Source organism: Hyla sarda, chromosome 6 (assembly GCF_029499605.1).
Source record: "Hyla sarda isolate aHylSar1 chromosome 6, aHylSar1.hap1, whole genome shotgun sequence".
Taxonomy (NCBI): Eukaryota; Metazoa; Chordata; class Amphibia; order Anura; family Hylidae; genus Hyla; species Hyla sarda.
Genome location: NC_079194.1, coordinates 63,118,448 through 63,248,384, shown reverse-complemented (window position 1 = coordinate 63,248,384; position 129,937 = coordinate 63,118,448). Strand labels below are relative to the sequence as shown.

Sequence of the window (129,937 nt, the reverse complement as noted above, 5' to 3'; positions counted from 1 at the left end):
TATATATATATATATATATATATATATATATATATATATATATATATATATATATATATAAAAAATTGAATAAAAAGTAAAAAAAAAAAAAAAGCACCCATTAGCCCCTTCCATATTAAAAGTTTGAATCACCCTCCCTTTTCCCCAATTCCATATAAAAATCCATCGCGGGGGTCCGACCGCTAGGGCCCCGCGCTCTGGCTCTGCCATAGAGTTATATTGAGGGGGCATGTAAGCCGCCGCTTCGTGCTGTGGTCAACACACCCCCTTCCCGCTGGGACCCGTACAGGAGATCGTGGGGGGTCCCAGCAGTCGGACCCCCCGTGATCTAAAACTTATCCCCTATCCTTAGGATAGGGGATAAGTTTTTCACCACTGGATATCTCCTTTAACTTTCTGGCACCAGTTGATTTAAAAAAAAAAAATATATGTTGTCCTCCGGAGTAGCCCTTTAAGCCATTGCCCAGGAAAGAGGAAGCAGATGGACGAAAGCGATACATGACATGAGGAACACTATCTGCAAACTATCTGTTCTTATAAATTGTAAATGCATCAGGACGAAACAAATGGAAAATGGTGGCAAAAAGTGCATAAGCCGCGTGCACTACAGATGGTTCTGTAATGATTGTGCAGTAGTGAACACCTCACTATACTCCACACATCCACTATATAAGAGTCCGGAACAACTTTCATGAATGCTATAGTGGGAATTATTGTTTGAAATAGGCACCACATTTTTGCACAAGCCTCCTTTTGGAGACTTTCAACTTTCCGCTCACCAAGCGGGCAGAGCTTGGCATAAAAAGGGGCGTGGCCTCCTGCAACGCCAGATTTATTTCTGGACGTTGATCCATATCTGTGACTTGAATACATTCAGATCATATTTTGTTAGTAATTGATGCAGGAACACAAGTAATTTTGAAGCAGTGTTTCGCAACCAGGGTGCCTCCAGCTGTTGCAAAACTGCAACTCCCAGCATGCCCGGACAGCCAACGGCTGTCCGGGCATGCTGGGAGTTGTAGTTTTGAAACAGCTGGAGGCCCACTGGTTGGGAAACACTTCCCTAACAGCTAAAGAAATCTGTATTCCTCTTGTCATGATGGGAGTTGTAGTTTTGAAACAGCTGGAGGCCCACTGGTTGGGAAACACTTCCCTAACAGCTAAAGAAATCTGTATTCCTCTTGTCATGATGGGAGTTGTAGTTTTGCAACAGCTGGAGGCACCCTGGTAGTTGTAGTTTGCAACAGCTGGAGGCACCCTGGTTGGTAAACACTGTTTTAAAGGGATACCCGCCGCACCCAGTTAGAATAAGCCCCCGGAGCGTGCTCGTTCCGGGTCTGATTACTGGCGATTACGGGGACGGAGCATTGTGACGTCACGCCTCCGCCCCCATGTGACATCCCGCTCCGCCCCCTCAATGCAAGCTTATGGGAGGGGGCGTGACAGCTCCAGGGGCTGATTCTAACTGGGTGCAACGTGGAAGATCACGGGGGTCCCCAGCGGCGGGACCCTCGCGATCAGGCATCTTATCCCCTATCCTTTGGATAGGGGATAAGAGGTCTTAGCGCCAGAGTACCCCTTTAAAGGGTTCACTGACATTTTATTTGCATTACATTCTAAGACAAATACAAATGCCTAGTGTAAAATGCAAATGAGCGTGCAGATAAAAATGGGAAACCACTGACAGACCTGGGGTGAATGTCAGGTAAAGGAGCAGGAGAGATGACAGACCAGAGCATTATGCTGCTTAATAAAAACACTGCCAGTAGGGGGCGGTTTTACATGGTCTGTACAACGTTTGGGTAGGTGGTTCATGTCAATCTAAATTCCAAGAATTAACTCCTTAAGCCCATTTTGGCCTTAGGGACCCAGACAATTTTCTTCCTCCCCTTCTAAAAATCATATTGCTTTCAATTTTGCACCTACAGACCCATTAAAGGGTTGTTTTTTTGCGCAACCAATTGTACTTTGTAATGACATCACTTATTTTATAACAACCTGCGGCAAAACAAAAAATATTTGTGGGGTGAAATTTAAAAAACAAAACGCCATTTTGTAACTTTTGGGGCTTCCGTTTCTACACAGTACATTTTTTGGTACCAATGACACCTTATCTTTATTCTGTAGGTCCATACGGTCACAATGACACCTTATCTTTATTCTGTAGGTCCATACGGTCACAAGGATACCTAATGTATGTAGGTTTTATTTTATTTTACTACTTTTAAGATTATAACTACATGCACCAAAATTGGTACTTTTAAAATCGTCATCTTCTGACCCCCTTATTTTTCCGCATACGGTGATGTGTGAGGGGTCATTTTTTGCACAATGGTCTGTAGTTTTTATCGGTACCATTTTTGTTTTGATGGGACTCATTAATGGGACTTATTAATGCAAATTTTTGGACTTTGGTATTTTTACGTGTACGTCATCGGCCGTGCGGTTTAGCTAACCTTATATTTTAATAGTTTGGACATTTACGCACGCGGCGGCACCACCACCACATGATTTTTATTTTTTATTATATTTTAAAAATGAGAAAAGGGGGGTAATTTACACTTTTATTATGGAAAGGGTGAATTCACTTTTCTTTTATAAACTTTTTTTTTTTTTTAAACACTTTACTTTTTTTTTTTGTCCCCATAGGGCTATACCATGCAATCTTTTGATTGCATACACTGTTCAATGCTGTGCCATAGCCTGGTTAATGCCTGGCATTAACCCTGGTTCCTGGCTGCTGAAGTCAGGACCCACTGGGTCTGAAGTGTGCTCAGCTCGTGAAATCGCTTCAAATGCTGGTAACGGCGACCAGGACGTAAAGGTATGCCCTGTATCTTAAATTACCAGGATGTAAGGGCGTACCAATACGCCCTGAACGGGTTAAAGAAGAGCTGTGGCCAACCCAAAAATAGAGAGATTGCTTTATGATTAAGAAGCTTTGGTTGCCCTGATCTCCTACACTTTTTTTTAAGCTTCTTGATACGCCCTTCCGTTCCCGAGATATGAGGGTTTATAGTTTGACAATTTATAGGGTCAGTCAGATGGGTGTGACCTTAATTTTAAGAATTGAAGTGACTGAGTTAACAGGCAATGGGCGGGATTATAGTCAGGGGGTGTGTATTAGGCATGAACACGCTTCAATGTATAACATTCATACCCGGACTGTGTAATCCCACCCATCACCTGATCACTCCCATTATTAAAATTAAGTTCACACCCATCTGATTTACTGAATTGTCAGAATAATTAAACGCTTATATCTCAGGGATGGTAGGGGGTATTAAGAGGTTGTAAATAGGAGTGTGATCGGGGCACCCTAAGCTATTTAATGACTGTAAATTCTTTAAAAAAAAAAAAATTGGGTTGGCCACAGATCCTCTTCAAAAAGTTTTCCAGCAGAACATTGTCTAGATGTAGACTAAATCTCCTATGATGCTCTTACAGCCAAAATGGTGTATAAGCATCATGGGAGATGTATTCCAAAACATCTGCATTGCCAAAGGTTGCCTATGCCTGGCCTAGTGCATCACACTGTCTCCTTCCCATAGTGCATCCTGGTGCCATCCCTTCTGCAGGAAAGTGACACCTACATGCACCTGGCCGTCCACATGATGTTAAAGAAAATAGGATCCCTCCCATCAGGTCGCCTTCTATCAATACATTATGGTCCAGTGCGGATGTTGACATACCCAGTTGTAGTGTCTTTTAGCAGAGGATAGAAGGGGCACTTAGATTGGTCTTCAGCAGCATCTAAAAATGCACTGGATGCTCCATCAGCGTTAAAGGGTTAACAAGCCAAAAAAACAAAACGAATCCACTGTGACAGCTGTATGGATAAGCAGATGGCATTGTCTATGGGAGTGCCTGAGATACCCAATTGCTGTACTCTGGTATCTCAGGGGCTCCCATAGACAGTTCATGCAGCTGGGAGAGCCGGAGGCCTATTCTGAAGATTAAAGGGGGTCTAAGCGGTCAGGCACTGGCTAACCACTTTCTCAGCAATATGTAGGACAATGGCTCTTCTGTATGATTAGGCGGAGACGGGCTAGCTTTCCCCTGCACCACTTCATTTCTATTTTCATAGATTAATTTTGGTAGGTACTGACTCATACCAGAACGAGACCCGGCCCCTACGGAAATGCTCTGATACAGTCATCTGGCCATCACAGTTAGCTTGTAGTCAATTTACTTAGTTTGCCTATTTTTCTTGCTTCTGACGAATTAACTTTAGGAACTGGTTATTCCTATTCTCTCAGAGATTGGGTGCTCCGGTCTGCAGATCACATACTCCTCTCCCATCCTGTGGCTAGGGGATAAGTTATTTTTCACTTTAAGGGTAGGGTCACAACAAGTGCCATATTTTTGATGCAGCAGACTTTGATACCCATTTAATTCTATGGGTAGGAAAATAAGCAAAAGCAAAATATGACACGTGTTACCCTAACAATGTAAACAGCACAGACAATTTATATTATTCTTTATATAAAAAAAAAGTGTAAATAATTTATCACACACAAATTCCATTAATAGTTGAATTTTTTTTTTACTTAGTTTTTTTTTTTTTTTTTTTTTAAAGAAACACAAAAAAATAAAACTCCACACAATCGCCAACATCACCCAATCCTGACTTACACATGATATTGCACCTAAATGGGGTCCCAGACAAGACCCCTAAGATCCAAGCAGTTTCCACAATTGCTCTACTTTTAAAAAGGGATAGTGATTTATATAATGTTTTGCTAGGATACACAAGTCCTGAGGTGCGCACGACTATATCCTCCTTCACTGCAGTGCACGCTGCCCCTCCATAGTCACCACATCGAGCACCTACAGGCGTATAGGAGATTATAGGTCCGCGGCGATAAAAATAATATCACTCTATCACTGCAACAGAATAGAGAGAAAAAAAAGAATATCTACAAACATTTATAAAAATATACCCGCTTTATTTAACACCCTCCACAGCTGGAGCGGAGAGACAAGGGCCACAGTCTGTCTTGCCAGTGAAAGAGTTAAATAAAGCAGGGGAAAAGCGAAAGGGCATAATGGGCAATTTATGTCTGTTCGCCACTTTTATTATTATTTTTTTTTTTAATAAATATAAATATTTTCTAGCACAGAAAAGCGAATGGAAGAGGCAGGAAGACAGCCTGACTGGAGGTTTGTTTGTTTTTTGCAGCAGTTATGGGCCAGATTCTGATCTCTTGGGTGGTCCCATGGGTTCTGGCATTTGTCCAGGATGGCAGAAAAAAATGCCCACAGAGGGGAAAGGGAAGGTATCCTGAAGGGGCACAGTTTTTGAGGGTTATACGCAAGATGACAGATTCAGTTGGGGTAGACTAGATAACAGACATGATCTTCAGCCTGTGCTGTGGTCATTGATGGACTCTAGTTCTGTCTTGATGGGGTATGAATATATATGAGTGGTCTCCAAACTGTGGACCTTCAGCTGTTGCAAAACTACAACTCCCAGCATGCCCGGACAGCCGTTGGCTGTCCGGGCATGCTGGGAGTTGTAGTTTTGCAACAGCTGGAGGTCCACAGTTTGGAGACCACAGCTATATAACCAATGACATGCGGCAACAAGTACCTACCGTGTTTCTCTGAAAATAAGCCCGGGTCTTATATTAATTTTAGTCCCAAAAAACACACTAGGGCTTATTTTCAGGGTAGGGCTTATTTATTTATGGGGGGGCTGCAGGAGTGTGGAGGATGGGGGGCTGTGGGAGGATGGTGGGCTGTAGCAGTGTGGAGGATGGGGGGCTGTAGCAGTGTGGAGGATGGGGGGGGGCCTGTGGGAGGATGGGGGGCTGTAGCAGTGTGGAGGATGGGGGGGCTGTGGGAGGATGGGGGGCTGTAGCAGTGTGGAGGATGGGGGGGCTGTGGGAGGATGGTGGGCTGTAGCAGTGTGGAGGATGGGGGGCTGTGGGAGGATGTGGGGCTGTAGCAGTGTGGAGGATGGGGGGCTGTAGCAGTGTGGAGGATGGGGGGCTGTAGCAGTGTGGAGGATGGGGGGCTGTAGCAGTGTGGAGGATGCCGCACCCCCCCCCCCCCATCTTCCACACTGCTACAGCCCCCCCCCCCCCCATCCTCCACACTGCTACAGCCCCCCCATCCTCCCACAGCCCCCCCCCATCCTCCGCCGGGGGCGGGGGGGGGTCGGCTTCTGCGGGCATTACTGGCGGCCACGGACCGGATCTGGACCGCGGTCCACCAGTTGATTACCCCTGGCCTAGGTCTTATTTTCGGGGTAGGGCTTATTATTGCAGCCCCCCCTGAAAATACTGCTAGGGCTTACTTTCGGGGTAGGGTTTATTTTCAGGGAAACACAGTAAATGTACATACCCATCAGTGCTTATGACCTCTGTGCTGCTTTATGCCTGTGGCTTGGATAAAAAAAAAAAAAAAAAAAAAAAATCGGAAATTTACAGATATTTCCTATCCAGCCCTGTTGGGAAAATATAAATTCGCTTTTGTGTACGTCCAGATTCAGCTTTAAAAAATAAATATATAAAAAAAAAAGCAATAAAAATTGCAGAGACAAAAACTACCACCGTTGTAACTTCCCTAAAAACAAGAGCCTGTAGATGTGAACAAAGCTCCCAGCTAGGTGTTCTTTCTATATTCGTGTTTTAAAGCTGTGTTCACACAGGGCAGTTTTCCAAATTTTTTTCCCCCCACAATTTTGCGGCACAAATAGAGCTGATTTAGCGCGATTGAGCAAGTTGCTGTAAAATAGAGCTGTTTTTGTGCGGTTTCAGCCAAAATCATGGCAAAAATCGCAGAAAAACAAAATAATGTATTAGGGTTAAAGGGGTCGTCCAGGAAAAAACTTTTTTCTTTTATATATATAAACTGGCTCCAGAAAGTTAAACAGATTTGTAAATTACTTCTATTAAAAAATGTTAATTCTTTCAGTACTAATGAGCTTCTGAAGTGAAGGTTGTTCTTTTCTGTCTAAATCCTCTCTGATGACACGTGTCTCGGGAAATGCCCAGTTTAGAAGAGGTTTGCTATGGGGATTTGCTTCTAAACTGGGCGTTTCCCGAGACACGTGTCATCAGAGAGCACTTAGACAGAAAAGAACAACCTTAACTTCAGAAGCTCATAAGTACTGAAAGGATTAAGATTTTTTTAATAGAAGTAATTAACAAATCTGTTTAACTTTCTGGAGCCAGTTGATATATATATATATATATATATATATATATATATATATATATATATATATAAATATATAAAAGTTTTTTCCTGGATGACCCCTTTAAGTCACACATAGCGTATATGCAGCGTATTTCACACATAAGCTTAAGGGGGTGTTACACTTTATAAAAATGTATCCCCTACATAAAAGGATAAGTTTGGAGGGTACTGACCCACTGGGACCCGACTTCTCCCCAGTGATCTCCTGCACAAAGTCCGGCCATCTCCTCAGGAATGCGGTGTCCGCCGCTTCTCGCCAGTGCACTTCAGCCCCCACCCATGAAGATGCACTGGTGTTGAGAGTGACGGCCCGCTCGACCAATCACTGGCCAAAATGGCACCCTCTCTCTAATGGTGATTGGCTTGAGCGGGCCGTCACTTCTCTTCGGCATTAGGCAATAGCCAGACCTCCTACAAAAGATTGCAAGGGGTCAGACCCCCAAAGCTCAGACACTTAGGGGGAGATTTATCAATACCGGTCCAGAAGAAAAGTTGCTGAGTTGCCCATAGCAACCAATCAGATCGCTGCTTTCATTTTTCAGAGGCCTTTTCAGAAATGAAAGAAGCGATCTGATTGGTTGCTATGGGCAACTTTTCCTCTGGACAGGTTTGGATAAATCTCCCTCTTATCCCCTATCCTTTGTATAGGGGATACATATTAAAAAGATAAAAAAAATAAAAATGCAGTACCCCTTTAATTTGCAGAAACTGGAAAACCCCTTCAAAATTGCTGCTACGACATCTGTAATGGCAAAAGAAAAATGGTTAGTCAAAAAGAAAACACCAGTGGAGTTATTAAATGAAAAGGGATATGTGCAATCCGTGACCCCAATGAACTTCCTAGACAGCATTGTTTTTAGAAATAAAAAAATAAAAAAAAACTCTGCAACCAACAACCTGAAGGGTTAAAAGGTCATCATAGGAGTTGGGAAATAACCCAGCGCCAACAGGGCCAAAAAGGAATAGTATCTGTTGTATAAAATTTAAGCCACAGGGTTCAAAGCTGCGACACTAAGGTCGGATCACATGGAACAGAATTGTTTTCGCATCATATGCAAAAAATGCCGTATTATGAATTAGTGTTATCAGTCACCTTAGGTACTTGGATCCTCTTGGTATTAGTCTATGGTAGTGTTTACCAACCAGGGTGCCTCCAGCTGTTGCAAAACTACAACTCTCAGCATGCCCGGACAGCCTTCGGCTGTCCGGGCATGCTGAGAGTTGTAGTTTTGCAACAGCTGGAGGCACCCTGGTTGGCAAACACTACCATAGACTATGGGACAAATGTATGCCAAGAGGTTCCTTACACCCAATTCATTGAGCATCAGACAAGCTCAGCCCAAGCACCCATAGTTCTGGTTCAGTCGGGGCACTAGGGCAACACAACTGAGATACGCCAGCACACACACGGTCCAGGTCCTCACATCTACACATAAAAAACCATGAACTTGGCATCAGGAAAATGTAACAAACCGTATCTGTTCAGCTTATACAAAAATACTAACGCAACCCGCAACATACCTCCAAAAAAAACAGATGAAGAAAAAAAAAAAAAAAAAACACCTATGACGCCCCTCTATACCGATATCGCCCATTTTTGTTGGACTCTAAAAGAAAACAAAAAAGGCAGCAAAGAATGGGGGGGGGGGGGGGGGGGGGCTATAAACCACAAATGTGACCGAGTCCTCGCCCCTAGGAGTCCGTCAGTCAGGCCGCCTCTCCTTGCGGATTCAGAACTCGTCGTCGGAACTCAGAAGTAGGGTCTTCTCTGTGTCTCGGGCGCCCGACAGACTGTGGGAGCGGGAGATTATTTGTCCATTGCGCCAGCTTGTGCCCTGCTCCAGGGTGGACTGCTGTGTGTACTGCTGGTAGGCCGGGGAGAAGTTATGGATGGCGTCCTGGACGATGTCGTGGGGATTCATCGTCTCCTTCAGGCTGCTGGAGATGCTCTTCATGGGGGCGCAGCGGCCTGAAAAAACATTAAAGAAAAATTAAAATAATAATATAATAATAAATAAAATAAAATTAATAATAATAAATAAAATAATATAATAATAATAAAAATAATAATAATAATAAAATAATATAATAAAAAAATTAAATAAAAATTAATAATAAATAAAATAATAATAATACAGAAAATGTTCCAATGTTTATCAGGGACACCGTGGTCACTTTAGCTCCACCACATGAACAATTGTTACCAGTCATGTGGATGTTATGAATGCTGACTTAACAGCACGTGTACCTACCCTTACCGGAACAATTACAGAGGGGTAGTGAGTAGGAGCCAGACACCGTTTTTTTTTAGAGAATGTTCACACTGAGGAACTGACAGGAATCATTTTGGTCAGGAAATTCAGCAGATCTGCCATCTTCTACTTGGAGCGGAATTGGCGCGGAATTTCATGCAGAATTTGAAGTGTTAATCAAGAAGTGCTGTGGAGGAAGGTCAGCCGCTTTGAGGGTTTGATCCGCATGAAAATTCCAGGTCAATTCCGCATCAATCCAAACCCATTTCATCCAGAAAAATAAAGTCGTATTGACTTCAATGGGTTTTTACCTGCGGATTCCGCCAGAAGAATGGAAGATCTGGAAGCCCTTACAGCTATAAGAAATCTGTAGGAACGGTCATCAATACGGTAATGTCTACAGCAGGTTAAGCATGCACAAAGCTGTGGGTAACGTTATACACAATGGGATGGATTTACTAAGGTCGGTGCACATTGATTTTTGATGTAAAAGGTGTTAAAATTTGAAGCATTTGAATATATTTTTAACACGTTTAAACACTTCATGCGATGAAGGACATGGTTGGAAGGACTGTGTGGCCCCACAAAATAGGGCATGGATTATTATAATAAAATCATGCTAAAAAACGTTTTATGTAGAATCTTTGTGCCTAATAATCCAGCCAACAGTGTTACTATCATTCATTTAAAAAAATGAATTTTTTTTTTTTTTACACATGTCAAAAGTTTTGATCGGTTGGAGTCAGGGTGCCGAGACGCCCAGATCACTAGAACAAGCCCAGAAGAAGTGGTCAGCTGAGCTCTTCTCTCCCCTCGCTGTAGGAGACGGATTCTCTAGGAAGTCTATGGGCCTATCTTCTGCAGAGAGGAAAAGGATGGGGAGAGATGAGCTTAGCTGAGCACTTCCCCCAGCTCATTCTAGCGATCCGTGGATGTCTCAGCACCCTGACCCCAACCGATCAAAACATTTTATATGACAGGGACACTTTAAAGATGCCCCAAATGTATCACACACACTGTAATAAATTTGGCACATCCTGAAGCAATTTGGTCAAAAGTTTATACTGTCTGAGTATTAGGGGCTGTTCCCCTTACTACCGTATTTAACTTTATGCTCGGGGTATATGTTGGCATCCTGCAGTAAAAAAAAAAAAAAAAAGATGCCGATGTATACCATGCCAGACTTAGTAGGTCCACTGAGGTAAGTGAATTGAGCATGGTCAACTAGTGACTGCGTTTCGTCTATGTACCGCACATAACGACTTACCTTGCAGAACTTAGCAGTGTGGTCCGCTGCACAGTAAACATATATACGGGTGGGAAATGGACAGAATGCAGTCACTAGTTGACTACCCTCAGTCCATTCAACTCAATGGACCTGCTGACCGAATGCTGTGGTATACATTTGTATCCTTATTGACAGGGAGCAGATGTATACCCTGAACATTTTGGGAAATCAGGATGTGAACAGAGAATTTTAATAAATCTGCCCTAATATCTTGTAATGTATCTTAAAGGAGTCGCTGGATAAGATCCCTGTCACTTACAGCGGTGTTCCACAACTTAAGGATTTCCAGCTATTTCAAAATGATAACTCCCTGTATGCTCGGACAGCCTTTAGCTACTAGGGCATTCTGGAAGTTGTAGTTTTGAAACAACTGGAGGGCCACAAATATATATGGATATAGCAATGGCTATAGGGGAGTATACTGGATGGTGAATACATTTACACTCATTTTTATTATGGATGTGTGGATTGCTGCTTCCTTTTTGGATTCTTTCATTGTTTTTGGATTATATATAATCTATTGGCCTACAAAGCCCAGCACTGTGCACAACCAATCTGTTTATGTTGGATAGATATACAGTGGTCCCTCAAGTTACAATATTAATTGGTTCCAGGACGACCATTGTATGTTGAAACCATTGTATGTTGAGACCAGAATTCTAGAGAAACCTGGTAATTGGTTCTGAAGCCACCAAAATGTCATCCAAAAATAGGAAAAAGTGAGGATTAAAGAAAAATAAGTAGATAACTAATATAGATAAAGCAAATCCTTATATAAAAGTAATAAATATCTACTGGGAGCTTTAATCACTGTCTAGGTCAGTGTTTCCCAAGCAGGGTGCCTCCAGCTGTTGCAAAACTACAACTCCCAGCATGCCCGGACAGTCAAAGGCTGTCCGGGCATGCTGGGAGTTGTAGTTTTGCAACAGCTGGAGGCACCCTCTTTGGGAAACACTAGTCTATGTTGAGGACAGGAGCTTCTTCAGGGTCTTGTACAGTACACAATATCCTAAAAAAGTAAAATGGAGCCGCCCCTTACTTGGTGTCCAAAGGAGCAGCTAACCCTGGCACAGGTTAAAAGTAGTACAGAACGTGTAGAACCTCGCTGTACTGTAGGGGGCGCTACCAGACACCAGTCAGTGCATACACTTCAGTAATACAGGGGTTTTACCAGTGAATGTCCATTCTGATTGGTCCGTTCTTCCGGCCATTGACACGTTTCGCAGATCTGGACTGTCTGACATTGTATGTTGAGTCTGGTTTCTAGTTACAATGGTCCAGAAAAGACAATTGTATGTTGAAACTATTGTATGTTGAGGCCATTGTGAGTTGAGGGATCACTGTATATTTTTTGCACACATTAGTAAATGGTACAATCGCACATTGATATAATTTATTTTAGATATTTTACACGCAGTTTTTCACATAGTATAAGTCCTAATTGCACTTACTATATTAACATATACATTGTAGTTTAAAGGGGTACTCCGGTGGAAAACTTTTTTTTCAACTGGTGCCAGAAAGTTATACAGATTTGTAAATTACTTCTATTAACAATTTTTAATCCTGCCAGTACTTATTAGCTGCTGAATACTACAGAGGAAATTCTTTTCTTTTTGGAACACAGCGCTCTCTGCTGACATCTCAGTCCATATTAGGAACTGTCCAGAGCAGCATATGTTTGCTATTGGGATTTTCTCCTACTCTGGACAGGTCTTAAAATGGACAGAGATGTCAGCAGAGAGCACTGTGCTCGTGATTCAGCAGAGAGCTCTGTGTTCCAAAAAGAAAACCACTTCCTCTGTAGTTCTCTCTCTCTCTCGCTCTCTCTCTCTCTCTCGCTCTCTCTCTCTCTCGCGCTCTCTCTCTCTCTCTCGCTCTCTCTCTCTCTCTCGCTCTCTCTCTCTCTCGCGCTCTCTCTCTCTCTCGCGCTCTCTCTCTCTCTCGCGCTCTCTCTCTCTCTCGCGCTCTCTCTCTCTCGCGCTCTCTCTCTCTCGCGCTCTCTCTCTCTCTCGCTCTCTCTCTCTCTCTCGCTCTCTCTCTCTCTCTCGCTCTCTCTCTCTCGCTCGCTCTCGCTCTCTCTCTCGCTCTCTCTCTCTCGCTCGCTCGCTCGCTCTCTCGCTCGCTCGCTCTCTCAGGACACACCTATATTACCATTTAAATTTTTTGGGCTAATTTTGATAGCTCTATGGATTTCTACAATGTTAATGTACAGAATGTAAAGCTTTATCTCATTCCGGTTACAGATCAGGCAATGGTAATGTACAGAATGTAAAGCTTTATCTCATTCCGGTTACAGATCAGGCAATGGTAATGTACAGAATGTAAAGCTTTATCTCATTTCGGTTACAGATCAGGCAATGGTAATGTACAGAATGTAAAGCTTTATCTCATTCCGGTTACAGATCAGGCAATGGTAAATCTCTCTTCATGCATTCAACTTCCCAACAATACATTTATTATACAGCGAGAGGATGAGAAGGAAATGAAGTATATCACATAGCAGATGTATAAAGCTGGAGAAAAAAAATAAATGGATGCAGACAGAGCAGTACCTACCATATTGACCATAGATTGGAACAGCTGCAGGGCAAAAGCAAGGGAAACAAGAGAGAGAAAAAAGGACAGGATCAAGAAATATAGAGGTTATACGGAGATTGGAAGAAGTCAGTGCACATCATATGAGGCTCAGATGTAGCTGAGTCAGCAGTATACGGGCCGCATCATAAGAGCCTCCCGTCCTCCCCACCCAGACATCAGCACTTCTCCAGCACCATGGAGACACGGCCGGCGTGTGAACACATATATACACATTCTTTACATACTCCCTGGGATTAAACCTTCATCGCCCGGATCTGCTGAGAAAGACTTAACCCCACAAGTGCTGAATACACAACCCAGAGCTGAAGAACGGCCAAGGAATTAATAGGCGAACAAAATTCAGGAAATGCAGTCACAGCCAAACAATGGTCCCCTATTCTAGAATATACGGCAATAAATATTATTATTGCTGCTTATGTCACAATTTTGGTTTCAATAGGTCTTGTAGAATTTTACTACTTTTTCCAATCTGAAGAATATAACAGAACGTGGACGGTAGATTCCGAGGTCGGCCACAAGGTGGCAGTGTGACTATTACTGTACAACATATTGTGGAATAGAAAAAAAAATAAAGCAGATATACTGTATAGCCCAGTGGTCTTCAACCTGCGGACCTCCAGATGTTGCAAAACTACAACTTCCAGCATGCCCGGACAGCCGTTGGCTGTCCGGGCATGCTGGAAGTTGTAGTTTTGCAACATCTGGAGGTCCACAGGTTGAAGCCCACTGGTATAGAAAGTGTATATATTGTATAACTTTACTGTGCAAACTTAAAATTCATGCAATTACGAGGCTAAAAACAAAAAGAAAAAAAAAGGCACGTCTTACATAGGACACTATGATGGGCTGACATTGCTGTCAGTCCATCTCCTTGATGAAGACACAGTCGTGGCGAAACATGTCGGGGGGTGACATGTGAGAACCACATCTACAGTGGCATTACCATCTTGGGGGTGTTTATACCTACTCTTGATACACAATACAGTGTCCACACCATTTAGCCTACTTAAGAGGGAGCTATATCCCCTGATTTAGCAAGACGGCAAGATATATAGGCCTGTCGAGTGCGACACTGGATCACTCAGATAGATAATCTTAATCACTGTTGAGTACTCACGGTGGCCATATCGGCTATTAGTGGTACTGTAATTTTAAACGTGTGTATCTCACCTTTTTGTTGCATTTATATGAGAACATTAAAAGTTAAGTTTTAGTTATTTGTAGCACATGTGATTTAGAGGTTATTTACTTAAAGGGGTATTCCAGGCAAAAACTTTTTTTTATATATCAACTGGATCCGGAAAGTTAAACAGATTTGTAAATTACTTCTATTAAAAAATCTTAATCCTTCCAATAGTTATTAGCTTCTGAAGTTGAGTTGCTGTTTTCTGTCTAACTGCTTACTGATGACTCACGTCCCGGGAGCTGTCCAGCTCCTATGGGGATATTCTCCCATCATGCACAGCTCCCGGGACGTGACATCATCATTGAGCAGTTGGACAGAAAACTTCAGAAGCTAATAACTATTGGAAGGATTAAGATTTTTTAATAGAAGTAATTTACAAATCTGTTTAACTTTCCGGAGCCAGTTGATATATAAAAAAAAGTTTTTTTGCCTGGAATACCCCTTTAACCCCCTAGGGTTAATCTGTTGTTGAGGCTTAATACCTCTACATGCGCTATTTGGCCCAATAGAGTTGTATGGGGGTGTGATGTGGCACAGGGGGATAAAGGGGAAATAAAATCGAATTGTGGGAGTGGGGGTGTGATGTGGCACAGGGGGTGATAAAGGGGTACTGGAAATGGCACAGGCGGGGTTCAAGGGGGGGGGGGGGGGGAATCAATAGGGTGAATGAAGTGGCACAAGGGGGAATCAATGGGGGAGGAAATGACACCGGGGTAGCAGTCACATTTGTAATGCTGAATACTGGTATCACGCCGTGCGTCATGGGCCGTGCGTCGTGATACCTGAAATTGGCTGTATGGTAAGGAGTGTCACCAAACTATGCAGGTTTTAAAAGGTTGTCACCTGCGTGAAAAGTTTGGAAAACTACGCGGTAGGGACTCTCAACAATGTATATGCCAGATAGGTTCACCCGAACACAGTAAGAACATAGCCTTACCTGGACAAGATCTGGTGGTAACTTCCCTCAGATATAACAAATAAGGATAGAACTTGATTTCTGTACGCGCTATAAAGGGAATTACAATGGGTTCCCCTTTCACATAAAGATCTCCCTTCCAGGGCATACAAATACTGATCAGATGTCATAAAGACCACTGCTCTCTATCAGCCTGGCTGCTGGCCAATCACAGCTCAGTATTTAGCCCCCATACAGCCATTGGAAGTGAAGTCCATACACCGTGAATCTGCGCCAAAATCTGTCATGTGGGCTTTTCTGTGGATTTAACCCCTGCGACATAGAAAAGGGTGAAAGCTGGGAAAAAAATTAGCAACATAAGTGACAAGCTGTAGATTTAAAGGGGTACTCGCGTGCCCCAGCGTTCTGAACAATTTGTTTAGAACACGTGGAGTAGGCGGGCGGCCGTGATTGTGAAGTCACGCCCCCTCCATTCATGTCTATGGGAGGGGGTGTGACCATGCCATCACAATCACGGCTGCCCGCTCCAAGTGTTGTGAACAATATGCAAAACATGCTCAGTTTTCCCTTGAAGAAAAAGTCTGTAGCATGTGGATGGGATTTGTAAAGACGAATGCTCTTGCCTGTTCTCCGTTTTCTGTGAATTTTACCTACACAAATCCCTCAGCCATTCAATTCAGGGTAAATTCACCTTTTAGGCTATATTCACACGCACCGAAAATGTTGGATTCTCCATGTGGATTGGTGCATGGAAACTGCACAGCATATTGCAGTGCTATACATGTAAAATAGACTTTAAAAGGTAGGGTCACATGAAGCGCATCCGCAGCATATTTCATGCTGTGGATGCCCCGACTGGGTAGCTCTGTGTGTCTGCTCATAGTGTAGTGGATTTCACAGTGTCTACTTGTATCGTAGTGGATTTCACATTGGCCATCTGCTACGAGCAGGCACTGTGTCTACAGCTGAAATCTGCCACTACAAGCGGACACAATGGCAGCAGCAGGGGCTGACTGCCGTTGGTGAATCTGCGGCATGAAATACCTCTGTGAATGTGCTCCGTGTGACCCTACACTAAAGGGGTTTTCTACCACTGTCCACAGGTTAGGCCATCAATTGCTGATCAGCGAGGTGCCGACACCCTACACACCTGCCGATTAGCTGTTTGGTGCCCCGCAATATACAGTGAACTGGCTGGAAGCCCTGTAATGTTCACTGTATCATGATGCATATGGAGCTTAACTGCATTTCAGCTCACCCGACACCACCAATATACAACGGATAGGGGATAAGTTGTTTCGTATGACATATCTAGTTTAAAGGGGTACTCCACTGGAAAACTTTTTTTTTTTTTTTTAAATCAACTGGTACCAGAAAGTTAAACGGATTTGTAAATTACTTCTATTTAAAAATCTCAATTCTTCTAGTACTTATCAGCTGCTGTATGCTCCACAGGAAGTTCTCTTCTTTTTGAATTTCCTTTCTGTCTGACCACAGTGCTCTCTGCTGACTCCTCTGTCCATTTTAGGAACTGTCCAGAGTAGGAGCAAATCCCCATAGCAAACATATCCTGCTCTGGACAGTTCCTAAAATGGACAGAGGTGTCAGCAGAGAGCACTGGGGTCAGACAGAAAAGAAATTAAAAAAGAATAGAACTTCCTGTGGAGCACAAAGCAGCTGATAAGCACTGGAAGGATTAAGATTTTTAAATAGAAGTAATTTAAAAATCTGTTTAGATTTATGGCACCAATTGATTTAAAAATAAATAAATAAATAAATGTTTTCCAATAGAGTACCCCTTTTAGGCAATCTATCATCAGTATCACTTATACTAACCTATTGGTACAGGCTTGTAGTGCAGATGACACGGATAAATATACTTACCACGGGTCAATCAGTGCCTCTGTTCTTAGGCAATTCCCAGTCTTTTGGATAGGAGTGTTTAAACTAGGGACTTGGGGGGAGGGAACCTACAGCAAAGAGGGGGGAGATAGTGTAGATAGAGAGGTGGGAATTATAAATGTACCTGGGGGTGGAGCGGAGGGAGGGTAGTTAATAGGAATATGCTTCATAGGAAAATAAAACTTACACCCTTGAATCCCATTAACCCCAATAACATAAAGGATGGAAATGTAAAGTGTATGTTCACAAATGCCAGAAGCCTAGCAAATAAAATGGGGGAGCTTGAGGCCTTGATACTGGAGGAACATATTGATATAGTTGCGGTCACTGAGACATGGCTGGACTCCTCGCATGACTGGGCTGTCAATCTGCAGGGGTTTACATTGTTTCACAAGGATAGAATAAACAGAAAAGGTGGTGGAGTCTGTCTGTATGTAAGAAGTGGTATGAAAGTCAGTGTGAACGATGCCATAGTGTGTGATGATTCTGAGGATGTGGAATCATTGTGGGTAGAATTACAAAAGGAGGGAAATACTGAAAAAATAATATTTGGGGTAATCTACAGACCCCCTAATATCACTGAAGAGATAGAAGTTCGGCTTCATAAACAAATAGAGAGGGTCGCCCGGGCAGGTACAGTGGTAATAATGGGAGATTTTAACTATCCAGATATAGATTGGGGTCCGGGGTTGGCTAAAACTACAAAGGGGCGACAATTCCTAAATTTATTGCAGGATAATTTTATGGGCCAGTTTGTGGAGGACCCAACAAGAAGTGATGCCTTGTTGGATCTGATCATTTCCAACAACGCAGAGCTGGTTGGTAATGTAACTGTGCGGGAAAACCTTGGTAATAGCGACCACAATATAGTTACTTTTGACTTAAAATGTAGAAAACAAAGACAGGCGGGGAAGGCAAAAACATATAACTTTAAAAAGGCAAATTTCCCTGGGCTGAGGGCTGCACTACAGGACATAGACTGGGGGGAGGTGTTGTCAAATACTGATACAGAAGGTAAATGGGACATCTTTAAATCAACTCTAAATAACTATACATCTAAATATATACCAAAGGGGTACAAATATAAACGATTAAAACTAAATCCTACATGGCTGACAAATGAGGTTAAAAGAGCAATAAACAACAAAAAAATAGCCTTCAAAAAATACAAATCTGATGGGTCAGCTACAACATTTAAACAGTACAAGGAGCTTAATAAAATCTGTAAAAATGTAATAAAAACAGCAAAAATTCAAAACGAGAGACAGGTGGCCAAAGAAAGCAAAACTAATCCTAAATATTTTTTTAGATACATAAATGCAAAAAAACCAAGGACAGAGCATGTAGGACCCCTTAATAATGATAATGGGGAGGTTGTCACAGGCGATCAAGAGAAGGCGGAGCTACTGAATGAATTCTTTAGTTCTGTATATACTAAGGAAGAAGGAGCTGACATTGGTCAGGTCAGTGCTGGTAACACATCATGTAATGTACTGAACTGGCTTAATGTAGAGATGGTACAAGGTAAGTTAAGTGATATAAATGTAAGCAAATCCCCAGGACCGGATGGACTACACCCAAGAGTTCTTAGAGAGGTAAGTTCAGTAATATCTGTACCCCTGTTCATGATATTTAGAGATTCTCTGGTGTCTGGTATTGTGCCAAGGGACTGGCGCAAGGCGAATGTGGTGCCAATCTTCAAGAAGGGCTCTAGGTCTTCGCCAGGAAACTATAGACCGGTAAGTTTAACGTGCATTGTGGGTAAATTGTTTGAAGGACTTTTAAGGGATTACATACAGGAATACATAGGGGATAATTGTATTATAAGTGATAGCCAGCATGGGTTTACTAAGGATAGAAGTTGTCAAACCAATCTAATTTGCTTTTATGAAGAGGTGAGTAGAAGCCTTGACAGAGGAATGGCTGTGGATATAGAGGGGGGCTGTGTATATAGAGGGGGGGCTGTGTATATAGAGGAATGGCTGTGGATATAGTGTTTCTGGATTTTGCTAAAGCATTTGATACTGTCCCTCATAGACGCCTGACAGGTAAGTTAAGGTCTTTGGGCTTGGAAATTTTAGTTTGTAACTGGATTGAACACTGGCTCATGGATCGTACCCAGAGAGTGGTGGTCAATGATTCGTACTCTGATTGGTCCCCGGTTATTAGTGGTGTACCCCAAGGTTCTGTACTGGGCCCGCTGCTGTTTAATTTATTTATCAATGATATAGAGGATGGTATTAACAGCTCTTTTTCTATCTTTGCAGATGACACCAAGCTTTGTAGCACGGTACAGTCTATAGAGGATGTGCATAAGTTACAAGATGACTTGGATAGACTAAGTGTCTGGGCATCCACTTGGCAAATGAGGTTCAATGTGGATAAATGTAAAGTTATGCATCTGGGTACTAATAACCTGCATGCGTCGTATGTCTTAGGGGGGATTAAACTGGCAGAGAAGGATCTGGGTGTACTTGTAGATCACAGACTACAGAATAGCAAGCAATGTCAGGCTGCTGCTTCCAAAGCCGGCAGGATATTGTCATGTATAAAAAGAGGCATAGACTCAAGGGAAAGGGACATAATACTCCCCCTTTATAAAGCATTGGTACGGCCTCACCTGGAATATGCCGTTCAGTTTTGGTCGCCTGTTCATAAAAGGGACACTGTGGAGCTGGAAAGGGTGCAGAGACGTGCGACTAAACTAATATGGGGCATGGAACATCTTAGCTATGAGGAGCGATTAAAGGAGTTACAATTGTTTAGTCTTGAGAAGAGACGTTTAAGGGGGGGATATGATAAACGTATATAAGTATATTAATGGCCCATACAAAAAATATGGAGAAAAACTGTTCCAGGTTAAACCCCCCCAAAGGACGAGGGGGCACTCCATCCGTCTGGAGAAGTTTAGTCTCAAGGGGCGACACGCCTTCTTTACCATGAGTACTGTGAACTTATGGAACAGTCTACCTCAGGAACTGGTCACAGCAGGAAAAATTAACAGCTTTAAAACAGAATTAGATACATTCCTGGAACAAAATAACATTAATGCTTATGAAGAAATATAAAATCCCATCCCTTCCCCAATGTCGCGCCACGCCCCTACCCTTCAATTCCCTGGTTGAACTTGATGGACATATGTCTTTTTTCGACCGTACTAACTATGTAACTATGATATGCAATTTCTCCTGCTTTGTGCATGTGGGGCGTTCCCAAGCTCCAGGTGCAGGGTGACGTCTATTCAACATCTTCATAGTAACGCCTCCTCTACTATACAGTGTGTCCTCTGCCAAACAGAGCTCCACTCTGCGTCATAAAGCTTCCCCTCTGCACACAATACAGCCGCGATCCCACAGACGTTACGATGCAGAGTGGAGTTCCATTCTACAGCAGAGGAGGCTCATTGCAAGGGATGAGGGGTTACTAGAATGATATAAATGCACGAAAATAGAATGCGGCACAGCACAAAATGCAACTTATATATATCTAGTAAACTTATCTGTTCCTGTGATCAGGAGCTTAGCAGAAATTCTGAGGGTAGACGCGGTTACTATGATGATGCTGGCCGGAAGTCACCGTGCACCAAGCAAGATTAATAGTATATACAGAATAACAGGAATTACCGAGGAACAGAGACACGGAGCGGGGAATGGTAAGTGTGATGTTCATCCGTGTGACCCGCACAACAGGTGAGTAAGGGCGATACTGATGACTGATTCCCTTTAACAAATCTCATCCTCACACTGGAATTTGACTGCATACAAGCTGAAAAGTGCATGGGTTGGTTATTAGAATTCAGCAGCAGGTGCAAATACGAGTCTAAAATGGGGGTCAGCAAGCAAAAAAAAAAAACTACCTTACCAATCCCCTGGCACTCCTAAGGCAATGGTTACCTGGTCTCACTCTGGTCTCTCAGTTTGTCGGACTCAAGTAGTAACAAGTCGACACATGACTGTAGAAGCCAATCGCAGTTGGCTCCAATGGTCACATTAGTCAACACATTATTAATGGAGGCTGGGAGTACAGAGGCCGGTGAGGTCCTGGGGAAAAGTAGCCAAGGAAGTTCCCGAAGATTGGTTGGGGGTAAGTATACTATTATTATTTTTTTTTACTATTGGGTGCTTGAATCAAAATCAAATGATTTGCTGCAGATATGTTTTCCAGATTTCTCTATGGATTTTGGTTGGTATTGCTGCCGTCCTGCGTAAACTTAACTGGGCACTCTCATTAAAAAAATTTTTGCCATTGCACTCCTTATGGTAAATAAAAAAAAATATTTGGAATATACCGTACTTTGTTTAAAAAAAATTTTGTTTTCTATTTAATTTTTTTTGTGCTTAAAAAAAGCTCAAGAGCACATTTCCCCCATCTCATACACAGACTTTGAACCGAAGTCCAAACACAGAAAGTGCAGCCTGGAGTGCTGAGGGAGGTGTGTCCAGCCTCATCCAATCATAGCTCCTCTCACACTTAACTTCCATATGCTGTTGGTTGGACACACCCCCCCCCCCCCCCTCAGCACTTCAGGCTGCACTTTCTGTGTTTGGACTTCGGTCCAACGTCTGTGTATGAGATGGGGGAAAATGTGCTCCTGAGCTTTTTTAAGCACAAATAAAACATAGAAAACGTCATTTTTTTTTAAACAAAGTATTTTAGAAATATTTTTTATTTACCATAAAGGAGTGCAATAGCAACATTTTTTTTTTTATGAGAGTGCCCATTTAAAGCCAGTGTTTTTAAAACAGTGTGTTTCCAGCTGTTGCAAAACTACAACTCCGAGCATGCCTGGACAGCCGAAGGCTGTCCAGGCATGCTCGGAGTTGTAGTTTTGCAACAGCTGGAGGCACACTCTTTGGAAAAGAGCACATTTATCTCTATTAGGACAGAAGTGGCTTGTTATTCTGTGTATTCTATGTATCCAGCACGGTCTCTGCAGAACTAGTGTTAAAACCGACGGTCTATAAAGAATCTCTAAGCTTTGTCTCTTGCTAGCAAATATACTGAATATTCATAATCTCTGCACATATCCTTGTACCGCTCACACATACCGTAGAGTCTGCCTACAACTAGACACTCTTTACACGTCCCCTTGGACCACATCTCCATGCTTAGGGTTATCAATGCTACTTATACGGAACAGGTCTATGGGAAATAATAAAATGGCGGCACTCACCTTGGGCATCCAGCCTCTTGTCTAGGTATACTTTATAAGTAAAAGCATACCGCAGGGCTATTGCTGCAAAGAACATCTCCACACAGATGATGAAGTTCTGGTACCCAGCAGCCACTGTGCCCTCACCCACAGTAACCTCCGCTGAATGGATTTTTGGAATGGCTCCACACTTTTCCAGTATAGCCAAAAGCATCCCTGCAGGACAGACGCAAAACCATCAATACAAAGCAAAGAGGTACTGGGACGGGTTAAAGAGCACAGAACACGAGATCGGACCATTTCACACTAGCTATAAACAGGCAAGTGAAACGTGCGTCCTGTTTAGAGGATTTAGGCTGAATTTAGAGAATAGACACAGATTTATCTATATACTAGCTGAGTACCTGGCGTTGTCCGGTTTTTCCTTCCTAATCCCTGTTGGGGAGGAAAATAAACAAAGGAGGAAGCTTTTGACTTCATATCCCATCCTCATATATTGTTGTCATATCCCAACCTCCTATCCCGACCTCCTATCCCGACCCGTAATATGTGTACCAAGCATTGAAATATCTCCAGCCGTACTGAAATTATATGGGAAAATACATTTCCCATTGATTAGCATGGGACTTTAAACAAAAACCCCGATCCTCACAAATGGGGGTAGTTAAGGGTTAAATTAACTATCCTATATTTTAAGTGGACATATAAGTAACATGTGACCAAGTATTATCGAATTATCTCCAGCCGTTTGGAAGTTATGCCGTAACATATATTTCCCATAGACTTGTATGGGACTTTAAACATAAGCCCCGCCCCTGGCAAATGGGGGTGAGTAAGGGTTAAATCACCTATCCTATGTTTGTTGTTGATATATAAGTAACATGTGGCCAAGTTTCATGTTAATATCTTCAGCCATTTGAAAGTTTTTGTGGAACATACACACACACACACACACACATACACACACACACACATACATACACACATACGTTGAGTTATTTATATATAAATATAAAACTCAACGTGTGTATGTATGTATGTATGTTCCAGCATCACGTCCAAACGGCTAAAGATATTCACATGAAACTTGGCCACATGTTACTTATATGTCAACAACAAACACAGGATAGGTGATTTAATCCTTACTCACCCCCATTTGCCAGGGGCGGGGCTTATGTTTAAAGTCCCATACAAGTCAATGGGAAATATATATTACTGCATAACGTCCAAACGGCTGGAGATATTTCAATGATACTTGGTCACATGTTACTTATATGTCCACTTAAAATATAGGATAGTTAATTTAACCCTTAACTACCACCATTTGTGAGGGTCGAGGTCGGGAAGGGAGGTCGGGATGGGAGGTCGGGATGGGAGGTCGGGATGGGAGGTCGGGATGGGAGGTCGGGATGGGAGGTCGGGATGGGAGGTCGGGAAGGGAGGTCGGGATGGGAGGTCGGGATGGGAGGTCGGGATGGGAGGTCGGGATGGGAGGTCGGGATGGGAGGTCGGGATGGGAGGTCGGGATGGGAGGTCGGGATGGGAGGTCGGGATGGGAGGTCGGGATGGGAGGTCGGGATGGGAGGTCGGGATGGGAGGTCGGGATGGGAGGTCGGGATGGGAGGTCGGGATGGGAGGTCGGGATGGGAGGTCCGGATGGGAGGTCCGGATGGGAGGTCGGTATATGACAACAATATATGAGGACGGGATATGAAGTCAAAAGCTTCCTCCTTTGTTTATTTTCCTCCCCAACAAGGATTAGGAAGGAAAAACCAGGCAACGCCGGGTACTCAGCTAGTAGTATATAAAATAAAAAAAACTGTCTGCATACACACGATACAATCTGTAATATCACGGCAGCTGAATCCGTACTTAACACATGCAGGTTTTACAGTGAAGCAGCAAAGATTTTTCCTATGCGTGTAGATGTACCCATAGCTGGTAAAACCTGCATTATTTACAGTAAAAGCGGTACTCCGCTACTCAGCGTTTTGAACAAACTTTTCCGAACGCTGGGAGCTCGTGATGTCATAGCCCCGCCCCCTCATGACGTCACAACCCACCCCCTCAATGCAAGTCTAGGGGAGGGGGCGTGACAGCCATCACGCCCCCTTCCCTAGACTTGCGTTGAGGGGGCGGGGCGTGATTGCATGCGGGTCGGGGCTATGACGTCACAAGCTCCTGGGGCCGGCTCCAGCATTCAAAACAGTTTGTTCCAAATGATGAGCAGCTGAGTACCGCTTTAAAGGGGTACTCTGCGGGAAACATCTTATCCCCTATCCAAAAGGATAGGGAATAAGAGGTCTACTCGCAGGGGTCCCACCGCTGGACACCCCTGTGATCTCTGCTGCAGCACCCTTGTCATTTTGAGCACGGAGTGAACTTCGCTCCGTGCGGGATGACTGGCGACCACAACCACCACTCCCCCTCCATTAATGTCTATGGGAGGAGGGGTGATGTTCCGAAAGCCCCCTCACATAGACATTGAGGTGGTGTGGCATGATGTCACGAACACGGAAGCTCCAAGCTTCCGTGTTCCGGACACCGCTGTTGCTGGCCCGGAGATGCGGAGGTAGTCAGCGGCGAGGGTCATGACGCGCCACTGTGAAGGAGATCCGGGGCTTAAAACAGGAGATCGCGGGGGGCTCCAGCGCTCTGACCTCTTGCGATCTAAAACTTATCCCCTATCCAAAGCGAAGAAACTTACCATGATACTTGTCCTTTAAATAGAAAACATTTTCCTAGACAATAACGCAGCACATCAAGATACTAAAGGTAGAATTCATTACATAATAACGTCCTTTTCAAAAACTGGTGGTAGATTCATTTTAACAAAAATTTGCATTTGCAGATTTTCCTATTGACCTTAGTGTAGAGTGAAAAAAATCCACACCGCAGGTCAAATGTGATGTGGAAAACATCTGCAGTATGTGAATGTGATAGGTAAAACCTCATCCACCAGCAATGCTATCCTGTGTGAATATTCTTAACACTGAAGACAACATCCCCATAATTAGATGGCCTCCATGTTGGAAAATGCAGTCCAATGTACATCCTGTTCAATGTATGCAATCCTTGAACAACAGTTTGAGGGTGCATATTGTTGTGCGAGATGTGTGCTAGTTGTCCGTTTGGAAGCCCAGATCCTGCATCTAGAGGGGCGACTGGCAACAATGAGAAGCATTAATAACATGGAGAGGAGTCTCGTGCTCACTGAGCAGGCACTCTCGGGAATAGAGGTGGGGGAGGACAGTGGGACGGAGTTGCAGGACAGTCAGGCAGTTAGCTGGGTTACAGTTAGAAAGAGGGGTAGGGGAAAAAGTGTCAGGGAGGCTAGTCCTGAACTGGCACACCCCAACAAGTTTGCCCGCTTGGCAGATGAAGGGGATGCCATTACAGAGCTAGCAGAACTGCAGCAGGATACCGCCTCTGACCGCCAGGGTGGTGTCTGCTCCAGTAAGGAGGGAGGGAGGAGTACAGGGCAGGCCAGACAGGTACTAGTGGTGGGGGACTCAATTATTAGGGGGACAGACAGGGCAATCTGTCACAAAGACCGGGATCGCCGAACAGTGTGTTGTCTGCCTGGCGCACGAGTTCGGCACATCGCGGATCGGGTTGACAGGTTGTTGGGCGGGGCTGGAGAGGACCCAGCAGTCATGGTACATATTGGCACCAATGACAAAGTAAGAGGTAGGTGGAGTGTCCTTAAAAATGATTTCAGGGACTTAGGCCGCAAGCTTAAGGCAAGGACCTCCAAGGTAGTCTTTTCTGAAATACTACCAGTACCACGAGCCGCACCAGAGAGGCAGCGGGAGATCAGGGAGGTAAACAAGTGGCTCAGAAGCTGGTGTAGGAAGGAAGGGTTTGGGTTCATGGAGAACTGGGCTGACTTCGCTGTCGGTTACCTTCTCTACCGTAGGGACGGGCTGCACCTCAATGGGGAGGGTGCAGCTTTGCTTGGGGAGAAGATGGCTAGAAGGGTGGAGGAGTGTTTAAACTAGGGACTTGGGGGGAGGGAACCTACAGCAAAGAGGGGGAAGATAGTGTAGATAGAGAGGTGGGAATTATAAATGTACCTGGGGGTGGAGCGGAGGGAGGGGTTAGAATAGATAATAGGAATAGGCTTCATAGGAAAATAAAACTTACACCCTTGAATCTCATTAACCCCAATAACATAAAGGATGGAAATGTAAAGTGTATGTTCACAAATGCCAGAAGCCTAGCAAATAAAATGGGGGAGCTTGAGGCCTTGATACTGGAGGAACATATTGATATAGTTGGGGTCACTGAGACATGGCTGGACTCCTCGCATGACTGGGCTGTCAATCTGCAGGGGTTTACATTGTTTCGCAAGGATAGAATGAACAGAAAAGGTGGTGGAGTCTGTCTGTATGTAAGAAGTGGTATGAAAGTCAGTGTGAACGATGCCATAGTGTGTGATGATTCTGAGGATGTGGAATCATTGTGGGTAGAATTACAAAAGGAGGGAAATACTGAAAAAATAGTATTTGGTGTAATCTACAGACCCCCTAATATCACTGAAGAGATAGAAGTTCGGCTTCATAAACAAATAGAGAGGGCCGCCCGGGCAGGTACAGTGGTAATAATGGGAGATTTTAACTATCCAGATATAGATTGGGGTCCGGGGTTGGCTAAAACTACAAAGGGGCGACAATTCCTAAATTTATTGCAGGATAATTTTATGGGCCAGTTTGTGGAGGACCCAACAAGAAGTGATGCCTTGTTGGATCTGATCATTTCCAACAACGCAGAGCTGGTTGGTAATGTAACTGTGCGGGAAAACCTTGGTAATAGCGACCACAATATAGTTACTTTTGACTTAAAATGTAGAAAACAAAGACAGGCGGGGAAGGCAAAAACATATAACTTTAAAAAGGCAAATTTCCCTGGGCTGAGGGCTGCACTACAGGACATAGACTGGGGGGAGGTGTTGTCAAATACTGATACAGAAGGTAAATGGGACATCTTTAAATCAACTCTAAATAACTATACAGCTAAATATATACCAAAGGGGAACAAATATAAACGATTGAAACTAAATCCTACATGGCTGACACATGATGTTAAAAGAGCAATAAACAACAAAAAAATAGCCTTCAAAAAATACAAATCTGATGGGTCAGCTATAACATTTAAACAGTACAAGGAGCTTAATAAAATCTGTAAAAATGTAATAAAAACAGCAAAAATTCAAAATGAGAGACAGGTGGCCAAAGAAAGCAAAACTAATCCTAAATATTTTTTTAGATATATAAATGCAAAAAAAACAAGGACAGAGCATGTAGGACCCCTTAATAATGATAATGGGGAGGTTGTCACGGGCGATCAAGAGAAGGCGGAGCTACTGAATGGGTTCTTTAGTTCTGTATATACTATGGAAGAAGGAGCTGACATTGGCCAGGTCAGTGCTGGTAACACATCATGTAATGTACTGAACTGGCTTAATGTAGAGATGATACAAGGTAAGTTAAGTGATATAAATGTAAGCAAATCCCCAGGGCCGGATGGACTACACCCAAGAGTTCTTAGAGAGGTAAGTTCAGTAATATCTGTACCCCTGTTCATGATATTTAGAGATTCTCTGGTGTCTGGTATTGTGCCAAGGGACTGGCGCAAGGCGAATGTGGTGCCAATCTTCAAAAAGGGCTCTAGGTCTTCCCCAGGAAACTATAGACCGGTAAGTCTAACGTGCATTGTGGGTAAATTGTTTGAAGGACTTATAAGGGATTACATACAGGAATACATAGGGGATAATTGTATTATAAGTGATAGCCAGCATGGGTTTACTAAGGATAGAAGTTGTCAAACCAATCTAATTTGCTTTTATGAAGAGGTGAGTAGAAGCCTTGACAGAGGAATGGCTGTGGATATAGTGTTTCTGGATTTTGCTAAAGCGTTTGATACTGTCCCTCATAGATGTCTGACAGGTAAGTTAAGGTCTTTGGGTTTGGAAATTTTAGTTTGTAACTGGATTGAACACTGGCTCATGGATCGTACCCAGAGAGTGGTGGTCAATGATTCGTATTGTGATTGGTCCCCGGTAATTAGTGGTGTACCCCAAGGTTCAGTACTGGGACCGCTGTTGTTTAATTTATTTATCAATGATATAGAGGATGGTATTAACAGCTCTGTTTCTATCTTTGCAGATGACACCAAGCTTTGTAGCACAGTACAGTCTATAGAGGATGTGCATAAGTTACAAGATGACTTGGATAGACTAAGTGTCTGGGCATCCACTTGGCAAATGAGGTTCAATGTGGATAAATGTAAAGTTATGCATCTGGGTACTAATAACCTGCATGCGTCGTATGTCTTAGGGGGGATTAAACTGGCAGAGTCACTGGTAGAGAAGGATCTGGGTGTACTTGTAGATCACAGACTACAGAATAGCATGCAATGTCAGGCTGCTGCTTCCAAAGCCGGCAGGATATTGTCATGTATCAAAAGAGGCATGGACTCAAGGGACAGGGACATAATACTCCCCCTTTATAAAGCATTGGTACGGCCTCACCTGGAATATGCTGTTCAGTTTTGGTCACCTGTCCATAAAAGGGGCACTGTGGAATTGGAAAGGGTGCAGAGACGCGCGACTAAACTAATATGGGGCATGGAACATCTTAGCTATGAGGAGCGATTAAAGGAGTTACAATTGTTTAGTCTTGAGAAGAGACGTTTAAGGGGGGATATGATAAACGTATATGAGTATATAAATGGCCCATACAAAAAATATGGAGAAAAACTGTTCCAGGTTAAACCCCCCCCAAAGGACGAGGGGGCACTCCCTCCGTCTGGAGAAGAAAAAGTTTAGTCTCAAGGGGCGACACGCCTTCTTTACCGTGAGGACTGTGAATTTATGGAACGGTCTACCTCAGGAACTGGTCACAGCAGGAACAATTAACAGCTTTAAAACAGGATTAGATACATTCCTGGAACAAAATAAGATTAATGCTTATGAAGAAATATAAAATATCATCCCTTCCCCAATATCGCGCCACACCCCTACCCCTTAATTCCCTGGTTGAACTTGATGGACATATGTCTTTTTTCGACCGTACTAACTATGTAACTATGTAACTATGTAACATGAATCCTTAATCTCACCTTGCCAGAAGGAAAGGAAAATCACGGACTTCACCATGAAGAACTTCAACAAGGGGCTGTAGGGACTAAGCAGCTCTCGTGTGGCAAAGTAAAAAAGGAAGAGAGCGTAGAGCGCAAGGCTGACCGAGATGTTATAAACGATGGCCACGTAGAGGTAACCGCTGGCCACGCTGCAAGGAGACAAAACACAGGGTCAGAAAGGCACAAAGACCCCAAATGTTGGTGAGGTACTGCGGAAAAGTAGCCAAGGAAGTTCCAGAAGATTGGTTGGCGGAGAGTATACTATATTTTTTTCTTTTAAACTATTAGGGGCTTAAATCAAAATCAAATGATTTGCTGCAGATATGTTTTCTGAATTTCCCTATGGATTTTGGTTGGAATTGCTGCCGAAATCTTTCATACCATTTCCATCCTGTGTAAATGTACCCTTGAAAGGGGTATTCCAGGGAAAAACTTTTCATATATATTATATTATATATTATATATATTATACATTATATATATTATATTATATATTTTATATTATATATATTATATATTATATATATATTATATATTATATATATATTATATATAATATATTATATTTTATAATATATATATATATATATATATATATATATATATATATATATATATATATATCTCAACTAGCTCCAGAAAGTTATACAGATTTGTAAATTACTTCTATTAACAAATCTTAATCCTTCCAATTATTATCGGCTGCTGAAGTTGAGTTGTTCTTTTCTGTCTCGCAACAGTGCTCTCTGCTGACACCTCTGTCTGTCTCAGGAATTGCACAGAGTAGAAGAGGTTTGCTATGGGGTTTGCTTCTACTCTGGACAGTTCCCGAGACAGGTGTCATCAGAGACCACTTAGACAGAAAAGAACAACTCAACTTCAGCAGCTCATAATTACTGAAAGGATTAAGATTTTTTTTAATAGAAGTCATTTACAAATCTGATTAACTTTCTGGAGCCAGTTGATATATATATGTTTTTTCCTGGATAACCCCTTTAAAGGGAACCAGTCAGTAGATTTTAGACATATATAACTTGAGGATGCGTTATATATGCTAAAATCATTATCCTCACCCTCCCCGGGGGAAGTTTTTAACCCAGGGATGGTGACGATATTAAGTTATAAAGTTCCCCCTGGTCGCCCCACAAGTAACCCCCTGGGCGGAGATTTGTGCTTACTAGCACCTATCGCTCCGCCCCATCGGCTTGATTGAAGGGTTAAGTCATCGCCCTGCTCCCTAAGCAGATGGAGCAGAGTGATGACGAGAGCCGTCAATCAAGACGAGGGGACGGGATCACGGCCGGAGCGACGGGAGCTGGTAAGTATAAAAGTAGGGGGCTACTTACAGGGCAGCTGGGGGGACTTTATAACTAAATATGTTCACCCTCCCCGGGGGCAAAAACGTCCCCCGGTGATGGTAAGGATAACTATTTTGTTAAGCATTTTATATGCTAAAATCTGCTGATTGGTTCCCTTTAAAGGCAGTGTTTTTCAAAGAGTGTGCCTCCAGCTGCTGTAAAACCAACTCCCAGCATGCCTGGACAGCCTTCGGCCTTCGGCTGTCCAGGCATGCTGGGAGTTGTAGTTTTGCAACAGCTGGAGGCACACTCTTTGAAAAACACTGCCTTAAGGTATATGGATAGAGCACATTTATCTCTATTAGGACAGAAGTTGCTTATTGTATTCTATGTATCCAGCACTGTCTCTGCAGAACTAGAGTTTTGCAACAGCTGGAGGCACAAGCAGCTTCAGTCCTAATAGAGAGGTAACCGCTGGTCACACTGCAAGGAGACAAACACAAGATCAGAAAGGTAAAAAAAGACCCCAAATGTATCCTCTGCATGTAAGGACAGCATACAATAGTAAGGGAAAGCAAAATTCTTATTTGATCATAAAGGGTGATTAAGCATTAGAAAAATAGCTGATTTCTTTAAAATAACACAAGCAAACAGCACCACATTTGTCCTCAGGTTGTGTGTGGAATGGTAGCTCAGATATAATACCACATTTAACCTTAGGACAGGTGTGGTGTGGTTTATAGAAGAAATTAGCTTTGTTTCATATTTTTGGATAACCCTTTTAAAAGGAGGTAGCTACCAAAGACCCCCAGGGTAGGTCTGAGGCCCTTAATCACAATTACCAAACCCACGGGCAGCCGCCGGGGTGCAAAACCCCTAAATATTGTTCCCACACCTTAAACTTGCAATCTTTATTATTACTATATACAATTCTGTATCACACTTGTTAAGAGCAATGGCAATTACTGGCAGATAATGTGATTCACTGAGGTACACCTCTAATATATATGCTATAAGTATATCCTGCCAGTATCTCAGCCAGACTTAAACACTGTAAACACTAGCCCCCTCGACATGTTTCGTTGCTAAACGCAGCGTCCTCAGGAGGGTAATGGGCAGTGACACGCGGCCGGCAACCACAATCTATTTATAAGATCTGTCATTTTGACGTCCGCTCCAATTCCGGTTGTTTTCACCACTCCGCTGTCACATAGCTCACTGCATCATGTAACCAATAGCCGGCTAGAACACATCTCCAACTCACCAGTTTCGTCAGTATCGGAGGTCCCGACATCCAATTATATTCCGTTATGCCTCTCACATCATCAACAACCGGAATTGGAGCTGACGTCAGAATGACAGATGTTATAAATAGATTGTGGTTACCGGCCGCGTGTCACTGCCCATTACCCTCCTGAGGATGCTGCGCTCAGCAAGGAAACATGTAGCGGGGGCTAGTGTTTACAGTTTTTAAGTCTGGCTGAGATACTAGCAGCAGGTTCATAGAAAAGTCTCTCTATAGCCGCTAAACCTCGGTAAGGAAATCACAAGTACAAGCTGGTAATAATAAACGTGTAGTTTACTCGCCAATGACGCGTTTCGGGTATAAGCACCCTTCCTCAGACTGACATCTGGCCAAGATTGGCCTACCTCACCATGCCAATCTGAGGAAGGGTGCTTATACCCAAAACGCGTCATTGGCGATTAAACTACACGTTTATTATTACCAGCTTGTACTTGTGATTTCCTTACCGAGGTTTAGCGGCTATAGAGAGACTTTTCTATAAACCTGCTGCTATTTCCATTTAGACGGACTGCCATCCGTCTGCACATCCCTACGGCTCAGCATTTCCTCTGCACATCACTTCTACTTCGTACGCACTAAATTTGGGTGATATGCACATTTGTATTGTGCTCCTGGTGAGCATAATACATTTTGCCTATTTTTTATTATTGGGATAACACTAGGCACCTTCTGTGGTACCTTTTTCGCTTCTCTTTGTTTGTATCAGTATGGCTGAGATACTGGCATTATTCCCAGAGCACTGCAGGCTGTGGTGATTATATATTTATGAGGTGTACCTCAGTGAATCACATAATCTGCCAGTAGCTGCCATTGCTTTTAACAAGTGTGATACAGGATTTTATACAGTAATAATAAAGATTGCAAGTTTTAGGGGTGGGAACATTATTTAGGGGTTTTTCACCCTGGGCGGCTGCCCGTGGATTTGGTAATTGGGATGTCTGGGGTGTCGCAGCGGGACCCCCACGATCAGACATCTTATCCTTTGGATAGGGGATAAGATGTCTAGGGGCGGAGTACCCCTTTAAGGACTGCTCTTGATTTAGGGATAAAACATGAGCACTGTTTTTTCCAAGCAGGTCTGGCATCTATCTACCGTAAAACAGGTTGGGTATAAGCAAAGGTTACATATTCAGGATTTATATGACTGAATAGGGCTGCAGTGTTTTTCACAGAGGGTATGAATGGTGTTGCACTTGGTGAAATTGACATTAAAAAAAATAAAATAAATTATGACCCATCAGATGATGTATTTTGGACCTAGAAGCAGTTTCCAATATTATTGGGGTGATCTACAGTGGTGATACATAGCACCTAGTACTAAATAGAACAATGCACCCCATGTTATAGACACCACATAATAGACAGACATTCAGCGCTTACTTGAAATCACCATCCCGATATTTGCCAAAAGCTTGAAGTATTACAGTGACCGCTGCCATTAATGGCTTCACCACACAGAACTGCAGGGTGGCCTGCGAGGGAAAGAAAGAATATGCAAAAGTATATGGAAAGTCCAGCTCACCCACTCGCTCCTGTGCTCGGATCCACACCCAGGCTCCGTGTGTCCAATGGCAGATGAAAAACGAAGTGATCCAGCACTTGGAAAACAGCAAACTTTATTTTTCAAATCCTCATAAAATGGTACAAGACCGTGGCACTTCACATGTTCTGAGGGTTCTTGACGCGTTTCGAGCGCATGCGCTCGAAACGTGTCAAGAACCCTCAGAACATGTGAAGTGCCACGGTCTTGTACCATTTTATGAGGATTTGAAAAATAAAGTTTGCTGTTTTCCAAGACCGTGGCACTTCACATGTTCTGAGGGTTCTTGATGCGTTTCGAGCGCATGTGCTCGAAACGCGTCAAGAACCCTAAGAACATGTGAAGTGCCACGGTCTTGTACCATTTTATGAGGATTTGAAAAATAAATGTTTATGTTTTCCAAGTGCTGGATCACTTCGTTTTTCATCTGCCAAAGAAACAATAAATCTATATAATCCAGTATGGATAACATTAGCTTATATATCGCTGTATCACTAAGAAATTATTGTACAATTATAGAAATATATATATATATATATATATATATATATATATATATATATATATATATATAGCTTTTTTCTAAATGTGAACTGAACCAATGCACAGTCAATACCTACAATAATGGACAATACCTACAATAACGGGCAATGCCTTCAATAACGGGCAATGCCTACAATAACGGGCAATGCCTACAATAACGGGCAATGCCTACAATAACGGGCAATGCCTACAATAACGGGCAATGCCTACAATAACGGGCAATGCCTACAATAACGGGCAATGCCTACAATAACGGGCAATGCCTACAATAACGGGCAATGCCTACAATAATGGGCAATGCCTACAATAATGGGCAATGCCTACAATAATGGGCAATGCCTTCAATAATGGGCAATGCCTTCAATAATGGGCAATGCCTTCAATAATGGGCAATGCCTTCAATAATGGACAATGCCTTCAATAATGGACAATGCCTTCAATAATGGACAATGCCTTCAATAATGGACAATACCTTCAATAATGGACAATACCTTCAATAATGGACAATACCTTCAATAATGGACAATACCTACACTAATGGACAATACCTACACTAATGGACAATACCTACACTAATGGACAATACCTTCAATAATGGACAATACCTTCAATAATGGACAATACCTTCAATAATGGACAATACCTTCAATAATGGACAATACCTTCAATAATGGACAATACCTTCAATAATGGACAATACCTTCAATAATGGACAATACCTTCAATAATGGACAATACCTTCAATAATGGACAATACCTTCAATAATGGACAATACCTTCAATAATGGACAATACCTTCAATAATGGACAATACCTACACTAATGGACAATACCTACACTAATGGACAATACCTACACTAATGGACAATACCTACAATAATGGACAATACCTACAATAATGGACAGTGTCTATAACAGCAGGACATAGGTTTACTGAGGGGAATTTATAATTATTGATTTAGGTCCTAGGTCTCCAAAATGTGGACCTCAAGCTGCTGCAAAACTACAAGTGTCTCAGAGCATGCCCAGATAGCCATTGACCGCGACAGAGGCTCCAACACGGATGTGAACACAGCTGTAACAACAATGTTCCCTTACACCTGTAAAGATGAGCACGACGGCGAGTGTATAGTAGTGTCCAAAATGTTACCGAGAACTCACCTGTTTACAAAAGCGTAAGAAGCCTATGGAATAAGTCTTCCCCCACAGACAGCAAGTACCGTACATACAGCTAGACCTGGAAGTGGAGACAGAAATACAAAATATTAGAGGGAAAAGAAAAAGCCCTGCTGTGGATGAGTATTCCCGAAAGGTTCTCTTCAAGGATTTGCCAAGACTTGTGATACTCTTCTGTACAGATTCATTAGTCTAAAATGAGGCTGTGATTCAGAATTATTTACCATTGGGATAAAGGAGCCTGTCAAGTGCTTAACCCTTTAAGGACCAAGCATTTTCCTATTTTTGCACTTTCGTTTTTTCCTCCTTACCTTTTAAAAATCAAAACCCTTTCAATTTTCCACCTAAAAATCCACATGATGGCTTATTTTTTGCGCCACCAATTCTACTTTGTAATGACATCAGTCATTTTACCCCCAAATCTATGGCAAAATGGGAAAAGAAAAAAAATAATTGTGTGACAAAATTGAAGACATTTTGTAAATTTGGGGGTCTTCCGTTTCTACGCAGTGCATTTTTCGGTAAATTCTGTAGGTCCATACGATTAAAATGATACCCTACTTATATAGGTTTGATTTCGTCGTACTTTTGGAAAAAATCATAACTACATGCACGAAAATTTATACATTTAAAATTGTCATCTTTGGACCCCTATAACTTTTTAATTATTTCCACGTATGGGGCGGTATGAGGGCTAATTTTTTGTGACGTTATCTGAAGTTTTAATCAGTACCATTTTTGTTTTGATCTGACTTTTTGATCACTTTTTATTGCTTTTTTATGGTATAAAAAGTGACCAAAAATACGCTATTTTCGACTTTGGAATTTTTTTGCGCGTACGCCATTGACCGTGTGATTTAATTAATATGTTTATATATTTTTTATATGGAATTTGGGAAAAGGGGGGTGATTTAAACTTTAAATAAGGAAGGGGTTAATGTGTGTTTTGAAACTTTTTTTTTTTTTTTACACTTTTATTCCCCTTAGGGGACTTTTAGGAGGAATCATTAGATTCCTCATACAGATCAATGTGGTTCCATAGAACCATATTGATCTGTGTGCTCTGCGCTCGATTGATAAAGCCTGGTCCTGCCAGGCTTTATCCTTCTGAGCGCTGGAGCCGGCACAGGAGGAGAGGTAAGCCCTCAGGCTACCTCCACAGTGGATCGCCGCATGTCGGCTATTAACGCTGGCCCCCAGCTACAAGAATCAGCTGGGGGCCGGCCGGTAGGACGCGGGCTCGAGTCGGGAGCCTGCGTCATACCCAGTTAACTGCACATGGACGAGCATAGACGTCCATGGTCGTTAACAGGTTAAAGGAGTACTCTGCTGCTCAGCATTTGGAATTCTTCTCAACGCTGGAGCTAGCGCCGGGAGCTCATGACGTCACACCACGCTCCATCAATGAAAGGCTATGGTAGGGGGCGTGGACGGCTGATACAGACATACAATAATCCTTAAAGGGGTATTCCACAGGACAGTGTTCAGAACATTTAGTTGCATTGAGGGGGCGTGGTGTGATGTCACGAGGGGGCATGTCCAACCCTGCAGTGTTTTTTGTTTAAAGTCCCAAGCAAGTCTATAGGAAATGTATGTACCAGCATAATTTCCAAATGGGTGGAGATATTTCTGTGAAACTTAGTACACGTTACTTTTATGTCAAATAAAAATATATGATAGGTAAGTTAACCCTAACCTACGTGAAGGATGGGGTTTTTGTCTTAAGTCCCATGCAAGTATATAGGACTGCCAGTACCTTACTCCAAGCTCTGCTCTGCATCTCCTGGTGAGTGGGTCACCCCTCCCGCATGGCAAACCCCATCTCGCAAAGCCACACCCCTTTTATTTTCTACCCTTTTTGTGCATTGGTCCGGCTTGCAAGTCATGCCCACTTCCACAAAACCACACCTCCTATTTTCACCCTACAATCTCTTCATCACAACTCAGCCCCATCTGAGGACGAACGGGGACGGACGGACAAGTATTTCCTTCTTTGTTGCTTTTCCTCTCCCACCAGGATTAGGTAGGAAAAACCGGGCAACGCCGGGTACTCAGCTGGTATAGACATAAAAATGGATGGTCTTGTTATGTTTAGGTGAGGGTTGTCCATACAATCACCTCTACCCTGGTATACACACCAAGAAATACATATCAGTTGTTTCGAATCATTTCATACTTGTCCCAATTATAAGCTAACTGGGTATGCAATATACGTATGATCAAATATTATAATCTCCAACATGTTTCACTGTGGCTAGTCAGGTTATCGTTCCTCATGGGAGATGGTCCTGATAAGTAATGAAAATAGTCCAGAGTAGTCCTAGACTAAATTGTAGTTTCATCCCAGGGCTGTCAAGCTGCAATGATATTTAGGGAGAAGACCCATTTATCTGGAACATTACATGGCCGTACAACTCTATGTATACAAAAAACTAAGAGTCCTGATGTAAATAGACACACTATGGGGTAGAGGTCCCTATTCACACTTGATACTGAGAGTGACTGCGAGTGCTGAATAATGGTAGGCATCTATGACCCTTCTGGTTTATATACTTCAGATATCACCCAAATGCAGCCCAGACATATTTGGGCAAGATATACCAGCAAAATGCAGGAACCATACACGAACATTAAGGATTTAGCAACACTCAGGATCTGTGTATAGTTTCCATAGAACGCCAAACCAGCGGGCAGCAGCTGTGGTTCTGGTGGTATAAACTAGTGACAGGTTCTCATTAGGAAAACTTAACTGTGAATACAATATTTATGGTTATTTTAGTGTAAATTATACTGGAAAATACGTATATGATCATACCTGGGGTATTAATGGGGTATTACATACTTGCCAGCATTTAAATGGGGCACTGTCAAATTCAAATAACTCTTTATATGTTATACATCTTTGCAAAACATTAACCTTTCTAATATACTAATATAAAAAAAAATAGAAATCATGGCTTATATAAAAGACCATTATACCCCTAAACCATCCAGAACATAATCCTGTCCGGCTGCAGCATCATCTTTGTTCCAGCTGAAGCGCAGCAAGTGAGGACGGGACTAGCACTCCTCTATGCTCACTCCTGTCCTATTAGACTGCAGCGTGAAAACAGAGAGGAGGGGGTTACAGAGCAGCCTGCAGTGACTGGATGAAGAGACCCAGCACAGCACAGCAGACTACGGGAGGAAGTGAATGCATGGTGAGTGAGGGCGAGCTCAGTGCTCGCCTCTGACACACCCCTTCCTGAGCAGTAGATGTCAGAATGAGTGAGCAGCAGAACAGAAGGAGGGGTTTGTGAGCCAAATACAGAAGCCTACACACAAAAAAGCCATGTAAAGAATCTGCATGCTTCAGTGAGAAGCATTTTTTTCTGTGAAATGACAGCTATGCTTTCAAAAAAAAATAAAAACTCAGACATTTAAGCTCCACCCTGAGAACCCTGCCTAAATGTTTGTTTTGTTTTTTCATGGGGTGAGGTTTACATAAACTCCCTTTTTAATCGTCTAATTTGCAAGATTGTGTAATAAATTTTACATCTCCAGGCAGTGATATTCTAGTGGTGAATAAAGGAGCAATTTAAAACAGGGAAAGGCCCACCGCACACTATGGGATACGGCAAAAGGCAAATTTCAGCTGAATTCTATCATTTATTTACCTCAGTTAGTCACCTATAATGAGAAGCACAGTAGGAGATGTCACAGAAGAACACCCGATCCACACGGATAGACCAATCTCTTCTAACAATGGCTCCCTAGTTAATTACATAGCAGGGCTTAAACAAACCGAAATTATCCACCTATCAAAGAAGACTGCTGCGTTAAATTATATAGTAAATTCATGTATCTTTACTAAATATATGCAAAGTAATCAAACGTTTGGCTTTTATATGACAATTTTTTTTAAAATTACCGTATATACTCGAGTATAAGCCGAGTTTTTCAGCACGATTTTTCGTGCTGCAAACGCCCCTCTCGGCTTATACTCGAGTGAACTCTCCGCCTGTCAATCCCTTCATCAGTGGTCTTCAACCTGCGGACCTCCAGATGTTGCAATACTACAACTCCCAGCAAGCTCGGACAGCCACTGCGGCCTTCATCATCATCCAGCCCACCCCCCCCCCCCCCCCTTTGTTTTGTACTCACCTCCCCTCGGCAGGAAGTTAGGGTGAGCTGGTCCGGGCCATCTATGCTGCGGGGACCGTCCGGTGGGGAGGGTTAGTCGTTGCGAGCTGTCCATTTTCACCGGGGGGGCCCCAGAGTAGTGACGTTGCCTTGTCGACGACGCACAGGGATGCAACGGGGATGATGACTAACGCCGCAGTGGTCTTCAACCTGCGGACCTCCAGAGGTTTCAAAAGCCGATGGCTGCCCGGGAATGCTGGGAGTTGTAGTTTTGAAACCTCTGGAGGTCCACAGGTTGAAGACCATGGATGAAGGGATTGACAGGCGGTGATGATGACGGGGGTCTGGATGATGACATGGGGGGGGGGGGGGGGGGGGGGGATGATGTATTTTCCACCGTAGGCTTATAGTCGAGTCAATAACTTTTCCTGGGTTTTTGGGGTAAATTTAGGGGCCTCGGATTATTTTCGGGTCGGCTTATACTTGAGTATATACGGTACTTTTGCTTACAGGCGACCTATTTATCAAATAAATCACACGTAAGCAAAACCCGGGAAACCCGCTTACAAAAGCATTTTTTAAAGCAGAAAAGTTTTCCCTTATGTTAATAGCCGAAGTTCTTTATCTACCCTTTATTACCAGTAGCGTTGCTAGAGAGTGACGGGGAGGAGGGACATACCAAATCAGGTGACACCCTGACTGTCCGGTCTGACACTAAATAGCTGCACTCCAACTATCCCGCAACAACCCATCCACCCTCCCCAGAAATAAAAAAATATTAAAAACATACTATGCCACACCATGAGTATGCGTGCTCTGGAGGCTTTTTTGTTTAATTTTGAGCCCGCATTTTGTGACGGAGGTGGGCGGAGTCTTGTGTCGCTGCGCTGAGGCCGGAGTTTACATCAGAAAGGAAGACAGCGCAGCACCAACAGGCACATAAATAGTGAAGCCACAAAAATAAAAAACGGCTCGGTACGTTACCTACCCCAGAACGTGCATGAAGCTGTATTACTATGGATGTTTATTTATTTATTTTTATTTTTTTTAAAGGAAAAATTTTTGTGCCACATATGGGTTATTTATGTAGTCTGTAAAAATTCTTACATAATTATTTTGTGCCTTATTCTATTTTAACACAACATTAATTTTAAAATGTAGTGGGTACGCCAGCATGTACAAGGTGTGCAGTGTGTATTTTCAACCTTAAAATAGAGTTATTAGTTATATAATAAATTTTTTCTATAATTAACATTAATGTAGTAGCTTTGTTTCATGATGCAGAACAAGAACAGTTGTTAAAGTGGGTGTTCTTGTCCTTTTCTGCGGACGTATGCACTTTCTGTAAGCCAGTTTGGACCTGGAATACATATGAGACTTAAATGGAGATGCAACTTTTTTTCTTCATAAATAGCGACTATCACATTTAATAAATACATGACCGCTGCAAAGTAAAAATAAATAAATAAATAAAATAAAAAATTACTAAGTGAGCAGATTTCAGAAATGTGCTTTGGAGTAAACAAAAATCAAAAAGTTGCAGCATGTATAGAAAAGTCGCATGTGCGCAAGTAGGTGCGACTTTTTCACGCAAAAAATAACTAAATCTACTACGGAGCTTGATAAATCTGCTTCCTTGTAAATACATCTAATGTATGCTCAAAAAGGTCACAGTAATAAAAAAAAATAAAAAAATAAAGTGAAAAACCGTACAAAAGAGGTACACAAACTAGCAAATATAGTATAGCAACTAAAGTGCTAGAACAAACCACAATAATAAAGTGCAACTGCATCTATACAAGTATAACCACATACAAACCACCCTGGACAAATCTTGCCTGGAGAAAGTTGTCGGAGGACTGGTGGGTAACTGGGGTGTCACATCTATTTCCGTATGTACTCTGTATATTTGCTTTGGTTAAAGCATTAGAGAAAATATACTGAGTACATACAGAAATAGATGCGACACTCCAGTTACCCTCCAGTCCCCCGACGTGTTTCGCCCGGCAGGCTTAGTCAAGGGTGATTGGTGTGTGATTATAGTCCTATGTACGTAGTTGCACTTTAATTATTGGGGTCTGTTATAGTATTTTAGGTAGTGTCCATTACATTAATATACTTTCTGGCTTATGTGTACCCCATAAGTATGGTTTTTTTTCTACCACCACTTATGGCCTTTTGAGCATAAACTAGATAACTTTAGTAGATTTTATTTTTTATTAATATATATATATATATATATTTTTTTAACTTTACTTTTATCTATATGCAATTTCGATAAATCTTCTGTAAACTCAGTGTTTCCCAACCAATGTGCCTCCAGCTGTTGCAAAACTACAACTCTCAGCATGCCCGGACAGCCAACGGCTGTCCGGGCATGCCTGGAGTTGTAGTTTTGCAACAGCTGGAGGCACGTTGATTCAGAAACACTCTACTCCACCTCAAAACTATCGCCTCCGCTTGTTTTGAGGTGGGCGGCTTCTTTATCATATTTTTTTAATCTTGTAATGAACCCATAAAACCCAATGTAATGACAGATCTCTGTGGCAGCCATTGTCTACGCTTTATTTTGATGCACAGAATGTCCTAGTTACAGACGCGTCTGGCGGCAGGAGGTGAGGGTTATGGGATTTCTTTTTTTTTAGTCTATAAGCACTTTACATGTCTATTGTCTCATCCATCCCAAACCAACTAACAAAGCATCGTTTCATTTTCCGTTGACAAAGAAAAAGAATCGGTCTGACACTTGCGCTGTGCAGGGAAAGTGCTGCCTTTAGCCACAGGCCTGCTCTGCCTAAAAATAGAGTTGGCCCTGGGATTACGGTCTGAAAAAAAATGTAAACTCACATCATGGCACATTTAATGCGAAAAATATTTTGTTCCCTTTAATTTTCTTATAAAAAAAAAAATTTTAGGAAGGATTTCACAGGCATGCCAGCTCTGTTGCCTGGGCGATGGAAAAATCTGCACATGAAATATGCGAAGGATACTGTATATGTAAATCCACATTTAGGGTGTATTCACACGTACAGTATCCTGCGCACATTTGATGTGCAGGATTTGAACCTGCAGATTTTATGCTGCAGATTCCAAAGTAAACTAAATGACTGAACACAGAATCAAATCTGCAGCTTCAAATCCTGACCATGAAATATGCGCAGGATACTGTACATGTGACTTCATTCTTAAAGGTTTATTCACACATACAGTATCCTGTGCACTTCAAATCTGCCGCTTTAACCCCTTCCTGACCTATGACATACCTGTACGTCATGGGTGGCAAGGTGTTCCCGACCCATGACATACAGGTACGTCATGAACATTACTGCCGCTACTCGCGGCACCCCGCAGCGCCCGGAAAGATGGTGGCTATCACTGATAGCCAGCCATCTTACCGTGCGACCACGGGGGGTTTCATCCCCCACCCCCCCCCCAGCGATCGCTGCTATCAGCTGGTCAAATCTGACTAGCTGATAGCAGCGCGGTGTGTGAGTCCGGATCACGGGGATCGGGACACACACCGCTCTGCTAAGTGTCCCTGACCCGTCCCCCGGCGTCACTTACCCGTCCGAGCGGTGTCCCGAGCGGTCCCGGCGTCCTCCATGCGGTCCTGGCTGCGCTGCGTCCCGGAGGCGAGTTTCCGGCAGCAGGGCGGCATCTTCATTGGCAGCAGTGAGATCGCCGTAAAGCGATCTCACTGCTGCCTCTGAGAGTTTCAAAACTGCAACTCCCAGCATGCCCAGACAGCCTTTGGCTTTCTGGGCATGCTGGGAGTTGTAGTTTTGCAACATCTGGAGGTCCACAGTTTGGAGACCACTGTATAATGGTCTCCAATCTGTGCTCTTCCAGATGTTGCAAAACTACAAATCTCAGCATGCTCAGTCTGTCCAGGCATGCTGGGAGTTGTAGTTCTCTAAAATCTGGAAGAGCACAGATTGGAGACCATTATACAGTTGTCTCCAAACTGTGGACCTCCAGATGTTGCAAAACTACAACTCCCAGCATGCCCAGACTGCCCAAGCATGCTGGAAGTTGTAGTTTGGCAACATCTGATCCTTCAGATGTTGCCGAACTACAACTTCCAGCATGCCTGGGCAGTCTGGGCATGCTGGGAGTTGTAGTTTTGCAACAACTGGAGGCACACTAGTTGGGAAACATTGTCCGTTTCCTACCTCAGTGCCTCCAGCTGTTGCAATTGTTGCAAAACTATAACTCCCAGCATGCACTGGCAGACCATGCATGCTGGGAGTTGTAGTTTTGCAACAGCTGGAGGCACACTGGTTTGGAAACACTAAGTTTGGTTGCAAAACACTTGAAAGTTTATTACTTAACTTAGTGTTTCCAAACCAGCGTTCCTCCAGCTGTTGCAAAACTACAACTCCCAGCATGCACGGACAGCCAAAGGGCATGCTCGGAGTTTGCAACAGCTGGATGTTTGCGCCCCCCCCCCCCCCCAATGTGAATGTATAGGGTACACTCACATGGGCGGAGGTTTACAGTGAGTGCTGCAAGTTTGAGATGGCGCAAATTTTGCGCTGCAGCTCAAACTTCCAGCGGCAAACTTGCTGTGAACCTCTGCCCATGTGACTGTACCCTAAAAACACTACACTACACTAACACTAACCTAAAATAAAAAGTAAAAAACACTACATATACACATACACCTACACAGCCCCCCTCCCCCCAAAAAATGAAAAAAGTCTGGTACGCTACTGTTTCCAAAACGGAGCCTCCAGCTGTTGCAAAATAATAACTCCCAGTATTGCCGGACAGCCATTGACTGTCCAGGCATGCTGGGAGTTTTGCAACAGCTGGAGGCACCCTGTTTTGGAATCACTGGCATAGAATACCCCTATGTCCACCCCTATGCAAATCCCTAATTCAGGCCTCAAATGCGCATGGCGCTCTCACTTTGGAGCCCTGTCGTATTTCAAGGCAACAGTTTAGGGTCACATATGGGGTATCGCCGTACTCGGGAGAAATTGCCTTACAAATTTTGGGGGGCTTTTTCTTCTTTAACCCCTTATGAAAAGGTGAAGTTGGGGTCTACACCAGCATGTTAGTGTAAAAAAAAAAATTTTTTACACTGACATGCTGGTGTTGCCCTATACTTTTCATTTTCACAAGAGGTAAAAGGGAAAAAAGACCCCCAAAATTTGTAACGCAATTTCTCCCGACTACGGAGATACCCCATATGTGGGCGCAAAGTGCTCTGGGTGCACAACAAGGCCCAGAAGGGAGAGTGCGCCATGTACATTTGAGGCGATTTGCACAGGGGTGGCTGATTGTTACAGCAGTTCTGACAAACGCAAAACAATAAATATCCATATGTGACCCCATTTTGGAAACTACACCCCTCACGGAATTTAATAAGGGGTGCAGTGAGCATTTACACCCCACTGGTGTATGACAGATTTTTGGAACAGTGGTCTGTGAAAATGAAAAATAAAATTTTTGATTTGCACAGTCCACTGTTTCAAATATCTGTCAAACGCCAGTGGGGTGTAAATGCTCACTGCACCCCTTATTAAATTCCATGAGGGGTATAGTTTCCAAAATGGGGTCACATGTGGGGGGGTCCACTGTTCTGGCACCATAGGGGCTTCCTAAATGGGACATGCCCCCCCAAAAACCCTTTCAGAAAAACTCACTCTCCAAAATCCCATTGTCGCTCCTTCCCTTCTGAGCCCTCTACTGCGCCCGCCGAACACTTTACATACGCATATGAGGTATTTCCTTACTCGAGAAAAATTGGGTTACAAATTTTAGGGTGATTTCTCTCCTTTTACCCCTTGTAAAAATCCAAAAATTGGGTCTACAAGAAAATGCGAGTGTAAAAAATGAAGATTTAGAATTTTCTCCTTCACTTTGCTGCCATTCCTGTGAAACACCTAAAGGGTTAAAACACTTACTGAATGTCATTTTGAATACTTTGGGGGGTGCAGTTTTTATAATGGGGTCATTTATGGGATATTTCTAATATGAAGACCCTTAAAATCCACTTCCAACCTGAACTGGGCCCTGAAAAATTACGATTTTGAAAATCTTGAGAAAAATTGGAAAATTGCTGCGGAACTTTGAAGCCCTCTGGTGTCTTCCAAAAGTAAAAACTTGTCAATTTTTTTATGCAAACACAAAGGAGACATATTGTATATGTGAATCAATATGTAATTTATTTGGAATATCCATTTTCCTTTCAAGCAGAGACTTTCAAAGTTAGAAAAATGCTAAATTTTCAAAATTTTCATGAAATTTTTAGATTTTTTACCAAGAAAGGATGCAAATATCAGTGAAATTTTACCAATAACATAAAGTAGAATATGTCACGAAAAAACTATCTCGGAATCAGAATGATAAGTAAAAGCATTCCAGAGTTATTAATGTTTAAAGTGACAGTGGTCAGATTTTCAAAAAATGCCCAGGTCATGAAGGTGAAAATGGGCTGGGTCATGAAGGGGTTAAAGGGGTATTCCAGGCAAAAACTTTTTTTTATATATATCAACTGGCTCCGGAAAGTTAAACAGATTTGTAAATTACTTCTATTAAAAAAAATCTTAATCCTTCCAATAGTTATCAGCTTCTGAAGTTGAGTTGCTGTTTTCTGTCTAACTGCTCTCTGATGACTCACGTCCCGGGAGCTGTCCAGCTCCTATGGGGATATTCTCCCATCATGCACAGCTCCCGGGACGTGACATCATCATTGAGCAGTTAGACAGAAAACTTCACAAGCTAATAACTATTGGAAGGATTAAGATTTTTTTAATAGAAGTAATTTACAAATCTGTTTAACTTTCCGGAGCCAGTTGATACATAAAAAAAAGGTTTTTGCCTGGAATACCCCTTTAAATCCTGCGTATCAAATATGCGCATGATATTATATGTGTGAGTAGACCCTTAAAGGGGTACTCCAGTGGAATTTTTTTTTCTTTTAAATCAGCTGGTGCCACAAAGTTAAACAGATTTGTAAATTACTTCTATTTAAAAATCTTAATCCTTCCAGTACTTACCAGCTGCTGTATGTTCCAAAGGAAGTTCTTTTCTTTTTGAATTTCCTTTCTGTCTGACCACAGTGCTCTCTGCTGACACCTCTGTCCATGTCAGGAACTGTCTAGAGCAGGAGAGGTTTGCTATGGGGATTTTCTCCTGCTCTGGACAGTTCCTGACATGGACAGAGGTGTCAGCAGAGAGCACTGTGGACAAGACAGAAAAAAAATGTAAAAAGAAAAGAACTTCCTCTGTAGTATAAAGCAGCTGATAAGTACTGGAAGGATTAAGATTGTGTAATAGAAGTAATTTACACCTCTGTTTAAACTTTCTGGCACCAGTTGATAAAAAAAAAAAAAAAAAGCTTGCCATCAGAGTACCCCTTTTAGGAACAATCGAAGGGGGGGTGTTGGCCGCCGCTCCGGGTGGGGGTCAACACGTCCCCTTCCAGAGAACTGCTGGAGGGCTATGCAGGAGATTAGAGGGGGGGGGGCAATGCAGGAGATCCTGCATGACCCTCCATCAGTCCCCTGGATAGGGGACATGTCGACCCCCACCCGGAGCGACAGCCAACACCCCCCATGTATCCCATTCGATTATCTTTGTTCCTTAAAGGGGTTGGACCCCACCCACAATCATAAGTGTATTACCTACCCTTTGAATAGGAGATACATTTTATTGCACTGGAGAAGTTCTCTAAGGGACTTGTGACCATGTAGTCCTGTTTCTTTCTTTTCACACCTGTTCACATTCATAATACTCACTCAATTTGTTTCCCCCGGATTTCAGTCATGATGTTACTCTCTCCTCCAAGATACTCATAGCACAGGCTGAGGAAATTGTAGATGACAAATGCTGTAAATAGAAGAATATACTAATGTAATAAAGATGGCATCTACCCCAGGGAGAAGTGGAAATGGTCTAAGTATAGTGACAGATGCGGTGGTCCGCTTTCTAGAATATAATGCATCATATAAAAGGAAAACTCGTCTGGTTAGTCCCTATTTATAAGCAATTTGTCACTTTCATGCGGAATGTAAGAAGGCGGCGAGGTCAGCAAAAACACAGAAAGTGACTGCACATGTCCCCCGGTTATAATCTGCTTATCCCAAATGGAATAAATAAAGACACATCATGAGGTTAGGCGTAAGAATAAGACTAAAGCTTCTTCTGGAGAGAGGAGAACAGTAACATAAGAAGGCGAACCAGAAAAATCAAACCAGAGATATCTGGATTTGGATCAGTGGTGCGGGCAGCATGAAGCGGACACAGGCTCTCTCATTATAACCATCTAGAAGTTCTCAGAAATGCTGCAGCATTTCAGAGGAACCATAGTTTAAAGGGGTTCCCCGATGCCTAGACATCTTATCCCCTATCCAAAGGATAGGGGATAAGATGCCTGATCGCGGGAGTCCCGCCGCTGGGGACCCCCATGATCTTGTACGCGGCACCCCGTTTGTAATCAGTCCCCGGAGCGTGTTCGCTCCGGGTCTGATTACCGGCGACCACATGGCCGGCGGCGTGTGATGTCACGCCTCCGCCCCCGTATGACGTCACGCTCCGCCCCTCAATGCAAGCCTACGGGAGGGTGCGTGATAGCTGTCACGCCCCCTCCCATAGGCTTGCATTGAGGAACTGAGTGTGAAGTCACACGGAGGTGGAGGCGTGACGGCACACGCCGCCGGCCATGTGGTCGCCGGTAATCAGACCCGGAGCGAACACACAGGGGACTGATTACAAACGGGGTGCCGCGTGCAAGATCCCCAGCGGCGGGACTCCCGCGATCAGGCATCTTATCCCCTATCCTATGGATGGGGGATAATATGTCTAAGCACCGGAGAACCCCTTTAACCCCCTAGGAGACATGCATCCTACATGAACAGCACTGCTGCCTAGGCCTTAGTGCACAGCAACGTTCATGTACGGCACTGCTGCCCGACTCAGTCAGTGATTGGCGAGTGGCACCGCCAGTTTGCCCGGCTGTAGACGCTATAATCTGCAACTCCTGGTAAAGCAGAGTCACTGGCCACAGGCAGGGTGGGCTAATACCAGAAGCTATGAGAGAGTGAGGAAGGTGAAAAGATTTTTTTCTTATCGTTTTATTAGGCAGCCTGGGCACATTACATATATAAAAAAAAAATTTAAAGACTCCCCTTTAATGGGAGTTGTGCAGTCTACGTAGCCCCGCTGTTAATATAACCCCCAGAGTAACACAAACAGTGTAGCTCCCATTGATACACCATCTGGGCACCTCATATTTATGTTAATGGGTGTTATGCAAACTGCGGAACACCGTAGACCAGTGGTCTCCAACCTGCGGACCTCCAGATGTTGCAAAACTACAACTCCCAGCAATGCCCGGACAGCCTTTGGCTGTCCGGGCATGCTGGGAGTTGTAGTTTTGCAACATCTGGAGGTCCCCAGGTTGGAGACCACTGCCGTAGACTTTTAATGGAAAGTGGTGAAAATCTGCAACCTGATCATTTTTTCCAAATGAAAATAAAGTATGCAACATGTGGATGGGATTGGTTAAAGGGGTTATCCAGGAAAAAACTTTTTTTCTATATATCAACTGGCTCCAGAAAGTTAAACAGATTTGTACATGACTTCTATTAAAAAATCTTAATCCTTTCAGTACTTATGAGCTTCTGAAGTTAAGGTTGTTCTTAAGTGCTCTCTGATGACACCTGTCTCGGGAACCGCCCAGTTTAGAAGAGGTTTGCTATGGGAATTTGCTTCTAAACTGGGCGTTTCCCGAGACACGTGTCATCAGAGAGGACTTAGGCAGAAAAGAACAACCTTAACTTCAGAAGCTCATAAGTACTGAAAGGATTAAGATTTTTTTTAATAGAAGTAATTTACAAATCTGTTTAACTTTCTGGAGCCAGTTGATAAATAAGAAAAAAAGTTTTTTCCTGGATAATTTAAATCTAATTCCCTTGCCTGCTGCTGTAATCCACTACAAATTTTCCGTCAGGAAACCGCATACGGGTCAAAAATGAGCCGACTGGGTCACCGTTTGACTCCGGTCGGCTCATTAAAGTGAATGGAGTTCAACGCTAGTCCAGCTGGGGTACAGGAGAACCCGGTTTGCCCCTCCCCCAGCCGGATCCGGCACCCGAAATGAAAAAACGAGATGTGAATGCAGCCTAAAATATCAGTCCCGTTTTAAAAGTATTGACACATAAATTAAGAACAGACATGAAAGACGCCTTTCGGGGGCAAATTCCCCCTTTCTCATTCGCAGAAAAGACTGTTTTTTCTTAAAGGGGTACTCCAGTGGAAACTTTTTTTTTTTTAATCAACTGGTGCAAGAAAGTTAAACAGATTTGTAAATTACTTCTATTAAAAAACAATCTTAATCATTCCAGTACTTATTAGCTGCTGTATGCTACAGAGAAAATAATTTTCTTTTAGAATTTTTTTTTTGTCTTGTCCACAGTGCTCTCTGCTGACACCTCTGTCCATGTCAGGAACTGTCCAGAGCAGCATTGGTTTGCTATGGGGAACTGTTCCAGCTATGGACAGTTCCTGACACAGACAGAGGTGTCAGCAGAGAACACTGTGGACAAGACAAAAAAGAAATTCAAAAAGAAAAGAACTTCCTCTGTAACATACAGCTGCTAATAAGTACTGGAAGGACAAATATTTTTTAATAGAAGTAATTTACAAATCTTAAAAATAAGGTGCAGCTCACAACAGAAGGACCGAGGCAGTTAAAGCTAAAGCCGGACCCCACCGGCAAGAATAATGTAAAATAATGAAAACCTATAGCTTATGCCTCTAGGACCTCACCAATGGTGCATAATGGTGTGGGCAAAGATAGATATAACAGCGTTTACTCAGAAATTGTTTTTTAATTCAAATTATAAAATATAAAATATAATATATAAATAAATAAAACAGTAACAAAATATCACATTACACTGGCACTTATTCATATATCATATATTTATTCAATTTATCAATTTATGAATATATCTTTTTTACATTTTGGATATCTCACTAGGGCCCAGTGAGATTTTCATTAGATAAGTGCCAGTGTAATGTGATATTTTGTTACTGTTTTATTTATTTATATATTATATTTTATAATCTGAATTAAAAACAATTTCTGAGTAAACGCTGTTATATCTATCTTTGCCCACACCATTATGCACCATTGGTGAGGTCCTAGAGGCATAAGCTATAGGTTTTCATTCATTTACTAATCTGTTTAACTTTCTGGCACCAGTTGATTAAAAAAATGCTTTCCACCGGAGTAACCCAGAAGTGCGTCTTTCATGTCTGTTCTTAATTTATGTGTCAATAAATAAGATTGATACTTTTAAAAAGGAACTGATATTTTACATGGATCTCTGAAAGGCAGCGCCACCGCAGATCAAACTTTTTCTGCTTTCATCTACCTGACTCTCTGCCGACCCCCTTCTAAGTGATCGGCCAGATTCTGCAGGCTGCAGCCCGAGATCAACAGTCTGACCCCATAAGGAGGGGTGATTTGCTCATATCAAGACATACCCCAGGTGAGCAACTATATTAACCGGGGTCCACTCAGGAACTACTGCCCAGGGGATTACGAGAGGCGCTGTCCTCTTTCTTCTTTTTACTCCTTACATTGGCTAAGTGGAATCTGAAAAGGTGACGTGCCGCTTATTTTTTCTGTATGCAGACTTTCAAGGGTACCTCTAATCAAATAAACTTTTGATATATTTTAGATTAATGAATGTTGAATAACTTTCCAATAGCATGTTAATGAAAAATATGCTTCTTTCTATTGTATTTTTCCCGATCAGTCCTGTCAGCAAGCATTTCTGACTCATGCTGGAGTCCTAAACACTCAGAGCTGCCAGCCTGCTTTGTTCACAGCCAAACAGGCTGTGAACAAAGCAGGCTGGCAGCTCTGAGTGTTCTCCTTTGTGAACAAAGCAGACTGGCAGCTCGTAGTGTTTAGGACTCCAGCATGAGTCTGAAATGCTTGCTGCCAGGACTGGTAGGGAGACCCCTAGTGGTCATTTCTTCAAAGTGGAAAATTAAATAGAAAGAAGCATATTTTTTAATAACATGGAATTGTGAAGTTATTCTGCATACACTAATCTATAATATATCAAAAGTTTTTTTTGATGAGAGGTACCCTTTCAGTTCCATGTCGTATAAACTACAGTTCACACTGGAGACAATGAGGTGCGCTTCTGCAGCACTCAAGCTGATTTTGGCACAGAATACAAAGGCAGATTCCATGCCATATACCAGGAGGGCAGGTATTTCTATAGACACTTACCTTCATAGCAGTCCCGCACCGTGTCGAAGTACACATAGTACTGGTCATTGGTGAAAAAGAGGAGACTGAGCCACGAATCAAAGGCGTATATAGGAACGATGAAGAGGATTCGGACAATGTGTCTCTGTTCATTAGGGCAGCTGTAGGAGCGCAGATGCATATAGATCTAGTGAAGGAAAAGTCAATAAGGAAGAGAGATTTTCTGTGGCTTATAGGACATTGATACAGAGATTACCATCAAATACAGATTATTGTATCACAGTTTTATTCCACTTCATCCCATTTATAATCAACAAAATTCCCATCTGACACCACAACTGTAGATGTCTATATCTCGCCATCTTATGAAGTGGGCGTCTATGGTCTCAAATGCTATAAATGGCAGTATAGCTTACAAAACAGAGAAAAACAAAAAAACATAACTACTGAACAAAATCCCCATTTATTGATCATTTAAAAACAGAGAAAATTCATATAAAGTGAAAGTAGATACAGCGATGCAGTCCTAATAATGTTGGGCAGTAACACCTACAGTACAGACCAAAAGTTTGGAAACACCTTCTCATTCAGAGTTTTCTTTATTTTCATGACTATGATTCACACTGAAGGCATCAAAACTATGAATTAACACATGTGGAATTATATACATAACAAAAAAGTGTGAAAATATGTCATATTCTAGGTTCTAGACACCTTTTGCTTTGATTACTGCTTTGCACACTCATTCTCTTGATGAGCTTCAAGAGGTAGTCACCTGAAATGGTCTTCCAACAGTCTTGAAGGAGTTCCCAGAGATGCTTAGCACTTGTTGGCCCTTTTTGCCTTCACTCTGCTGTCCAGCTCACCCCAAACCATCTCGATTGGGTTCAGGTCCGGTGACTGTGGAGGCCAGGTCATCTGGCGCAGCACCCCATCACTCTCCTTCTTGGTCAAATAGCCCTTACACGGCCTGGAGGTGTGTTTGGGGTCATTGTCCTGTTGAAAAATAAATGATGGTCCAACTGAACGCAAACCGGATGGAATAGCAGCCGCTGCAAGATGCTGTGGTAGACATGCTGGTTCAGTATGCCTTCAATTTTGAATAAATCCCCAACAGTGTCACCAGCAAAGCACCCCAACACCATCATACCTCCTCCTCCACACCAGCACACCTGTGAAGTGAAAACCATTTCAGGTGACTACCTCTTGAATCTCAACAAGAGAATGCCAAGAGTGTGCAAAGCAGTAATCAAAGCAAAAGGTGGCTACTTTGAAGAACCTAGAATATGACATATTTTCATTTTTTTCACACTTTTTTGTTATGTATATAATTCCACAGGTGTTAATTCATAGTTTTGATGCCTTCAATGTAAATCTACAAATTTAATTGTCATGAAAATAAAGAAAACTCTGAATGAGAAGGTGTCCAAACTTTTGGTCTGTACTGTATGTTACAAGTCACTTTATCAATAAGATTGGTGCAGGGAAAATCTCCATGTATAGGGGAAGCGCAGCGCAAACAATGTGCCACACACGACCTCAGGGGCCACGTAGGCTTTATGGAGGAGATTATTATTATTTTTTTAATCCTGTGAAGAGGAAGAATGGTGCAGTTGTCCATAGGAACCAATCAGATCGCTTCTTTCATTTTTAAAAGACCTCTGAAAATGGAATGTATATAATTTATTTATACATATACACAAATTATAATTTTTTTTATTAGAACTTTCTATATAGCAGTGTTTTCCAAACTGTAGTTCTCCAGCTGTTGCAAAACTACAACTCCCAGCATGCCCCGACAGCCTACGGCTGTCCGGGCATGCTGGGAGTTGTAGTTTTGCAACAGCTGGAGGCACCTTGATTGCAAAACACTGCTTTTAGTGAATGAGTTTTGGCTGTCCATGCTGGCAGTTGTAGTTTTGCAACAGCTGAAGGCACACTGTTGAGAAAATACTACTTTATAGGGTCTATTCCCACCTCCGTTTCTTACCTGTAACCAGAGAGGGGGCGGCAGCGCATTCCCTGGTTGTCCAGGAGCATCCTACAGGCCCCCGGCATTCTGTGTAGTGAAGAGGGGCCCAGCACGCTCAATATTACACTTCCTTTATTACCTCTCTGCAAGCTATTGTAAGTCCAGCTTGTTGCATGGGGCCTGACAGCCCGGGACTCAGGATAGTTGTAGATCATGGGTCCCAAACGCACGGCCCGTAGAACGTAATTTTGCGGCCCCGGCGCCGGGCAGGTGATTTCTTTGGGCAGCGTAAATGCTGGAAGACTTCCCACACGTCGGCACACACTGCTACTGTACCTATATCTCCCTGCTGCAGCCTATAACGAGCCTTCCTGGAGGGATGCGCGCGATTTGTGACGTCATCGCATCAGCAGCGCAGGACATTGATGTCCTGCGCGGCGCATGTGATGACGTCACCTAACGTGCACATCCTCACAAAGGCCGCTAGTTTTAGGCTGCAGCAGGGAGATGTAAGTACTGTAGCTGTGAAACTTAACTTGCCTAATAAGGGACCTGCTTATCACCAGGGGATAACCTATCTTAGGGGGTATAACTGTTTAAATAGGAGCCTGACCTACCGGGGGTAATATCTATCTGGGGCCTGTACACCTATTGGGAACCCCTATCTGATCATCAGGTAGGGCTCCCCAGTAGGTAGACAAGCCCCCAAATAGATATTACCCTCATCAGTGATGGGGATCATATCTATCTGGGGCCTCTATACCTACTGGGGAGCCCTACCTGATGGGGGTCATATCTATCTGGGGGAATTATATATGCGAGGGGCGCGTGACGGGCGCATTATATATGCGAGGGGCGCGTGACGGGGGCATTATATATGCGAGGGGCGCATTCTATATGCGAGGGGCGCGTGATGGGGGCATTCTATATGCGAGGGGCGCGTGATGGGGGCATTCTATATGCGAGGGGCGCGTGATGGGGGCATTCTATATGCGAGGGGCGCATGATGGGGGCATTCTATATGCGAGGGGCGCATGATGGGGGCATTCTATATGCGAGGGGCGCATGATGGGGGCATTCTATATGCGAGGGGCGCATGATGGGGGCATTCTATATGCGAGGGGCGCATGATGGGGGCATTCTATATGCGAGGGGCGCATGATGGGGGCATTCTATATGCGAGGGGCGCATGATGGGGGCATTCTATATGCGAGGGGCGCATGATGGGGGCATTCTATATGCGAGGGGCGCATGATGGGGGCATTCTATATGCGAGGGGCGCATGATGGGGGCATTCTATATGCGAGGGGCGCATGATGGGGGCATTCTATATGCGAGGGGCGCATGATGGGGGCATTCTATATGCGAGGGGCGCATGATGGGGGCATTCTATATGCGAGGGGCGCATGATGGGGGCATTCTATATGCGAGGGGCGCATGATGGGGGCATTCTATATGCGAGGGGCGCATGATGGGGGCATTCTATATGCGAGGGGCGCATGATGGGGGCATTCTATATGCGAGGGGGGCATGATGGGGGCATTCTATATGCGAGGGGGCATGATGGGGGCATTCTATATGCGAGGGGGGGCATGATGGGGCATTCTATATGCGAGGGGGGCATGATGGGGGCATTCTATATGCGAGGGGCGCATGATGGGGGCATTCTATATGCGAGGGGCGCATGATGGGGGCATTCTATATGCGAGGGGCGCATGATGGGGGCATTCTATATGCGAGGGGCGCATGATGGGGGCATTCTATATGCGAGGGGCGCATGATGGGGGCATTCTATATGCGAGGGGCGCATGATGGGGGCATTCTATATGCGAGGGGCGCATGATGGGGGCATTCTATATGCGAGGGGCGCATGATGGGGGCATTCTATATGCGAGGGGCGCATGATGGGGGCATTCTATATGCGAGGGGCGCATGATGGGGGCATTCTATATGCGAGGGGCGCATGATGGGGGCATTCTATATGCGAGGGGCGCATGATGGGGGCATTCTATATGCGAGGGGCGCATGATGGGGGCATTCTATATGCGAGGGGCGCATGATGGGGGCATTCTATATGCGAGGGGCGCATGATGGGGGCATTATATATGCGAGGGGCGCATGATGGGGGCATTCTATATGCGAGGGGCGCATGATGGGGGCATTATATATGCGAGGGGGCGCATGATGGGGGCATTCTATATGCGAGGGGGCGCATGATGTGGGCATTCTATATGCGAGGGGCGCATGATGGGGGCATTCTATATGCGAGGGGCGCATGATGGGGGCATTCTATATGCGAGGGGCGCATGATGGGGGCATTCTATATGCGAGGGGCGCATGATGGGGGCATTCTATATGCGAGGGGCGCATGATGGGGGCATTCTATATGCGAGGGGCGCATGATGGGGGCATTCTATATGCGAGGGGCGCATGATGGGGGCATTCTATATGCGAGGGGCGCATGATGGGGGCATTCTATATGCGAGGGGCGCATGATGGGGGCATTCTATATGCGAGGGGCGCATGATGGGGGCATTCTATATGCGAGGGGCGCATGATGGGGGCATTCTATATGCGAGGGGCGCATGATGGGGGCATTCTATATGCGAGGGGCGCATGATGGGGGCATTCTATATGCGAGGGGCGCATGATGGGGGCATTCTATATGCGAGGGGGCGCATGATGGGGGCATTATATATGCGAGGGGGCGCATGATGGGGGCATTATATATGCGAGGGGCGCATGATGGGGGCATTATATATGCGAGGGGCGCATGATGGGGGCATTATATATGCGAGGGGCGCATGATGGGGGCATTATATATGCGAGGGGCGCATGATGGGGGCATTATATATGCGAGGGGCGCATGATGGGGGCATTATATATGCAAGGGGCGCATGATGGGGGCATTATATATGCGAGGGGCGCATGATGGGGGCATTATATATGCGAGGGGGCGCATGTGGCCCAGCCTCACCCAGCCTCTATCTCCAGTGGCCCCCAGATAATTTGAGTTTGAGACCCCTGTTGTAGATAGAATTTACTATACACAGGCTACCAGGGACAATATTTTCATATATATATATATATATATATATATATCTATATATCTATATATCTATATATCTATATCTATATCAGGGGTGTGGAAATTTTATAAAAAACTATTTGTCCATGGGACTAAAATGGAGCAAAATCTACTTGTCCCTCATGACGATCCACTTGTCCGGGCCAATTTTGGCTTTTACGCTCTCATTTTTTCCTCCTCGCCCTATAATAGCCATAACTACCTACTATAATGACACCTTTTAATTTTTCAATAACGTATTCTCTGAACCAAAAAATATATATATATATATATATATTAAGGGAAGTGAAATTGAAATAGTAAAAGATAAATTTGCAGATTTGGAGGTTTTGCTTTTCTGCGCCATTTACCTTGTGGTTGAGGTAACATGTTCGTTTTTTACTTTAGGCGCCTGATTACAGCGATACCAGATTTGTATCGTTTACGTCATATTTTACTAATTCTGAACTTTTTCTAATTTTTTTAATTGCCATTTTTTAACCCCTGTAGCTTTATTTTTTTTCCCGCATACCAGGCTGTATGAGAGCTCATGTTTTGCGCCATAATCTGTTTTTTGTATCGGTACCATTTTGGCATTGATCTGCCTTTTTAAATCGCTTTTTAACTTTTTTTCTGGGATATTATAAAAATTGCAAATCTGTGGTTTGGTATTTTTTTTACATTTACCGTACGGGATACATAATGTTATGTTTTAATAGGTCGCACAATTACACACGAAGCGATACCAAATATGTTTATTTTTATTATGTTTGCATGTTTTTATATAGGAAAAGGGTGATTTGAACTTTTAACATGGAAGGGGTTAATGCAGCGGTCTTCAAACGGTGGCCCTCCAGATGTTGCAAAACTACAACTCCCAGCATGCCCGGACAGCCAACGGCTGTCCTGGCATGCTGGGAATTGTAGTTTTGTAACATCTGGAGGGGCACCGTTTGAAGACCACTGGGTGTCTTTCAAACTTTTATTAAAACTTTTTTTTTTCTTTTACACTTTATTACACTTCTAGGAGGAATCATTAGATTCCTCAGACAGATGAATAGATTCTATTGAACTCTATTAATCTGTGAGCTCTGTGATCCATTGATAGAGCCTGGTCCAGCCACAGCGATCGCGCTGTGGGTGGGGGGGGGGGGGGGTGGGGGGTGATCCACCCCCCTAGCCCACCAGGGAGCATTCACATGTCCCTTTAGACCAGTGGTTCTCAACCTTTTCGGCAACCATACCCCCAAGGCCTGAAAGTATGTCCACGGGTACCCCCTCACGCGGAACTTGCGAGCGAGGGGTACCCGCAGACAAAAGGCGTGTTCTTACCTTTATACTAATGCATCCCATCTCCATCTTAATCCCCTTGTGCTATTATTCCCCCTCCGTCTTACTCCCCCTGTCCCACAATTCCCACCTCCCTCTGATTCCCTTTTACCATTATTCCCCCTCCATCTTTATCCCCTAGTGCCATTATTATCCAATATGGAACAAGGGGATTAAGATGGAGGAGGGGGAATAATGATACAGGGGGATGAATATGGAGGGGGGGGGGGGGGGTTTGATAATTCCCCCCTCCCTCTGATCCCCTTTTGCCATATCGGATAATAATAGCACAAGGGGATTAAGATGGAGGGGGGGGGGGGATAATCAACCCCCCCTCCTCCATATTAATCCCCTTGTGTCATTATTCCCTCTGATCCCCTCTTGTCATTTTCCCCCCTCCATATTAATCCCCTTGTGCCATTATCGGATATGGCAAAAGGGGGATCAGAGGAAGGGGGGAATGGTGCAAGGGGATTAAGATGGAAGGGGAGAGGGGAGTAATAAAGCATAAGACATAAAATTTCAATGCCTTGTGCTTTATTACTCCCCCCCCCCCCCCATTATCCCTCTCCCCCTCCATCTTAATGCCTTGTGCTCCGTCCCATACAGTCCCCCCCTGTGCCATACAGCTGTTTACCTGGCGTCCTGTGGTCCCGTTGTCTGCTGCTTCGCGGGATGTTCCACAGGGCCGCACTGACGTGTGACGTCCCCCTGCGCTGTGCGGCAACTCCGCGCAACGTCAGGGGAGGCCACATGTCTCCCTGGCAACCACGCAGCTCACTTACAGTAGCCCCGGCCGCATCTCTGGCCGCATCTCTGGCCGCGCTACTGTACAGTGAGCTGCTGCGGCTATGCGCTGACAAATACTGGCCAATGCATGGCCGGTATTTGTCAGCGTTTTCGCGTACCCCAGGTTGAGAACCCAGGCTTTAGACGCCGCTGTCAGCTTTGACAGCGGCGATCTAAAGGGTTAATAGCCAGCCGCGGCGATCGCCGCATGCTGGCTATTAGCGGCGGCCCCCGGCTACTGAGAACAGCCGAGGGCTGCAGAGTATGGAGCGGGCACGAGTCCGGAGCCCGCTCCATACAGACTGCAGAGCGCCGCATGTATCTCCCCGTGCAGACGTGCGTCCTCCCCTCAGCTCTCCGAAGCTACAGCTGGGGGGAGTGAAGGCAGAGGACGCAGGTCTGCACGGGGAGACATAAGCCTCTCCCCCCGCACGTCTGCAGAGCAGGGGAGAGAAGACACATACACAGCTTCTATCTCCCCTGCTCTGCTTCGGGCTAAGGGCAGGACAAATTCACCTGCCCGACGCCCAAAACTGCTAGCCCGGGGCGTCGGGCGATAGAAATTCCATATGTATACACATATACACACACACACTGCACTTTGGAATTTGGCTGACCAACTAATCCAGCAGGAATCTATGTCCGCCACTGGCACTGATCGGAGCTAGCATTGCTATTCTTGGCTGTTTCCGTTATTCCTATAAAGTATGAATGGAACGGCAGCAAGTATCCTGGACTGCTCCTCCATCCAAATTCCTTCTTAGTCCAATGTTTATTGCTGATGCAGTGGACAGATAATACAGGGTGATTCACAAAGGATGGTGTGTAAGTAAAAGCCGGTAGTTAAAAGTAACAGCATTAAAAGGAAAATAGTCCCCAAGTTCACCCACAATAAACTCAATACACTGGGTTATAGTGTGGATGAAGGAGACCATACATGGGTTACTTTTTTAGGTTTTCTTGCTGGCGAGTTGTCATCTGCTAAAGTTCCGTAATTTTGTCCGTCACTTGCGCTCTGAAAGCGGGTCCCACCCCGGCTGCCTTGCTTTGGGTCCCAGAAGAAGAGGGTTTAACCCACCGCCCTTGTTTGCATATTCATTTTCCCCACATGAGCTGAATTTTTAGCCAGCTCCCACGTCCTGATGAAGTGAGAGCTATGTGTTGGGAGAGCGCTCCGCTGCACATGTGCCGGTCCCTCGCTACACTCGGAAGTCGGGTGTACAGAGTCTTCAGAAAGAGGTACTTCCGGGTGTAGCGAGGGACCGGCGCATGCGCAGTTACACTGCACAGAGCGCTCTCCCGATGCACAGCTCTCACGTCATCAGGACATGGGTAACAATTCAGCGCATGGGGGGAAAATGAATATGCGAACAAGGGGGTGGACTAAGGCCCCTTCCTTTGGGACCCAAAGCAAGGCTGCCGGCAGGGGACCCGCCCTCAGAGCGCAAGTGAAGGCCAAAATTAAGGAACTTTAGCAGACGATAACTCGCCGGAAGAAAATCTAAAAAAAAGTATGTGACCCATGTATGGTCTCCTGTTCACCCACACTATAACCCAGTGTATTGGGTTTAGTGTGGGTGAACTTGATGATAGTTTTCCTTTAAAGGAGTACTGCAGTCTTAGACACTTATCCTCTATCCACAGGAGTCTGATCACAAGGGGTCCGAACTGCTGGGACCCCCCGCGATCTCCTGTATGGGGACTCGGCTCTGCGCGGCTAATTTGTGTGTCATCAATGTCACTAAGGTCAGCGACATGCCCCCTCCATACAGCTCTATGGGAGAGGCGGGGAGGCACGAACACTACATCTTCACCTCTACCATAGGGATACATGGAGGCGGCGTGCCGGTTGCGGCGTCATGCTGTGGCCGACACGCCTCCTGCAGGAGAGAGCCAGGGCCCCGTACAGGAGATCGTGGGGGGTCCCAGGATCAGACGATCAGACACTTCTCCCCTATCCTGGGATAAGTGTCTATGGCTGCAGATCTCCTTTAAAGTTGTTATTGCAAATTACAAATCGGTCGCGCAAAAAACAAGTTCTCATACGGTCCTGTGGATGGAAAAATAGAAGAGGAAGGTCTCTTAAAAGGCGAAGAGAAATTAAGAAAAAATATAATTGCCTGCGTCCTCAAGGACAAACCCTGCTGTGTGTAAGGGCTCGATCGCTGACTTTACAGGGAGGGACATTGGGGGAGATTTATCAAAACTTGTGCAGAGGACAAGTTGCCCATAGCAACCAATCAGATCCCTTCTTTCATTTTGCAGAGGTCCTTTTAAAAATGAAAGCAGCGATTTGATTGGTTGCTATGGGCAACTCAGCAACTTTTCCTCTGGACAGGTTTTGATAAATCTCCCCCATTCTCTCCAACCAGGTGGCACCAGAGAACAAAGTATTTTCCTTCTGGAGGAGGGTAACTTTTCGCGTATTTATATCGCCTGTTTTAGATTTAGGGGTCAGCAGTTACAGGGTTAAAGTACGTCATTGGTAGCACACCTGTCTTCTGCTGGTTGCTAAGGAGGCAGCCGTGTTATACGATACACAGACGCACCTGCCTAAAGACCAAGTGGAAATATAAAGGTGTGGAAAACCAGACAAGATATAAATCCCATCCTGAATCAAGTCCATTATAATGTCCGCGAGCAACAAATTGTATGACTGACTAGATCAGCGTTTCTCCAACCAGGGTGCCTCCAGCTGTTGCAAAACTACAATTCCCAGCATGCCCAGACAGCCATTCTTTTCAAGGGGATTCTGCTGCACCACGCACATGGCGGAAACATTTCGACATGTGACCATTGCATAAGGCTGGGTTCACACGCACTATTTTGTCTGCATTTTTTTTATTAGTATTTTTCCCAAAAACTAAATACTGGCGAGAGAAAACGATTTGTAACTTTTTCTGTGTTTTGGACCCAGTTCTGGTTTTAGTCTAAAAAAGACTAACCGAAATACAGCTGAAGTGATAATTCTTTTACATGGTTAAATTAAACTCTTACTATATTAACATACTCCAGTATAGTATACTCATACACGCTTATACATCACTGTGCAGACATGACTCTAGCTCAGGGGTCTCAAACTCAATTATCTGGGGGCCACTGGAGGTAGAGGCTGGGTCACATGCGCCTCACATATAATGCCCCCGTCATGTGCGCCTCACATATAATGCCCCCGTCATGTGCCCCTCACATATAATGCCCCCGTCATGTGCCCCTCACATATAATGCCCCCGTCATGTGCCCCTCACATATAATGCCCCCGTCATGTGCCCCTCACATATAATGCCCCCATCATGTGCCCCTCACATATAATGCCCCCATCATGTGCCCCTCACATATAATGCCCCCATCATGTGCCCCTCTAATATTATGCCCCCATCATGTGCCCCTCACATATAATGCCCCCATCATGTGCCCCTCACATATAATGCCCCCATCATGTGCCCCTCTAATATTATGCCCCCATCATGTGCCCCTCTAATATAATGCCCCCATCACGAGCCCCTCCCATATAATGCCCCCATCATGAGCCCCTCCCATATAATGCCCCCATCATGAGCCCCTCCCATATAATGCCCCCATCATGTGCCCCTCTAATATTATGCCCCCATCATGTGCCCCTCTAATATAATGCCCCCATCATGAGCCCCTCCCATATAATGCCCCCATCATGAGCCCCTCCCATATAATGCCCCCATCATGTGCCCCTCACATATAATGCCCCCATCATGTGCCCCTCTAATATAATGCCCCCATCATGAGCCCCTCCCATATAATGCCCCCATCATGAGCCCCTCCCATATAATGCCCCCATCATGAGCCCCTCCCATATAATGCCCCCATCATGTGCCCCTCCCATATAATGCCCCCGTCATGTGCCCCTCCCATATAATGCCCCCGTCATGTGCCCCTCCCATATAATGCCCCCATCATGAGCCCCTCCCATATAATGCCCCCATCATGAGCCCCTCCCATATAATGCCCCATCATAAGCCCCTCCCATATAATGCCCCGTCATGTGCCCCTCCCATATAATGCCCCCGTCATGTGCCCCTCACATATAATGCCCCCATCATGTGCCCCTCACATATAATGCCCCCATCATGTGCCCCTCACATATAATGCCCCCATCATGTGCCCCTCACATATAATGCCCCCATCATGTGCCCCTCACATATAATGCCCCCCATCATGTGCCCCTCACATATAATGCCCCCATCATGTGCCCCTCACATATAATGCCCCCATCATATTATGCCCCCATGTGCCCCTCACATATAATGCCCCCATCATGAGCCCCTCCCATATAATGCCCTCATCATGAGCCCCTCCCATATAATGCCCCCATCATAATCCCCTCACATATATAATGCCCCCATCATGAGCCCCTCACATATAATGCCCCCATCATGAGCCCCTCACATATATAATGCCCCCATCATGAGCCCCTCACATACAATGCCCCCCATCATGAGCCCCTCACATACAATGCCCCCCATCATGAGCCCCTCACATACAATGCCCCCCATCATGAGCCCCTCACATACAATGCCCCCCATCATGCCCCAGACAGGCACCCAGATAGATATGATGCCCATCAGTTAGGGCTCCCAAGTAGGTACACAGACCCCCCATATAGAAATGACCCCCATTGGGTAGGGCTCCCAAGTATGTATAGAGGCCCCAAGATAGATATGATCCCCATCACTGATGAGGGTAATATCGGGGGGCTTGTCTACCTACTGGGGAGCCCTACCTGATGATCAGATAGGGGTTCCCAATAGGTGTACAGGCCCCAGATAGATATTACCCCCGGCAGGTCGGGCTCCTATTTAAACAATTATGCCCCCTAAGAATATAGGTTATCCCCTGGTGATAAGCAGGTCTCCCTAATTAGGCAAGTTAAGTTAAGTTTCACAGCTACAGTACTTGCATCTCCCTGCTGCAGCCTATAATGAGCCTTCCTTGTGGGATGCCCACGTTAGGTGACGTCATCACATGCGCCGCACAGGACATCAGCGTCCCGGGGTCCTGCGCTGCGGATGCAATGACGTCACAAATCGCACACATCCCTCCAGGAAGGCTCGTTATAGGCTGCAGCAGGGAGATATAGGTACAGTAGCAGTGTGTGCCGACGTGTGGGAAGTCTTCCGGCATTTAGTGCTGCTTGCCCGAAGCTGGGCTAAATGCCTGAAGTAATCACCTATCCGGCGCCCGGGCTTCAAAAGTATATTACACCCGAAACTGTAGGTGACTTTTTTTAATTTATTTATTTTTTTAAATAGTGCCCCCTTACAAAATATTTAAAAAAATAAAAATTCCCAGGTACCAGCTAGAACAGGGGTCTCAAACTCCCAGCCCGCGAGTTTTAGACCCCTGCTGTAGCTGGTACCTGGGAATTTTTTTTAAAATATTTTGCAAGGGGGCACTATGAAAAAAAATTTATAAAAAGACACTCACCTACAGTTTCGGGTGTAATATAATCTATTTCCCCCACTTGTCTCTCTTATTCCCGAATTGAAACACCACCTGAGAACAGGTGTGGAGCTAGTTTTGGAAGAAAGCAGCCATATTTTTGCAATCCTGGATAACCCCTTTTTAGGTGTCCAGGACTGCCCAGTCTCCATTCATGTCACTGGAAAGTCTTAGTGACCCAACTGAAGCAGGGAGCCCCCTTTGATCACACTATGGACACAGAATAAACAGCCAGGATTGCTATCTACAGCACCATAAAAACAGGGCGGTGTGAGGCCCTAGAAGACCACCATAAAACACAAAAACCATTTACCTGGTGACAGGTGATAAGTAATGCAGTCCAGACAAAGAACCCCGAGACGGCCTGAGCGGTGGTGGTCATAAGGAACATGGGCTGCTCCAAGGTGAAAGGCTCCTCCTCTGGCGTCCTGGAGACATTGGGACTTACGGGGGCTTCGGTGCCGGGAATAGTAGAAGCAGGTAAACCTGTCATCATGGCAGTCCCCTCCTGAGACAGATCACGTAAACTGGACATGGTCATTGTGCCCTGGAGTAAAGGTAGAAAATAAAAATGCTGTAAGTGAATGTACCTATCTACAATCATACATTCCCATTACAGACAATCTACGGAATACTTTCTGCTCCCAGACTATTATAGGAGGACATTACAATGGATTGGTCATGGCAGACAGGAATTCAATCAATATGCTGGCCGCTTGTGACTGCGCTGACTCACCAGATCAGTGTTTCCCAATCAGGGTGCCTCCAGCTGTTGCAAAACTACAGCTCCCAGACTATTATAGGAGGACATTACAATGGATTGGTCATGGCAGACAGGAATTCAATCAATATGCTGGCCGCTTGTGACTGCGCTGACTCACCAGATCAGTGTTTCCCAATCAGGGTGCCTCCAGCTGTTGCAAAACTACAGCTCCCAGACTATTATAGGAGGACATTACAATGGATTGGTCATGGCAGACAGGAATTCAATCAATATGCTGGCCGCTTGTGACTGCGCTGACTCACCAGATCAGTGTTTCCCAATCAGGGTGCCTCCAGCTGTTGCAAAACTACAGCTCCCAGCATGCCCGGACAGCCTTCGGCTGTCCGGGCATGCTGGGAGTTGTAGTTTTGCAACAGCTGGAGGCACCCTGGTTGGGAAACACTGCACTAGATGGTGAGCACAGGCTGCGCAAATATTGGGTCCCAGTCACATTCTGCGCATACGCTATTATATGACGTTTCTTCTGTATTTATGAAATATGATGCAATGGGTTTTATTTAAAGGGGTATTCCAGGAAAAAAAAAACTTTTTTTCTTATATCAACTGGCTCCAGAAAGTTAAACAGATTTGTAAATTGCTTCTATTAAAAAAAAAATCTTAATCCTTTCAGTACTTATGAGCTGCTGAAGTGGAGTTGTTCTTTTCTGTCTAAGAGCTCTCTGATGACACTTGTCTCGGGAACCGCCCAGTTTAGAAGCAAATCCCCATAGCAAACCTCTTCTACTCTGTGCAGTTCCCAAAACAAGCAGAGATGTCAGCAGAGAGCACTGTTGCCAGACAGAAAAACAACAACTCAACTTCAGCAGCTGATAATTATTGAAAGGATTAAGATTTTTTAATAGAAGTAATTTACTAATCTGTTTAACTTTCTGGAGCCAGTTGATATAAAAAAATTTTTTTCCCCCTGGAATACCCCTTTAACAGTCCATAAAAATGTTGACGTTTCGTCCTTCTCGGTCCTTCCTCAGAAATTATACAGGACTGGTGCGGAGGTGTAGAAAAAGAAGAGCGGCCACATGCTGTCATAAGGAGGACCTCCTTATCACGGCATCTGTCCGCTCTTCTTTATCTACACCTCTGCGCACCAGTCCTGTATAATTTCTGAGGAAGGTCCGGGAAGGACCGAAACGTCAAAATATTTAAAGGGGTACTCCGGTGGAAAACCTTTTTTTGTTTTAAATCAACTGGTGCCAGAAAGTTAAACAGATTTGTAAATGACTTCTATTAAAAAATATTAATCCTTCCAGTACCTTTTAGCAGCTGTATGTTACAGAGGAAATTCTTTTCTCTTTGAATTTCTTTTTTGTCTTGTCCACAGTGCTCTCTGCTGTCACCTCTGTCCTTGTCAGGAACTGTCCAGAGCATCATAGGTTTGCAATGGGGATTTTCTCCTGCTCTGGACAGTTCCTGATACGGACAGAGGTGTCAGCAGAGAGCACTGTGGACAAGACAAAAAAAGAAATTCAAAAAGAAAAGAATTTCCTCTGTAGCATACAGCTGCTAAAAAGTACTGGAAGGGTAAAGATTATTTTAATAGAAGTCTTTTACAAATCTGTTGGTTTAAAAAAAAAAAAAAAAATTATATTATATATATATATATATATATATATATATATACATATATATATACACACATATATATATATATACACATATATATATATATATATATACATATATATATTTTTTTTATTTTTTATTATTAATAATAATAATAATAATAAAGTTTTTCCACCGGAGTACCCCTTTAAGAAATGTTAAAGGGGTACTCCGGTGAAAACCTTTTTTCTTTTAAATCAACTGGTGGCAGAAAGTTAAACATATTTGTAAATTACTTCTATTGCAAAAACTTAATCCTTCCAGTACTTATTAGCTGCTGAATGCTACAGAGGAAATTCCTTTCTTTTTGGAACACTGATGACATCACGAGCACAGTGCTCTCTGCTGACATCTATGTCCATTTTGGCAACCATGCATAGCAGATGCATGCTAAGGGTGGCATGGTGGCTCAGTGGTTAGCACTGCTGCCTTGCAGTACTGGGGACTTGGGTTCAAATCCCACTAAGGACAACAATAAATAAAGAGTTATTATTATTATAACGTCAGCAGAGAGCACTGTGTTCGTGATGTCATCAGTGAGCATTCCAAAAAGAAAAGAATTTCCTCTGTAGTATTCAGCAGCTAATAAGTACAGAAAGGATTAAGATTTAATAGAAGTAATTTACAAATATGTTTAACTTTCTGCCACCAGTTGATTTAAAAGAAAAAAGGTTTTCACTGGAGTACCCCTTTAAATAAAACCCACTGCATCATACTCTGAGTGCCGTTTATTTCATAAGTACTAAGTGGATTGGGATTCCTACTTGTTCACCTAAAGAGGGAATGCCATAGTGTTTGTTCGTTTCTTCTGTATTTCTAAAGCGATCAAACAAGACAAAACAACTACAACCAGTAGAGCCATATTGAGGCATACTACTACATATACATCAGGAAAACACAGGCCACAGCAGTGTCATTCACACCAATGCCTCCCGGGCACAATCAATACTCTGAGCAATCCTTCCTGGATGTCATGGACGGTTCTCAGATGACACAATCCTAAAATATCGATTAAAGATAATAGTAATGGATGCCAAACAATGACACTCTGCAGCAAATATGCACAGTCTATACAGGTAGATCCACTTTTAAAGTATCCTTGTCTTTAAAAAAAAAAAAAAAAAAAAAATTTTTTTTTACACGTCACAGAGATGTCAAAAAGTTTTGTTCGGTCAGTGTCTTAGTGCTGAGACCCCCACTGGAGAAAGCTCCTCCCTCCTCGGCTCACAGCCATCTTTATCCTGAAGCCCCATTATAAAAGTCTATGGGGTCGTCCAGAGAAGCTGGAGAGAGATATGAGGGAGTGAAGAGCCCTGCAGCAAACTTCTCCTCCCCTTGTCCTCCTGATCGGTGGGGGTCTCAACACATAGAACCTAATCGCTCAAACCTTTGACATTTCTTACTAATGCTTTAAAGGAGTACTCCGTTCCTTAGACATCTTATCACTTAGCCAAAGGATAGGGGATAAGATGTCTGATCCTGGGGGGTCCAGCCGCTGGGAACCCCACGATCTCCGGCCCAGCACCCCAGTAGTCTGCTGCACAGAGTGAATTCTGTTCTGTGCCAGATAACGAGCAACCACAGCCGCCACACCCCTTCCATAGACATTAATGGAGAGGGGGGCGTGACGACCACGGCAATCCAGAGCCTAGCACAGCCGGCGTTCTGAACATCCGGAGATCGCAGCGGGTGCCATCGTCTGGACCCCCCACGATCAGACATCTTATCCCCTATTCTTTAGATGTCTAGGGTGGAGTACCCCTTTAAGAGGAGGAACGTTATTAATGTAGTATTTATTATTTTAACGCACTTATGTTGTGTGGTTCCAATGCCAACTATCTTGGGGAGTTGAACACAAAATTATCAACTTGTTAAAAAGTCAAATACCATAAATGTGCCTACAAAACTCCATTTAAACCTCTTTGTTTACATTAAAGCCACACCCCTTTTGTTGGAAGACATGCTTAAAGGGGTACTCCAGTGGAATATATATTTTTTTATTTATTTTTTATTAACTGGTGTCAGAAAGGTAAACAGATTTGTAAATTACTTCTATTAAAAAAATCTTTGCCCTTTCAGTACTTTTAAGCAGCTGTATGCTACAGAGGAAATTATTTTCTTTTTGAATTTCTTTTCTGTCTGACCACAGTGCTCTCTGCTGACACCTCTGTCTGTGTCAGGAACTGTCCAGAGCAGCATAGGTACTGGAAGGGTAAAGATTTTTTAATAGAAGTCATTTACAAATCTATACAAGAGAGACTCGGCACCACCTGCTGAATAGCACTGAAGGGATAGGATCTGTACTCGGTATACTGTGTCTTCCCTTGCAACTGCTGGCGGGATTTCAGCGGTGCTCTACATGTGCAGCAAAGTCCATTCAAAACATGAGCATAGAAGGTATAGAGAAACGGAGCAACTCCCCACACCGACCCAGATATTCTTTGCAGGTGAAACTTTATTCCAGGATGATCACCACGGGAGACAAGCAGGGGGGAGTAGATGAGGACGCGGGGGTATCCTCTCGGTTTATTCCATGATGATCACCACTGGAGACAAGCAGGGGGGAGTAGACGAGGACGCGGGGGTATCCTCTCGGTTTATTCCAGGATGATCACCACGGGAGACAAGCAGGGTGGAGTAGACGAGGACGCGGGGGTATCCTCTCGGTTTATTCCAGGATGATCACCACGGGAGACAAGCAGGGTGGAGTAGACGAGGACGCGGGGGTACCCCCGCGTCCTCGTCTACTCCCCCCCTGCTGTCTCCCGTGGTGATCATCCTGGAATAAAGTTTCACCTGCAAAGAATATCTGGGTCGGTGTGGGGAGTTGCTCCGTTTCTCTATACCTTCTATGCTTATGTCATTTACAAATCTGTTTAACTTTCTGGCACCAGTTGATTTAAAAAAAAAAAAAAAAAAAATCCACCGGAGTACCCCTTAATACGGTATATAAAATATATTATATATATATATATATATATATATATATATATATATATATATATATATATATATATATATATATACACACACACACACACACACACACACATATACACATACACCTGGGTGAATGGACTTAGTTAGATTAGTTACATAGGATGAAGATCTCTCATCCTCTGTAAAAGCCCTTTCCAACATGTACGCCCGTATACGCCAAGGTGCCCACAGAGTTTTCATTAGCCAAATGTATGCCAATAGATCTGGATCCAGGAGTATGCGCTGTGCCAGTACGTGAGCCCAGCCTTGGCTCCATCATATGGAGGTGACATCATGAACCATTAAAGTCTTTGTTACAAACGTGTCTCGATATTTGTTTGCCTGATGCCGTTCTGTGTTCTAGCAGAGCCTGGCACGGTGACTACGTACATCACATCTGTCCCTACTGAATAGGAGTGGGAGCCTGCAGGAGCCATATATTTATAGCCTGGTAAAGGTTGTGTGCGGCTGGAGAGGAGATTACTACAATACCATTTGGGGAGAGGAATAATCGATGGTCTAGAAAGGTCATTGACTCTTCAGCGATTAATAGGACCGGAATCTCAGCGGAGGAATCCTACCCGCTATTCATTAATCCTCCCAGAGATTTATCTCAGGCTTTTAATGTGAGCACTGAGGGATTGTGGGATTGTTAAAGGGAAAGAACACATCTTATCCTACCAGAAAAAAAAAAAAAGGTACCGGCATCCTCTTTAAGAGGCAGACGAGATGGTCACACCGACGAGATACAGAAAATACTTTACTGGTTTAGGCCCCTTTCACATTACAGGTATCAGCCTGTAAAAAACCTCCGTTATTACTCTCGGCCAAGAAATCATGAAAACGGCCGTCAAAAAAAAAAAAAAAAAAAACATTCACGTCAATAGGATTTGTTTTGAACATCCTTTTGCATCAGGCATGTCCATTTTTTTTTTACAAATGTCAGTTATTTTTGCCGGCACTAAAGACGGTGCATGCACACATTTTTGGACTGGCAAAAAATAAAAAAATAAAAAAAAAATGGTGAAAAAAACGGACGTTAAAATTTAACATTGAAGTCTATGGGAACTGGATGTTCCAAAAATAAACACGTTATCAGTTATTGTCAGGTTTTTTAACCTCCGTTTTTTGCACCAACCTTGCCCAATACAGCTTTACAAAATAAGGGTTAAAAACCTGATTAAAAAAAAAAAAAAAAAAAAACGGATGTAACTAATAACTAGAGATGAGCGAACTTACAGTGAATTCGATTAATCACGAACTTCTCGGCTCGGCAGTTGATGACTTTTCCTGCGTAAATTAGTTCAGCCTTCAGGTGCTCCGGTGGGCTGGAAAAGGTGGATACATTCTTAGGAAAGCGTCTCCTAGGAATGTATCCACCTTTTCCAGCCCACCGGAGCACCGGAAAGCTGAACTAATTTATGCAGGAAAAGCCATCAACTGCCGAGCCGAGAAGTTCGTGACGTATCGAATTTACTGTAAGTTCGCTCATCTCTAGTAATAACAGATGAACCAACATCAGGGTTTTTTAAATTTTTTTAAAGGAAAAAAAACATTAAAAATAATGGATGATGGTCATCAGTTATCATCCATTATTACCACTTATTGCATCAGGTTTTTTTTTTTTTTTATCCGTTATTGTAAAATAACGGCAGTAAAAAAGCAGGATGATACCTGTAGTGTGAATGGGGCCTTACTATGTATAAATCCTCACAGATTTGAGACTGGCATAAGCTTGATCCAAAATGTATAGACACCACATGGTATGCTTTATGTCAGTGTTTCCCGACCAGGGTGCCTCCAGCTGTTGCAAAACTACAACTCCCAGCATGCCCGGACAGCCTTCGGCTGTCCGGGCATGCTGGGAGTTGTAGTTTTGCAACAGCTGGAAGCACCCTGGTTGGGAAACAACGCCTTAAAGAATGTCCTGAATACAAGTTAAAAGGGTAAAAGGGTACTCCGGTGGAAAACTTTTTTTGCCAGAAAGTTAAAGGACAACTGCAGCACAATATACACTTATCCCCTATCTACAAGATAGGGGATAAGTGTTTGATCGCGGGGGGGTCCGACCGCTCGGACCCCCCTCGATCTCCCTAACAGGGCGCTGCCATTAGCGCTCATAGTGAGCGCTAAGGCGCATAGCGTTGACCTAAAGGTCGACGGTGACGCCCCGTCTCCTCCCTGTCCCAATACAGTTCTATGGGGGAGACGGGGAGGCAGGAACACTGCCTCCCCGCCTCTCCCATAGAGATGTATGGAGGAGGCGTGCCGGCCGCAACGTCATGCTGCGGCTGGCACGCCCCCTGCACGGGAGAGCCGCGGCCCCGTACAGGAGATCACAGGGGGTCCCAGCGGTCGGACCCCCCGCGATCAAACACTTATCCCCTATCCTGTGGATAGGGGATCAGTGTTAATTACGCTGCAGATGTCCTTTAAACAGATTTGTAAATTACTTCTATTAAAAAAATCTTAATCCTTCCAGTACTTATTAGCTGCTGAATACTACAGAGCGTGTAACGCGAAACGTCGCTCTGTACACTGTGCTCGTTTGTTATCGCACCCATCCTCGTTGAATAAAGACGTCGTGGATTTAAGTGAGTTGCCGTCCATTCTATTCCTGCTGGTTGGACAAACGTAAAGTCTATTACTGAACTAAAACTTAGTTGACAGTCGGTCCGCGGCGTAACATTACAGTCACCATGGTAAGGACTCCTATGGGAGGTATAAGTGCAGCTTTCCCAGAAAGTGATATCCCTGAAGAGCTGTTTACATGAAATGATTGTCCATATCCCTATTCAACCATCCCCATGTAAATATACAGCCTTCACACCTTCAAAGAGCATGGCGCAGGAGGGGATAGATATATTTGTGTTCCTTGTGGATCAGGGGAAACCTATGAATCGCAACCCGCTTATGGTTCCAGAGCATCCAAAATAAAAATTAAGCAACTTCACCAATCATCTTCATTACAAAATTATAAATGCTTTGGACTCCACTGGAAAACATTTTTTTTAATCAACTGGTGCCAGAAAATTAAACAGATTTGTAATTACTTCTATTAAATAAAAATCTTAAAGGAGTATTCCAGGCAAAAACTTTTATTTTTTTAAATATATATATCAACTGGCTCCGGAAAGTAAAACAGATTTATAAATTACTTCTATTAAAAAATCTTAATCCTTCCAATAGTTATTAGCTTCTGAAGTTTTCTGTCTAACTGCTCAATGATGATGTCACGTCCCGGGAGCTGTGCATGATGGGAGAATATCCCCATAGGAACTGCACAGCTCCCGGGACGTGAGTCATCAGAAAGCAGTTAGACAGAAAACAGCAACTCAACTTCAGAAGCTAATAACTATTGGAAGGATTAAGATTTTTTTAATAGAAGTAATTTATAAATCTGTTTAACTTTCTGGAGCCAGTTGATATATATATATATATATATATATATATATATATATATATATATATATATATATATATATAAAAAAGTTTTTGCCTGGAATACCCCTTTAATCCTTCCAGTACTTCTCAGCTGCTGTATGATCCACAGGAAGTTCCTTTCTTTTTGAATTTCCTTTCTGTCTGACCACAGTGCTCTCTGCTGACACTGCTGTCCATTTTAGGAACTGTCCAGAGCAGGAGCAAATCCCCATAGGAAACCTATCCTGCTCTGGAGAGTTCCTAAAATGGACAGAGGTGTGAGCAGAGAGCACTGTGGTCAGGCAGAAAGGAAATTCAAAAAGAAAAGAAATTCCTGTATATCATGACAGCAGCTGATAAGTAATGGAAGGATTAAACATTTTTAATAGAAGTAATTTACAAATCTGTTTAACTTTCTGGCACCAGTTGATTTAAAAATAAATAAATAAAAAGTTCTCCAGTAGAGTACCTCTTTAAGACCTGTACTGAGGAAAAGTTGACTAGCCGCCCATAGCAACCATAGCCTTTTTAAAAATGAAAGAAGCAATATGATTGGTTGCAATGGGCAGCTGGTCAACTATTCTGCATGAATTTTGATGAATCTCCCCTTTTGAGTTTACAGCTCCTATGCAGACCTGTATGGTTTCCATGGTACCAGACTACAAATAAACCATGTAGTCTGGTCCTAGGTTTATTTTCCATTTGTCCCATAGTTCTACCTGGCCTTTTGATGTTAAAGTTTTCCATCTCAATGAAAAAATAAACCCTGGGACAGATTTTTTACTCTGTAACTTACTGAACTTTGGTGTAAATTGGATCAAATTTGTCACATTTTGGCGCAGCGTGAAGCATCCTCATCTCAGGGTGGGTTCACATCTTATTCATTTCCGTTAGAGAATCTGAGAAACAGAAGTGAAAATGAAGGTAACGGATCCCATTCAGGTCTATGGGCTTTATTTTAAATGGGCACTGCCATGACATCAAAAAATTGATATGTATTAGTACTTAATTACTACAACATATCTCTAATATACTTTAATTAAAAAAAGTGATTTTTAAAACAGTTTAAAATCACTTCTAAATTAGGCCACTAGGGGTCGCCCTCCTAGTGGCCGAATGCATTGGGCAGTGACGTCACTAATGAATTTCGACTCGTTGAAGCCTGGCAACGAGTCGGAATTCATTCACTGCAGTGCTCACTCCCGTCTGTCAATCAGACAGGCGGGAGCAAGCGCTTTGAATGAAGAGGACGCGCGCAGGCTCCCTGGCAGGCCCCGGCGACAGGTAAGATTATCTATGTTGTGTCTGTTACTGAATGTTTTTGCGGGGAAGGGGGGGTAGTGGGTTGTGCGGCGCAGCGGGGCCAGGGGGGTTGCGGGCTGCGCGGTGGGAGCAGGATGGGCCATCACGGTGTGCCTCCAGTTGTTTCCCCACTACAACTCCCAGCATGACCTGACAGCCAGTAGATGTCAGGGCATGCTGGGAGTTGTAGTGGTGAAACAGCTGGAGACACCCTGTTAGGAGAACTAAGGGCGGAAGTTGGCCCCCAGCAGGCATCAGTGACGTGGTGCCTGCTGGGGAAGTCTGCCTGGTAGTGAGCACACTACCAGGCAAACTAAATGCCATTTTTAAAATAGTAAAAAAAAATAAAAATAAAGGCAGGGAGGGTGTTAGGGATAGAAGGGCAATAGGCAGGGACAGAAAAAAAAAAAAAAAAAAAAAAACATGATGGTGGGAGCTACCCTCTAAATCTCAGTTCGGTTGAATTTTTCGTAATTTTTACTAAAAAATAGTGGACACCAACTCTCTTTTCCCTGTCATATATAACGGACATTATAATGTACGTTCGTAATTTAACATTAAAGTCTATGGTGGTGGGAGTAATCTCCGTTATTTTTACATCCGTTATTGCTACTCAGCATGCTCAGAATAATAATAATAAAAAAAAAAAAAAGTTTAGTTAAAAAAATAACTGACACTAAGAAATAAACTGATGTTTTAGGTCCGCTATTTTACATATAATTTTAACCTCTATTATGTGACAAATACCGACATTTCATAATGGATGAAACATATTTGCAATGTGTTTTACACACACGCTTTGTGCCTCATTCGACAAAAGGGGGGGTGCGCCAGACTGAGGAGGGGTACGGCTCAACAAGCAACCCACTCCCTCAAGATGCCCCCGAATGTGTCAAAACTTAGTTGTACATTTTTTAAAAGGGGTAAAAGATCCTAATTTACCTTCCCTCATTGATGGCCCTCTGTGTCCCTGCAGCTGCTGCGTTCAGACTGTTACTTCCCATTACATGTTTTATAGAGTAGGTCGGCAGACGTTCAGAGAACACAAAGCCCAAAGCCATACTGCCATATTACTTAGACAAACACACGGAGCGCTCCCTGTGAGGAATTGTAGGCATAACAGGGTGGGCAGAAGACTGGTAAAGTGCTCGCTTACCTGGTGGTGTTGTGCTGAGGAGGCACAACACTCTAGAAGCGCGTGTAAGGAAAGATTCGGCTGCAGCTCTTCCCTCGCTGCCTCGCAAACGTGAAAACAATGGAGGGTGGAGGATCAAACAGGAGCTGGAGATCGCGCTGTCAAAGGAGGCAGGTAAGTCCAGATGTGTGAACAACAGGTTACTTTATTAATCTACAGAACACAACGCGTTTCAAGACCAATCCGGTCTTATCGCCTGATGAAAAGACCGGATTGGTTTTGAAACCTGTCTTGCGTGCTGTACATTAATAAAAGGAACCTGTTGTTCACACATCTGGACTTACCTGCCTCCTTCGACAGCGTGATCTCCATCTTCCATCTTCCTATTTGATCCTCCGCCCTCCATATTACTTAGATGAAACTCGCCCTCCAATTTTGGTAAAAATCAGATGATAATCTCATGTTTGTGGCCCCTGTGTTCAGGGCGGGAACGGATCGAGCATGGTTAGCACCATTGCCTTGCTGTTCTGGGGTCCTAGATTCGAATCCAACCAAGGACAACATCTGCAAGGAGTTTGTATGTTTTCCCTATGGGTTTCCTCCAGGTCCACCCGTTTTCCCCCCCTCTCCAAATACATACTGATAGGCGGATTTAGATTGTGAGCCCCAAAGTGGATGAAGAATATGCTGCCACTATATTAATAAAGTACAATATTAATATACTGCAATAATAATAATATTGTTATTAATATTATTAATAACAATATTGATAACAATATGAATAACAATTATTATTAATAATGTTACTAATTAATATAACAATATTATTATTATTATTATTATTATTATTATTAATAATAATAATAATAATAATATTATAAGGATTTCACCATATCCAATACTTTATTACTGCAAGAGAAATCTGATTCCAGGAGGTGTCTGGCAGCTATATATGAAATTAAATAAACATGTACAATCGGCTGTGCCAGGCATACGTATTCATAGTGGAGTCAGGAGAAAAAAATGTATGATTGAATAAGCATCTAGAGGAGTGGTCTCCAAACTGCAACTCTCCAGATGGTGCAAAACTACAACTCCCAGCATGGCCGGACAGCCAACGGCTGTCCGGGCATGCTGGGAGTTGTAGTTTTGCAACATCCGGAGGGTCACAGTTTAGCGACCACTTATCTGTATATGGCTGTCTTGTGTATATGGCTGCCTTGGTATTCTATGAATATCTCAGAAAATTAAAAAGGATGATTTTTGTGTGTAAATATTACTGAATGATTTAAAAGAAAAATTTAAAATCTGTTTCTGACCTCCAAAATATAAATATATATATATATAAAAAAATAAAAAAAATTTGAAATAAAATATATATATATCTATATATATCTATATCTATATCTCTATATCTCTATATATATCTATATATCTATATCTCTATATATATCTATATATCTATATCTTTTTTTTTTTTTAAACTATATATATATCCTGTAAAATGGCTGCAGATATAGGGAACAGTTTAGCAAAATACTTTTCTAAGGTGCGATCCAATCAAATAACATTATTTCACATTTATGTGTATATTTGGCAACGACTTCACCTATCCGCCCCCCTCCCCGCCCCCAAAAGGCTCTGGGCAAAAAATAAGAATGGTATAATGAAATGGACGGGAGGCGCTGTATAAACATTCTCCCCCCCTTACACTAATGGAAAAATAAGCAAACACAACAGGAGCTGTGGACATTGTGAATGAGGCTCAGCATGAGGGGATTAGGCGCAGAGCCCGGCTTGTGTCCGTGCGGATCAGGGTTTTCAGTGCTCGCAAAAAAAAAAAAAAAAAAAAAATGGGTCAAAACGACCCCACCGGATTTATTAGAGCAGAAACACAAAGCACGAGAGGGCTCGCAGGTTCTTTACGTCTCCTTGTTGCTACGGCACAACGTACATATGACTTCCAGTGAGCACACAACCCCCGCCGCCCAATCCGTTTACTGCACTGTAGATAGGCCGGGCGTATGCCACATCTTCATTTATAACAGAAGAAAACTAATCCGGAGGGAAGCAAGAGGAAGAGTTACACCCCCTCCGCTGTCAGACAGACGTGATGGTGTCCAGGAGAAATCCTAAGTGCTGTCACCAGAGACGGAACGATGAGCGAGGACTGAGAGAAAGCAACAATCATCAGGACAAAGATGGACCGCTTCAGTCTAGGGCAGGGTTTCCCAACCAGGGTGCCTCCAGCTGTTGCAGGTCTACAACTCCCAGCATGCCCGGACAGCCGTTGGCTAAGGGTCTATTCACACGTACAGTATTCTGCGCAGATTTGATGCGCAGGATTTCAAGCTGTGTTCAGTCATTTAATTTACATTGAAATCTGCAGAAAATCCTGCGCATCAAATCTGCACAGAATACTGTACGTGTGAATAGACCCTAAGAGTTCTCCAGGAATAGAAAAAATTTGCTAATTTCTTCCAAAAACAGCACCACACCTGTCCGCAGTTTGTGTGTGGTATTACAACTTGGCTCCATTCACTTCAATGCAACTGAGCTGTAATATTACACAATCTAAGGACAGATGTGGCGTTGTTTTTTTGTTTGTTGTTTTTTTTTTGGAAGAAATCAGCTCTGTTTTTAAAAGGGAAACCCTTTTAAGTGATCAGGAAAACAGTGAAGAACCTTGTATTACCGGTACAGCAATTGTAGAATGAGAATGTGCAACATCATGCGAGCACCGCAGCCTCTTCAAACCACTGATCATGGGGGTGCTAGGAGTCGGACCCCCACCGAAAGGCAGGAAAACTCCTTTAAAGAGTGGAGACTCATTTATTAAATTATATACTATGTACAGCTCTTCACAAAAGGTATTGAAAGAGCTTTATTAGTCAGTCATCATTACAAGTCATACAATAAATTACAATCACACAAAGAATGACAGTACAATACACAGCACAGGTTCACCGTACCACATGCTGCACTAACATTCCACTCCATCACTCTATATCGAAGAAACACAGTCGAAAAACAACACATTACCGTCTGATTGGGGAAGGGCATGAGATCAATGGGGGTAGGGCGGATCACAGGGTTAAAACTTCTGGGAAAACGTATGGGGAGGTAGGGTAAGCAGAGGGGCGGTAATCCTCTTCTTCATCGACATCTGGACAGTCCAAGATGGAGTAACTCTAAGTCGGCTGTGAACCAGCCTGCGGCAGTCCTGGACGGACATTTCCTCCCTGTTGTAGATGAGGCGGTTCCTGGCCAGCCATATTGCATCCTTAAAACAGTTCATAACGGCGCCAGGCCTCCTGGAAGGCCCACGCATCATGAACCCCAGGAAAGAGTTTGTACAGCACCGAATGCTACGATAGGTTGTTCCTGGTTCAGTTCACGTCCCAGGGCGTTCAATAGGCCCTGCACAAAGGGGCACTGCCAAGTACAGCGCTTCACAAAATAGAGAAATGGAGAACATATATTCTGACTGTGTAAGGTACAGACTAGGAGCTCGGGATGGGATCAGATCCAGTCTTTGCAAGATCAAGGAAGCCAGTTTCAAAGAAAGCTTCACGAAACTGAAAAGTGTTACAAGACTGGAATGTCAGGAGTGGAGATACCATGAATACCAGACACTTCAAAAATCAAACATAGACGGGGAGGAGGTTACTATCAGGTGATGGGTCACATGACCTCTTCTAGACAATGTTTATGAATTGCTGAAAAATCCCTTTACACATCTTATTTCATAATTTAATGGAGCATTTTCCAACCATGGTGCCTCCAGCTGTTGCAAAACTACAACTCTCAGCTAAGAGTTGTAGTTTTGCAACAACTGGGGACATCACGGTTGGAAAAACCTGTATATTTTGCAAGACTTAGGCTGCTTAAAGGGGTACTCCGGCCCTAAGACATCTTAACCCCTATCCAAAGGATAGGCGATAAGATGTCTGACCGCGGGGGTCCTGCCGCTGGGGACAACCGCAATCTACCGTGGTGCCAGCTCACAAACTGCCGGGTGTCTACCACAGGGCTGGAGTGTCGTGCCGTCACGCCCCCTCCCATAGACTTGCATAGCGGGGGCGGGGCATGATGTCACATGGGGCGGAGTCGAGAAGACACGATACTCCAGCCCCATGGTCGGCACCCGGCAGTTTGTGAGCTGGCACCACGGTGTGCAGCTCAAAGAGGTGAGTGCCGAATGCAAGATTGCGGGGGTCCCCAGCAGCGCGACCCCTGCAGTCAGACATCTCATCCCCTATCCTTTGGACAGGGGATAAGATGTCTTAGGGCCAGAGTAACAGATCTGAACATGGCCTACGTATGATGGCATACCAGCAGAACCATAATAAACGGGTATTCCAGGAAAAACTTGTTTTTATATATCAACTGGCTCCAGAAAGTTAAAAAGATTTGTAAATTACTTCTATTAAAAAAATCTTAATCCTTCCAATAATTATCAGCTACTGAAGTTGAGTTGTTCTTTTCTGTCTGGCAACAGCTGACATCTCTGCTCGTCTCAGGAACTGCACAGAGCAGAATAGGTTTGCTATGGGGATTTGCTTCTACTCCGGACAGTTCCCGAGACACGTGTCATCAGAGAGCACTTAGACAGAAAAGAACAACTCAACTTCAGCAGCTCATAAGTACTGAAAGGGTGAAGATTTTTTAATAGAAGCAATTTTACAAATCTGTTTAAGACACATACCACAGCGGAAAAATTTAAACGGACTGAATGTAGTCTAACTAGGGACTATGTTTGGTCCATTGAAATCAAGGTACAAGGCATGAGTACACCACAGTGCAGATGTTTCTACAAACTTTCTTATCAGATGTAAGAGGAATTATTGGCTTTGAAGGGTATTGTTCACACGGTGGTATGTCCGTACGGAACTCCGCGCGAACATTTTGCTTCAAGATGTTTCTATGAGACTGCGCATTTTAGAGCGGTCCTAGCGCCAGCCAGGCGGAATGTTTTCCTGGGTTTTCCTACCGGACATTCCGCACATTATACTACTGTGTGAACATGACCTAATGGCATCAAAAAGGAACTTCTATCTCTCAATTTTGCTGGCAAAGTTTTGTTAGGCTGGGTTCACACCACATTTTTGAAATACAGTTCCGTATACGTTTTCAATGTGAAAACCGTATGGAACGTATTGAAAACCGTATGCATGGACTCTCCATTGAAAAAAACGAATGCCAAAAGATGCATCAGGTTGTATCCGTTTTGCTTCTTGTACGGTTTTGTTTTGTTTTTTTCCCGTTCCCAAATCCGTAGATTACCACGGTTTTTGGCCTGGGTAAGAAAAACGTATTAAACCGTATAGGTTTTAACATGGGAGTCAATAGGAACTGTATGCGTGTACGTTTCCATCCGGTTTTCACCATACAGTTTTTAACCTTGCACAGTTTTTTTTCTTGGAATTTCAATCAAACAAGTGAAACTTTATTCATAATGGAGTGAAAAAATGGATGCAACCAGACATCATTTTTCAACCCGTATACGGTGTTCAACTGTATACGGGTTAAAATTTGTACACGTTTCGATACAGTTTAGTCCGGTTTTGAGGAATCAATTTTTCATCAAAAACGTGGTGTGAATGCACCCTTAAAGAAAATGCAATTTTTTTCATTAGAGGATAGAAAGAGACATTTTTGGCTGTGACGCATAATAGAAAAAAATAAAAATAAAAATGGATTCTAAAAATACAACCCCCACACTTTGCCAACTAAGGAAGAGAAAGCTTTCAGCGTACCGTCCTAACAAGCCTGGTGCTGGAGGCTTTCCTCCCATAAGTGCTGTTGTAAGCATTTGTTAGCATTGAAGCGTTCGCTAACTGAGAATTAGACTAATAAAAAGATCCGGGATGAGCTGCGATGACAAGAAATCCCTATAAGTTATTAAAAGTCGACGGCTGGATTCAATGCAGGATTAAAAGGGGACTGTTCCGAGAAAAAAATAATAATAATAATAAAAAATATATATAATAAAATAAAAAACATGTCGAGTTCAGATAAAACCACCACTGATCCCAAAAAACTTAAGTAAAAAATAAACATAATTATTATTAATAAATAAAAAAATAAAAATAGATAAACACATGCTACATTTCTTCAAACATTCAGTGAAGTAAGTTGCTCTGATAAATAAATATGGCATGGTTTTGGTCCGTCCTAAAGTCAGGGGATGAACTGTTTACCTAATACGAGTAGATTGTTGCTAAACTTTGCACCATTAAATGTGTTAGAATCAGATTGGGGGTCCATTAGGGGTGTGAATCGCCAAGAATTTGGCGATACGAATCGTGATACCAGTGTGGCGATTCGATATATTGCGATACCGTCTAGGTGACAATACATCGCGATATATCCCGATTCTGTCTAAAAAAACAATGTCTTTAACACTTTTATTAAAACTTTATTTTTATTTTATTTATTTTTTTATACACTTTATTAGACTTTTAGGAGGAATCATTAGATTCCTCAGACAGATGAATAGAGTTCTACTGAACTCCATTGATCTGCGATCCATTTATAGATCCTGGCTGGACCAGGCTCTATCAATGACAGAGCCACGGGACAGCAGGAAGCAGAGGTAAGTCCTCCGGCTACTTCCACAGTAGATCGCCCGCCCGCGATCGTGCTGCGGGGGGCGATCCACCCCACTAGCCCTCCAGGGAGCATTCACAGATCCCTTTAGACGCCGCTGTCAGCTTTGACAGCGGCGATCTAAAGGGTTAATAGCCAGCCGCAGAGATCGCCGCATGCTGGCTATTAGCGGCGGCCCCCGGCTACTGAGAACAGCCGGGGGCTGCAGAGTATGGAGCGGGCAGGAGTCAGGAGCCCGCTCCATACACACTGCAGAGCACCGCATGCTGGATATTAGCATCAGCTGGGGGCCGCAGAGTACAGAGCGGGCACAAGTCGGAGCCCACTCCATACACCCAGAGCCACGCCGCGTCAGATCCGGTATGCCAGGCTCCACAAATGTGGAATTTGTATCTCCTGATGCCCGGGACACGCTGTTCGGGGCGTCAGGAGATACAAATTCCACATCCCTGAAAGGATCGATTCAAAAATATTTTGAATCGATTCAGTATCGCCAAAAATGAAAAATCGCGATAATCGAGCGAATCGATTTTTTCTTACATCCCTAGGGTCCATAACCCAGTACCCCCCCCCCCCCCCACCGATCAGCTGTTTGTTAGTGACGTGCCTGCATAGACACTGCATGGACAGCGCTGTACGCTGTGTAGTGGCCGTACTGGGGTATTGCAGCTCAACTCCCACGGAAATAAATAGGAGCTGAGCTACAGCAACCCAGTATGGCCACTAGACGCAGGGATGTGGAAATCCTATCGCCCGACACAAGTAGTTTTGAGCGCCGAGCAGGTGAATTGTTCATAGATTTAGCCCTGTATCGGGCGAGCAGGGACAGACCGACTTTCCCCTTATTTTTCTCTAATGCCGGTGTGAAGCGCAAGAGCCGATGCAAGTCCGCACCTCACACGGGCGCTGAGGGTGTATGTAGGGGGCGGCGTCCCCCAGCTGACCGCAGAGCCCGAGGTCGCACCTTTGCATGACATAATTAAGCCACGCCCCCTTATCTCCCCTCCCAGAGGATGGAGGACGCAGCTCAGAAGACACAGCAGGGTGAGAGAGAGGACGTAGACAGCTCCATCCCCAGCACACAGCTCCATCCCTCCCCTTCCCCCTGCTCTGTCTCCACAGAACCTAATCAACCACGGGGAGGTTGCTTGTTTGCACGGGGAAAACACAGAGCAGGGTGGGAGGGGGAGGACGGAAATCTCACCTCCCACCGGCGGTGACTACAGCTCTGATGTCCACTCATGGCCGGCTCAGGTGAGGAGGCCGAGAATGCAGGTGACGGCAGGAAGGGTGGTTGTATATGTAGGGTGAAAGTGTATGAGTGATGTGTGTATGTAATGTATGATGGGGGGCAGCGGTGGGTGTATGTATGATGTGTGCATATGCATGGTGTATATGTATGGTGTGAGTGTATGTGTGTATGATGTATCTGTGATGTGTGTATGTAATGTATGATGGGGGCAGCGGTGGGTGTATGTATGATGTGTGCATATGCATGGTGTGAGTGTATGTGTGTATGATGTATCTGTGATGTGTGTGTGTATGTAATGTATGATGGGGGGGGGGCAGTGGCGGAGGTGTGTGTATGTATGATATGGGGGCAGTGGCCGGTGTATGTATGATATGTGTATGCATGCATGCATGTTTTGTATAGGGGCGGACTGACACGTCGGGCATTTGGGCAGTGCCCAAGGGCCCGTGTCCTGTGTGGGGGGGGGGGGGGTTGGCTTCTGGCTACCCGCACTAAATTGGCACCCCCAGAATCCCACCCCTTCATACTCGCCCGCCAACCAAGAGCCCCACGGATGCACACAAACACGCCCGAACCAAAACTACAACTTCCAGCATGTTGCACCATAACCTAAACTGTAGAACTATAAAGTGTAACATGCTGGGAGTTGTAGTTTTGGTTCGGGTCAGCTGCAGAGCTATAGACTGCATCAGGGCATGCTGGGTGTTGTAGTTACTAACCAATTCCCAGTATTCCTTGACACATCCTATGGCTCTGCAGCTGACAAGAACCAAAACTACAACTCCCAGCATGTTACACAATAACCTTAACTGGACAACTATACAGTGCAACCTGCTGCAACACCCACACAACCATAGGCTGTATCAGGGCATGCTGGGAGTTGTAGTTATCTAGTAACTAAATGCAACTTCCAGCATTTTCTGACACAAAATGCACCATATAAACTGGAGAAGCAGAACCCCCCCCCCCAGTAACACATAAGTCCCTATTGAGACTGAAAAATAGTGATTAAAATATTTTAAAAAGTGCGTATATATGTGAATAAGCCCCTTTCCTAATAAAAGTTTCCAATTTTCTTTAAATAAAAATAATGTACAAAAATAAACATAAGTGGTATCGCTGCATGTGGAAATGTCCAGACTATTAAAATATAATGTTAATTAAACCGTACGGTGAACGGTGTAAATGTAAAAAAATAGTCCAGAATTGTTCATTTTTGGTCACTTCATATTAGAAATTTTTTATAAGGTGATCAAAAAGTTACATGTAGACTTTTCTGGTCTTGTCTCGGGTGTAGAAGGAGCTACAGCTCTCCCGCCGCTAATAGTCTAGCGTGCTGCGATTGCCGTGGCCGCTATTAAACCATTAGATCACCGCTGTCTAAGTGGACACCAGTGTCTAAAGGATCTTATATCCATCCCTGGTGGTCTAGTGGGGTGGATCAGACTATTTTGGTTGAAATTATTTTATTTACCAGGACAAGTGGATTTTCTTGAGGGACAAGTAGATTGTGTTCCGCTTTAGTCCCTTGGACAAGTATTTTTTTTATTTCCACACCCTGTAGACGGCGCTGTCTTTGTATGCAGGTGCCTTGGCACTAAAAAGCAACTGCTTGATAAGGGGGCTGTATGTCTGACCCCACTCTGATATGAATGGTGTATACTGAGGATAGGCATTAGCAATCAATCAATAAAAATAAATTTTTTTTTATATATATATATATATATATATATATATATATATATATAATAATAATGTTTAAATAATAATACTATTAATAACATTATTAATATTAATATTGTTAATATTCATATTATCATTAATCATAATAATCCCATTATTATTATTATTATTATTATTATTATTATTATTATTATTATTATTATTAATAATAATAAAACATGTTGGACCATGCCCTTTCTGATACTTTTGACATCACAATTTTTTTTCTTTTGAAGACCTACAGCAGTGTTTCCTGGCCAGTGTGCCTCCAGCTGTTGCAAAACTACAACTCTCGGCATGCCCGGACAGCCATTGGCTGTCCGGGCATACCGGGAGTTGTAGTTTTGCATCAGCTGGAGGTGCACCGGCCAGGAAACACTGCTCTACAAGTTCAAACATGGCGTGCGCAGTGATTGATAAATTCCCCCTCTATGGGCAAGTAATAAAACGTGATAGTAAAATTCAGTCACTGAATGTATGTATATATATATATATATATATATATATATATATATATATATATATATATATATCTCTGCTAACATGTCCACCAATGAGGAGGCATCAGTAGAATTCCCTGTCTGCACACACACCGGATGTAAACAAGCGGTGCGGTGTACTGCGGCATTCCGCACCGCGACATTTATCAGCTCATCAGTCTCAAAGATACAAAAATGTCATCCGTGCTAATGCAAACCAGCACCGGCAAAAGGTTTTGTGACTCATCCCTCTAGAGGAGCGAAGCGTGAATCACCCGCCTGAATGCGAGCAGAATAATAGGGCTGGTAAATAACGGAAGCATCAAAGAACTGAAGGAATGTTCCGTGCATAGTAACCGGAGGAAAATGCAGCTTTACAGAGAAAAATATGTCATTGTCGGTCATACAGAAAATATACACTGAGCGGTTATCAATGCATCGCGCATGTAGGGAACGAAGAGCGAGCAGACGACATCCGTCACTCCTAGGAATTGCTATGAAGACTGGCCGTGTGGTCGGATGAGGAAAAGGACTCAGAGTCCCTTATGCTTTCTCTCTGTGAAGGTCCAAGAGGTTGGGTTCCAGCAGTCACTCTAAGGCGCTATTTCCTAACCAGTGTGCCTCCAGCTGTTGCGAAACTACAACTCCCAGCATGCCCGGACAGCCTTCGGCTGTCCGGGCATGCTGGGAGTTGTAGTTTCGCAACAGCTGGAGGCACACTGGTTGGGAAACACTGCTCTAAGGCTACGTTCACACGGCAGAATTCCTGTCTAAAATTCCACATTAGAATTCCAAGATTCCACATCAGCAGAGTCCCATTGATTTCAATGGGATTCTGCTGCACTGTTCACATGGCAGAATTTCTGCGGCAGGTATTTCTGCCCTGGAAATCCCAATTCCGGCGTCCGCAAAAAGAATAGACTTGTCTATTCCTTCTGTGGATTTCGCTCGGAAACGCATTGCAGTCTATAAAACATTCTGCGTGCCATGTGAACATGGACTTATAAACTAATATGGAAATTTAAAAAAGGGTACAGTGGTCCCTCAAGTTACAATATTAATTGGTTCCAGGATGACCATTGTATGTTAATTGGTTCTGAAGCCACCAAAATGTCATCCAAAAATAGGAAAAAGTGAGGATTAAAGAAAAATAAAGTAGATAACTAATATAGATAAAGCAAATCCTTACATATAAAAGTAAGAAAGATCTGCTGGGAGCTGTAATCACTGTCTATGTAGAGGACAGGAGCTTCTTCAGGGTCCTGTACAGTACACAGTGGCCTAAAAAATTAACATGGAGCCGCCCTCACCTGGTGTCCAAAGGAGCAGCTAACCCTGGTACAGGTAAAGAGTACAGAACATGTAATACCTCCCTGTACTGTAGGGGGGCGCTACCAGACACCAGTCAGTGCATACACTTCAGTAATACAGGTAAAGAGTAGTACAGAACATGTAATACCTCCCTGTACTGTAGGGGGCGCTACCAGACAGCCAGTCAGTGCATACACTTCAGTAATACAGATAAAGAGTACAGAACATGTAATACATCCCTGTACTATAGGAGGCACTAACAGATACCAGTCAGTGCATACACTTCAGTAATACAGGTAAAGAGTACAGAACATGTAATACATCCCTGTACTATAGGGGGCGCTACCAGACACCAGTCAGGGTTCAGTAATACAGGGGTTTTACCAGTGAATGTCCATTCTGATTGGTCAGTTCTTTCAGCCATTGACACGTTTCGCAGATCTGGACTGTCCGTAGCATTGTATGTTGAGTCTGGTTTCAAGTTACAATGGTCCAAAAAAGACCATTGTATGTTGAAACTATTGTATGTTGAGGCCATTGTAAGTCGAGGGATCAATGTATTTTATAACTTAAATAGTGTTTTCCAAACAGCAGGTCTCCAACTGTTGCAAAACTACAAATCCCAGAATGCCTGGACAGACATATTCCGGTGTCCGCAGAAATAACAGATATGTATATTCTTTCCGCGGAGTCCGCACCGAAATGCCCAGCCAAAGGCTGTCCTGCCATGCTGGGTGTAGTAATTTCCAAACAACTGGAGGCACGCTGTTTGGAAAACATTGAATCTATCCATAGTGATAAGTGCGTGAGCACTAGGGGTTTGACCACCAGGACCCCACTGATCACACGTGCCCCTTGTGCATGGAGCGGCAGTGCATGTGCCTCACCACCACTCCATTTACTGCTATGCTATGGGACCGGAGCTTGAACTAAATATATTTTTTATTATTTTTTATTTATATAGCGCACACGAATTCTGCAGCGCTGTACACTCAAATTGATCCCTATCCCCTCTGAGGCTCACAATCTGAATTTCAGTATGTGTTAGAGGGTGGGAGAGAACCCTAGTAGTACATACTAACTCCTTGCAGATGTTGTCCTTGGCAGGATTTGAACCTAGGACCCCTGTACTGTACGGCAACAGTGCTAAGCACAGTGAATGGAGCAGTGGTCACACAGTTCAGTGCTGCCCCATTCATAAAGAGCACTCAGGATCGAGGGGGTTGCCCCACGTTAAGACCATTACGCATTTGGCACCGATCCTGTGGATAGGGGATAAATGCTTTTAATGGTAGAACCTTTTTAAGATATTAAGATAGTTGATATAATCTTTGTATACAGAAGTAACATATTTTTGCTTTAAATTGAGTGAAAACTCATGTTTAAAAAGGGGTACTCCGGTGGAAATATTTTTTTTTATTCAACCTGAGCCAGAAAGATAAAAACAGATTTGTAAATTAATACAACACAAAGAAGCAAGAAAGGGAGAGAGCACACTAAAGGGTCACTCCACCTGTAATGGGGATACTGCGTAGTATCAGTGGCCCATAATCAGTCTCCTGCGGGGTGCACATACGAAAAGTATGAAGTATCAATATCTATAACAACAAAGGCACGTATGTGCACTCACCGCTCAATGGAGACAGGTCGGCATGGAAGTCCGGTCCACGGAAGGCTGGATCACAGCATCGGTGCAGGTAGATGGGTGCTCGGAGGCAACGCCGGCTGTTTCACACGTGTATGTGTGCTTCTTTCGGCCTCCGAGAAGGCCGGAAGAAGCACACATACACGTGTGAAACAGCGGAGGCCGGAAGAAGCACACATACACGTGTGAAACAGCGGAGGCCGGAAGAAGCACACATACACGTGTGAAACAGCGGAGGCCGGAAGAAGCACACATACACGTGTGAAACAGCGGAGGCCGGAAGAAGCACACATACACGTGTGAAACAGCGGAGGCCGGAAGAAGCACACATACACGTGTGAAACAGCGGAGGCCGGAAGAAGCACACATACACGTGTGAAACAGCGGAGGCCGGAAGAAGCACACATACACGTGTGAAACAGCGGAGGCCGGAAGAAGCACACATACACGTGTGAAACAGCCGGCGTTGCCTCCGAGGGCCCATCTACCTGCACCGATGCTGTGATCCAGCCTTCCGTGGACCGGACTTCCATGCCGACCTGTCTCCATTGAGTGGTGAGTACACATACGTGCCTTTGTTGTTATAGATTTTTAAATGACTTCTATTAAAAAAAATCTTTACCCTTCCAGTACTTTTTAGCAGCTGCATGCTACGGAGGAAATTATTTTCTTTTTGAATTTCTTTTTTGTCTTGTCCACAGTGCTCTCTGCCGACACCTCTGTCCGTGTCAGAAACTGTCCGGAGCAGCATAGGTTTGCCATGGGGATTTTCTCCTACTCATGGACAGAGATGTCAGCAGAGAGCACTGTGGTCAGACAGAAAAAAAATTAAAAAAGAAAAGAACTTCCTCTGTAGCCTACAGCTGCTTAAAAGTACTGGAAGGGTAAATATTTTTTGAATAGAAGTAATTTACAAATCTGTTTAACTTTCCGGCATCAGTTCATAAAAAATAAATAAATGTTCTCCAGCGGAGTACCCCTTTAAGTTGCCTACTGTGATCTGGCCGTCTGTGCATTCCGGGAGTCTAGTTCTGTAACAGATAGAGGTGCACATTTTGGACACCACAGGCCTAACCCCTTGGTCACAACACATTCATGCTTGTCATCAGAGCTAGCAAATCCAATCCGACTGGGGCACTGCTGTTTCTTGTATCCTGCAGGATAAAAGAGATCCCCAGGAGGGCACGCTGCCACATAATAACAATAATCTTTAAGCCTTGCCATTGCCTAGCACCAAGATGTTATAACTTGTATTCCTGCCAATAACAGACTTTCTCAAGAACAAAATGCTCTGCCATCTATTTAGAGCTAAAAATTATGAATAAAAATCAACCAGGACTCCATTAAATACCTTATACCATGTGGGATGCTGAGTCTGCTCTTACACTAGGGAATTATTTTATAATCGATTAGTTGATTAATTTTTTCCATAAACCCCTTGGGGACCGAGCCCATTTTGACCCAGAGGACAGGAGCATTTTTTGCAATTCTGACCACTGTCACTTTAAGAATTAAAGGGTACCTTTCATCAAAAAAACTTTTGATATATTATAGATTAATGTATGCAGAATAACTTTCCAATAGCATGTTTATGCTTCTTTCTATTTAATTTTCCACTTTGAAAAAGTGACCACTAGGGGTCTCCCTTCCAGTCCTTTTTTATAGATTTCAGACTCATGCTGGAGTCCTAAATCTCAGACTGTATCCGGAACACAGACAAGCTCAGCACTGCTCCCTGCCAGGGAGCATGATCTTGTTAAATTTTATAATCCTCCCAGTTTACTGCCCCCATCATGATAAATCACCCCCTGCCTTTATTTTTATTATTTTTTTAGTTTTCTACCTTGATATTGCTCTGTATTTTCTGTTCAGTCTCAATCAGATTCACAGACTGGGAAGGGGCGTTCCTGAGCAGGCGTGAGATCATCTGAAGCCATACAGGGGAGAACCTCCTCCCTCACTCTGCTACACACAGCCCAGAGCAGTTCAGTGTGAGTCCAAAGTCTGTACAAAAGATGGGGAGAAATGTGCTCTGGACAAGTAGGGAGACACCTAGTGGCAGCTTTTTTATACAAATAAAAACATAGAAAACTTAATTTTTTTTAAAACAAAGTACATTAGAAAGATTCTTTATTTACCATAAAAGGAATGCAATAGCAAAAATTAGTTTTAATGAGAGTACCCATTTAAATGTGCGGAATGTCCGCCCAGAAACAGCCGTGTGAAGACGTTTTGCTCTAGATTTTGCTGCTGTATTTTGCTCTAGATTTTTCAATGGCAAATCCAAAGCATTTCCATCTCTTGAGAATTTGGCACATTTCTAATTTCGGCTTTAGTGCGGACCCATAACCAGGTTATTAGACAGGAGCTAAGGAGAAGCAGAATAAACGAAAGATCCGCTAGACACACAAAGGCCTGTGATGAAAGGAGGCCACACAGAGCATTAAGTACACAAGGACTAGTCGGTCACAGCTGGGTGCTCAGTGCTTACACAAACCCCGGTGTAACTTATACAGGCGTCCTCCATATTACCTCCGGGGCTGCAGGTAACAAAAGCTACAGGCAGACAATAAGCCGACAGGTGAGCTAAAGCCGCGACAAGGCAAACACAGGAGGCTCCGCTCACACGGCTTCTAGGAGCCCGAACCATAAAGACCTACATGTCTACCTTTAGATATAAGGTATGTAAGGATATAACAAAGGTCAAAGTGTGATGGCTAAATGACTGGGCCAGGGCACTTATGGGGTGTTGCCAGTACGCAGTGGTTAGTACCTACCAAAACTGATCCAAGGATAGAAAATGGGTTCATGGACAGCAAAAACTCATGGTTCCATTCACTAAAAGCAGTGTTTTGCAATCAAGGTGCCTCCAGCTGTTGCAAAACTATAACTCCCAGCATGGCCGGACAGCCTTTGGCATTTTTCTAAATTAGCTCTATTTTTAATTTGGCGCCTAAATTTCTAGGAGAGCGGGGACCCCGCAATCTCTACTGCAGCACCCCACTTTCATCAGCCTCAGGGAGCGAAGATCGCTCCGTGTCTGATGACTCACGATACAGGAGCAGGAGTATTGTGACATACCGGCTCCGCCCCCCTCATGACGTCACGCAACACCGCTTCAATGAAAGTCTATGGGAGGGGTGTGATGTCACAAGGGGGCGGAGCCGTGACGTCACGATACTCCAGCCCCTGTATTGTGAGTCAGACACGGAGCGATCTTTGCTCCCTGAGGCTGATGACAAGTGGGTGCTACAGGAGAGATCGCGGGAGGGTCCCCAGTGGCGGAATAAGATGTCTAGGGGCAGAGTAACCCTTTAAATATAGTTGAGCTTCCCTGCCTAGCAGATGGCTGGAAGTTCCACTGTGCAGGAAAAAACACCAGCGCTGCCCAAGGTCAGATTTCCCCCCATCATAAAGTAATACCCCAGAAATATGCTATCACTTTAGCAGACCTACCAAAGACTTTACATTTTTGTAATGTTTATATTGTGTTTTACCAGTTATACACCAGTTGTAGAGAGTCTAGTCTACTAGTGACCACGTTCAGACCATTGCCTGAACATATGATTTTATACTGTGAGACCCAAAACCAGAAATGGGCCGAACGCAGTCAGTGGTTAACCTGGTCTTTTGTACTCAATAGGCCCGCTGCTGATGTATACCTATGACTTAGGGTTTATACACATTACAGAATCTCTAAGGGTGGCTGTTGAGGACTGAATCAGTCGGCGGGGGCTAGAGCCGCCCGGACATGGCAGGCCCCCATAGCCACAATGCATTCTGCTTGGTACTAGGCGGAGAGAAGCTCAATAGCAAAACACCATATGCTATGAGGATTTATCATGTCTGTAGATAGATACATTAGACAGATGCCGGGGGTGCAGAACCTATAATATTTAGTATTAAAAATAAGGAATAATAGAAAGAGATGCAGGTCGCACTCGCCCAGGTAAAGTAAAAGTATCAAGTCTTTATTGAAGCATTCTTAAAATCATGCGGGTGAAGAGGCAGGGGATAGGTGCATTCTGCTTGGTATTACAGAATAAACATGTTAATCATTTGACAGATGAATTTCAGTGGTGGAAGGCTACATAGTGCGCACTGTACAGTGGAATCCTATTGACAGCAATGGGACTCCAGAATTTCAAAGCAGAAATTTCATAGTGTGAATTGACCCTTAAAGGGGTACTCCACCCCTAGACATCTTATCCCCATCAAAAGCATAGGGGATAAGATGTCTGATGGCGGAGGTCCCACCGCTGGGGATCCCCGTGATCTCGGCTGCGGCACCCCAGACATCCTGTGCACGGAGCAAACTTTGCTCCCTGCCAGATGACTGACGATGCGGGGCGGAGGCTCTTGACATCAAGGCCACGCCCCCTCAATGCAAGTCTATGGGAGGGTGTGTGACGGCCATCACGCCCCCTCCCATAGACTTGCATTGAGGGGGCATGGCCGTGTTGTCACGAAGGGGCATGGCCGATTCCCCGCAGAGCGAAAACAGCGTTCGGAACATTTAGTTCCAAACGCTGACCAGTGAAGAACCCCTTTAACTGTCCACATTTTTTTGGGCACTATCCAGCAGCGGCTTCCTCTCATTTGTACAAATTTGCGAAGTGACGTGTGCAAAATAAGTTTTGTGCAGCAACTGGGAAAACCATACACTTATGCAGCAGATTTCACATTACGCAAAAAGCTGCGCTAATAATAAATTCCCACCATGGAGTACTCCCCCCCCCCCCCCACCAAGGAGTATTGCGTAACAATGCTCTGATGCTTCACATAACCAATCTCTGGACATTACTGCCAACGCTCCAGGCTCTGTAGAGAACTGCGTGCAATGGACCCGGGCACTGTCTGCAGGGGTTTGTGCCATCTGTGCCCTCCATTTTATTGTCACACTCCAGTCACTTCATTTCACCTTACAAAGAACTATTTGTGAAGGACATGTTCAAGGGAGAACAGACAGGTTCCACACACAAGCCATCAAACGCACGAACAGATAACAAGCCTTTGGTGATGCCACTGAAGGGACTTACCTGTGATTGTGGGTGCTCGGCTAGTTGCCACAAAGCAAGCAAGAAAAGCATTAGTTAATGCCGCCAGGAGCAGATTCTGCGTTGCGAGTACATTAGGGCCCCATCGCTGGGGGGTGATCGTATCCCCCTTAGTGAAGGTGTTCTGGTACCTAAAGAAGGAAAAATATACAAGAATAAAAAAAAAAACTATTTAAATACATAGAAAATTAAAAGGTCATAAAATGACATGTATTATCCACTGATAAATGTGACTGAAAAACACATGGAACAAGTGCCTATTGTTGTCAATGGGAATTCACGCCGCAGTTCACACTGTTAATTGTGTCACAGGTTCTTGTGGCGTTTTCTTGGGCCAAAAATCCCGGAGGAGGTTTTATTTTTCCAATTTAGTGGCATTTTTAAGATCAATGGCAGTTTTTCCAAAATCCAAACATGCTCTGGGCATGTTTAAAAGGGGTATTCCACCGGGCAGCGCTCAGAACTAAATGTTTCAAACACTGTTTTCACACTGCAGGGGTCGGCCACGCCCCTTGTGATGCCATGACCACGCCTCCTCAAAGCAAGTCTATGGGAAGGGGCGTGGCAGACCCCGGCAGTGCGAAAACAGCATTCGAAACATTTAGTTGGAGGTGGAGTGTTTCAGAATCAGGGTGCTACCAGCTTTTGCAAAACTACAACTCCCAGCATGCCCAGACAGCCGAAGGCTGTCTGGACATGCTGGGAGTTGTAGTTTTGAAACAGCTGGAGGCACCCTGGTGGGAAAACACTGCCCTGCTTTATGAGCTTTTCGGAGAACACGTGCTGTACTGTATTTTCACCGCTGCCAGAAAGTTACATTGGAACGAAAAGGTCACATGGATCCGGAGGGAACTTTGGCCATAAACTGCAGACTTGGTGCACTTTTTATTCAGACAAACTCATGAATGAGCAACAAGGAAAAAAAAAACGTCATCTCTAATGGCCGGAAATGCTCAACCCCAAATGCATTAATGCTGGGGGAGCAGATCCTGCCCTTGTGGTCTGGTGCTAAGGGCGATCCCCAGCATAAAATGCATACAATGGAGAATGCCTGCAGCGGACTACAAGTGCCACAATGGCATCCTACACCTGATGAAAAGTGGAGATGTGTAACATATAGAATAATACATAGATTTAGGTGCACTACTTTCATAGGGTGTAGGATGCCATTGTGGCACTTGTAGTCTGTAGCATTTTATGTTAGGGCAGGATCTGCTCCCCCAGCATAAATGCATTCGGGGTTGAGCATTTCTTGCCATTTGAAACCACGTTGCTGTTCAACCCTTATACTTGGAGGTGTATAAACTCCAAATCTAATGCGCCTTGATTACTACTATAGGCAGCATTAAAGGAGTAGTCCGTCGCACACTTTTCTTATTTTATCCGGTCCGGGCTGCAAAAAAAAAGGAAAAGAAAAAGAAAACAAACTTTCTCTTACCTGCCTACGCGCCCCTGGCGCGTAGGCAGGTAAGAGAAAGTTTGTTTTCTTTTTTTTTGCAGTCCGGACTGGATAAAATAAGAAAAGTGCGCAACGGACTACTCCTTTAATGCTGCCTGTTCGCTTCTTACTTCCTCTTCTTACTTCCTGTTAGCCCGGCACGTCACACGGAGCTTCAGCCTATCACCGGCCACAGTTATGTCCCGCCTTGGTCGGTGATAGGCTGAAGCTCTGTGTGACGTGCCGGCGCTAACAGGAAGTAAGAAGCAAACAGCCCGGTGACCGAACACCTGTACCGGAGCTCCGGGGGCACGTAGGCAGGTAAGAGAAAGTTTGTTTTCTTTTCTTTTTTTTTCAGCCTGGAGCGGATAAAACAAGAAAAGTGCGTGTCGGACTACTCCTTTAAGGTCCACCTGTGAGGCCGGCAACATATCAGCCAACGTGGGTAGGGCTCATAGCCTTCCTCCCTCTGTATGTGTGCCCAGCCACACTGGAGGTGACTGTGAGTCGGACCTAATGCTGCTGTAATTGCCCACAGGCCCCTGGTATTGCCCATACGGCACAGGTAGGTTGGTGTTAGGTCCTGTGCCGCCTGAGTAACCTTGGCGTTGGTGTGCGGGCTCAGGTATGTCCTTCATATAAGGATACACTGGCTAATGTCTCAATTTTAAACACCAGTGTTGAGGGATTAGCCAATGTCATTGTATACATCTACCACAGTAGTGCAAATAAATGTATGTAAAGCTCCTGAATGAACAGGAAGGGAGTCTGTGTCTTTCTACATCATGTGACTTTTCACCTGTTAAATATCCATAAATATTCTATGTGCATTGTATGAACACCTGTGGGCTGGGATTATGGGGAATCCACCAGATGATACGTATATATCGGAACAATAAAGAGGTTAATCCCAGCATTATATGTTCTCTCATATATACAGAATAGGGATAACCAGCCTCACATGCCCCCCGGAGGATGAAGCGCCAGCGTGCAGGCTCGACCACTGACTGTCTGGGGGGTATTTGTGTAAAGGGGATTACTTTATATCTTGGATTAAACCCAACTATTAAAAAGGGGTTATCCAGGGATTTTAAAAAAAAATAAGACAAACACACACACACACAGCTTATTTTTTTTTCTCCAAAAACAGCACCATCTCAGGTTGTGTGTGGTATTACAACTTTGCTCCATTCACCTCATTAGAACCGAGCTGCAATATCACACGAGACCTGAGGACAGAGGTGGTGCTGTTTTTTGAAACATAACCCCAAATATTAATGGGCTATTGACAAAGAACAGATGAACCCCCTAACAACCTGCCCCTTTCTGCCCTATATATATGACACAATCCATGTGAGCACCTAAAGGAAATAGACGTGACAAGGATCAGCGAGCAGATTCCACACACACGGATCAGCAAACATCCTGATATTCCAGTCCAACCCTAAGTATAAAGTGGATAACTCTCCACACCAGTGTTTCCCAACCAGGGTGCCTCCAGCTATTGCAAAACTATAACTCCCTGAATGCATGCTGGGAGTTGTAGTTTTGACTGTCCAGGCATCCCGGGAGTTGTAGTTCTGCAACAGCTGGAGGCACCCTGGTTGGGAAACACTTCTTCAATCACTAAGCTTTATCATCTGAGATACAGGATATAATAAACGCTACAAAACATTACAGGTCACATGACTCTCTAGTCGCACCCCCTCCGCTTTTAAGTAACCTGAACGGACAGAACATCGGCCATATAAGTGAAGCCCTAGGTGCTGTAATACGTAGACATTTTAGCTTTTGTACAAAGGACACAAGTCCCAGCTCGACTGCAGGTCAGACCCCCGGCTGGGACGTAATCTGGCTGCAAAAATGTGTTACGTATCGCACTTGTTTGGTTTCCACTTGGATTTTTTGCAAAAAAATTCACAACAGCCGCACAGAGTTTTTGTGGTGAATAAAAACCCAGCACCCGGATGTTAGATGAAAGTCAATAGAGATTTATGAATCACTTAACCCACTTGGAGGTTTTTTTAACTCCTCTTTCTGCGATTTTGGGTCTTAGTGACAGTTTTTTTAAATTGCAGAATGTTGACAGAATGACAAAATCTTGGCGTTCATCAACGGAAGCACAAAACGGCATTAAAAAAACATAGCGTATCATAAAAAAAATAAAAATGTAAAAAAAATGCCAAATAAACAAATGTCAAGACAATCTCACTATTTCCCGGACAAAAAAAGCCACAAAAACTACATTGTGGGAGTGCAAAACGACAGGACAGTTTTTTGTGGCGTTTTTCTCAGGTCAAACAAACAGAAAAATAAAAACAAGTGGAAACCTAGCCCAAAACACTAAAGGGTTACATTTTACACGTGTTAAAAGATTTTATTTAGGGGGGGGGGGGGTCTCAAGGGGTTCACATTGTAGTTCGCATCTGACCCATCAAGGGTTAAATGACATGAGTGTGATCGCTAAGGTCGGTCATTAACGGTGAGTGCCGTTGCTACCCAACCCGTTTTAGGGTCCGATTGGCTCAAAAAAAAAAAAAAAAAAAAAAAAAAAAAAAATAAAGCAGGGTCAGGTAGCAAGGGCACTCACCGTTATTAACCGACCTTAGCGATCACACTGATGTCAGTCATTTAACCCTATAAAGAGTGTCAATCCAATGCGACAAAGGCCAAGTGCACATCTACATCAGAGCTTTGTTAAGGAGTCTGTTCTAGCGACAAACAACAGACCTGGATGGGTCCGTAAGGGTTTCTGTCTGGTGTCCGTCTGGAGTGGATCTTCAGATTTTTTCTTCCTCTGCTCAGCTCCAGTTTTCTCAATAGACCCAGTGAGCAGCGGTCTCCTGAATGGAACTCGGCGCTGATGTGAATGTGCCTTGACAGTTGCCCGATCGGCACCTCTACAACATGACCGGGGGTGCCGATTGGTTACTATGGTAGCCGGTGGCCTTTACCGGTCCTCAATATCTGCTATAGTAGTTTTGTGGATACCGTCTTCCTCAAGCAGGTTGTAATAGCAAAGCACCGATCTAACTGATCAACGCTATACAACAGCATACAATTGCTCAGTATAAGCAATCTAACCATTGGGGAACCAGGTGAAAAATCCCCAAAACTTGGCTTGAATGCAGCCTCATTGGGAAGGTGACCTCACAGTATGCAGGGGATCACTATACAGCAGTGTTTCCCAATCAGTGTGCCTCCAGCTGTTACACAACTACAACACCCAGCATGGGGATCACTATACAGCAGTTTTTCCCAATCAGTGTGCCTCCAGCTGTTGCACAACTACAACACCCAGCATGGGGATCACTATACAGCAGGGTTTCCCAATCAGTGTGCCTCCAGCTGTTGCACAACACCACCCAGCATGGGGATCACTATACAGCAGTGCAGGGCATCACTATACAGCAGTGTTTCCCAATCAGTGTGCCTCCAGCTGTTGCACAACTACAACACCCAGCATGCCCAGACAGCCGTTGGCCTGATCAGGAAACACTGGTCTACAGACTGACAGACATGAGTGTCCTCCAGACTTTAAGTGGATGAGCACATTGCTATAAGTCCTGAACATCAGGGGACGCCATACCGTGTAAATAAACATCACTGTCCAAAAACTAAACTCTTGGTGCTGCCCCTAGCAACCAATCACAGCGCAGCTTTCAGTTTTGAAACACAACATAAGAAATGAAAGCGAGGCTATGATTGGTTGCTAGGGGCAACAGCTGGGAGCAGGCGGCACACTAACTCCTTAGAGACATGAGATGGCTGCTCCCAGACCAAAACACATGGGCTGTACGAGCCAGACTAGGCCCCGCCGCAGTATAGGGGAGCGCAACAGGCGGGACAGCCAATCACAGCGCAGTATCCAAGGCAGAGCCCCAAAATAAGAGCGCCAAGAGGTCGTGTGGCCGGAGCAGCCAATCGTGTCCCTCTATACGTCCTTACCGTAGAAGGCACCGGGCATCCGGCGGTGTTCACACCAGGCAGTATAGATCGCAGTGCGGTACCGGCCGCGGATAAGCTCATCCAGGCAGAGGGAGAGCTGTGTGATGTGCGGCTCCAGATCCGCTATTCCGCGCATGCGCCGCAAGCTGGCATCCCAGCCCCGTGCCTGCCTGGCTCTGTGTACACGGCGACGTCAGGGCAAGAGGGAGAAGCGCCGACGTCATCACCTTCCCTGCAGTCTCCGCCCACCTGCGATGGAAGGGGCGGGGCCTGGAGGCTGTGACGTCAGCTGCTATTTAAAGGGATGTGCACGTTGCTGGGTCTGTGGCGTGTAAATAGATTAGAGAGGAAGAGATTACAGGAATGGCCGCCCTGTGCGCACCGGATGGCTGGAATAGCTGGAGCCATTTACCGGATTGTGAGACACGGTCACGTGGGCGGGTGCTTCACGTGATTCCGATTTTATCACGAGGGCAGGTGTTCCAGCTGTTGCGAAGCTACAATTCCCATCATACAAAAGAATCAGCGTTCCCCAACCTGTGGCTCTCCAGCTGTTGCAAAACTGTAATTCCCATCATGCCCAACCACATTGTAGTTTTGAAACAGTTAGTAAAGTTTTTCTCTGTGTGAACACATGCATACCTATTTTAACACCTTAAAGGGGTACTCCAGTGGAAAGGTTTTTTTGTTTAACCCCTTGGGGACGGAGCCCATTATAACCCTAAGGACGGGAGCATTTTTTGCACATCTGACCACTGTCACTTTAAGCATTAATAACTCTGGAATGCTTTTAATTTTCATTCTGATTCCGAGATTGTTTTTTCGTGACAAATTCTACTTTATGTTAGTGGTAAATTTTTGTCGATACTTGCATCATTTCTTGGTGAAAAATTCCAAAATTTGATGAAAAAATTGAAAATGTAGCATTTCTCTAATTTTGAAGCTTTCTGCTTGTAAGGAAAATAAACATTCTAAATAAATAATATTTTGATTCCCATATACAATATGTCTACTTTATGTTTGCATCATAAAATTGATGAGTTTTTACTTTTGGAAGACATCAGAGGGCTTCAAAGTTCAGCAGCAATTTTTTAATTTTTCACAAAATTTTCTAAATCAGAATTTTTCAGGGACCAGTTCAGGTTTGAAGTGGATTTGAAGGGCTTTCATGTTAGAAATACCCCATAAATGACCCCATTAAAAAACTCCACCCCTCAAAGTATTCAAAATGACATTCAGTAACTTTGTTAACCCTTTAGATGTTTCACAGGAATAGCAGCAAAGTGAAGGAGAAAATTCAAAATCTTCATTTTTTTAGGGGTAATAGAAGAAAAAGCCCCCCAAAATTTGTAACCCAATTTCTCTCGAGTAAGGAAATACCTCATATGTGTATGTCAAGTGTTCGGCGGGCGCAGTAGAGGGCTCAGAAGGGAAGGAGCGACAGTAGGATTTTAGAGATTTTTTCTGAAATGGTTTTTGGGGGGCATGTCACATTTAGGAAGCCCCTATGGTGCCATCACAGAAAAATAAAATAAAAAAACACATGGCATACTATTTTGGAAACAACACCCCTCAAGGCACGTAACAAGGGGTCCAGTGAGCCTTAACACCCCACAGGTGTTTGACGACTTTTCGTTAAAGTCGGATGTGTAAATGAAAACATTTTTTTTTCCACTAAAGTGCAGTTTTTCCCCCCCCCAAATTTACAATTTTTACAAAGGGTAATGGGAAAAATGCCCCCCAAAATTTGTAACCCCATCTCTTCTGAGTATGGAAATACCCCATGTTAGGGCGTAAAAAAAACTACACCTTCAGCTGTGGCAAAACTACAACTCCCAGAATGCACAAAGACTCTCAGTGATTCCAATCCGTGTGCCTCCAGCTGTTGCAAAACTACAACTCCCAGCATGTACGGTCTGTCAGTGCATTCTGGGAGTTGTAGTTTTGCAACAGCTGGAGGCACACAGGTTGGAATCACTGAGTTAGGAAACAGACTCTAGCTCAGTGTTTCCATACCAGTGTGCCTACAGCTGTTGCAAAACTACAATTCCCAGCATGGCCAGACAGTCAAGGATGCTGGGCGTGTAGTTCTGCAATATCTGGCCCTTCAGATGTTGCAGAACTACAACTCCCAGCATGCCTGGACAGTCTGGGCATGCTAGGAATTGTAGTTATGCAACAACTGGGGAAAAACAGTTTGGAGACCGCTAAGTAGTGGTCGCCAAACTGTAGCCCTCCAGATGTTGCAAAACTACAACTCCAAGCATGCCCAGGCATGCTGGGAGTTTTAGTTCTGCAACATATGAATGGCCAGATATTGCAGAACTACATGCCCAGCATCCCTGACTATCTGGCCATGCTGGAAATTGTACTTTTGCAACATCTGGAGGGCTACAGTTTGGAGACCACCGTATAGTGGTCTCCAAACTGTGACCCTCCAGATGTTGCAAAACTACAACTCCCAGCATGCCCAGACAGCCTTTGGCTGTGTGGGCATGCTGGGAGCTGTAGTTTTGCAGCTTTTAGAAGGCCACAGTGAAGATCACTTACTGCGATCTTCACTGCAGCCTCCACCGCCGCACTCCATTCCACTGCCGTCGATGCCGCCTCCGCCTGTCCGGTAAGCCGGCGATATTCCCCACCTCGCCGCCCGTGTTCCCCCCTGCTCTGCCCGGACTTCGATCGGTGGGCAGAGCGGGGGAAATGAACTCTAACCCGCCCCAACTGCCATTGGTCATCAGCCTGATCGACCAATGGCAGGGGATAGGAGGGGGTGGCAACACTGCCACCTCGCTACTATCCTTTAGGATGGTCGGAGCTGTCTCTGACAGCTCCGATCATTCTTATTTTCCGGGCGATGGGGTCACCAGTGACCTGCTTGGCCCGGATCGCGGCAAATCGCTGGTCTGAATTGACCGGCATGGGGGGGTCTCAGGACCCCTCTAGGCATTGCCACGGGATACCTACTGATAGATATCAGCAGTCATCCCGGTCCGATCACCTCCCGGCTAGCAGCGGTGATCGGAAATGCGGAGGGCGTACAGGTACGCCCTCCGTCCTTTAAGTACCGGGACGCAAGAACGTAACAAGTTAAATAAACTGGTTTGTAAATTACTTATATTAAAAAATCTTAATCCTTCCAGTACGTATTAGCTGCTTAGTACTTAAGAGGAAATTCTTTTCTTTTTGGAACACACAGCTCTCTGCTGACATCATGACCACAGTGCTCTCTGCTGACATCTCTGTCCATTTTAGGAACTGTCCAGAGCAGCATATGTTTGCTATGGGGATTTTCTCCTACTCTGGACAGTTCTTAAAATGGACAGAGATGTCAGCAGAGAGCACTGTGCTCGTGATGTCAGCAGAGAGCTCTGTGTTCCAAAAAGAAAATAATTTCCTCTGTAGTATTCAGCAGCTAATACGTACTAGAAGGATTAAACATTTTTAATAGAAGTAATTTACAAATCTGTTTAACTTTCTGGCACCATTTGATTTAAAAAAATAAAAAGTTTTCCACCGGAGTATCCCTTTAAGGCAGCGTTTCCCAACCACTGTGCCTCCAGCTGTTGCAAAAGTACAACTCCCAACATTTCCATGCTGGGAGTTGTAGTTTTGCAACAGCTGGAGGCACACTGGTTGGGTAACACTGCCTGAAAGACACAATTTACATTTTTGCGTTTTCGGTCTTCCGCCTCATCTTTTAAGACCCATAACTCTTTTTTTTCCATTCACAGACCCATATTGTACTTTTGTAATGACACCTCTAATTTTACCATAAAAATAATATTTGTGGGGGAAAAAAGAAAAAAAGATGTTATGTAACTTTTGGGGAGTTTGGTTTTTACGCAGTGCACATTATGTTAAAACTGATATGTCCTCTTTATTCTGTGGGTCAATATGATTAAAATGATACCCAATTTATATCGTTTCTTATTATTCTATATCTATAAAATGAAAAAAAAAAAAGTCAACTTATGCTTAAAAATTCCTTATTCTGTCTTTGGTATTTTTTTATGTTTATGTTGGTATGTTTCCGTACAAAGCCATAAGAAAGATGTTGTCTTTTTTTGGGGGGGAGAGGGGGGGTTGCATTTTTTTATTTATTTTTTTTTATCAGGCAAGGAGCCTTTATTAGGGATGTCCCGATACCATTTTTTTAAGACCGAGTACCGATATTTTTTCTTAAAGGGGTATTCTAGGAAAAACCTTTTTTTAATTTTTTTTATATCAACTGACTCCAGAAAGTTAAACAGATTTGTAAATGACTTCTATTAAAAAATCTTAATCCTTCCAATAACTATCAGCTGCTGAAGTTGAGTTGTTCTTTTCTGTCCGGCAACAGTGCTCTCTGCTGACATCTCTGTCTGTCTTGGGAACTGCACATAGTAGAAGAGGTTTGCTATGGGGATTTGCTTCTACTCTGGACAGTTCCCAAGACAGGTGTCATATGAGAGGACTTAGACAGAAAAGAACAACTCAACTTCAGCAGCTCATAAGTACTGAAAGGATTACGATTTTTTTTATAGAAGTCAATTACAAATCTGTTTAACTTTCTGGAGCCAGTTGATATATAAAAAAAGGTTTTTCCTGGATAACCCCTTTAAGCACTTGCCGATACCAATTACTGATACTTTTTGCATTGTTTGCACACACTCTCCCGCTGTGAGAGCAGAGAGATCGGGGTAGAGATGTGGGTAGGATTCCCGCTCTCATTGGGGCAAAGTTGCTGTCTCTGAGTCAGGGGAAAGCAGGGGCTTCATGCAGCCTCCTTATCCCCGCAGCTTCCTGAAGCTGCGGGGAGCGATCCTCTGCTCTCCCTGGCTTTGATTACGGAGGAGCGGGCAGGAAGCTGCGGGGGAGTGGGGATTGTTAGCCCAGCACTGGCAAAACACATAATATGGCACATCATCGACTTACCGCATCTCCGTGATACCTACCGGCAGGACACTGTAACAAACCTCCTCCTCATGTAATCTCCTTACTACTGTGGTCACACACTGAAGCAAACCTCCTCCTCATGAAATTACCTTACTACTGGGGTGACACGGGGGTGCTGGCTGGGCAGGTGCTTCGGGTGAGCGGGTGCTTCAGATGCTGGCTGGCTACTAACTTTCTTGCAGCCTGCAGAGCAGCGTCCCCATCAAGAGCACGCTCTAGGTGGCTGCCTATTTTGCCTGTAGGCATCACCGTCCCTGTGTTTCATTGTATACATATTCATAATTAACCTCTTGGGGACACAGGGTGTATATATGCATCCCCGATCCTTAACTCCTTAAAGACTTAGGGCGTACCTGTATGCCCTGAGTCCTCTCTCGTTCTTTAATGCGGGGCCACAGCCTCTAACAATTGCAGGGACCCGTGGCTAATAGCACCTGGCACTGGTCGCGGTGCCGCGCGCTATTAACCCTTTGGACACAGCATTCAAAGTTGATCGCCGTGTCTAAAGTGAAAGTAAAATGCTGCCGGTTAGCTGAAATTGCGGCGTCCAGAACAGCTGTAGGACACAAGGAGGGTCCCCTACCTCCTCGCTGTCCGATTGCCGAATGACTGCTCGGTGCCTGAGATCCAGGCATGAGCAGTCAAGCGGCAGAATCATCGATCAATGGTTTCCTATGAGAAACCATTGATCAATGTAAAAGATCAGTGTGTGCAGTGTTATAGTCCCCTATGGGAGCTATAACATTGCAAAAAAAAAGTGAATAAAGATCATTTAACTCCGCGGCGATCCGATCATCCAGCATGGCGGCCGGAGGTCCCCTCACCTGGCTCCGGCTGTCTCCCAGGGTCTTCTGCTCTGGTCTGAGATCAAGCAGACCAGAGCAGAAGATCACCGATAATACTGATCAGTGCTATGTCCTATGCATAGCACTTAACAGTATTAGCAATCAAATGATTGCTATGAATAGTCCCCTATGGGGACATAAAAAAGTGTAAAAAAAAATGTGAAAATATCGCCCCATATTCGGAAAAAATAGAAAGTTATAAGTGGTTAAAATAGGGCAATTTCAAACATACTAATTTTGTTGAAATGGTTTGAAATTTTTATAAGCGGTATAATTATAGAAAAGCATATAACATGGGTATCATTTTAGTCGTATTGACCCACAAGAAAACTTGTCATTTTTACTGGAAAGTGTACAACGTGAAGACAAAACCTTCCAAAATTTGCTAAATTGTGGTTTTCTTTTCAATTTTCCCACATACAGTGGTCCCTCAACATACGATGGTAATCCGTTCCAAATGAACCATCGTTTGCTGAAACCATCTTATGTTGAGGGATCCGTGCAATGTAAAGTATAGGAAGTTATATTGACCTGTCCCCGCCGCTCCGGACCGTCACCGCTGCCCTGGATGTCGCCGTCCATCTCTGTCGCCGCATCACTGGCGTATCCCCGACGGTCCGGATGTCTCTGCTTCCCCGGGATCCTCGCTCTCCGTCGCCGCCATCAGGTCACTACGCACGCCGCTCCTATTGGATGACAGGACGGAGTGCACGGCGACATGATGACGACGAAGGAGAGCACCGGCGATGCAGGGGATACCGAAGAGGACGCTCCGGAGCCCCGAGGACAGGTAAGACACCATCACCGGAGCACACGGGGCACCGTAAACGGCTATCCGGTGGCAGCTGAAGCAGTCTGTGCTGCCGGATAGCCGTTTATGCGATGGCCCCGACATACAAAAGCATTGTATGTTGATGCTACCTTCAACATGTGATGCCCTCTGAGAGGCCATCGCATGTTGAAATTATCGTATGTCGGGGCCATCGTAGGTCGGGGGATCACTGTAAATAATATTTGTTTGGTTGCGCCGTACATTTTATGGTAAAATAAGTGATGTAATTACAAAGTACAATTGGTGACACAAAAAACAAGCCCTCATATGGGTCTGTGGATGTAAATATAAGAGTTACGATTTTTAGAAGGCGAGAAGGAAAAAACAAAAATGCAAAAATAAAATTGGTCTGGTCCTTAAGGCCAAAATGGGCCTGGTCCTTAAGGGATTAAGGTGAAAATAGGCTGAGTCCCTAAGGGGTTAATGGTCATACAGTATCCCACAATATTAACCCATTGGTGAGTGATTTATATTACAGGTGTATTGTGGTACTCCAGGCAATGGTGATAGTAATGTGTATGGGTTCTTGTCTGTGCACTTACTGTATTCATTGGCAGGATCTTTTGTACCTATATATCTTTTGTTTAGTATCCTTATGTGCCACTGTTTATTAGTATTACTGATTTACACACCCGGAAACTAGTGTTTCTATAGCTACCAGCATGTCCAATTGTTTGTATCCATACTAAGGAAAACCATGGCAGCCCTGTTCATATGGTAACACATGGATCCTCTGTGAGTTATTGTCTTCTCACCCAGAAGCAATGTGATAATATGGCATGTGCCAAAGATTTTTCTCATACATATTTTCCCAGAATCTGCCAAAAAAGCATATTCTCCTCCAGAAGCAATTGTTTACCTCCGTACATGCAGCATGCAATGGAGAATGCAGGAAGTAACTCCCAAGGGGAGGAAACCAGCACTCCAAATTCCAGTCAGGATATGGTAAAAATAACAAGCTTTATTTTCATCTTGTTAAAATCATCACAAAAAAGGGGAAAAAGGGAACATGAATTTGTAGCCCAATTTCTCTCGAGTAAGCACATACCTCATATGTCTATGTAAATTGTTCAGCGGGCGCAGTAGAGGGCTCAGAAGTGAAGGAGCGACAAGGGGATTTTGGAGAGTACGTTTTTCTGAAATGGTTTTTGGGGGGCATGTTGCATTTAGGAAGCCCCTATGGTGCCAAAACAGCAAAAAAAAAAACACATGGCATACCATTTTGGAAACTAGACCCCTTGAGGAACGTAACAAGGAATTAAGTGAGCCTTAATACCCCACAGGTGTTTCACGACTTTTGCATATGTAAAAAAAACATTTTTTTTTCACTAAAATGTGTGTTTCCCCCCAAATTTCACATTTTTGCAAGGGTTAATAGCAGAAAATACCCCCCAAAATTTGTAACCCCATCTCTTCTGAGTATGGAGGTACCCCATAGGTTGACGTGAAGTGCACTACGGGCGAACTACAATGCTCAGAAGAGAAGGAGTCATATTTGGCTTTTTGAGAGCAAATTTTGCTCGGGGGGCATGTCGCATTTAGGAAGCCCCTATGGTGCCAGGGCAGCAAAAAAAAAAACACATGGCATACCATTTTAGAAACTAGACCCCTTGAGGAACGTAACGGGATAAAGTGAACCTTAATACCCCACAGGTGTTTCACGACTTTTGCATATGTAAAAAAAAAATTTTTTTTACCAAAAATGCTTGGTTTAGCAAAAATTTTACATTTTAAAAAAAAGTAATAGCAGAAAATACCGCCCAAAATTTGAAGCCCAATTTCTCCCGATTCAGAAAACACCCCATATGGGGATGAAAAACGCTCTGCTGGCGCACTACAGGTCTCAGAAGAGAAGGAGTCACATTTGGCTTTTTGGAAGCAAATTTTGCTCTGGGGGCATGCCGTATTTAGGAAGCCCCTATGGTGCCAGGACAGCAAAAAAAAAACACATGGCATACAATTTTGGAAACTAGACCCCTTGGGGAACGTAACAAGGGGTAAAGTGAACCTTAATACCCCACAGGTGTTTCACAACTTTTGCATCTGTAAAAAAAAATTTTTTTTTACACTAAAATGCTTGTTTTCCCCAAAATTTACATTTTTACAAGGGATAATAGCAGAAAATACCCCCCAAAATTTGTAACCCCATCTCTTCTGAGTATGGAAATACCCCATAAGTGGATGTGAAGTGCACTGGGGGCGAACTACAATGCTCAGAAGAGAAGGAGCATCATTGAGCTTTTGGAGAGAGAATTTGGCCATGTGCATTTACAAAGCCCCCCGTGGTGCCAGAACAGTGGACCCCCCACATGTGATCCCATTTTTAAAACTAAACCCCTCACGGAATGTAATAAGGGGTGCAGTGAGAATTTACACCCCACTGGCATTTGACGGATCTTTGGAACAGTGGGCTGTGCAAATTAAAAATTTTATTTTTCATTTTCACAGACCCCTGTTTCAAAGATCTGTTAGACACCTGTGGGGTGTAAATGCTCACTATACCCCTTGTTACATTCTGTGAGGGGTGTAGTTTCCAAAATGGGGTCACATGTGGGTATTTATTGTTTTGCGCTTATGTCAGAACCGCTGTAAAATCAGCCATCCCTGTGCAAATCACCAATTTAGACCTCAAATGTACATGGTGCACTCTCCCTTCTGAGCCTTGTTGTGCGCCCGCAGAGCACTTTGCGCCCACATATGGGGTATCTCCGTACTCAAGAGAAATTGCGTTACAAATTTTGGGGGCTTTTTTTCTTTTACCGCTTGTCAAATTTAAAAGTATGGGGCAACACCAGTATGTTAGTGTACAAAAATGTTTTTTTTTACACTAACATGCTGGTGTAGACCCCAACTTTACCTTTTCATAAGGGGTAAAAGGAGATAAAGCCCCCCAAAATATGTTAGGCAATTTCTCCCGAGCACGGCGATACCCCATTTGTGGCCCTAAACTGTTGCCTTGAAATACGACAGGGCTCCAAAGTGAGAGCGCTATGCGCATTTGAGGCCTAAATTAGGGATTTGCATAGGGGTGGACATAGGGGTATTCTAAGCCAGTGATTCCCAAACAGGGTGCCTCCAGCTGTTGCAAAACTCCCAGCATGCTTGGACAGTCAATGGCTGTCCGGAAATGCTGGGAGTTTTTGTTTTGCAACAGCTGGAGGCTCCGTTTTGGAAACACTGCCGTAGGATACGTTTTTCATTTTTATTGGGGGGGAAGGGGGGGGGGGGCAGTGTGTGTATATGTAGTGTTTTACTCTTTATTTTGTGTTAGTGTAGTGTAGTGTAGTGTTTTTAGGCTACATTCACACTGACGGCGGATTACACTGAGTCTCCTGCTAGGAGTTTGAGCTGCGGCGGAAAATTTGCCGCAGCTCAAGCTTGAGGCGGGGAACTCACTGTAATCTACAGCCAGTGTGAATGTAACCTGTACATTCACATGGGAGGGGGGGCAAAACTACAACTCCCAGCATGCACTGACAGAACGTACATGCTGAGAGTTGTAGTTTTGCAACAGCTGGATGCACACTGGTTAGAAATTACTGAGTTAGGTAATAGAACCTATTACCTAACTTGGTATTTTCCAAACAGTGTGCCTCCAGCTGTTGCAGAACTACAACTCTCAGCATGTACTGATTGCCAAAGGGAATGCTGGGAGATGTAGTTATGCAACAGCTGGAGGCACGCAAGTACAACTCCCAGTATGCCGAGACAGCCTTTTGCTGTTCCTGAATGCTGGGAGTTGTAGTTTTGCAAGATTTAGAGAGGTTCAGGCTGGAGATCACTGACAGTGGTCCCAAAACTGTAGCCCTCCAGATGTTGCAAAACTACAAATCTCAGCATGCTAAGACAGCAAACTGCTGTCTGGGCATGCTGGGAGTTGTAGTTTTGTAACATCTGGAGGGCTACAGTTTAGAGACCACTGTCAGTGATCTCTAGCCTGAACCCCATCTTGCAAAACTACAAATCCCAGCATGCCAACACAGCAAACAGCTGTCAAGGCATGGTGGGAGTTGTAATTTTGCAACATCTGGAGGGCCACAGTTTAGAGACCACTCTCCAAACTGTCACCCTGCAGATGTTGCCAGGCAACAGACTCCCGGACACGCCGCCGCCATACTCACCTCCACCGCCTACATGATCACAGCCACCGCCGCCGTCATCTGGACCACCGCCGCCGCTACTTCACGGTTCCCCCCGCTGTGCCCGGACACCGATGGGTGGGCATAGCGGGGGGAACCGAACTTTAACCACCCCGCCCCCAGTCTGCTATTGGTCGGTCGCTCCGCCGATCAATAGCAGGGATAGGAGGGGGTGGCACCCCTGCCACCTCACTCCTATCTCTTCACAGGGATCGAGGGTGTCTTGGACACCCCCGATCCCCCTTATTTTATCGCTGCGCCGCCATTAGTGGGCAGGGGGAGAGCGCTCCCCCTGCAAACATCATAGATGCCGTGATCAGAGCTGATCACGGCATCTATGAGGTTAATGCTGTCGGGACCGGCGCGATCGCGGCCCCGGCAGCTGCGGTGGGACTCCGGCTGTGATTGACAGCTGAGTCCCGCCGGCAATCTCCTGCGCTGCCCGCGGCAGAGCAGGAGATCGCTTGGACGTATGCATACGTCCATTTGCGCGAACATGTAGTTCACCTGGACGTATGCATACGTCCAATAGCAGGAAGGGGTTAAATATGCTCTCCTCCTTTACCATGTTGATTCCCTTTATGTATTTAAAAGTCTCTATCATATCCCCTCTGTCTCTTCTTTCTTCAATACTATACATGTTAAGGTCCTTTAACCTTTCCTGGTACGTTTTATCCTGCAATCCATGTACTAGTTTAGTATCTTCTCTGAACTCTCTCTAGAGTATCTATATCCTTCTGGAAATACGGCCTCCAGTGCTGCGCACAATACTCCAAGTGAGGTCTCACCAGTGTTCTGTACAGCGGCATGAGCACTTCCCTCTTTCTACTGCTTATACCTCTCCCTATACATCCAAGCATTCTGCTAGCGTTTCCTGCTGCTCTATTACATTGTCTTCCTACCTTTAAGTCTTCTGAAATAATTACCCCTAAATCCCTCTCCTCAGATACTGAGGTCAGGACTGTGTCAAATAATCTATATTCTGCCCGAGGGTTTTTACGCCCCAGGTGCATTATCTTGCACTTATCCACATTAAATTTGACCATTCTTCTAGTTTGCCTAAATCCTTTTCCATTTGGCAGATCCCTCCAGGAACATCAACCCTGTTACATATCTTTGTGTCATCAGCAAAAAGACAAATACCTTACCATCGAGACCTTCTGTAATATCACTAATGAAGATATTAAACAATATTGGTCCCAGTACAGATCCCCGAGGTTCCCACTGGTGACAAGACCTTGCTGAATATTCTCCATTGACTACAACCCTCTGTTATCTGTCACTCAGCCACTGCCTAATCCACTCAACAATATGGGATTCCAAGCGCAATGACTGTAGTTTATTGATAAGTCTTCTATGTGGGACAGTGTCAAAAGCCTTTCTAAAATCTAGATATGCGATGTCTACTGCCCCTCCGCCATCTATTATTTTAGTCACCCAGTCAAAAAAATCAATAAGATTTGTTTGACATGATCTCCCTTAAGTATACCCATGTTGTTTTTCATCTTGCAATCCATGGGATTTAAGATGTTCCACAATCCTATCCTTTAGTAGGGTTTCCATTAATTTCCCCACTATTGATGTCAGACTTACTGGCCTATAGTTGCTTGATTCCTCCTTACTACCTTTCTTTTGAATGGGCACAACATTTGCTAATTTCCAATCTTCCGGGACGGCTCCTGTTACCATTGATTGGTTAAATAAATCTGCTAACGGTTTTGCTAGCTCACCACTAAACTCTTTTAATAATTTTGGGTGTATCCCATCAGGCCCCTGTGATTTATTTGTCTTCACTTTAGAAAGCAAACGTAGAACCTCTTCCTCTGTAAAGACACATGCCTCAAACGATTCCTTAGTTTTCCTCTCTAATGGCGTTCCTTTTCCTTCTTTTTCTTCTGTAAAAATTGAACAGAAGTATTCATTAAGGCAGTCGGCTAGCCCCTTATTCTCTTCTACATACCTTCCTTCCTTTGTTTTTAATTTAGTTATTCCTTGTTTTGATTTCCTTTTTTCATTTATATATCTGAAGAATGTCTTATCCCCTTTTTTCACAGACTGAGCTAGTTTTTCTTCTGCCTGCGCTTTAGAAGTTCTTATAACTTGCTTGGCCTCTTTCTGCCTAGTCTTGCAGATTTCCCTATCTTCATTGCTCTGGGTTGTTTTATAATTACTAAATGCTAGTTTTTAGTTTTTTATGATTTTGGCTACTTCTGCTGAGTACCACAGTGGTCTCTTCCTTTTTCTGCTTTTACTGACAAATCTAATGCAATTTTCTGTTGCCTTCAATAAAGCGTCTTTTAAGTAGTCCCATTTCTCATGGACTCCATGTAATCCGTTCCAGTCTGATAGGGACTCATTTATGACTAATCTCATTTTTTAAAAGTCTGTTTTTCTAAAATGTAAAACTTTAGTTTTTGTGTGGTGTGACTCCTTCACTGTTCTTATATTAAACCACACTGATTGGTGATCACTAGATCCTAAGCTTTCGTCTACAATAACATCATATACCAAATCCCCATTTGTGAATACCAAATCCAAAATGGCCTCCTTCCGCGTTGGCCCCTCAACCACTTGTTGTAGAGATAAGAAGCCAAATTTGAGATCTGCAGGTGCTGCAATTCTGCAACAACTTTGGCTTTATTGCAGATTTTGACTTCCCTATTGACGGCTACAATAAACCTGCAGCATTTCCTATGTCAAAAAGAATATCCTGCGATAGACTATTGTTTTACCATGTTATCTAGTGTCGTATGCAGAACAGTGTGCTTGCTCTTGGATGCTTTCTTTAAATCTTTACTGTAATGTCAGATATTTTTTTTTGTTTTCTAATATTGTTCTTTATGTTTTATGAAAATGTAGGCATAGCTTGTGCACTGAGTGTTGATGTACTATTCTGACTTCGTGTTACAGTGAACTCTGTACAGGCTTTCGTGGTTTTTGCTTGTATATCATGTGCCTTTGTTAAAAAAAAAATTTATAAAATCTAGTTTAACCCCTTAACGACGCAGGACGTATATTTACGTCCTGCGCCGGCTCCCGCGATATGAAGCGGGATCGCGCCGCGATCCCGCATCATATCGCGTCAGGTCCCGGCGCTAATCAACGGCCGGGACCCGCGGCTAATACCACACATCGCCGATCGCGGCGATGTGCGGAATTAACCCTTTAGAAGCGGCGGTCAAAGCTGACCGCCGCTTCTAAAGTGAAACTGAAAGTATCCCGGCTGCTCAGTCGGGCTGTTCGGGACCGCCGCGGTGAAATCGCGGCATCCCGAACAGCTGATCGGACACCGGGAGGGCTCTTACCTGCCTCCTCGGTGTCCGATCGACGAATGACTGCTCCGTGCCTGAGATCCAGGCAGGAGCAGTCAAGCGCCGATAATGCTGATCACAGGCGTGTTAATACACGCCTGTGATCAGGATGAGAGATCAGTGTGTGCAGTGTTATAGGTCCCTATGGGACCTATAACACTGCAAAAAAAAGTTAAAAAAAAGTGTTAATAAAGGTCATTTAACCCCTTCCCTAATAAAAGTTTGAATCACCCCCCTTTTCCCATAAAAAAAATAAAACAGTGTAAAAAAATAAATAAATTAACATATGTGGTATCGCCGCGTGCGTAAATGTCCGAACTATAAAAATATATCATTAATTAAGCCGTACGGTCAATGGCGTACGCGCAAAAAAATTCCAAATTCCAAAAAAGCGTATTTTGGTCACTTTTTATAACATTAAAAAATGAATAAAAAGTGATCAAAAAGTCCGATCAAAGCAAAAATCATACCGATAAAAACTTCAGATCACGGCGCAAAAAATGAGTCCTCATACCGCCCCGTACGTGGAAAAAAAAAAAAGTTATAGGGGTCAGAAGATGACATTTTTAAACATATACATTTTCCTGCATGTAGTTATGATTTTTTCCAGAAGTGCGACAAAATCAAACCTATATAAGTAGGGTATCATTTTAACCGTATGGACCTACAGAATAATGATAAGGTGTAATTTTTACCGAAATATGCACTGCATAGAAACGGAAGCCCCCAAAAGTTACAAAATGGCGTTTTTTTTTCGATTTTGTCGCACAATGATTTTTTTTTCCGTTTCGCCGTGCATTTTTGGGTAAAATGACTAATGTCACTGCAAAGTAGAATTGGCGACGCAAAAAATAAGCCATAATATGGATTTTTAGGTGGAAAATTGAAAGGGTTATGATTTTTAAAAGGTAAAGAGGAAAAAACGAAAGTGCAAAAACGGAAAAACCCTTTGTCCTTAAGGGGTTAAAGAGTACCTGTCAATAATTTAAGTACTCCTTCCTCCCTGATACCTCCTTTCCCCATCTTAAGTTTTAATTTTCATGGATTTTTACCCATTAATATGCCCTCCATCTTTGGCTTACTGTCTGTGAGCTCTGGCTCTCCTGTAGGGGGCATTCCTGGCAGGCACAATGTCAGCTGAAGCCCTGCCAGAGGGAACTTTACACCCTCTCTCTTCTATGCTGCGCTCACACTATGGAGGCAGCCAATCGTGGCAGGTTGCTCCTTAAAGGGGTATTCCAGCCTTAGACAACTTATCCCCTATCCAAAGGAATTGTTTGTAAAACCAGCATTTCCGAGACTGGAGCAGCACCCAGCACAGAATGATCAGACATCTAATCCCCTAACCCTGGGATCGGCATCCCGGGGCGTGGGATGCTTTTGAGTGGCACGCGGGGCCCCAGTCGGAGAGGCGCTCACTCTGCTCATGGGGATCCGGGATGTCCCGGATCCTCAGGCGTGCGAGCGCCGTTTTAAGCTGTGTGCGCACATGCACACACAGCTTAAGCCTCCTCTCAGCGTGAGCCACAGGACCTGCAGCTTCACTGAGAGGAGATCTGTGAATTCTGCCCCCAAGCAGTGCAGGCGCCAATGATGTCACTCATCAGCGTCTGCACTATAGCGGGAGAAGAACGCAGCCAGCTTGTGCTGCCCAGGGGATCGGTGCGTGGGAAATAGGTGAGTAAATTTTTTGTTTTTTTAATCATCCTGTTATCACAAAAGCAGGGGAGGGAAGGTAAGGAGAAGGGGGGTCGTGCAATTGATGATGATGATGGGGGGGTGCAAGTGATGATAATGAGGGGGGGTGCAAGTGATGATGGGGGGGTGCAAGTGATGCGGGTGGGGATGCAAGTGATGCGGGTGGGGATACAAGTGATGGGGGTGGTGGTGAACTTACTTCCATATCTGCTTACCTACCTGCATAGCTACCTACCTATCTATATCCAAGGAAAATCGTAGCGCACCAAAGTATAAAGTGCAGAATGCAGTGTAGTTTATTCCATTTCAAACAGTGTTACAGAGCAGACTACGTTTCGTCGTCTCTCATGCTTGACAAAGGCGAAGACAGGTCGCTGAAACGTAGCCTGCACTGTAACACTTTGTTTGGATGTTTGGAATGGAATAAACACTGAACTCTGCATTTCTGGGGACTGCACTGAAACAATGCAGAAACTAAGATGTTTGTCCTGCAGATGCTGCAGGGATGGGTTTTTGGGTTTTGGCTGGAAGAAGTCGTCATGGTGGTCTGAGCGAGGAGGAGGATGACGCTGAAAAGACGTGAATTGTGAGTCAGTTAATGTAACTGTGAGTATATTATTGCGCAACACGACTGGGGTCTGTATTATGTAAAGGGGGGGTCTGTATTATGGTGAGGTCTGATTCTGGGGTCCGTATTATGGTGGGGTCTGATTCTGGGGTCTGTATTATGGTGGGGTCTGATTTTGGGGTCTGTTATATGGTGGGGTCTGATTCTGGGGTCTGTATTATGGTGGGTGGTGATTCTGGGGTCTGTATTATGGTGGAGTCTGATTCTGGGATCCGTAATGTGGTGGTGTCTGATTCTGGGGTCTGTATTGTGGTGGAGTCTGATTCTGGGGTCTGTATTATGGTGGGGTCTGATTCTGGGGTCTGTATTATGGTGGAGTCTGATTCTGGGATCCGTATTATGGCGATGTCTGATTCTGGGGTCTGTATTGTGGTGGAGTCTGATTCTGAGGTCTGTATTATGGTGGGGTCTGATTTTGGGGTCCGTATTATGGTGCAGACTGATTCGGGGGTCTGTATTATGGTGGGTGGTGATTCCTGGGTCTGTATTATGGTGGGTGGTGATTCTGGGGTCTGTATTGTGGTGGGGTCTGATTTTGGGGTCCGTATTATGGTGCAGACTGATTCTGGGGTCCGTATTATGGTGGGTGATGATTCCTGGGTCTGTATTATGGTGGGGTCTGATTCTAGGGTCTGTATTGTGGTGGGGGTCTGATTCTGGGGTCTGTATTGTGGTGGGGTCTGATTCTGGGGTCTGTATTATGGTGGGTGGTGATTCCTGGGTCTGTATTATGGTGGGGTCTGTTTCTGGGGCAATTATGGTGGGTGGTGATTCTGGGGTCTGTATTATGGTGGGTGGTGATTCTGGGGTCTGTATTAAGGTGGGTGGTGATTCTGGGGTCTGTATTATGGTGGGGTCTGTTTCTGGGGCAATTATGGTGGGTGGTGATTCTGGGGTCTGTATTATGGTGGTGGTGATTCTGGGGTCTGTATTATGGTGGGGTCTGATTCTGGGGTCTGTATTATGGTGGGGTCTGTTTCTGGGGCAATTATGGTGGGTGGTGATTCTGGGGTCTGTATTATGGTGGGTGGTGATTCTGGGGTCTGTATTATGGTGGGTGGTGATTCTGGGGCAATTATGGTGGGTGGTGATTCTGGGGTCTGTATTATGGTGGGTGGTGATTCTGGGGTCTGTATTATGGTGGGTGGTGATTCTGGGGTCTGTATTATGGTGGGTGGTGATTCTGGGGTCTGTATTATGGTGGGTGGTGATTCTGGGGTCTGTATTATGGTAGGTGATGATTCTGAGGTCTGTATTATGGTGGGGGCTGAGCCTGGGGTCTGTATTATGGTGGGTGGTGATTCTGGGGTCTGTATTATGGTAGGTGATGATTCTGAGGTCTGTATTATGGTGGGGGCTGAGCCTGGGGTCTGTATTGTGGTGAGGACTGATACTGGGGTCTGTATTATACAGGTCTGTTAAAATGGTTGTTCTCACTGTAAGGTCACTACAGCTAGAACAATATATAGGGACAATTCTGGGGGGGGGGGGAAGCCACCCTGTGACAAGCCACACCCCCACAAACCCCATCCACATCAAATCACACCCACAACAAGCCACACACCAAGCGACTTTAAAAAAAATTTGGCCACAGCACTACCAAAAGGTTTCCTACCCCTGCCCTAACCTTTGGATAGGAGATAACATTTTTTACCCCTTAAGAACCCTGGGTTTTTCCATTTTTGCACTTTGGTTTTTCCTCCTCCTTTATGGTGGGTGATGATTCCTGGGTCTGTATTATGGTGGGGTCTGATTCTGGGGTCTGTATTATGGTGGGGTCTGGATTCTGGGGTCTGTATTGTGGTGGGGTCTGATTCTGGGGTCTGTATTATGATGGGTGGTGATTCCTGGGTCTGTATTATGGTGGGGTCTGTTTCTGGGGCAATTATGGTGAGTGGTGATTCTGGGGTCTGTATTATGGTGGGTGGTGATTCTGGGGTCTGTATTATGGTGGGTGGTGATTCCTGGGTCTGTATTATGGTGGGGTCTGATTCTGGGGTCTGTATTATGGTGGGGTCTGATTCTGGGGTCTGTATTATGGTGGGGTCTGTTTCTGGGGTAATTATGGTGGGTGGTGATTCTGGGGTCTGTATTATGGTGGGTGGTGATTCTGGGGTCTGTATTATGGTGAGTGGTGATTATGGGGTCTGTATTATGGTGGTGGTGATTCTGGGGTCTGTATTATGGTGGGTGGTGATTCCTGGGTCTGTATTATGGTGGGGTCTGTTTCTGGGGCAATTATGGTGAGTGGTGATTCTGGGGTCTGTATTATGGTGGGTGGTGATTCTGGGGTCTGTATTATGGTGGGTGGTGATTCCTGGGTCTGTATTATGGTGGGGTCTGATTCTGGGGTCTGTATTATGGTGGGGTCTGATTCTGGGGTCTGTATTATGGTGGGGTCTGTTTCTGGGGTAATTATGGTGGGTGGTGATTCTGGGGTCTGTATTATGGTGGGTGGTGATTCTGGGGTCTGTATTATGGCGGGTGGTGATTCCTGGGTCTGTATTATGGTGGGGTCTGTTTCTGGGGCAATTATGGTGGGTAGTGATTCTGGGGTCTGTATTATGGTGGGTGGTGATTCTGGGGTCTGTATTATGGTGGGGTCTGATTCTGGGGTCTGTATTATGGTGGGGTCTGTTTCTGGGGCAATTATGGTGGGTGGTGATTCTGGGGTCTGTATTATGGTGGGTGGTGATTCTGGGGGTCTGTATTATGGTGGGGTCTGTTTCTGGGGCAATTATGGTGGGTGGTGATTCTGGGGTCTGTATTATGGTGGGTGATGATTCTGGGGTCTGTATTATGGTGGGTGGTGATTCCTGGGTCTGTATTATGGTGGGGTCTGTTTCTGGGGCAATTATGGTGGGTAGTGATTCTGGGGTCTGTATTATGGTGGGGTCTGATTCTGGGGTCTGTATTATGGTGGTGGTGATTCTGGGGTCTGTATTATGGTGGGGTCTGATTCTGGGGTCTGTATTATGGTGGGGTCTGTTTCTGGGGCAATTATGGTGGGTGGTGATTCTGGGGTCTGTATTATGGTGGGTGGTGATTCTGGGGTCTGTATTATGGTGGGTCTGTTTCTGGGGCAATTATGGTGGGTGGTAATTCTGGGGTCTGTATTATGGTGGGTGGTGATTCTGGGGTCTGTATTATGGTGGGTGGTGATTCTGGGGTCTGTATTATGGTGGGGTCTGTTTCTGGCGCAATTATGGTGGGTGTTGATTCTGGGGTCTGTATTATGGTGGGTAATGATTCTGGGGTCTGTATTATGGTGGGTAATGATTCAGGGGTCTGTATTATGGTGGGTAATGATTCAGGGGTCTGTATTATGGTGGTGGTGATTCTGGGGTCCGTATTATGGTGGGTGATGATTCTGAGGTCTGCATTATGGTGGGGGCTGAGCCTGGGGTCTGTATTATGGTGGGTGATGATTCTGGGGTCTGTATTATGGTGGGTGGTGATTCTGGGGTCTGTATTATGGTGGGGTCTGTTTCTGGGGCAATTATGGTGGGTGGTGATTCTGGGGTCTGTATTATGGTGGGTGGTGATTCTGGGGTCGGTATTATGGTGGGTGATGATTCTGGGGTCTGTATTATGGTGGGTGGTGATTCTGGGGCAATTATGGTGGGTGGTGATTCTGGGGTCTGTATTATGGTGGGTGGTGATTCTGGGGTCTGTATTATGGTGGGTGGTGATTCTGGGGTCTGTATTATGGTGGGTGGTGATTCTGGGGCAATTATGGTGGGTGGTGATTCTGGGGCCCGTATTATGGTGGGTGATGATTCTGAGGTCTGTATTATGGTGGGGGCTGAGCCTGGGGTCTGTATTGTGGTGAGGACTGATACTGGGGTCTGTATTATACAGGTCTGTTAAAATGGTTGTTCTCACTGTAAGGTCACTACAGCTAGAACAATATATAGGGACAATTCTGGGGGGGGGGAAGCCACCCTGTGACAAGCCACACCCCCACAAACCCCATACACATCAAATCACACCCACAACAAGCCACACACCAAGCGACTTCAAACATTTTTTGGCCACAGCACTACCAAAAGGTTTCCTACCCCTGCCCTAACCTTTAGATAGGAGATAACATTTTTAACCCCTTAAGAACCCTGGGTTTTTCCATTTTTGCACTTTGGTTTTTCCTCCTCCTTTAAAAAAAATCATAATTCTTTCAATTCTGCACCTAAAAATCCATATGAGGGCTTATTTTTGCGCCAACAATTCTACTTTGTAATGACATCAGTCATTTTACCCAAAAATCTACGTAGAAACTGAAAAAATAATTGTGCAACAAAATCGAAGAAAAAATGCCACTTTGTCAATTTTGGGGGCTTCTGTTTATACGCAGTACATTTTTTCAGTTTAAATGACACCTTATCATTATTCTGTAGGTCCATACGATTAAAATGATACCCTACTTATATAGGTTTGATTTTGTGAAAAAATTATAATTTTGGACTTTAGAATTTTTTTGCGCGTACGCCATTGACCGTGTGGTTTAATTAATGATATTTTTATAATCCGGACATTTCTGCACGCGGCTATACCACACATGTTTATTTTTATTTACACTTTTTTTATGGGAAAAGGGGGGGTGATTCCTACTTTTACTAGGGAAGAGGTAAAATTATCTTTATTAACTTTTTTTTAAGGCACTAAGCAGTCATTTGGCGATCGGAAACGCAGGAGGAAGGTAGGGACCCTCCTTGTGTCCTCCAGCTGTTCGGGATGCTGCAATTTTGCCACGGCGGTCACGAACAGCCCACTGAGCTAACCCGGAGTAGTTTACTTTCACTTTAGACGCGGCGATCAACTTTGAACACCGCGTCTAAAGGGTTAATAGCGCGCGGCACAGCCATCAGTGCCGCGCGCTATTAGCCACGGCCATTATTAGAGGCCGGGCCTCACCCGCTATGACGCGGCGCCATGCCGTGGCCCCGCATTATAGAAAGGAGGCGGACTCAGGGCATACAGGTATGCCATTGGTCCTTAAGTGGTTAAGGTTGGAATACCCCTATAAAAAAGGGGTACACCGCTGGAAAACATTTTTTTTATAAATCAACTGGTGCCAGAAAGTTAAACAGATCTGTAAATTACGTCTATTTAAAAATCTTAATCCTTCCAGTATTTAGCTGCTGTACGCTCCACAGGAAGTTCTTTTCTTTTTGAATTTCCGTCTGACCACAGGGCTCTCTGCTGACACCTCTGTCCATTTTAGGAACTATCCAGAATAGGAGCAAATCTCCATACCAAACCTCTCCTGCCCTGTTTCTAACATGGACAGAGGTGACAGCAGAGAGCACTGTGGTCAGTCAGAAATTAAATAGTAGTGTGAACGGGGCCACTCCGGTGGAAAAAATAAAAATAAATATTATATATATACATATATATATATACATACATACATATATATATATATATATATATATATATATATATTTTTTTTTTTTAATCAACTGATGCCAGAAAGTTAAACAGATTTGTAAATTATTTCTATTAAATATTAATCCTTCCAGTACTTTTCAGCTGTTGTATACTACAGAGGAAATTCTTTTCTTTTTGGATTTCTTTTCTGTCACGGCCACAGTGCTCCCTGCCGACACCTCTGTCCATGTCAGGAACTGTCCAGAACAGGAGAAAATCCCCATAGCAAACCTATCCTGCTCTGGACAGTTCCTAAAATGGACAAAGGTGTCAGCAGAGAGCACTGTGGTTGTGACAGAAAAGAACTACCTCTGGAGCATACAGCCGCTAATAAGCACTGGAAGGATTACGAATTTTTAATAGAAGTAATTTACAAATCTGTTTAACTTTCTGGCACCAGTTTATAAAAAAAAAAGTTTTCCACCGGAGTACCCCTTTAAAAGGTAGGAGCTAGTCTCCTTGTGCCCCTCCCCGATCACAATATATACCTGTGTGTACCTAGCAATTGGGTTCATAGGGTTAAGACTCGAAATGCATCCATGCCTACTTTTCTGTGCTCTGTTGCATGTTTTTACCCTGGTTCCAATAAAGAAGACTTTTTTTTTTACCACTGGCTGTTATCTGCTGCTTTGTATCTGGTTTGGAGTCCCAGCCGTGTTGGGAACCCTTCAGCGCAGACCCTCCTGCTGCTAATTTACAACTCTGCTAAAAGAAGTATTCCAGGGAAAAACTTTTTTTTTATATCAACTGGCTCCAGAAAGTTAAACAAATTTGTAAATTACTTCCATTAAAAATCTTAATCCTTTCAATAATTATCAGCTGCTGAAGTTGTTTTCTGTCTAACATCTCTGCTTGTCTCGGGAACTGCACAGAGTAGAAGAGGTTTGCTATGGGGATTCACTTCCAAACTGGGCGTTTCCCGAGACAGGTGTCATCAGAGAGCACTTAGACAGAAAAGAACGACTCAACTTCAGCAGCTCATAAGTACTGAAAGGATTAAGATTTTTTTAATAGAAGTAATTTACAAATCTGTTTAACTTTCTGAAGCCAGTTGATAGATAGATATAGAGATATAGATATATAAAAATTTTTCCTGGATAACCCCTTTAACTTTCTGGCAGCAGTTAATTTATAGAAATTTTTTTTTTTGGAGGGAAGTACCCCTTTAATTCCTTCCTCTTTGCATGTGTAACAGAGGAGGAGGATCAGAGCAGACCTGCAGCGCTGCAGCACACAGCCACCTGCTCGATTGACAGGCAGAGAGCGAGCGCTGTGCAGAGCTGAGGCCCTGCCGGCATTTTCCGATTTTGGTTTCCTGCCAGGCCGGCAGGAGACTAAACGCAGGGCTAGAAAAGACACAGAACAAGGGCAGGACAGAAAGACCGACGACGATATATTATTATTATTATTATTTTTTTTTTTTAAATAAAATATACTAGAAAATTTCTTGTACAAAAGGAATAAAAAAAAAAAGTAGTTTTAGGGCAGGGTCACAGGGGATGTATCTGCAGTGTATTTCACGCTGCAGATGCATGGATGCAGTCACAGAGGGAATGCAGAGTGAGCTCCCGGCTGCGGCCATGTAGCTCTGTGTCCGCACGTATTGGCGGATTTCTACAGCGGGAAATCCACCACTACGAGCAGACACACAGAACTACCAGGCCGCAGCAGGGAGCTCGCTCTGCATTCCCTCTGTGACTGCCGTCGGCACATCCGCATTGTGAAGTACGTTGCAGACGCGCCCTGTGTGACCCTGTCCATTAAAAAATAAATTTAAAAAAATCCTGCAAAATGAAATCCTGCACCACAGATCAATTTATTTGCGGATTTTTTTGCGGCTACTGTATGTGGACTTACCCTTTTATGAAAATTCACTTTCAGATTTATCTTAAAGAAAAAAAATAAAATAAAATGCCCCAGCGGGGATAAGGGTGAGTTCCAACTTACCTTTGTGACACTGGTATTTTTTAACTTTTCTTTTTTTATAAATACACTAATAAAAGTGACATTTTATTGGGTTATAATAAGAGCATCAGTCACTCTGGATAGGCGCAGACAATCCTGAAACAAGTCTGCTGCATGTGAATTCAGTCGTATAAAGGTAGCGAATGAGTGTGCTAAAGCCTTCATTTCAGTGTTTCCCAACCAGGGTGCCTCCAGCTGTTGCAAAACTACAACTCCCAGCATGCCCAGACAGCCTTCGGCTGTCCGGGCATGCTGGGAGTTGTAGTTTTGCAACAGCTGGAGGCACCCTGGTTGGGAAACACTGCTTTATTTTATGATTGGATGATCTTTGCGGCTGAGACCAGATATGGATAAGATATACAGCTGGCATTTCGGTGACAGAAGGGGGGGGGGGGGGGGGTTTATAAATAGTCAAGTGTTTGTGCTTAGACGCACATGCAGAACACTGTGCCCTTACTGTAGCATGTGACAAGACCCCAGGACATGTCTTGTTGGTTCTGCTCAGCAGGAGACCCTCAGTGATTGCTGAGCAGCAGGCAGAGGATATATAGACAAACCCCAGTGTAATACCAAGAGCAGTAAGGAGTAAGCACCATGCAGAGGGGACAGTGTTCAAGGTGAATTTTCCCAGAGTCTTGTAATAAAATGAAAATATAGATGGGGCCACATTCACAGGTACGCGCTCTGCTGCAGATTTTACACTGTTAAAACAGCACTTTCTTATTTAGTGCAGCATAGGCAATTAGAGAATAATGTAGTGGTTCTTGTGTTTGTTTGTGCTTACCTGTTTTAGCTTATGTGGCAGTATGGGATTGGCTACATGTTGGTTCGCACTTCCATTACAGAAGAAATTCTGTAATGCAGCCTGTATTTCAAGGTGAACTCATTAGACCAGTGCTTCGCCAACCAGCGTGCCTCCAGCTGTTGCAAAACTACAAGCATGCCCGGACTGCCTTCGGGAGTTGTAGTTTCGCAACAGCTGGAGGGATACTGTTTGGGAAACCCTGCAATAGACTATAATGCAGCCCGGTCTCCTGTAATTAGTTGGACTGTATGCTGAGCCAGGGAGTACAGCGCTCTGGCATCTCTGGAGGTGCCATAGAGATTGAATGGAGCGGCTGCGTGTGCGTGCCGACTTGCCACTTCATTAAGCAAGCAGATTTGGGTCCCTGTTCTGAAACTACTTAGAATTTAGAAATGGTATCAGTATAGTAATTCTATCTCACCAAAGCAATAAGGCTCGGTTCACAATTTTTTGGGGGTATGTCACCTGTAGAGATGAGTGAACGTACAGTAAATTCGATTAGTCACGAACTTCTCGGCTCGGCAGTTGATGACTTATCCTGCATAAATTAGTTTAGCTTTCAGGTGCTCCCGTGGGCTGGAAAAGGTGGATACAGTCCTAGGAGACTCTTTCCTAGGACTGTATCCACCTTTTCCAGCCCACCAGAGCACCTGAAAGCTGAACTAATTTATGCAGGATAAGTCATCAACTGCTGAGCCGAGAAGTTCGTGAAGAATCAAATTTACTGTAAGTTCGCTCATCTCTAGTCACCTGTATACCGGCAAAAAGATACACCAGCAAATGCAATAGCGGTTCTATTGACTTTCATAGACCAAACTGTAGTCTGTGTGTGTGTGTGTGTGTGTGTGTGTATATATATATATATAATATTTTGTGTATAAATATAGTGTGTGTGGATAGATAGGGGTGTGTGTATACTGCATAAATGTATGTGTGTGTATATGTATAATATATATATATATATATATATATATTATACATATACACACACATACATTTATGCAGTATACACACACCCCTATCTATCCACACACACTATATTTATACAAAATATTATATATATATATTTACACACACACACACACTATATATATATATATATATATATATATATATATATATATATATATATATATATATATATATATATATATATATACACACATACATACACACACACACTATTTATTCCTATATACACACACACACACACACACTATTTATTCCTTTATATATATACATATATACACACACACACACACACACACTATTTATTCCTTTATATATATACACACACACACACACACACACTATTTATTCCTTTATATATATATACACACACACACACACACACTATTTATTCCTTTATATATATATATATACACACACACACACTATTTATTCCTTTATATATATACACACACACACACACACTATTTATTCCTTTATATATATATATATATATATATATATATATATACACACACACACACACACACACACTATTTATTCCTTTATATATATATATATACACACACACACACACACTATTTATTCCTTTATATATATACACACACACACACACACACACTATTTATTCCTTTATATATATATATACACACACACACACTATTTATTCCTTTATATATTATATATATATATATATATATATATATATATATATATATATATATATATATATATATATATATATATATATATACACACACACACACACACACACACACACACACTTTATTCATTTATATACAGGCCACCAACATTCTACATGCACACCACAATTGTACACATTATATTTTGATAATAAGTCAGGACACCTTTTAATCACTTCATCATTTTCTACTTTATTACCTCAAATTAACAAACACATTAAAGCTGAAAAAAGTCTATATTTACACAGGAAGTACAAAAACCCCCCCAAAAAGTTTGCGTTTTCCCCTCCCCCCCCCCAAATCTGGATATTTGTATTTTTTCTTGCATTTTTTTAAAATGATAAAGTAATAAAAATTACCACAAATAAAAAAAGAAAAAAACGTAAATAGATAGTAAATAAATTAGGAAAAAAACAAAAAACAAACAAACATTGTTAAATATTGAAACAGTTTGGAGGGTGTGTAAGAGGACTAGTTACATGGCGCCATCTGGTGGCGGAGACTGGCCAGGACACTGTGAGAAATAGGAGCTGGAACATTCGGTATTCCCACCATCTGGACCATCCCAACCATTTACAACCCTCGCTAAATATCGTATGCACCTTCACAGTCTTCATCAGGAAAGTCACAAAAAGCAGCCATCTTAATCTCTTGTCACCGCAGAAGGGTGGGGGGAGAGGTGCAGAATGATGGGCGTTGGGGTGTTTTTTTCGTCTTTTTTTTTTTTTTTCAAAAGATTTAGACCACAAGCCACTAGCAGCCACAGTGGGAGATACCCAACAATAAACCTACTACTAAAATACTATTAACCTATAAATAAAAAGGTCAGTAAGACCTGGCATCGCTCACCGTTCAGACGACTCCACCTTTTCCCCAAAATTCTGCACGGTTCTTTGGAGCAGGCGCATACTAAAAGCAAGCTAGGCCTCCACTGTGGATCAGGGTGGGGTATTAGGCAGCCATACTGCCCCTCTCCAGATCTTTGGGGACAGTAACGCCCCATCTATCTCTTCCATTATCGAGTTAGAGAAGACTGGAAGGGGGAAAATCGGGCCCAACCCAGGCTCCCATACCTAGGAAAGGCTTCAGTCCTGTATTGGTGACAAGTCTTCTTTCCTCGCTAACTTTCGCATCTTTAAAGATTATAGGAGAAAAAAAAAAAAAAGAAAAATGTACAGCTAAAATCTTACATTTAGAAAAAATGTAAAGTTAAAGTTTTTTTTGGGGGGAGGGGTTGGTTTGGGGAGGTAAGCTAAAAAATAAAAAGAATATATACAGTATATATCTATATGTAGTGTTCAGTTTAGAAGAAGCAGGGAGAACTTCTGCTGTCCTGGACTGCCAAGTATGTCTGGAAGGAAAGGGGCGAGGCAAATCCCTCCTCGAAGTTCTTGCGTCTGCGCTGGAACCAGCATCTTCGGCATGGCTCTCTTCATTGGCAGAAAATAAAAGTTTAAAAAAAATTTTAATCTTTAAAAGAAAAAATGAAATACAGTGAAGACACTGGAAAGAAAAGAAAGAGAAATGGTGTTATGGTTATATTCTGCGAGTTTAGGTTTGGGCTTTTTAGTTTAAATTACAAGATCAATTCCTAGGCTCAGCTCTCAATATATACGGCACAGGGCGCTACTCTGAGCTAGGAATACTCCATACGCCCCTCACTCAGGCCTCATTCATATTTGTGCCATTTAAAAATAAATAAAATTAAATATAAATAAATATACCGTACATACATGCACACAATTTATCACAAGTTAGGTTCCATATTGTGTTATATTATTAGAATACAGAAATATACCTGTATTTTTCGCCGTATAAGACGCACTTTTTCTTCCCCAAAACTTTGGGGGAAAAGTTGGTGCGTCTTATAGGGCAAATACGCATTAAAATCCTGTCATATCGCGGCGGTCCCTGCGGCCATCAACGGCCGGGACCCGCGGCTAATACAGGACATCACCGATCGCGGTGATGCCCTGTATTAACCCTTTCAGACGCGGCGATCAAAGCTGACCGCCGCGTCGGAAGTGAAAGTGAAACTAACCCGGATGCTCAGACGTTCCAGAGCGACCCCCGGGACAGCGATGGAGGGCGACATGCAGGGCAGCGGTGACGGGTCCGGAGTGGCGGGGACACGTGAGTATTACCTCCTATACCAGTGGTCTTCAACCTGCGGACCTCCAGATGTTGCAAAACTACAACTCCTGGCTTGCCCGGACAGCCAATGGCTGTCCGGGCATGCTGGGAGTTGTAGTTTTGCAACATCTGGAGGTCCGCAGGTTGAAGATCACTGTCCTATACTTGACAATGTATTTGGTTCAGAATCTTTTTTTTTCTAGATTTTCCTCCTTTAAAATTGGGTGCGTCTTATATGCCGGAGCGTCTTATATGGCTAAAAATACGGTATTTATATGAAGGTGCATGTTGTGGATGTGCGACCATGTCTGTTTTCTCTATTTGAATTCACATTGTGTTTCTATCCCCATCCTTTTGTTTTTACTTGGTCAGCACTCTGCCCCTCCCTCTCAGCCCAGGCCTATACATGATGTTGTTAGGGACCCACTACTTACAGGTGGCCATGACGTGGCTATCGGGCTTGCACTTAATGATCATAAAGTACACCAACGACCTGTTAGTTTAATAAATGTTGCCGAGAAGCATTAGATCAAGGTGCATGTTGTGGATGTGCGACCATGTTTGTTTTCTCTATTTGAATTCACAGAAACATATTTATTTTTTTCAGAACAAAAATGAATAAATACACACAAAAACAGTTGTTTTTAAAATTTAACCCATTGGCTTCTATGTACTTAAAGAGCAGCTGTCACCAGGATTTATCACCTAAAATTGTTTCCCAACCAAAGGCTGTCCAGGCATGCTTGGAGTTGTTTTTCCACAGCTGGAGGCTCCCTGGATGGAAAACACTGCCCTAAAGCTATGCAGTATATGTAAAAGCTGTGTAGCACAGTAATGCAGCCATGGTTTTCTTTGCTTTATGATGTTGAAAAGCGCTTTTATTCGCAATCATGAACAAATCGAGAGGTGTGCCCGGTGTGCACAGACCCTGTGTGAGGGTAATACAGCTTTTCCGTGCATGCGCAGTCTTAGACCATTAAGGCTCTCATTGAGAAGTCCCATCACTAGAGGCAGGGAGTCAGCGAGCGGTCTACATTAGAGATGAGCGAACTTACAGTAAATTCGATTCGTCACGAACTTCTCGGCTCGGCGGTTGCTGACTTTTCCTGCATGAATTAGTAAAGCTTTCAGGTGCTCCCGTGGGCTGGAAAAGGTGGATACAGTCCTAGGAGACTCTTTCTTAGGACTGTATCCACCTTTTCCAGCCCACCGGGGCACCGGAAAGCTGAAGTAATTTATGCAGGAAAAGTCAGCAACCGCCGAGCTGAGAAATTCGTGACAAATCAAATTTACTATAAGTTCGCTCATCTCTAGTCTACATCTATCGGTTGGAGACAGTGGTAGAGCGGAGGAGATGTATGTTGCTCACGCCGGGCTTGTGCGACGACGTGACGTTGTTCGAGAGGGGTGGCATTGCAGACCCTCGGCCACATCTCTCGGACTGTTTTGACTGAATAAAAGTATTTTCTAGCATCATAATGCCTCTGATTAGGCAAAGGAAGTTATGGCTGCATTACTGTTCTACACAGCTTTTACATACTGTGCTTAGCTTTTAGGGGGTAAAAACTGGATCAAAATGAAATTGGAATGTAAATTAAAGCATTTAAAGGGGAACCCCGTTACTGAAGTTCTTTGCCCCCGACTAGGAAACCCCCCCGCGCAATCTCCTCCCCGGGTCCCTGGATCTCCTTGTGCACGGAGCAACTCCTCCGTGCATTGAGCAATATTTCAGTCCCTAGGTGCAGAAGTGTGAATGAGCCCTTATGTAAAAGGGAGGTGACTGCAACCATTTTGTCCCACCAAGAAGCACTCTGGGCATTTTAAGGCATCATTTATATCACATTTTTAGGGTACATTACTAGTACACATCAGGCCCACTGACTGTAATGGACCATATGAAGTTTACTAGAGACTAATTTTAATATATTTGGTATGTCTAAACATAGTTACTGGTAGACAGACAGCCTATTAGAGTCAATAGGCATACTGCTAAAAGTCTGAATACCTTCCCCCCCCCCCCCCCAATATCCATATGTATACTGTCGCTGTCCCTAAGAAACATGATATGAATGGGTCTAAGAAGCTGCTTTGCTGGCATAAGCTACAATCTACTAGTAAGGTTATGGCAGTGTTTTGTTGGTGTAATATGTACCACAATTGGCTTTTTCACTATTTCTCAGTTATTTTGTGAAAAATAAAAAGGGATCTCACCTAAGCAAACATTGGTCCAGTGACAGCCTTCATTTTCCAAGATGGTCAAACGGTACGCTGGCCTGAAAGAGAGAAAACAGCAATCACTAGGAAGCCCCACACGATGTGCCAAGGAGTCATAAAAGAAATAATGACCGAACTT

General features: G+C 43.9%; 2 protein-coding genes across 3 annotated transcripts in view; both read right to left on the bottom strand.

Moving 5' to 3' along the window:
* Positions 1-8,423: 8,423 nt before the first annotated feature.
* Positions 8,424-99,822, bottom strand: TMEM184B (transmembrane protein 184B). Of its 2 annotated transcripts, XM_056523943.1 has the most exons (11): positions 99,191-99,822; positions 93,787-93,935; positions 64,818-65,051; positions 51,894-52,059; positions 47,380-47,470; positions 35,495-35,570; positions 33,631-33,722; positions 29,626-29,795; positions 22,525-22,719; positions 13,306-13,329; positions 8,424-9,175 (listed from the first exon to the last, which is right to left on the bottom strand). In XM_056523943.1, the coding sequence occupies exons 2-11, from the start codon at positions 93,835-93,837 to the stop codon at positions 8,937-8,939; spliced, it is 1,338 nt and encodes a 445-aa protein (XP_056379918.1). In that variant the 5' UTR covers positions 93,838-93,935; positions 99,191-99,822; the 3' UTR covers positions 8,424-8,936. The 2 variants fall into 2 exon arrangements, with proteins under 2 accessions (XP_056379918.1, XP_056379919.1); XM_056523944.1 differs by lacking the exon at positions 13,306-13,329 and having other exon boundaries at positions 99,191-99,820.
* A 25,907-nt stretch (positions 99,823-125,729) lies between these two features.
* Positions 125,730-129,937, bottom strand: part of CSNK1E (casein kinase 1 epsilon) — a 72,220-nt gene continuing 68,012 nt past the window's right edge. The window contains exons 10-11 of the mRNA XM_056523937.1: positions 129,796-129,857; positions 125,730-126,954 (exon numbers count right to left, since the gene is read on the bottom strand). Of these exons, the coding sequence (XP_056379912.1) occupies positions 129,825-129,857 (33 nt within the window). The 3' untranslated portion in view covers positions 125,730-126,954; positions 129,796-129,824. The remainder of the gene's footprint in view (positions 126,955-129,795; positions 129,858-129,937) is intronic.

What these genes read in the sequence shown, in the direction of transcription:
- TMEM184B (XM_056523943.1), bottom strand. Translation starts at nt 93,837, where the DNA reads ATGCTTTTCTTGCTTGCTTTGTGGCAACTAGCCGAGCACCCACAATCA. An exon ending in TATCGGGATGGTGATTTCAA is followed by an intron (nt 29,796 to 33,630) that starts GTAAGCGCTGAA and finishes GTCTCCTTGCAG; the next exon opens with CGTGGCCAGCGGTTACCTCT. An exon ending in TTTCCTTTCCTTCTGGCAAG is followed by an intron (nt 22,720 to 29,625) that starts GTGAGATTAAGG and finishes TCTGTCCTGCAG; the next exon opens with GGATGCTTTTGGCTATACTG.